This window comes from Lepidochelys kempii, chromosome 1 (assembly GCF_965140285.1).
Source record: "Lepidochelys kempii isolate rLepKem1 chromosome 1, rLepKem1.hap1, whole genome shotgun sequence".
NCBI classification, from domain to species: domain Eukaryota; kingdom Metazoa; phylum Chordata; order Testudines; family Cheloniidae; genus Lepidochelys; species Lepidochelys kempii.
Genome location: NC_136380.1, coordinates 259,527,231 through 259,649,468, shown reverse-complemented (window position 1 = coordinate 259,649,468; position 122,238 = coordinate 259,527,231). Strand labels below are relative to the sequence as shown.

Genomic DNA, 122,238 nt, shown 5'->3' with positions numbered 1-122,238 from the left:
GTTAAAGCAGAACCCAAGCTCTAATTTATAGCCTTAGCTGAATCAGCTAGTCCAGGCTTAAAGCACCACCAAACCACAGATGAGAGGGTTTTGTGTGTGGAGGGAGGTGAGGTAGAGATAAACCAGGGATCGGGTCTTGCAGTGAAGATATACACTTATAGAGTTAAAATGATCACCACCAGACTGGGGACATTGGCAGGGACCTTGGGCATCTCCCGCCTTCCTCTGAACCACTGAGCACACATTGCCTGTTAGGACCATGTGGATTTATCTCAGATGATTGATTGTCTGCAATGGCATGGGAAGCAGGGCGGGTGCTGGGGGCCCTCTATCCCTGTCTTGCACTCATAGGACTGCCATCAATGGAAGAGCCTTGTTAGATTATCTAGTAATTCTCCCTCTCTGGCCATTACAAAAAGTGTTCCCTTTCGACATGTTTTCCAATGCTTTGTTTTACGTATCTCCAACAACTTCCTTTAAGAACCTATTCCACAGCCTAGATCTCCCGGACAGGAAGGCTGTCCTGATATACAACTCAAAATTTCCTTTCCACAATATTAACCCATTACTCCTAGCTCTAGCACCCTTGATCCATCCCAAACGCCTCCTCTCTCTCCTTGGGGATACTTGCAGACCGTTGTTTAACCAAACTGTGTATCAGAAATGGGCTAAATTCATTTGTTTATTCTTTGGCCTGGTCCCCACATAAAGTGGCACCAGTTCAACTAAAGGTGTGATTTTAAACTGATTTAGCTAAACAGTGTTTAGCTAAACACTTTGTGTGCAGCTACACTTAAATTGATTTAAGCCTGATATCAGTCATGCTTGCACCTGCAACAAACATAAGAGTGTCCACACATGGGTTTGCACTGGTGTAGCTAAATCAGTTTTTAAGTCAATTTAAATTAAACCAGTGCAAGTTGTGCGTATAGACAAACCCTTTGATAGCATCCCAAGGAATGGTTCTCAGGATTGGATGAGCAATCTTAATAACTAAGGTTCTCCTGCCTGAGATTTGGAGTCAACTAGCAGCGGACGTAAATGAAGCCTGAAACGTCTTGGATGTATAAGAAACTGGGAAGAAACATAGCACCTGAGGCAAGGCACTGGTGAGGGTGAGTGGGGGAGACCAACACAGACCTCTCCCATGAAAAAAAATAAAAATAAAATGAAACAGAGCAAAAAAATAGCTTATGAGCTGCCGGATTCATGCAATAATGTCTGCTACAAAGAGTTGATTTACCAGCGTCTTTCCTCACCTGGGTAGAGGAGAGGATGCCTGGAGGACCAGAAGCCAGGAGGGCATCCAAAAGAGCCTATGGTCCCAGAACAGCAGGGGCCTGAAAGCCAAGGGATTGAGACAAGTGTAGCCTGTCCTTCCATCCAAAAGACTCTAAAACACAGCAGTGCAAATGCAAACAGCTGAAGAGCTGGCTGGCTTGTGCAGCGATGTCCAATGTAGGCCATTGAAGTTAATGGAAAACTCCCATTGACTTCACTGGGCTTTGGATCAGGCCTTCAGAGGAGGTGCGGATGTTTTGCCTGACCTCTTAATACTTTTGCAGTCTCATTGACCAGGCTTCTCTGTCTTTCATTCCACCCCGCTCCAACCATCCACCGGGGTGGCTGACCTTGAAGCTTGTTATCTGTTCATCTTTGACAGATCCAAATACTTTATAAACTGCAGGAATCTTGAAGGGACTGCATCCAAATCAACAATTCATCCCATTACTGCTACAGTAGAACCTCAGAGTTACGAGCACCCCGGGAATGGAGGTTGTTTGTAACTCGGAAATATTCATAATTCTGAACAAAACATTGTGGCTGTTCTTTCCAAAGTTTACAACTGAACATTGACTTAATACAGCTTTGAAACTTTATTATGCAGAAGAAAAATGCTGCTTTCCCTTTGTTTTTTTAGTAGCTTACATTTAGCACAGCACTGTACTGTATTTGCATTTTTTCTTTTTTGGTCTTTGCTGTTGCCTGATTGGAAATTCCAGTTGCAAATGAGGTGTGTGGTTGACTGGTCAGTTCGTAACTGAGGTTCTTCTGTACATTTAGCTTTTTTAATGTGCCTTCTTTTTTTAGCCCCTTATTCTCTGTTGGACACAGAGCTCATGGACTCTGACTGGAATCATTCATTTGTATAGGCTTGGATAAGAAAGCTGTAGTGGGGACTGACTCGAGGGCCGTAAGTAGAGGAGAATAACAAAGCAGTAATGTGCTGAGCTGGGAGGGACGGTATCTAGAGAGGGTGCCATCGGGACTGGTGCAAGGTCCCATGGTGTTTATATGTTAATTAATAATCTGGAAGTGGGAAGAAAGAGCTCATTAACGATACTCACAAATGATGCTAAATTGGAAACACATAGAGAAGTAATACAAAAGGGACTGAAAGCAACCAGGAAAGGGGCAAGAGATTCAATTTGGAAAAAGGGGGAAATGATTTGTGTTTCTAAAGACATACGTAAATGAATAGGTACGATAAGAAAGACACCTACAGGCAGATATACAAGCAGGTAGAGCAAAGGTATAAAAGAAAATACTACAGATTAATGAAATACATAACAATTTTGTGAGTGTGCATTATGGTAACATCTCGTGGGCCCAACTGGGTTCAAGGTTGCATTGTGCTAGGTGCTGTATATAGTAAGAGACTGTCCTTACCTCAAAGAGTTTATAGTCTGAATAGGCAAAGGGTGGGTGAGAGGAAGGATTATTATCCCTGCTTTACTGATGAGGCACTGAAAAATGTAGGGACTTTCCTACAGTTACACAGAGGTGGGGGCTGGTGGCTCATCTGGGTGCAGCACAGTGTAACTTTAGCTCAGGGCCATTCCTATTTGTCTTTGCTCCTTGCATGTTATGAATAGATATTAGCTGGAGCTCAGTGGTCTCCAAACTGGTCTTGGAACCGTCTGAGTCAAGCTGGGATTTGTTCCCTTGTTCATGTATTTTCTTTAGTCCTACAATGAAAACGTTGCTTTCTTTCATGAGCCATACAGAATATGTTGGTGCATTTCTTTGCAGCTGTTAATACTCAAAAAAGTGTTATCTGCCATTGACCTGAGGATTAAGAGGAGTATCTCCCACAATATAACAAGGCAGGGTTTCTAACAGAATAACAGGTTCTGAGAGCTGTCAGTATGTACCAGCGGAATGTTTGGCTCTCTGCACAGGCCCCGAAATTGAGGTGTGTTTACAACAGTTACATAATGAGGTGTTACCCAGGGAAGCAAGCTTGTTTGTTTTAATCACACTTTTTTCTGCCTTTAGTCTCCAATGTCCCAGTTCCGAGCTGCAGCTAAACTGAGTTCATAGACTCAGGGGCGGGGGAGAAGAGGGAAGAACGAGAAGGTGGCTGTATGCCAGCTTTGTAGCAGCTTGAATTTTGGTGACATCTGGGGAGAGCGGGGGTGGGGGAGAGGAGATCAGTCCAGTCCCCGCTCTGATCTACAGTAGCCCAAAGGCTACGTTAATGTCCTTTCAGCCGCAACTGGTCACAAAGCACTGGCAGCCAAAACCAGAGGGAGCACTGAGGTGCGCCAGTCCCCTGCCCTTCACCAGGGCTGCCAGGGGTGTGGCAAATAGCCATTCTTCCAGCTCTGGGCGTCCTGAGAACCCCTCTCCTCTGTGCTAGCGAGACTCCCAGGTGGCTGGTTCCAAGGCCCCTTTGGGACAGCAAAGCCAACCGAAAGGGGCTGCAGCGCAACCTACAACGGAGGCAAAGTGCTTTTGATTTCTGGGCACTCGGGCTGCACTGAGGTACAATTAAGGAAGCAGGTGTCTGTCGCTCCAGACCCAAAAGATTGTGGCATTTTAAGTGCGTAAGCAGGGCCTTGTTTGACAGCCGATTGCTGGCTCTTGCTAACAGCATGTTTCCAACAGGTTTTGGAAGCGAGTCCTGACTTGCCAAAGTCAGGGCACTGCCTCAGTCTGTCCTGGATGAACCCCCATGTTGCAGGTGACTGAGCACTCATGTGTTTGCTTATTTGCGTACAGGCATTTCAGTAGCAGACACCATTGCAGCACTGGATATAATTAGCAGTTTGGGTTTTTTTGTTTTTTTAAATACACAGAGCACTTGACAGAACCCACAGGAAGCCATAGCCTAGCCTCAAAGAATGTCCAGACTTGGGCCTGATGCCGGAAGACTACCAGGCACCGTCCTTGCCCCCATGAAAGGTCCAACTGTCTTCTGCGCAATTAGCCTGGTAATAAGTGTCTGCAGGACCTTAATTTTAGACATGACAAGTAAATGCAACAAACAAAAGGCAGGGGAGGAGCTGAGATAATATGGTGATGAGGACTATATGAATACCTAGTGAGACCGGGGGTGTGTGGGTGTGTGTGTGAGTGGGTGTGTGTGTGTGTGAAGAAAGCAAACTGCACAAAACCGAGATCCTGTGTTCACTCAATCCAAGTGCATGGATATTGTGAGGGTGCCATTAAAAGTGGTCCTATACCACTGACTCTGGTTTTGTGGACATCATGGAAGAAGTGCATATTCAGGGGGAGTGTGAAGGGGACAGTGTTCCATCATCATCCGATTGGGTCTCACATTTGTCAGGCCTCCTTGTGGGTATTTGCTGACTGAGGGCTGCTGGCAGAGAACTTGAAAAGCATTCCAATGCTAATTTAAATAAATGAATGACTCAGCATGGTTTGCCTTGGAGAAGGGCATTTTAGCCAGCCATTGAAGCATCAAATACCTCAGGGATTCTTAATTTGCAGAGCTATTTTCTTTTCCCTTTCAGGTGCTTCTTCTTTTAAGCCTCTTTCCTTTGATGTAGCCAGAGTCTCTCACAGGTACTGTAAATCAAGGTATATTTGATGCATTTCCTCCAGTTTGAAGAGCTCTCAGGGACATGTGTTTAAAAGGGTGTTTTTCTGACATTTATTGCTGCCGCTGTTACTGATCAGCGTGCAAAGGGACATTATGGTGGTCTGACTTTTTTTTTTTTTTTTTGGGTACCCATTGGGATGACAAATCCTCACTCTTGGAAGCACATTCCAAGTAGCCAGGTGGGAGCAGATGTGCTGGAGCAGAGAGAAAGAATCCTCCTTCTACCTCAAACAGCAGCTGCAGAGTTACTCTGTGGAAGCTAGCTACTCTGCATCTTGGCAGCTGGCGTCATCTCTTCAGCCCCTTATTTGGCCACCAGAGGATGGAGGATCTTGCATGTGTCCAATACACCATAGATACCTTAAGGACAAAAGGAGCTCAGGCCTGCAGGAACTGCTTTTACATTCACAGTGATCACAGACTGTACTGGGGTTGGGGGAGGAATGGATAGATCATAGAATCATAGAATCATAGAATATCAGGGTTGGAAGGGACCCCAGAAGGTCATCTAGTCCAACCCCCTGCTCAAAGCAGGACCAATTCCCAGTTAAATCATCCCAGCCAGGGCTTTGTCAAGCCTGACCTTAAAAACCTCTAAGGAAGGAGATTCTACCACCTCCCTAGGTAACTCATTCCAGTGTTTCACCACCCTCTTAGTGAAAAAGTTTTTCCTAATATCCAATCTAAACCTCCCCCACTGCAACTTGAGACCATTACTCCTCGTTCTGTCATCTGCTACCATTGAGAACTATCATCTGCAGCTATCATCTGCAGCCTCCCCACCCCACACCTTTCCTGTCACCTGACTCCCCTCACACATAGTGCCAAAAAACATCATCAATAGCAATTACAGGGCTGCAAAGTTCAAATGTTCCAGAGGGACAGTGCTGCCCACTTTTGTCATGCTTGGTGTTTTTCTTAAACCCCCAGTGCCTGGAGTCATGTGATTCTGAGACTCAGCTTTCATTTGTTTAAAAATAGACGTTTTGATCCCTCATGGGTGCAGAGAGAAAGCTTGAACACAGGACCGGTGTGCACCCCTCTCCTCCGCAAAGGCCCAGAAATAAGAAAGCAATTATAAAATTAATTGTGTTTATTTTTAAGCCCACGATTTGTATGCCAATCTCATGATTTGAGGCCTGAACGCTTGGGGTTGATAATAGTGCAGTGAACGTCACAGTCTACTAAAAAACACAGGAAAGTCCTTGGACACGGGCCTAGGAATGTCTGTCTTTCTGGGAAACGCTTAATCAAGGCATCGAGACTCAGCAGGTCACAAACTCAGAGCTTTCTTGATGCGACTAGAACTCATGTTAACTCTTTCCTTGTTCTACTTCCTTCCTATGTTCAGCCTTTCTGGTTCCTGGCCTATATTTAAAAGGTGTTAATCGTCAGAGCAGGGACCAGGATTTCATTTTAATCTCTGTGTAATAACAACAACAAAAGATATGGTGCTACATACATAGTTAATAGCAAACATCATCTGTGAGGCAGCAGAGTATTTACAAGAGTTCCTAAAGTCCTGGCCCAGAATGCACTAGATTCAGTGTGAAGCCTAGGATGGATGCTCTGGAAGCAGTCTCTTCTTTGGTTGGTGGCTATCTAGGGATACTAAATGCTTTGGTAACTTTTTATAAAATGTCCTTTTAAGCTAAAGGGGGAGGCGTATGTAGTATAAAGGGCTTGGGTAGCATCCTTTTACATAGCTCTACTAGAGGGTGGCTCACAGTGGTCTAAATTTCAGAAACCAGACAGAGCAGCAGTGTTGAGATGTTTAGTAAACATGGTTTATATCCTAATGGGCCCCTGTGGTTCCTTCCTATTTCATATATGGCCCAAAAGGCAGAAGACACACCAGAGGCTCCAAGTTCTCAGCCGAACAGTAGGGAATGTCCTAAGGACCTCGTACATGCAATTCAGTCACTCTCCTAGACTCTCTCTCTCATTTAAAGCAATCTCACCAGTTATTGGTAACAAGAAGAGATCAAACCTTTTAAGAGACGGTATTGTTAAGTTGCCAATTATGTTAATGGAGGACATTGAGGGAAATGTAAATCCTAGGAAAGAACAATGTTAAGGGGACTGGGCCTTTGAGGGGATGTCTATGCGGCAGTGAAACACCCCCCCCCCCCCCCCCGGCTGGCCTGTGCCAGCTGACTTGGTTTGTGGCGCTGTTTAATTGGGGTGCAGATGTTCAGGCTCGGGCTGCAGCCCGGGCTCTAGAACCCTGTGAGGTTGGAGGGTCCCAGAGCTCAAACTGCAGCCTAAACTGTGTCTACATGGCAATTAAACCAACCCTTAGCCAGAGCAGCTGGCACGGGCCAACCGCGGCTGTCTAGTTGCAGTGTAGACATACCTGGAGAGAACTTAAAAGATGGTACGGGAGTAGTATGTAGGAAGGATACAGAGGTGGATATACGCTGTTAGTCACTACGAACAATTCTACTAGCACATGATAATATGTAACATTGTTCATAGGTTAGTGGGACCAATAAAGTTATCAGTGTGCACTACAAATGGCTTCCTTATCACAAAGCTCTTAAGAGGAAGCTCCAGGAGCTTTGATTACCATGCCCCAGAATACACTGGCCACCAAACTTGTCCCTCCAAGTGCCATGCCAGCATATCCTATTCCTTTGAAGGTGCTGGACACAGCAAGACAAGCTGTTACTCTTGCTGCTCTGTTACACTGGAAGCTCTTAAGATGCTGACCCCCAACCCCCTAAGCAGTGCTCCAGTCCTTAAAAAAAAAAAAAAAGTGTAGTACCAGAATCCACTGCTGGTAAGTGAAAATACCGGGAGTACCAGAATGTGGAGACAGCTTTCTCAAGACAGTGCTGGAACAGGGTTTTCCAGCATTCCCACAGACTCAAGTCCCACCCATTGGTCTCTACTGTTAGGTTTTTCCTTTCACTGAATAAATGTGTTTCAGATTATTTACCCCTGACATTCATTAACTTTACAAAGCTGAATTCAAATTTGTGGTTTCCTACTTATCTTTAGCACATCTTTGACTCCCAACTCCTTGCAACTGTGGGGCCTGTTCTCATTTCCATTGAAGACAGTGGCAAAACTCCTATAGGTTTCAGAGTAGCAGCCGTGTTAGTCTGTATTCGCAAAAAGAAAAGGAGTACTTGTCTCGAAGGTGCCACAAGTACTCCTTTTCTTTTTGCGAAAACTCCTATAGGAGCAGCTCCTCCATAGTAAAGAACAGTCAGCAGCTCAGACAGGCACTTAAGCTGTCCTGGAGCACAGGTGATGTAACTTGTGGCTTTAAAATATTTTGTCACACACTAAGTGAACAGGCTTGTCTGCGATTAAATCTACCAAGGAGGGGAGGAGACAGGAAACATGTGGGTGGTTTGTGAGTGTTTATGTCTGCAGCTCAGTTTCCAGGAGTTCTTCACTGCTCTTACTCCAAGCAGAGTAACCAAAAGGTACAGTTTTCCCCTCCATTTCAGTATCCTTGTAAGTAACAGCCAGTCACCTACCCTCACACATGTGATCAGAAGCACACCAGTGGGCAATTCAGCCATATAAGGCACCGGAGTTTGACTATCCTAATTCCACACTAGTGTGCAAACAGCTCAAGGGGAACTCTGTTGAAATCTTGAATCAGACTGCCTGCTACCGTAACCACACAGCTGCTTAATAAGGTATCTTTATTTTCCCTGTTAATGCAGAAACAAGTAAGCAGCATACTTAGTAATAGCAGTGATTGGAAACTGGCATTTCCATTATGCAGGAATCCCTGTTCTGTGTGGCAACTGAGAACTCTTGAATGAACTAGTGATGGGAACAGTAAGGAAACAGACTCAGTGAACAGGACACATTGGCTTTTTAAAGCAATGATTTAACTACCTGGTTCAAAAAAATGTCCTTTCCCAAAGCCTCATGCTGCTGATATGCTTGCTCCTCATTTTATTTATCAGCTGCACTTCTATTTTAAGTATTGGAAGTGATTTCTCTTCAATGGTAGGAAAGTATTTATCATTTCACCTGCAGCCAAGTAGGACCTGGAAAAGAATGCTATAGCTGATGGGAGGGTCAGTTGGAGCCAGTTCTAAACTGGTTGTTCTGCCTCAGTGCTCAGCAGAGCTTGCTGTGTCCTTTCAGAAATGGAGATTTTGCTTCTGTGCATATGTCTGATCTGCATAGTTCACTGCATTCTAGAGCAGCATTCAGTGATCATTCAGATAGAACAGACAAGAAAGAGCTCTGCCCAAAGTGGTCCATTTATACAGACCAACAGAATTGTGTCTTTTGGTAACAGACTTATTGAATGTTCATGTTAAACACCCCACAACCATGGCAATATTTGCTCACTGTGTTAGTGGTTTGGATCACCACAAGAACATTTGTTTAGATGTTTTTGTTATTGGTTCTAGTATCAAAATGTGTAGCCATGGAAATTAATGATTACCAGACACCAGGGTCCCATAGGTCTCCCCTTCTGTGAGTAAAGCTTTGGAATGATTAGGAGGGGTCTCTTCTGCCTGCTGTCCTGGCAATGGAAGTGGCTTATGGGCACACTACACTGGAGATTTGGTGGCCTGGGAGGTCATATTAGAAAGCTGTTCCTCACTCAACTTGCTCAAGGGGCACATTAGTCAGGGACCTGATTCTTGGTTACTGCTCTTGAAAGGAGATCCAGAAGCTGAAGTTTCCCTGTTGTGCACAACCATTGCGACCCAGCTCTTGTACAATGGGCTATGCAGCCAACCAGCCCCCACCTTGTTTGTGCTCTGCTCTCACCTGCCCATCCCACTCCTTACAAGTGAGCCGGAGAAAGAGGGACCTGCCTGCTGGACTTTGCTCTTCACAGCCCCTTCCCCTTGGTCTCCTCCCGAGAAAGCAGATTTACAGGACTCTCCCTTCTAAACAGCTCCCTTCTTTCTGCATTGGCTAACTGAGTCTTGGCTAATTTGTACAGCTAGGGGATGTGGGGGGAGGGAGGCCCTATTTAAAGGGAAGGACTTATTTGCTTCTAGTCTAGTTCTAGCAGAGTTGACTTGTTGATAGGTGGACTATAATGCAGTGACTGTTTAGTCACACCAGTTCCGATTCTTCACTGCCGTGTGTGATATGGCAGCGTTTAAACCCCCAGTGTGCTCACTGGGAGGATAATTACACAAGAGGCAGAGCAGTGAAGAATCAGGCCCTCAGCCTTTTCCAGGGTGGAGTTTTGGGTCAGTTTTTGACATGGTAACTTCAGTTTCTGCTGTTTATGTTTTTAAATTGCTCAGGAACCTAGAAATCCATGAGGCACATGATATACATGGTGCAGCAGATATGGCAAATGCCTACAATACCCTTGGAAGACCTTGTTGTGTTCAGTTTGTATTATTGTGAGCCAGGACATATGTAACCTCTGTAGAGGGAGATGTGACAGATGTAGGACCAGGACATCCAAAAGACTATAAATTAAAGCAAATTCCTCAACTCCAGTTATGCAAAACCCCTGCCTTTTGAAACTACGCCCTGCTGACTGAGTCACTGGCTGCTGATTACTTGTTGCAGAAGGCCCAGATCAAAGGCCCAAGCTAATTCTGGATCAAAGGTGGATACACACTTGTAACCACAGGGAAAACCCAGCTGTGGGACTTGAAGACCAAAACTCTGCAGAGCCTAAGGTTGGAGCTGGGGTGACGTCTGGTAAGCTTGTTAGTGTGTGGAGGTTCTTTATGGTTTTCATAGGTTTTCTCTATAATGTTTTCACCTTAAGAATAAATGTGCTTTCCTAGAAGGAGTTTGTGGTAACTTATAACTGTTAGTAATACACTGGCCATAGCCCTTGGAGAGAAAGCAGAGCGCAGATGCTGGCCTTTTTGGGCAGTCTGGCTTGCTGGGGATATCACAGCGTAAGCAGGGAAATATGCAGCCTTAAAATCCCTGGTCAGGCAGGAGTAATATGTGGGTCTTCATCCAAGAAAGGTAATGCGTGGGAGCCAGACGCCTAAAGTGGGTGCCCTTGGTGGATCACTGAGGGGGAATACAGTCCAGTTGCCCTGAAACCGTGACACATGGAGCAATGTTAGAGGACCATCCCTTCTTGTGGTTTACCTCTTTGAACTTCTCCAAATGCTGGATGAAACTTGGAGCTTCCCAAGGCAGAGGTGGATTAAGGCCATAAACAGACTGGCTGATTTGAGCCTCATGCTTTGAGAGGACCTCCAGATTTTGGAAAATAGCTCTCTTCCCTTACCCACCAGGGTGGTCCATGCAGTCTGAATCCAAACCTGTTCTGAGCTATATTCTGCACTTTAGGGAATGGCCAGACCATTTAGTTACTGGGCTCATTCCCATCTGATTTTATGATAGTTTCTTACACTTAACCCCACCCCACCCCAAGAGCTCAGAGTAACTGTAGAAGACTCTCACCAGTTGGTGCACTCCCTTGTGGCAGGGCATGATGTTGCAGGACCTTCTCATCAGTCACCTCCACTGGACAGCCAGTCAGGCTTGCTGGTGGTCAAGTTATTCTGGTGATCTGGGCCTCTGGCCAGCTCACATTCAGGCTCACCCCTTCCAGGGTAAACCAGGAATCCAACAAAATGATAGTCCCCTGCCCTCACACTGGACCTTCAGCGTGACTCAAGAGTCAGTAGTCTTCACCCCTTGTATCAAGGGTTTCTGCACCACCTTCCTCAGTAGGCCCTAGGGCAGTGGGTGTCAACCTATATACCATTCTGGGCTGCATATGCGGCCTACAATATGTTATGTGGGGTGCATCCAATACTACCTGTATGGCCCTGATGTCACATGAACTGCAGCTGTGTGCTGATTGGGCCACAAGCAGCCCAAGGCCACAGGTTGAGAACCACTCCCTTAGGGGAACCAACACTCTCCTTCTATTCTAGAGTCCAGTCCAGGGACCCTCTAGCAAGCACACTAAGATGGTCTACTCAGACACCTTGTTTTTATCCCTGGATCGCTTCCTCCCTGGCCCGATTTCAGAGCTCTTGCTGGACTCAGCAGGTCTCTCAGTTGGCCTCTTGTCTAGGCCTATTGCAAAGAGCTTCCTAACACCTTACTACCACCTCTTTTGCTCTATGCGAATTTTTCTACTCCATCCAGAGGCAGGGTTACTACTGCCGAGGCATAATAAGAACAGCCATTGGCCATCACCCAAACACCAACAAAAGCCAGCCACTGGCCACCTAACAAAAAGGATCCAGCTACAGCTAAAGTGTTTGAGGGAAACATTTTACACACACACACAGATTTTAAAGTGTATTTTGATGTTATTTTATCACTTTTTTTTTTACTTTACCTGGATTACAGGGATGTGAAACAGAGAACATTCTAACGCACCCCAACTGAAAAAAAAAAAAACTAACAGCACATTAACGCTATCGGCTAACAAGGAAGCTAGCTGAAAACCAGCCACATAGCAACCCTATTCATAGGTCAACTTCCTGATGCTGCAGGCATCTATACCAAAGTAGAGATCCCCAGTGCATACTCACTTCCCCTTGCTTTCCTTCCTGTTTATAACTCCATCTGCCTCTATCATAGTGACCCAGCTCCTCTGCAGCTGGGCCTAATGCTAAATTGGGCATGGCCCACCCTCCAGGGACCACCAGGAGGGCTAATTGGGCTCTTAGGCTCCTGTTAACCCTTTGTTTGCCAGTGTGGGGTCTATACACACCATCCCAGGAACCTTCACTTTGGATTTCCAGGCTAACAGTTGTTTTTTGAGAAATCTGCAATACTCTCTCAGGGGTGTTTAAAATCATGGATATTCACAATCTTCAGGCCACATTCAGCGTTTTGCCAACTATTTCCTGTGGTACTCTGTAACTCAAAGCAGCACCCTGGAACCCCCATATTCATCACTGTCATATAATTAGGATGTGTTTTGTACAAAGTATGCCTTGTGAGGTATCATTTTTAAAGTCTTGATCTGTGGAACATGAATATCCTCCTGTTGGATGGTATGTGCTGTCATTGTATGGAAAGTGATGACGTTTTGCTATGTGTGTGTGCCTGAAATATGTTGTGAGGTTGGGAATACCTTTCAGGTACAACAATGGAGCAGCCAGATGCACTGAAGGCCAGTGAAGAGAATCCACTCCCCCAACATCTCGGAGAGAGCATATATACAATGGAGGCTGTTTGACCCACATTATCGCAAAAGATCTTTCCAGCAAGCTGGAAGAAACTATAAAGAGAAGTGACATCATGACTTGGCCTCACCCCTCCCACAACTCAACACCTGGAAACATGTCTAGAGGACAAAGTCTTTGAACCAGGGGAGGGTGGTCCTGGGCTGGAAGGCAGTTCCAGCCTATGCACTGAACATCTGTGACCAGTTTGTACCATCTGTCAGGGTGAGACACTAGTTGACTCAAATTCTGTTTAGTTTATAGAACTCAGACTGCAAATTTATTTTTGTTTCTTAGGTAACCAACTTTGATCTCTATGCTTGCTAATTATAATCACTTAAAATCTATCTTTCTGTACTTAATAAATCTGTTTTATATTTTACCTAAAACAGTGTGTTTTGGTTGAAGTGTTTGGGAAATCTCAGCTCAGTTTACAAAGGCCAGTGTGCGTCCTCTCCACATCGAGAGAGACAAACTGGGCAATGAACGTACACTGGTCAGGCTTCTGACCAGGGCAAGACAGTACAGTTCTGGGGTGCAAGGCTGGGGAGCTGGGGGTAACTGGCTGGATCCTCTCTATTGTTGGTTCATGAGTGTCTGGGGAAAACATTCAGGCAACTCAGTTGAGTGTGTCCCTGCCAGTGGAGGTCGGTGTAAGTGCTGCACCTGCCAGAGGTTTGTAGCTTGCCAAAAGCATCACAGGGTGAGACAGATACTTGAGGTTGGTGGGACAGAGGGCTCAGTGGTCTCACAATCCAGGTTGCACCCTAGGGGCCCCATCACATTTCCTCAGGTGTTTCGAGACTGTTTTATGTAGTATTGAGATAGATGTGTCGGTTCCAGGACATTAGAAAGACAAGGTGGGCGAGGTAATATTTTTTTATTGGACCAACATCTGTTGGTGAGAGAAACAAGCTTTTGCGCGTACACAGAGCGCTTCTTCAGGTCTGGGAAAGGTACTCAGAATGTCACAACTAAATACAAGATTGAACAGATAGTTTATAGCATAAGTAATTAGCACATATTCTGAGGGACTATTCAAGGTGAAGCGGCCCATGTGTTAAATTGTTATCTGTGGCTATGGGGAAGCTAAGGTGCAGATGGCACAGCCGCTCCAACATGGGCCTTAGGAAGGATGCAGTGTGGGAGTGTGACCATCCTAACCTAAAGGACACCTGGCAAAGCAGCTACAATCGAGGCCTTATGATCCCATGCCAGAGCACAGAAGTTCTGCCAGACTCCACATATGTATGCAGAACATGTGGGCATCCTGAAGTGTCACAACTAAATACAAGATTGAACAGATAGTTTATAGCATAAGTAATTAGCACATATTCTGAGGGACTATTCAAGGTGAAGCGGCCCATGTGTTAAATTGTTATCTGTGGCTATGGGGAAGCTAAGGTGCAGATGGCACAGCCGCTCCAACATGGGCCTTAGGAAGGATGCAGTGTGGGAGTGTGACCATCCTAACCTAAAGGACACCTGGCAAAGCAGCTACAATCGAGGCCTTATGATCCCATGCCAGAGCACAGAAGTTCTGCCAGACTCCACATATGTATGCAGAACGTGTGGGCATCCTGAAGTGTTTATTGCCCCACTTTACTCAGGGACAGATTCTGCCCCCTTTACTCATGCACATTAGCACCTTCTATCTTACTTTGTGAGTAGTCTCTATGAAATCAATGGGACAACTTATTAAGTATCACACTCCACAGAAGCATATTGGAATCTGACCCTAAATCAGTAGCCTGCTAAGGTCTCCTCCTGGAGAAAGCCAGCAAAGCAACACAAATGTGACATTTCTAGGCCAAGCTGTTCTTGTGCAATTGGGTGGGTGGGTGGGGGGAAGGAGTGTTAGGGACCTCTTAAAGCATCTAGCACACTTGTGTGCATGATCAAAATAATACCTCTCCGTCAGAACTATCCTCCAGTAGAATTTCCCATCTCTTGGAAACTGTCTAACTTGCCTCAAGCTGTGGGAAAACTCCCTTAGTAGAGAAGTGTGTGTGTGTGTGTGTGTGTGGAGAGACAGCCTGGCTAGTGTGTGTGTGTCCCCAAATGGACATTATAGTGGAAAAGGAGAGTCACCCTTGACTAAGGAGTTCGTGCTATGTCACCATAGCATTGTACCTGCCACAGCTTCTCTTGTTTCCAACGGAGGGAGTCCTAGCCTTTTCCCTCCCATGCTCCACTGTGCTTTAAATCCTTCACGCAGAAAATTCCTTATGCTCTTGGCTCTTATTCCTTCAGGACATCTCTCTTCTCATCAGTTCTGACTGCTGAGTAGCCTGAATTCAGTTGTTCCAGTCCCTCTCTTTTCAGTTATGTTCTCAGCTTCAGAGGATAAATATTAATAGCTTCCATCTATACTGTGCTTCTTTTGCATAGAATCCCGAAGAGTCTTATGGTTCATATGTACACGGGGACAACTTGAGCCCCCCATGAAACGTAGCCAACTCTGGGATGGAATGTGGCAGCTGTTTAGCAACATACAGCAACAATACACAATGGTTTAAGACAAGAAGCAACAATGATCATTACATTTATTTGAAACCCCAGTGGGGAGTCCACGTTGGCAGAATGTAATTACTTGTTTTGGATGTTAGCCAGAATACTTGGAATAACACTCCTACTTTTGCAACAAGTACCATAGGATTTTGAAATACCTAATCTTTCTATAGTGGCATATTTACAATGGACACATTATACAACTAACACTTATTAAGATAGGTTAATACTAGTACATGTTAGGATTCCAAATACAACCCCATTAATATTATGGATAATTATCCAGGTCACAGGCTATAGAGCGGTGGTGGGGGGAGACCATTAGAATATTCTTTCTGCCTACACCCATTATCTTTAACTGCTGCTCAGTACAGAGGTGTCACAGATACACCGTACGTATTTCTAAGATAGATTTTTAAAAGATGTATTGCCCCTTTCATTAACGTTTGTTAGTCTAAACTGAAAGACTTGGAGCACACACTGGCTGCTTCTTTGCCTTTGATATGTTCCTTTATTTTATCTGTAGCTTGCTCACTAATGTAACTTCTCATTTTGAGGCTTAGCACACTGGCAGGGACGACAGACTGGCGGTATGGAATAGTTTGAGGGTCAGATCTGGGAAATTCTCTCCCTTATACAAAGTAGCTTGAAAACTTACTCTTCTAAGGGAGGAATAAGTATGCAAACCAATGGAGGCTTTGAGTGGTCTGAGCAGGAAGTATTTCTTCAGCCCTATTAGCTAGAGAGGTCAGTAAATACCTCCCCCATGTGTTTAGACACCCTGTCTGTGAGCAAGCGAAAACCCTGGGCTCTCAGAGTAGGAGATTAGCTGAAGATAAGACTCTGGGGAAGTATGAGACAAATTACATTTCGCAAAGTGAAGGCATTGTTTCTATGTTTGCTTATATATTGATTTTGGTCTTAGATGGCTGGATGTGAGTACTCAAATAAAACAGCTCATATCTTTTCTGCATGTTTGTTTGGGATTCCAGGCTTGCTCAAACAAGTCACGGGCTGCTACATGAGCCTCTAACTCATGCTGGTACCCTTTCCCAAGGGGCATGGCAGGCTAGAAGACAACAGAACAGACACCTCTCATGTTATGTTTGGAGTGCTAGTTCAGAACTGACATGAGTAAACCTGCCACTGACACTACTTCGTGCTCTACTCAGGCACTTCCTTGGAAGTCTATTAGAATACAGGCCAAGCCTGACTCAACTCAGTTCAGGAGATCACATGACCACAGCGGACAGCTGCAGGCAAACATCACAAATCTTTTCCTTCTTGCTATGTAAGTTCAGGAAAGCTTGAATCGTCTTCAGTTTACAGGAATAGAGGTGACAGATGTTCAGTAGATGGCTGAGGGGTTAAAAAGCCCTTTCATGTCTCTCCGTGGTATTTGGACCCAGCCTGGCCTGCAGCTGGGTGCAATATAGATGTGATCTCACTGTGTATGTTTGGCAGAGGCATACTGCTACAGAGAGTTTGATGCTAAGAGCAAGAAGTGCATCCAAAACCCTTAGAGTCGCCTTCAACACTGCCTAATACTCTCTGGACTCTGCTTTAGCTTGGATCATTTCTTGTCTTACTATCTGTACAGGGGAGCGGGAACAATCCCCTTTCTTGATTTATATTGTCATCCTAATGGGGTTCAGAGACTGCAGTTCACTTACCTCTTCCCTACAGCAGTATTTGCCTTAGATTGCATGTTTAGGGCTCTCTCTTTCTCTGATCCTTGTAACCCCTTTTCCTGCCCTTGTGATTGTATACTGGAGACCAGGTCTACAACTCTTATTCAAAGTCCAGTTACAGGGCTATTCACCATTACAGACCTCATTTACATGAGATTGCTCACAGAGAAGGGTATCAGTTTTCTTCACACCAGAATTCCACAGCATATTCAACATTTAATTTGCTTGAGAGAAGCTAGCAGTCTCCTGCTGGGTAGCTGCACCGTTTGTTTGCTCTCCTCCTGTGTGGGACTTTACTCTTTCAGTGATACTGAAATTCATCACATTGCATGCAGGTGTCTGTGGGTTTCTCCAGATCATGCTGTAGAATTTGGTTCTGTCCTCCTATGTCTGCTACTTAGCTGGGTTTTTGTTTTTGTTTGTTTTTTTGGGGTGGGGGGGAGGGGAAGAGCAGGAGAGAAGATATTACTTGGAATTTGATCACTGCTCACTCTGTATCTTCTTATAACTCACTAATGAATATATTAACTTCTGATTTCTATTGTAGCCAACGTGGTACTATTCATACATCTTCCCCTACCTTTGGAGTCTTTTCATTACTTAGATTTCTAACCCAGGCTGTAGTAATTTTCAAGAGGGTAAGCTTTTCTCCATCTTCTTATTTTGGGGTGGGGGTTCTCTATGAACACCTTAGCGCAATCCACATACCGCACTACGGCCACTTCATTCCTTGTATTCACTCGATCAGTAATTAGGTCAAAAGATAAGTTTGTTTAGCATGTCCTGTTAAATGTGTTGGTAATTCTTGAACTTTTCTCTGAAATAGTCACATGTGGAACATTTTCCATTGGAACTGATCTCAGACTAATTAGCCAACAGCATAGATGGGGGTGGGAAGTAGGTTAGGAAGGCCTGTTTATACAGATATCAATATACAGGGCAGGGAATTGAGGATGGGATTGGAATCTTTCACCGACTCCAATTCAGTCCACATCAGCAGACACAGATCATTCTCACTGGATAGCTGTTCCACAGGCTATGGGGAACGAAGTGAGGATCTCAGTTCTGATTCTAGGATGACAGATATCCCAGACATCTATGAGAACTCTCAGACACCAAGGACTCAATGGGCTGTGATTTCCTCTAAGTCAGGGGAGAAGTGCACTGTAGGGAAAGCTTGCTTTTCTGCAAATAAGGAGAGGACTTCCATCTCCAGGTCTCATCAAGCCAACAACAGACAGAACATCAGAGAGGCTCATACTGCTCTCCTGTCTTAAAAGGGATCCCCTCACTCAGCCCAACATATGCCATTTCCTCATCAGGTTTGAATGGATTTGACAAGGGGCACCGCTCCAGCATGCCCAGATATACCCAGCACCCCAACCTTCCCAGAAGTCCAAGAAGGGCAGAGAATTGAACTTTTCTATGATAATTTGGAAGGAAAAATTAGCAGCCAAGACCCACCCAGCAAGTATGAATCAAAGTTGGGTCATGCAGAGCCAAAAGCATCTGTATTTGGCACATATAGGGAGCAAACCACCCACACGTGTTCAGGGCATTTCTTTGTACTTTTCAGATCAAATGCAGCTTTCTATGCTAGTTTGGTCTGGCCCACATATTTCTGATAAACTCTAATCTTGTCCTGCAGCACTCCCTACTCCTCCTCCACCCCCATGTTATTTCAAGTCCTGGACTCCGCTTATCCTTCAAAACATTACTAAGTAACACATTACTAAGTAACAACATCCTCTTGCCAGCTCTGACTGCCCCACCCCACAGTCCATCCCGCTGTTTATCAGCAGCAGTCTGTTTTGTCTAAACTTGCATTTGTAAGATCTTCAGTGCACAACTGCTAAGATAAAGTCTGCACAGTCCCTCGCACACTCTGGGTACTACATAAAAACAACAAACTTTTAGGCTACCTCTTTTTAGGCTAGCATTTTGCATCAGCACTTTACAAAGCAGGCAGGTATCAATGCCCTGTTTTACAGATGGGGAATTAGAGGAACAGAGTGGTGAAGTGACATGACCATGCTGGGAACAGAACTCAGGTCTCCTGAGGGCTAGTCCATTGCTCTATCCACTAGGCCAGTCTCTCTCATATCGACGATAAGAATACTCCTAGGAAGCTGACAGGCTCACATCTCCCTTTGCTAAGAGACCAGCATCAAGATTCCGTTTTCTAATTCATTGTGCTACAATTTGCCCTCTGCAACTACAGTTCTTTGATTCCTGGAGTCTGCCAGAGGCAGACAGAAGGGCGTGTGGGGAAGTGAGGGAGCTTTAGGAGAGCACTCTCTGGACAAGACCTTCTCTCTGAGGATCTGAAGTTACATTTTAACTTGAAGTCCCAAGCTGTGTGACTGGATGGGGCAGGAGATTATGAGTGGGATAAAGAGCCTTTCCCTTTCACGTTATCAGTTCTAGACAAGCTCCGACCAGTAATTACCGACCAGTAATTACCTCCAACACGGTAATTACTCTAGAGGTCGTAATTCCTGTTGGGCAAGTCTCTGCATTACAGCTAAAACTATTCAAGCCCTGACCTCACTAAAAGAAGAAAGTCCAAGAACTGCAGAAGCCAAGGAGACTAAAATCCCTGCCCTCTTGCTTAAAAAGGGCCCTTCCCAAAGAGGTCCAATACACACATGCAGGGAGAAGCTGGCATGCTACTGACTGTCTCACCTGTTCTGAAGGTTTCAATCTCTAGGGCTGTCAGCCCAACACCTTCCTTTCACCAGCACTAAAATTTCCTCTGAAGAAAACACAGCAAGCCACGCAGGTGACAGTAGCTATATATTATTTATTCTGCAAAATGGAGGTATCTTCTATGGAGTTAAACACTGGTATCACAGCCTAGTGTTTCTGCACTGCAATATATGACTGCGTATATACACACACGATGTACAGCCACTGTACAGACATCTTCCTTGCCCTCGCCATAACAGAGCCCTCCCTGCTGACGCTGTCCATAATACTGGTGGTGAGGGATAAGTTCGTGACCCCTTCCCATATTCATGGGGTTTCCCAGAGAAGAAGGTGAAATGCAAAAGCCACATACATGTTGATAAGAGAGTTGCATCAGCACCCAAGCCCGGGGTTCATCACAGCCTGGATCCAGGTTACAATTCATGACAGAACCTGGCCACCACCTGGAGTTATTTCATTCTCACCTCAGTCTTCATTCGCTCCTCTAGGCGAGCTCCTGGTGGTTGCAAGGCACACCTCTCCTCCCTACATCAGGACACTGTTAATATTCCCTGTTCACCGTGGTCCATGTTCCAAAGCCGGTAGAACTCTGCAAAGTCCACATAGGGCTCAACACGTCCATCCTCATCTGGCTGGAGTGAGTGGGAGGGGCGGGAGCGGAAGAGGCCGCCATCTGAGCTCGAGCTGCTGCTCTGGGTATGGGTGTTTGTGGACTGGAGAGTCACTGTTGGGCTCTGACTGCAGAAAAGTGGCAGGAGAGAACACAGACATGTACATTTTAATCAGTCCATGCCTAGTGCATCTCAAATGCCAATGCCTCTTAACTGTATCAAATTATCCCTCCCCATGGCTAACAGAAACATGTAGCTGCGGTCCCTCACTCCTCCAGGAACGTTATGGAGACATGTTCAGATCCACTCTGATATTCACAGGTGATAAGAGAGCTGCCTCATCACGACAGGCCTGACGCACGGAGCATTTGAGGGGTGGAGGACAGAGTAAGAAAAAACTGAGGGTGAAAATCACACTTCCTTCCTTGCCCCTACAGCAGAGTCTGTCAGCAAGAAGCACTTTTCACCATGTGAACTGCAACGTGGATACGGCAGCTCCACTGTTCCTGGAGCAACTGGAAGGTGGGAACCAAAAAGTTACTGGCACAGCAGGAGGTGTACGCCCCTCTCTTTGGCAAAGGTGGCGCTGAAATCAAAGCCAACCACGATCTTGCATGGTGGAGAAACGTCCCTCCCCAAAAATATGATGTAAATTCAACCCTTCTTTCTTTTCTCCTGCGTGCAATCCACCAGCCAGCCAGGCGACCTGCACAGCCACAGCCTCTCCATGGGCCAGCTAGCTGACCTGAGGCCCTTGGTCTAAGTCCAATGGAGTGGGTGAGCCCAGACTCCCCTACCACTGCCCAGGCACTGACTACTAGACCACCCAGTCCACCAAGGATTCTATTTATTCCACCACCCAAACCACACTGAGTGAGAAGCAGGGAGGGACAATTGGTACTGAAATAGCACATGTCATTTACTTAGTGAGCGTGGGTGTGGCTTCATCCAGGGTGGAGCTGCTGTGGGCACCATTGACCATCTGGCCTTGGGAAGGCATGACAAGGGACAGCGTTACGCTGGTCTTGCTTGTGCTCTGGGCACTGGAGTACGGCACAGAGACAGGATAGATGCGGCCTCCTGAAAAGTGGGGGGAAAAGGAACATAACAGCTGTCATGAGATGTGGGAGAGTGCATGGAAACCCCAGTGTCTGTAGTTCCCCACAACTGCCAGAGGGGCCTGGCCTACTGAGATCCTGTATGTCCCCAGTTGCTCTCTCCAGTGCCCTCCAGCCTCTGAATCACACTGTGTAAGGACACCTTGGACACCTGGTATTGAAGTGATAATTCCCTTAAGGATGTGGGGGAACAAAATCTCCATCAAAGGCTTCTTCCCCTGGCATCAGGTCAGTGTTGGCAGGACAGAGGGGTACTAATCTCCACTCCACCCACCCTCTTTTTCCTGTTCTCTCCCTCCCATACCTTGTGTCGGGGTCAGCATGGGCTGGCTCATCTCGCCCAGCGGGTACCCAAAGTTCCTCACCAGCAGCGTCATATCCTCATGCCAGGGGCAGAACTTGGATCGTTCCCCACCACTGGCAAAGGTGTCACAATGGATCCGCTTAACCCGGTCCACCACAGCCTGAGCCACGGCATCTAACGACGTTTGCTTAGCAAACTCGGTGGCGATCATGGCTGCGATCTCCTGACCGTGGAGAGAGAAAAGGACTTTAGGAGAGTATTCTGGGGGAACCCTGACCCAGCCATCCAGCGTGAAAGGTTCTTATGGTAACTGCCCAGTCAGATAGTTGGAGAGGCCTGAATGTCCCACCCTGAACTGACCTTTGTGGTCTGGAACCATCCCACTGCTCCATTTCAAGACAGGGAAAACAGCCTGGAAAAACCACTCTGCCAGAACAGCTCACTCACCCCACTGCAGACTGGGATGATGCATCCAACCATGGTGGTGCTAACAGGACATCTGTGCAAGGCAGCTTGCATGAGTGGAGCTGGCACGGATGGGATGATTTAACACCTTTGGGAATGCCTCCAGCCAGGAAGTTCTCACCTGATTGGCCTGCCCGGGCCCGTGAGCCGCCTCCAGAGCTTTGTAGAGCCCTTCTGACATGAGTACCAGGAAGCCAGTCACCCCATCCAATGGCTGCCCTCCATGGATTTCAGGCTCAGCTATGATGGGCTTAGATTTAGCAGCACTGAACGGAGAAAGCTGATTTAGTATTTAATAGAGTGACGCAGGCAGGTGGAAGGGGGAACCTGCCTTCAGAAGAAAGCAGGACTGGGGAGAGAGCAAGACCACAAAGTTGAACTTTTTCTAACCTGAGCAGTTCAATATCAGTGTAGCCATATTTGACCTTGTAATCTCCAATGCGCCGGGTGCTCTCTTGCCCACAGATAGTTCCAACTTGCTTTATTTTCCCTGCATCCAAACCTGACAGATAAAGAAAAAAGTTCATTGATTCTTTGATATACCTCCTGAATTTCCTGCACTTGTATCCTGAGGAAGGAGAAAGGAAACACCCATAGTTAAAGACACCACAAAGGGTAAACTAAGGGACATGAAGAGACATCAAGAAACCTTCAGGAACTCAACAGGGAAGGGAGGAAGAGCAGCTCATCCTGTCCCAGTTTTTAAAGGAGACAGCTTTTCCCCATCAGTTGCTCCAGGAACTTTAGAGAAGAGCAAGAGAGCACACACACACACTGAATTGGACACTTGGCCCTGGGACAAAAAGCCCACGACCAGTTCCAAAGCCACCGCTAGCTGCAGTGCTGGGTGTACAGGAATTCCAGAAGCACAGTCAAACTTTACAGCAAGGTTGCCTGTAGACCCTGCAAAAGGGGAGAGAAGGGTGTCTTATGTGAAATAAGATGCAAGGGACTCTGTCCAGCTCCCTCTCCATCTGCGACTGCCATCCCAGCCCCCAGCCTTCAACCCCACTACACCATCTTTGTAATCCAGGGGTTGAGTGGATGAGTTGAACAAGCAAATTCAATGCCTCTCACAGATTAGGTGCCTACATTAACATTAGCTGCTCCGGAGAAAAGGGTAAAAAACCCACCAATCTGAGCCACAAGCAGGCACTTATATGGCAAAAAACTTAGAAGGAATAGGAATACAAACACTTTTGCTTCAGGGCATAAACCAATCACTAACTAGCTGCAGTGAGAAAGGAACTTCTCATCTGGACAGGTTAGTTGTCCATTCTGGGGGTTCTAGCACCTTCCATTGAATCATCGGGTCGTGACTACTATTAGAGACAGAATGCTGTTTCTAGAGTCTGATCTGCGCTGGCAAGTCCCATGTTCCTAATTATGACTGGACAATAGGCACAAAAGAATTTTGGAAAAAATTAGTTCTAAAAGGTGACTGTCGCCACCCCATGGTGAACACAGGAGTCCAGGTCAGACTCCCATCTGATTCCAATCACATTCACAACGTGGATGGTCCAACATCTACTCCCAATAGGAAGACACAGCCCTGAAATCTCCTGCAGGCTGAGACTGACTCAGTCATTTAGTGTGGCTGACTTGCTGGCTCCTGGCATGGATGATTCTTGAGATTGTCAGACCAATACAAAGAGGCTCCTGGTTTGCCAACCAGTCAGTGTGTATGATCCAGCCTTTACATATGCCTGTCAGTCTCCAGTGTTGCATAAAGGCTGCTTGGAGTTAGATATCAATTGCCAGTAAAACCAGAAGGCACAACTAAAATGCAGCTTAACCAAGTAAGGGAGAGCATCAGGAACAATGTTAAACTTCTGATACAGTTCACTGACACTAGAGGTGGATGTAACTGCAGACAGAATCAAGTAGGATACACTGGCTGGCTAACGGATTGGGTGTGCAGGCAGCAGAGTGCGCAGCATGGGGCCCTGGGGAAAAGGAGCCTTATTTGACTGTTTAGTCCATAAGCCTCAGACTACCACTGGTTTTTGTGGGTGCTTGGTTGCATATATCACAACCCAGAATGCCCCTCCAGCTCATAGCTACTTCCCAGGAGCTTCTGGGGAACAAGATGTAAGGTGCTGGACTGACAGCCCTTGAGACAAAATCCTCTCTATCCCCACAACAGATACAGCACAGGGGGTAGTAGCAGTGCAAGCTCCAACTCCATATTATTCCTCATTAATGTATGTCAACCTAGCCCTGGAGGGACCTAGTCTGGGTGAGAAGGAAGTTCAGTCACCATGGCTCATTCATTCCTTGGCCTCTCTGCTTGACTGCCAGCAGAAGTCCAAAATAGTGCCAGAGGAGAGGGGGGTTTTGTGAGGCAGACACCAGTACGGATGGAACTGGACCCTAGCCCTGACTGCTCTTTCATCACCTGCATCAGCATGCAGAGGGCTGCCTATCTCTGGATCCACTGAACACAGCTCCCCTCTTCCTGGGACTCATCACAGTCCTAAACTGTTCAGGCAGGGCAGAAAAGGTGGGGGAGTTGCATTGTATGTAAGAGAGCAGTATGACTGTTCAGAGCTCTGGTATTTAACTGCAGAAAAACCTGAGAGTCTCTGGATTAAGTTTAGAAATGTGAGCAACAAGGGTGATGTCGTGGTGGGAGTCTGCTATAGACCACTGGACCGGTGGATGAGGTGGACGAGGCTTTCTTCCGGCAACTAACGGAAGTTACTAGATCGCAGACCCTGGTTCTCATGGGAGACTTCAATCACCCTGATATCTGCTGGGAGAGCAATACAGCAGTGCACAGACAATCCAGGACATTTTTGGAAAGTGTAGGGGACAATTTCCTGGTGCAAGTGCTAGAGGAACCAACTAGGGGCAGAGCTCATAGATTCATAGATTCATAGATATTTAGGTCAGAAGGGACCATTATGATCATCTAGTCTGACCTCCTGCACAATGCAGGCCACAGAATTTCACCCACCACTCCTAAAAAAGACCTCACACCTATATCTGTGCTACTGAAGTCGTCAAATTGTAGTTTGAAGACCTCAAGGAGCAGAGAATCCTCCAGCAAGTGACCCGTGCCCCATGCTACAGAGGAAGGCGAAAAACCTCCAGGGCCTTCCAATCTGCCCTGGAGGAAAATTCCTTCCCGACCCCAAATATGGCGATCAGCTAAACCCTGAGCATATGGGCAAGATTCATCAGCCAGATACTACAGAAAATTCTTTCCCGGGTAACTTGGATCTTACCCCATCTAAAAACCCATCACAGGCCATTGGGCCTATTTACCATGAATATTTAATTACCAAAACCATGTTATCCCATCATACCATCTCCTCCATAAACTTATCGAGTTTAATCTTAAAGCAAGATAGATCTTTTGCCCCCACTACTTCCCTCGGAAGGCTATTCCAAAACTTCACTCCTCTGATGGTTAGAAACCTTCGTCTAATTTCTAATCTAAATTTCCTAGTGGCCAGTTTATATCCATTTGTTCTTGTGTCCACATTGGTATTGAGTTTAAATAATTCCTCTCCCTCTCTGGTATTTATCCCTCTGATATATTTATAGAGAGCAATCATATCTCCCCTCAACCTTCTTTTAGTTAGGCTAAACAAGCCAAGCTCCCTGAGTCTCCTTTCATAAGACAAGTTTTCCATTCCTCGGATCATCCTAGTAGCCCTTCTCTGTACCTGTTCCAGTTTGAATTCATCCTTCTTAAACATGGGAGACCAGAACTGCACACAGTATTCCAGGTGAGGTCTCACCAGTGCCTTATATAACGGTACTAAAACCTCCTTATCCCTACTGGAAATACCTCTCCTGATGCATCCCAAGACGACATTAGCTTTTTTCACAGCCATATCACATTGGCAGCTCATAGTCAACCTATGATCAACCAATACTCCAAGGTCCTTTTCCTCCTCCGTTACTTCTAGTTGATGCGTCCCTAGCTTATAACTAAAATTCTTGTTATTAATCCCTAAATGCATGACCTTACACTTCTCACTATTAAATTTCATCCTATTCCTATTACTCCAGTTTACAAGGTCATCCAGATCCTCCTGTAGGGTATCCCTGTCCTTCTCTAAATTAGCAATACCTCCCAGCTTTGTATCATCTGCAAACTTTATTAGCACACTCCCACTTTTTGTGCCCAGGTCAGTAATAAAAAGATTAAATAAGATTGGTCCCAAAACTGATCCTTGAGGAACTCCACTGGTAACCTCCCTCCAACTTGACAGTTCACCTTTCAGTAGGACCCGTTGTAGTCTCCCCTTTAACCAATTCCCTATCCACCTTTCAATTTTCCTATTGATGCCCATCTTATCCAATTTAACTAATAATTCCCCATGTGGCACAGTATCAAACGCCTTACTAAAATCTAAATAAATTAGATCCACTGCGTTTCCTTTATCTAAAAAATCTGTTACTCTCTCAAAGAAGGAAATCAGGTTGGTTTGGCACGATCTACCTTTTGTAAAACCATGTTGTATTTTGTCCCATTTACCATTGACTTCAATGTCCTTAACTACCTTCTCCTTCAAAATTTTTTCCAAGACCTTGCATACTACAGATGTCAAACTAACAGGCCTATAATTACTTGGATCACTTTTTTTCCCTTTCTTAAAAATAGGAACTATGTTAGCAATTCTCCAATCATATGGTACAACCCCTGAATTTACAGATTCATTAAAAATTCTTGCTAATGGGCTTGCAATTTCTTGTGCCAATTCTTTTAATATTCTTGGATGAAGATTATCTGGGCCCCCCGATTTAGCCCCATTAAGCTGTTTGAGTTTCGCTTCTACCTCAGATATGGTGATGTCTACCTCCATATCCTCATTCCCATTTATCATGCTACCATTATCCCTAAGATCCTCTTTAGTCTTATTAAAGACTGAGGCAAAGTATTTGTTTAGATATTGGGCCATGCCTAGATTATCCTTGACCTCCACTCCATCCTCAGTTTTTAGCGGTCCCACTTCTTCTTTCTTTGTTTTCTTCCTATTTATATGACTATAGAACCTTTTACTATTGGTTTTAATTCCCTTTGCAAGGTCCAACTCTACTTGACTTTTAGCCTGTCTCACTTTATCCCTACATATTCTGACCTCAATAAGGTAGCTTTCCTTACTGATCCCTCCCTTCTTCCACTCCCTATATGCTTTCTGCTTTTTCTTAATTACCTCTCTAAGATGCTTGCTCATCCAGCTTGGTCTACAACTCCTGCCTATGAATTTTTTCCCCTTTCTTGGGATGCAGGCTTCCGATAGCTTCTGCAGCTTTAATTTAAAATAATCCCAGGCCTCCTCTACCTTTAAACCCATAAATTCTTCAGTCCAATCCAAGCTCTTCTTGACCTGCTGCTCACGAACCGGGAAGCAAAAGTGGATGGGAACCTGGGAGGCAGTGACCATGAGATGGTCAAGTTCAGGATCCTGACACAAGGAAGAAAGGAGAGCAGCAGAATACGGACCCTGGACTTCAGAAAAGCAGACTTTGACTCCCTCAGGGAACTGATGGGCAGGATCCCCTGGGAGAATAACATGAGGGGGAAAGGAGTCCAGGAGAGATGGCTGTATTTTAAAGAATCCTTATTGAGGTTACAGGAACAAACCATCCCGATGTGTAGAAAGAATAGTAAATATGACAGGCTACCAGCTTGGCTTAACAGTGAAATCCTTGCTGATCTTAAACACAAAAAAGAAGCTTATAAGAAGTGGAAGATTGGACAAATGACCAGGGAGGAGTATAAAAATATTGCTCAGGCATGCAGGAGTGAAATCAGGAAGGCCAAATCACACTTGGAGTTGCAGCTAGCAAGAGATGTTAAGAGTAACAAGAAGGGTTTCTTCAGGTATATTAGCAACAAGAAGAAAGCCAAGGAAAGTGTGGGCCCCTTACTGAATGAGGGAGGCAACCTAGTGACAGAGGATGTGGAAAAAGCTAATGTACTCAATGCTTTATTTGCCTCTGTCTTCATGAACAAGGTCAGCTCCCAGACTACTGCACTGGGCCGCACAGCATGGGGAGGAGGTGACCAGCCCTCTGTGGAGAAAAGTGGTTTGGGACTATTTAGAAAAGCTGGACGAGCACAAGTCCATGAGGCTGGATGCGCTGCATCCGAGAGCGCTAAAGGAGTTGGCAGATGTGATTGCAGAGCCATTGGCCATTATCTTTGAAAACTCATGGCGAACGGGGGAGGTCCCGGACTACTGGAAAAAGGCTAATGTAGTGCCCATCTTTAAAAAACGGAAGGAGGAGGATCCGGGGAACTACAGGCCAGTCAGCCTCACCTCAGTCCCTGGAAAAATCATGGAGCAGGTCCTCAAGGAATCAATTCTGAAGCACTTAGAGGAGAGGAAAGTGATCAGGAACAGTCAGCATGGATTCACCAAAGGCAAGTCATGCCTGACTAATCTAATTTCCTTCTACGATGAGATAACTGGCTCTGTGGATGAGGGGAAAGCAGTGGATGTGTTATTCCTTGACTTTAGCAAAGCTTTTGACATGGTCTCCCACAGTATTCTTGCCAGCAAGTTAAAGAAGTATGGGCTGGATGAATGGACTATAAGGTGGATAGAAAGCTGGATAGATTGTCAAGCTCAACAGGTAGTGAGCAATGGCTCCATGTCTAGTTGGCAGCTGGTTTCAAGTGGAGTGTCCCAAGGGTCGGTCCTGGGGCCGGTTTTGTTCAATATCTTCATTAATGACCTGGAGGATGGCGTGGATTGCACCCTCAGCAAGTTTGAAGATGACACTAAACTGGGAGGAGAGGTAGATACGCTGGAGGGTAGGGATAGGATACAGAGGGACCTAGACAAATTAGAGGATTGGGTCAAAAGAAATCTGATGAGGACAAGTGCAGAGTCCTGCAGTTAGGATGGAAGAATCCCATGTACCGCTACAGACTCGGGACCGAATGGCTAGGCAGCAGTTCTGCAGAAAAGGACCTAGGGGTTACAGTGGATGATAAGTTGGATATGAGTCAACAGTGTGTCCTTGTTGCCAAGAAGGCCAATGGCATTTTGGGATGTATAAGTAGGGGCACTGCCAGCAAATCGAGGGACGTGATCTATTTGACATTGGTGAGGCCACATCTGGAGTACTGTGTCCAGTTTTGGGCCCCACACTACAAGAAGGATGTGAAAAAATTGGAAAGCATCCAGCGGAGGGCAACAAAAATGATTAGGGGACTGGAACACATGACTTATGAGGAGAGACTGAGGGAACTGGGATTGTTTAGTCTGCGGAAGAGAAGAATGAGGGGGGAATTTAATAGCTGCTTTCAACTGCCTGAAAGGGGGTTCCAAAGAGGATGGCTCTAGACTGTTCTCAGTGGTAGCAGATGACAGAACGAGGAGTAATGGTCTCAAGTTGCAGTGGGGGAGGTTTAGGCTGGATATTAGGAAAGCTTTTTCACTAGGAGGGTGGTGAAGCACTGGAATGCGTTACTAGGGAGGTGGTGGAATCTCCTTCCTTTGAAGTTTTTAAGGTCAGGCTTCACAAAGCCCTGGCTGGGATGATTTAGCTGGAGATTGGTCCTGCTTTGAGCAGGTGGTTGGACTAGATGACCTCCTGAGGTCCCTTCCAACCCTGATATTCTATGATCACTTACCCAGCTGGGAGAAGCGGAAGAGCTCATCCTCATTCTCCGTGGTGTGGTCCACGTTCAGCTGTGTCACCTGCAACCCATCCACCGTAGACTTGCACAGCAGTGCGCGGTTTGTACCTGTGGTGGGAGCAGCATGTGAGGACCTGGTGACTATAAAGAGGGGGTGGAGAGGTGGAAGAGAGGGAGAAAATCCAAAGAGATGGTAGGAGAAAAGGGGAACAAGGAAGGAAAAGAGGGAAGGGAATGAAGAGCACACAAACCTTCACTGCAATCTCCTACAAATAGCCCCTCAATAGCATACAAAACAATCTGGACCAACCCCTAATCCAGTCCTCAACCAGTGCCTGCAAACACAGACAGTTCCTTTCTTCCCTAGGGAACCACACTACTGTACTCAGCCCCTTTCCCACGTGTCTTTGGTCACAAACATTAGAACAGCCAACCTTTGGAGAGGCACAGACCTAGCAACCAGCTTCTGGACCATTTTGATTTCACTGCCATCCCCAATTAACTCAAGTGCATTTCTCACAATGTAAGAAGCAATCCAATTGTTTCCCAAACTCAGGTTCTCCTCACTCTGCCAGAGCTGCAGCCACCCTCAGAAATATCAAGATCAAGCGGGTGAAGAAGAGGAACACACCTACATTGGCGATGTAGAGCTTGTTGTTGAGTATGACAGCCACAATAGCCATAGCTCCTCCAGAGATCTCCCGCTCCAAGGCCTTCAATCTCTCCAGAATCTTCTGGTACTGAGAAGGCAGCTGGTGGTGGGGTACCCCCTAGAACACAGGATAAGGGGGGAGCTTAACCCTACACAACCCATGGCATCGAAATCACAACCAGACACTGTAAGCTCTTCAGGGCAGGGACCATCTTTAATCTTGTGCAGAGGTGAGCACATTGTTTAGCACTGAAAAATAATAGTGCCAGATTTGACAGACCTTGCAGACAGAAGTCCTGTTTACTGGCAGAACAGACACTTCATAGACACAGAGGCCATGCCCACTTCCCTGCCTGTATGCCTCAGCCTTGTCTTAGAAGGAACACGCCTATAATGGTGAGTGCGGAGTTTAGTCTCCATGACCCATTCAGTTCTTGGCCTCTCTGCTGAGACTAACAGTAAGGGGTCCAAGTAGTGCCAATGGTGATGGTGGGTTAATGTGATGTGGGAATGCCAGGAATTGGATTGAGATCCCTAAATCATTTCACACAAGCCAACAAATGATCACCAGAGGGTAACAATTTTCAGTTACAGCCTCCCGTGGGCCAGACCGAGGCCAGTGACCTAGAGACAAGAGGCTTCAAATCCCATCGAGCAATTTGGAGGGGGCAGGAATGCATCCCTTCACTAAAGTCAGATTACCTCTGGCAGTTGGGACTGAAGGCTGGCCTTCTCTGCCAAAGCATCATCAATGGACTCCAGAAAACTTCTTTCTGCCACATCAAAAGCCTACGAGGGGACAGGAAATATTAACAGGAGACAAGTTAACAGCAGCTGTTTTGCAAACACAGCAATCTGATGTCTGCTTACCTTCCATCCTAACAAAAACTTACACTACTCAACAACTTTACAAACTGATGTATAGACTTGTATATACACAGGGATCACTATACCCACCAGTGACGTGCAACCACTTTGAAGTGGAGTGGTGAAACTGGGTAACAGCACGTAGGAATATTACGCAACAGTTAAGGGCAGGAAATGAAAAATTAAACTCACAGGGAGACCAGAGAGATCTACTGCTGCTTTAGGAAACGGTTTCACAATCCCATCTCCCCATATCCTAAATGTTTTCCCTTCACTCACTATCATAAACAAAAAAGGTCAATGATGACCAGATACCCAACACAATTAATATTAACAAGCAGACGGCAGGAACACAAGCCAAAATATGGAAAGAAAAAGTTAACGAATGTTTAGATAAATTAAATGTATTCAAGTTGGCAGGGCCTGATTAAATTCATCCTAGGGTACTTAAGGAACTAGCTACGCAATCTCAGAAGCATTAGCAATTATTTTCAAGAACTCACAGAGGAGGGATGAAGTCCCAGAGGACTGGAGAACAGCAAACATAGTACCTATCTTTAAAAAGGGGAATGAAGAGGACCCAGGGAATTATAGACCAGTCATCCTAACTTCAATATCTGGATCGATACTGGAACAAATTATTAAATAATCAATTTGTAAGCACCTCGAGGATAATAGGGTTATAAAGAATAGCGAGCATGGATTTGTCAAGAACAAATCATCCCAGTCCAACCTAATTTCCGTCTTTGACAGAATTACTGGCATAGTGGAAGCAGTAGACGTGAGTGATATATCTTGTTTTTAGTAAGGTTTTTGACACAGCTCCACATGGCATTCTCATAAGAAAACTAAGAAAAATGAAGTCTATAGACGAAATCACTATAAGGTGGGTACCCAACTGGTTGAAAAACTGTACTCAAAGAGTATTTATCAATTGTTTGCTATCAAACTGGGATAATGCATCTAGTGGGGTCCCTCAGGAGTCAGTCCTGGGTCTGGTACTTGTCAATATTTTCATTAATGACTTGGATAATGGAGTGGAGAGTATGCTTGTAAAATTTGTGGACAACACCGAGCTGGGAGGGATTGAAAGCACACTGGAGGACAAGATTAGAATTCAAAAAGACGTTGACAAATTATAGAACTGGTCTGAAATCAACAAGATGAAATTAAATAAAGACAAGAGCAAAGTACTTCACTTAGGACAGAAAAATCAAATGCATAACTACAAAATGGGAAATAACTGGCTAGGGGGTAGCACAGCTGAAAAGGTCCTGGGGTTATACTGGATCACCAACTGAATATGAGCCAACAATGTGATGCAGTTGCAAAAAAGGCTAATAGCATTCTGGAGTGTATTAACAGGAGTATTGTATGTAAGACGTGAGAGGTAACTGTCCTGCTCTACTCGGCATTCCTGAGGCCTCAGCTGGAGTACTGGGTCCAATTCTGGGCACCACATTTTAAGAAAGATGAGGATGAATTGGAGAGAGTCCAGAGAGCAACAAAAATGGTACAAGGTTTAGAAAACTTGACCTATGAGGAATGATTTAAAAAAAACTGGGCTCATTTAGTCTTAAGAAAAGATGACTGAGGCAGGGACCTGATGACAGTCTTCAAATATAATAAGGGCTGTTACAAAAAGGATTGTGATCAATTGTTCTCCATGTCAGCAGAAGGTAGGACAAGAAGTTAATGGGGTTTAATCAGCATCAATGGAGATTTAGATTAGATATTAGGAAAAACTTTCTAACTAAAAGGGTAGTTAAATTCTGGAATCAACTTCCAAAGGAAGTTGTGGAATTCCCACTGTTGGAGGTTTTTAAGGAACAGGATGGACAAACAACTGTCAGGGATGGTCTAGATTTATTTGGTCCTGCCTCAGAGCAAGGGGTTGGATTTGATGAACGTTTGAGGTCCCTTCCATCTCTACAGTCACTTTGTTTCTCCTTATAATCCCCTTCTTAAGCTGACCTGTTCCTATGTCCAAGAAAGACTGAATGCAACTTCCTGCAGAGTTGTCAACACTGCACTAACGGAAATCGGGTGACAGAGGAAGGCTAGGCGAAAGTGAAATGAATAGTGTTGTTCCACATTCTCAAGCCAACTGCACTCCCAGCTCGTGCCAGATGTCCACAATCTTCTCCCCACCCTTTAAGAGCCAGGACATTGCTTATCCTAAGGCAAAAAGGAGAGTGGGGTGTTGATACAGGGGGAGGCATGGGGTCTTCACAGCAGAATTCCATTACCTGCAGCAGGACCCGGCGCACATCAGCATCACTGTGATCTGCATTTAGCTGGCCCAGCAACAGCTCCGCGGAGAGCCTCTGGCCCACGAAGTTGGTGACCCGGTTGCCATCGTAGCCATTGAAGACCCCATAGAGATAGTAGTTGTTCTCACTCCTGCCAGAGAGGGTCAGGGTGGAGGGGTTAAGCGCGGGTGTGAGGTACAACGACAGGGACGGATAGCACCACTGTGAGCCTCTCCTATCAAGCCTTGTACACTCTAATTCTGCCCCATTTCTGACCCCTACTGTAAAAAGCCACACACCACTTCTGTCCTGCCTCTCCATCTGTGAGCTTCTATCTCCACCTGCAGCCCCCTTACCTGAATTTCAGCCAGTTATCCTCCCATGGGTGGCCTTCTGTCCCCTTACCATCTGCACTGTAGGAACGATTTGGAGCTGAGCCCACCCCAGACAGCTGGCAGAGGGGCAAGTCATCTGTCCAGCTTGGCTGCTGCTCCTGGGGAACAAAAACAGGAAAGATCCCATGTAGAATCCCAACTGGTTCAGAACTAGGGACACTGGGTTCTGCACAGGATGGAGCACCATCCTCCTACTTCATCACAGTCCTGAACGCAGCTACCCAGCCAGTGACCTCTTATTCCTTGCTGCCCCAGCGAAATTACTTAACACCACTCTCCCACTCTGAAGCTGAGAAGCCTGCAGCACTAGCTGCACCTCCAGCCCTCACTAACAAGGAAACAGGACTGGAATGCACATCAGAATCTCGCACTCAAAAGAGCAGAGCATTAACTGCCCCAGATGAAGCCTGGTGTAATCTTTCATGCTTCTAGGGCAGGAGTACAGGTGAACTTGGGGAACAGACTGATCAGGTTTTGTGCTGCACACATCCAACCGCAGCCAGCAAAGGAACATGAAACAATCTACTGTTGTGAAGGTAAACAGTGAGGAACTCTTGGGGGCATAATTACTCCACCCTGCCCACCTACAACTTTTCTCCCAGAAAACATTTCCTCCAGAAAGCTGCACAGTCACTTCCCAAAACCATCCCTTCAAAACACAGCGCACACCTCCCCACCCAAATCAGCTTTCCCATATACATGCCTCCTATAGACATCTGCTTCCCTGAACAGAAAGACACTGCTTCTAGGTGAGCACACACCACACATCCCTGAGCATGCAGGTAACCCCCCCCCCCCCCACGCACACACACTCATATGCTGGCAGGGGTCTCACACCCCTCCCTAGAACCCTCACAGTCATCCAGCGGGGAGTATAATCCCCTTCACTCACCCCCTCCCTGTGCCCCTCAGACACCCAACAGCCACCCCCCTCCTCCCCTATGTTCTCTCCACACCCCCACCCCCAGGCGGGGAGACAGGGTAGCCCCACCCCCTTGCCTGTGCCCCCATAGACACCCTCCCCACCTATGCCTCCCATACACACCCCCTTGCCTGTGCCCCCATAGACACCCCACCCCCCACCTATGCCCCCCATAGACACCCCCCCACCTGTGCCCCCATAGACACCCCACCCCCTGCTTGTGCTCCCCATACACACCCCCTTGCCTGTGCCCCCATAGACACCCCACTCCCCGCCTATGCCCCCATACACACCCCACCCCCCCGCCTGTGCCCCCCATAGACACTCCTACCCCACAGCCCCGCGTGTGCCCCCAGCAGGGGAGTCACCTCCTCCCCACACAGCGCCGGGCCATTGCGGGGGGGGGAGCTCTCACTCACACTCTGCAGCAGGCTCCTCCTTTGCGCCGCCATCTTGCAGCAGCCACAGACACACGCCGGTCCCAGCCCCGCAGAGGGCGGAGGCGCCGAGAGCGGCGCCCTGGCCGGGCCAGGCCGGGCCGGCGGGTTTGGGGAGCGCGCAGCGCCGCCTGGCGGGCAGCGGGAGCGCCGCAGGGGCCGAGCTGGGGCGGGGGCGGCTGCCTGGTGCTGGTGGCCCGCCCGCCCGCAGCCTGGGGGGGGTTTCCCTGAGCCTGCGGGCGCCGGGGGACTCACCCGCCTGGGCTGCCCCACCGTGCGCAGAGCGGACCCCCCGGAGCAGGATGTGGATTAGGGTTGCCCACTTTCTCGTGGCACAAAACTGAACCCTCTAGCCCCGCCCCTTCCCTGAGCGCCCCCCCCCCCGCCCAGCAGGGAGTTGGGCTGCGGGAGGGGGTGAGGACGAGGGGCTAGAAATGAGGGGTTCAGGGTATGGGAGGAGGGGGGCCTGGGGTGGGGCAGGGAGTTGGGGTACGGGGGGGACTCCAGCTGGGGGTGCGGGCTCTGGGGTGGGGCTGAGGATGAGGGGTTTGGGGTGCAAGAGGGGGCTCCAGGCTGAGGGAGTGGAGCTGAGGGATTTGGAATGCGGGAGGGGGTTGTATGTTGAGGCAGGGTGTTGGGTTGCAGGAGGGGTTATGGGCTTGGGATGCAGGCTCTGGGCTGGGGCCAAGGGATGAGGGGTTTAGGGTGCAGGAGGGGGCTCTGGGTTTGCGGGGGCTCAGGGCTGCAGCAGGGGGTTGGGGCTTGGGGTTGGGGTGCGGGCTTACCTCTGGCAGCTCCCAATCAGAAGTGCAGCGGGGGGCTAAGACAGGCTTCCTGCCTGTTCTGACTCCGCGCTGCGCCCGAGAAGCGGCCAGCAGGTCCGGCTCCTAGGCGGGAGGGGGGCAGATGGTTCTGTGCGCTACTCTCACCCACAGACACTGCCCCACAGCTCCCACTGGCTGTGGCTCCCCGTTTCCGGACAATGGGAGTGCAGAGTCGGTGCTTGGGGTGGGGGCAGCATGTGGAGCCCCGTTCCCCCACACACACACACACCTAGGAGCCAGACCTGCTGGCCACTTCCAGGGCGCAGCGGGGAGCCAGAAGAGGCAGGAACTAGCCTGCTTAGCTCTGCAGCACTGCTGACTGGACTTTTAACGGCCCAGTTGGTGGTGCTGACCAGAGCCGCCAGAGTCCCTTTTTGACCGGGCATTCTGGTCAAAAACCGGAAACTTAGCAACCCTATGTGGCACGTGGCTTGGGCCCTGTGGCGTGGAGTCTGCCCGGCTGCCCTGGGGATCAGCTCCTTGCCCTCTGGGTTCTTAGCAGGGCCTCAGCCTCTGACCCAGCCCCCACCTTTCTCCAATGGGTCTGGACTTTCCCTGTCTGCCACACACCATCTCCGTACCCTCTCCCTCTCCCCTCAGCACCCACCCAGCGCCTCTTCCTCTCCTTCCTCGCACCCTGAACACTCCCCTCGCTGGCCAGACAGGGCTATGTCTGCACTGCAGCCGGATGGGCAATTCCCAGCCTGGACAGATGCACACATGCTAGCTCTCCTTGAGCCAGTGTCTAAAAACAGTGGTGTGGCCATGCTGGCACAGGTGGCGGCAGCTTTTAGGGCCTTACTAAAATCCTGCTTGACTCCCTGGGCACGTACTGTGGGGTCTAACCTGAGCCACCGCCTGTGCTGAGGCTGAAATACTGGTTTTGGTGCTAGCTCAAGCTGAGCTAGTATGTACCCATCTATCCATGCTAGAAACACCCTCCCACCCATACCGACAGCGTGATTGCTCATACTTCCCTCTTCATGCGTCAATCGCACAGGGCTGGATAAGGCACAGGCCTCTAGCTCCTGGAGTCATGTGATTACACCAGAACCTCTGCTTTCATTTTCACTTAGCCCTCATGGTTCAGAAGAAAAGCTTGAAAATGTGACCTGAAAATCTGCCTGAACCTGAAACAATAGATTGGAGAGGTGTGATCTGCCCCAGGCATCTCAATGGATAAGCCCCACTGCTCTGGGGGCCCCTACAAACACCCCCCAACAGAGGTCTCTGTGTACCAGCCAGGAAAAGAGTACAGCAGTCCCACCCCCAGAAGCAGATACTCCTGTCCTGTGGGGAAGTACTGAAGGGCCTCAGTACTGCCATTCTGCCTCTTCTCCTGGGAAAAGAGGGCCCTTTGCTTTTACTCTTCCAAGGGGAGAAAGGGACCTTGAGGGGAGGGGAGGGTGTCCCTCTGCTACCATCATTCTAAGTGGGGGGAAGGACCAGGGGGCAGAACCACGGTGGGCCTATGTCATGGTGTGCTTAGGGTGCCTGAAATTGCCTTAATCTGACCCTGCTCTCCAAAGCTCTTCTCCTCAGCCCCAGATCACAGCTGGTGCATCTAACAGGTCTTTAAGGAGGATCAGTTCTGATTAAGTTCAAAACCTTAGGTGTCATCTCTCAGCTGTGTTCTTAGCCCCTTTATGCTGCTGGAGTAGCCAGATCTCCTCCATTTAGAAAGCCCCTGGTGTAGAGGCAGCATGCTTCTGTTGTCCTCCTTTGCAGCACCCAGCATAGGGACATGTTGGGGCTGAGCCCTGGGGCAGTAGAGGGCATGTCAGCAGCAGAAAGGGTGTGTGGAATGTCTGAACGCATAGGTGGCTGCGAGTATCCACCGTAAATTAGAGCAGCCCCTGGGGTGGCTCTAATTTACACCAGAAGCTCAGCTGGCTCCTGGACGAATTCAGGCACCACAAAACTACCTTTGCACAACCTCTTCCCCTACGACTGGGCTGTGCTTCCTGCGAGGCACAGCTCAGAATCTGGGCCACAGTTGCTGAGGTCAGTGGAGTTACTCAGCAGTCTCTTATAACTGAGATCTTAATCTGGCCCTTGGTCAAGGCTAATCCTACCAAAGGAACCCAGTGAATGAATTTAGAGCAAGACAGCATAGTTTTTAAAAATTTTATATAATGATATACATGCACATGTACAGATAATTGGTTTTGGTCTTTTTCAAGAATGTGCCTGCACCTTTCTAGGTGAGGGCAGCCTGGTTCAGGGATGCTGGGTTTTGTATAACATCTTTAAGGGAACAGGAGGGGAGATGTAAGAATAATCCCATCGCTTACATGAGGATTCAGATGAAGGGACCTCCACTTGTGTGACTGACACATTTTTGATATGAGTGATGGATGCACTGAAGGTTTCTCGGAACAGCAAACATTTCTCTGTGTGAATCAGTACCCAAGTGATCAGATGTGAAATTCTGCTCTTGTGTGGCAATGTCATGCTGGCCAGGGTGGGAGTTATCAAGGCTGGACACTCCAGCAGTCCCATAGTAGTCTTTCGTTTTGTAGAAAATATATGAGGTTCAGACACACAAAATTCTACTTTCAAAATAAACACCAGTGAATTAACTCAATGATTTTGAACTATGTCTATGAAATGTTGGGGGCCTGGCCAGCAGAGTCCAATCCCTCTTTGTCCACTCTTGTCTTGTGCCTGATCACATGTTTCTTCCAAATATGTGGAGAGTTCCAATCCTTTTCCTTCAGACATGGTACACGATCCGTTGGCTGGAGGTTGAACCTAAACAAATTCAGACTGGAAATAAGGTGTACATTTTTAACAGAGAGGATAATTAGCCATTGGAACAATTTACCCAGAGCTGTGGTGGAGTCTCCATCACCGGCAATTTTAAAATTAAGATTGGATGGTTTTCTAAAAGATCAGCTCCCATTCAAACAGGAATTAATTCAAGGAAGTCCTATCACCTATGTTATATGGGAGGTCAGACTGCAAGATCACAGTGGTCCCTTCTATCTTTATAATCTATGAAGGACACAAGAATGTTCAATAATCCAAATGGAAATAGATACCGTGTTAGAATGATTTCTTAGAAAAAAGGTTAATATTGGCCAGGTAAGAGAATATACTAAATTGAAGGTCCCAGTCCTGCAAACAGGTACACAGAGGCTTAGCTTTATGCACAAGCGTAGTCCCACTGACGATGGTAAGCCCATGTGTAAAGATAAGCACATTTGTAAGCGTTTTCAGGATCAGGGCTTGCATGTGCACACACATCAAATAGGGAAAATTATTTTAAAATAACATTTCTCTGGAACTTCAAAATCTCCTGTAGAGCAGAATGTTTCTATTGGGTTTATATATTAAAAAGATGATGGGAGCTATCTATTTTAAAACACAACTGCATTGCAGCTATCACCTTTTCTGGATTGCAGCAGAAGCAGATGCTGATTTGATGATGCCTAGGGTCACAGTCCTATAACATGATGAGCATGGGTAGATTCCTGTGCCTGCAGAGAGCTCCACTGAAATCACTGAGGCTGTGTATGGGCCCAGAGATCTGTCCATATGCATCACATTGCAGGATTGGGGAATTAGGATTGCATTCTGCTTTATAACACGTACATGCAGCTCCCACTCAGGTTAACGGAATTGTGTGTATATGTTACAACAGAATTTAATCCAGAGAGAGAAAGCACTGTCTAGAGGTTAAAGCAGACCTGCTTTAGTCCTAGAGTAAGTGATGAAGTGAGCTGTAGCTTCACATCGGATGAAGTGAGCTGTAGCTCACGAAAGCTTATGCTCAAATAAATTGGTTAGTCTCTAAGGTGCCACAAGTACTCCTTTTCTTTTTGCGAATACAGACTAACACGGCTGTTACTCTGAAACCAATCATCTAATAGTTACAGCCTTGCCAATCTGTAGTGACAAGCAACACGGCTGCTACTCTGAAACCTATCTTTTTTTTGGAGTGGGGGGGGTGTTCTTCCTTGCTTGCAGATCATCGAGGCTGAGGTTGGAGGAGAGAGCTACAGTTTTTTGGGAAGGCTGCAGGTTGGGTGGAGGAAGAGAAATGCTAGTCCAGCATAGCTGGGCCTGCTGCACTCATGCTAATCTTGGTCTTAACGCTGCAGAGCCATTCACAACCTGCGCATTGAAGAGGCAGGACCTAAAGCTATAACAGAGACTCTCCCCTCATCTCTCCCTTTCCCATCTTCAGCCTTCTTCCCGCAGGCTCAGCTGCCACACCTTTGCCGCCCCCTCCTGTCACTGACCAGCCACTGTAATAGTGGCTGCAGCACTACGTGTCTGGTCTATGAAGTGATTAATGAAGATGCTGCTGTGTAGTGCACTGGGCACTACACAGGAGTCAGCAGCTGGGCCTACAGGCATCCCCCCCTTTCCATGCAGGCTGGAAAAGGAGGGAAATGGAGAGGGAAGAGACAGACGTGTGAGAGAGAACTGGAGAGAGAAAAGATGACCCCTCCCTTTCCCGAACACACCCCAGGGGTTTAAAAAGGCAAAATGGAATAGCTTCCCCCGGAAGAAAGGCAGGGGTGGGCACAGAGCTGCCTCCACTCCATGTCTGTGTGTGCCCAAGAGAGACCAAAACAACAAAGACAATGATCCCATGAGGGTTCAGCCAATCTGGATTTTTTGAGTGGGTGGGTTTCGGTGTTGCCAGCAACTGTGATTTTATTGAGAGGCTCATGATATTTATTTATAATTATTTCACAGTCTCATGATATCTTAAAGCCCCAGCTTCTGGAGTCCTTGTGATCTCATGAAAATTTCAGCTTTCATTTTAAAATACAAGGCAGTTTCTAGCCTTCAGGGCCGCAGAGCAAAGCTTAAAAACATGGCCCCTAAAGGTTCAAAAAACAGAAGGAAATTAAAAGATGCCAAAATGTCTAATTATTTGAAATCTCATGATTTTTAAGATAAGCTCATGGGTTTGGGGGAAGGGAGTAATTTTTTTGGAATACTTGGGGTCGGCAGTGCTGCAATGGCTCATGAGTTATTGGTTGACACTGAGTTTTTAATGGGCTCCGAAGGACATTTTTGCAACCTACTAACATCTCAAAAGCTAGGAGAGTAGAAAGAAGCCTTTCATCAAATACAGCCTCCCACTTCAATGGGTGCACTGTACTAAACTCTTTTTGGACATGGTTTTGAGTTGTAATCCAGGGGGACACAGATGACCCACAGCAGCACCCTAATCCTGGCCCAGCACCGCAACCCTAATCCTGGCCTGGTGTGGAGGTGAGGTGTTGGGGTGGGGAACTGGAGAGCAAGCCCACCCCACACACACTCCACAGTGGTGGCTCCTGTCCCTGGGGCTAGGCCCAGCTCCCCAATCTGGATGTGGCAATCTGGTGCACAGGGTCACAGCACTACTCAAGTTTGGCCCAGCCACCCCTCTGTCATGACAAAGGGCATCTGGGTCAAATTTGAATGAGTGGCATTGCAACCTGGCTCACGGGTCACAGCACCACTCAGGTTTGGCAGCCTTGGTTTCAGGAGTTCTGTGGGTACAATTGAACCCAGGCTAAAGCCCCAAACAAAAATGGATCAGAAGATGGCTCTGCCTTTCCTGGCTACTCAATATTGCCCTAACTAGAAGGAGGGTGTTGCAGGGGGAAGGAGGATGTCTCAGGGGATTGGGAAAAAAATGGTTACTTACTTTCTTGTAACTGTTGTTCTTCGAGATGTGTTGTTCATGTCCATTCCACATTAGGTGTGCGTGTGCCGCATGCATGAGCGTTGGAAACTTTTCCCCTTAGCTAAGGCCACACCTGTCGGGGTTCACACCAACATGAGAACCTTTTCCACTGGGCCATATAGGCCGCCCTGATAGAGGGCTTTCTACTGCCAAGCAGAATCTGCTGCACGGGAAGGGAGCACTGGATCTCCAGGGCATTTAGCCACAGAGCCTCCCTGCCGTCAGGTGCAGTGACTGCAGGTCGGGGTGGAGAAGCCGCCCGCCGTCCTGTGTAATGAAGTCCTGGTGTAGGGGCAGGACTACTGGGGCGTCCACCGACAGCTCTGGGAACAATGTGTACCAGTGTTGGCGGGCCCAGGCAGGGCCGGTGCAAAGTTGTTTCGCGCCTTAGGCGAAACTTCCACCTTGCGCCCGCCCCCCCCACCCCGGGAGCCCTGCAGCAGCTCCCCCCCTTCCCCCCCGCCCTGAGGCGCTCGCCCTGCGGCAGCTCCCCTCAGCCCGGGGAGCCGTGTGCGGCAGCTCCCCACCCCAACTCACCTCTGCTCCGCCTCCTCTCAGAGCACGCCACCGCCGCCGCTTCTCCCGCCTCCCAGGCTTGCGGTGCCAATCAGCTGTTTGGCGCGCAAGCCTGGGAGGGAGAGAAGCAGAGCGCAGCGGCGTGCTCAGGGGAGGAGGCGGAGCAGAGGTTAGCTGGGGCGGGGACCGGTTCCCCTGCGTCCCCCCCCCCAGTTCCTTGCTGCAGGCGGCCCTCCCCGCGCCCCAGCTCATCTCTGCTCCACCGCCTCCCCAGAGCGAGCTTTTGGCCGCCCCCAACCACTTGGCACCCTAGGCGACCGCCTAGTTCACCTAGTGGTTGCACCGGCCCTGGGCCCAGGCTGGGTTGATGAGGATCACCGCCACCCTGTCCCTGTGCACCTTGAGCAGGACCTTGTGCATGCGGTACGACCTGCTGAGGGAGTCCGCCAGCTCGTTCCGCACCCTCGGGAGATAGAACGCCTCGAGGTGAATCGCATGGGCTATGCAAAGGTCCCAGAGGAGGAGAGCCTTGCGACAGAGTGGCGAGGAACGAGCCCCGCCCTGCTTGTTTATATAAAACATGGCAGTAGCGTTGTCTGTCAGAACTGTCACGCTGTGACCACCCAGAGTGGTGTGAACGGTCTGGCAGGCGAGACGAACCGCCCTGAGCTCCTTCACGTTGATATGGAGCGACCGCTCTGCCTCGGACCACAACCCCTGCGACATGAGGTCCCCCAGGTGAGCTCCCCATCCGTGGTCTGACGCGTTCGTCACCAGCGTCGGGTCCGGAAGTGGGGGAAGGCCACGGTACCAGTGCTGACACGGGCGGTCCCGGCGGCACAAGCCCCACCGAGCCCAGAGCTAAGGGAGCTCAGTGTGAACGATGGGCTCAAGGGCATAACGGATCAGCCCTCTATGCCTGGCACCTTTGAGGCCGCAAAGGACCTCATCGAGCTGTCTGCGGCGAGCCCCCTCCCATATGGGGAGAACCCTCCGGCACCCATGCCTCAGGCGCCATCGAGGGGTAAGCCGGCAATGGTGTGCTGCTCGAAAACACCGTTCCGGCACCGCTCCCGGAGTTGGTCCCGGTTGAGCTCCGACTCCGCAGACTCGCATTTGCCAGTGGCCCAGAAGGAGGTTGCGGCAGAAGAAGAAGAAGTGAAGAAGGACCAGGAAGGGCACACCGCTCTCCAGCACTGCCCAGAGACTGGCACTAAGCCAGGCTTTTGAAGGTGCTTGAGGACAGCGTACCAGACCAGTCATCGGATCCGTCCCTTTGTTTCCTGAACCGCCTGTCCCATTTCTCCCATGTGTGGTCCACCATTATGTTGGACCGTTGGGTCTTACACATGGTGCGAAACGGGTACTTGCTGCAGTTCGTCTCCCTCCCCCCCCCCGCCCAGCCCCCTTCCCCATCCCTCTTCAGGGACCCCTCTCACGAGCATCTCCTAGAGGAGGAAGTCCGCTCGCTGCTACGGGTGGGGGCAGTAGAGGCGGTGCCTCACGGCCTAAGGGGAAAAGAGTTCTATTCCCGATACTTTTTCATCCCCAAGGCCAAAGGGGGCCTTCGCCTAATCCTAGACCTACGCAGGCTCAACAAATTCCTGGTCAAGGCCCTGCTCTTGTCGGTGCTCGGTGCCTTGGGAGGCACCAGCCTCCTGTGCAGGGAACGACCACGCTTTCCTTTAGGCTGTGCCGGGGGCCACACCGGGGAGGACGATCGGTGCTGGGGCCTAGCCTGGCGCTCTGGGGCCAACAGTTTACGGTGCTTCGCCAGTGCCGGGTCTCCTGACGGCTCCGGGGCACTACGCACCGAGGAAGCCTGAGCCGGCGTCGGGCGCTCCGGGCCCGGCGGCTGCAATGCGGCCTCCATCAACAGTTGCTTTAGGCTAAAGTCTCTTTCTTTCCTTATCCTTGGCTTGCACGCCTTGCATATCCTACACCTTTCAGTTTGATGTCCGTCCCCACAGGCAATGTAGACACGAGTCGTGGGGGTCACTAACTGGCATAGGTTTGCGGCACGTGGTGCAAGCCTTGAAGCTGTGGGCCTGCGGCATGCAGGGCTGGTGCTTGAGGCCTCCAAGCACCTAATCGCTTAAGTGTTCACAGTCTGAATGTAAACGAACTGATAACAGCTACTCTAAAGGCTAAAAGAAAAGGAGTACTTGTGGCACCTTAGAGACTAACAAATTTATTTGAGCATAAGCTTTCGTGAGCTACAGCTCACTTCATCGGATGCATTCAGTGGAAAATACAGTGGGGAGATTTATATACATAGAGAACATGAAACAATGGGTGTTACAATACACACTGTAACGAGAGTGATCAGGTAAGGTGAGCTATTACCAGCAGGAGAGCGGGGGGGGGGGGGGGAGACCTTTTGTAGTGATAATCAAGGTGGGCCATTTCCAGCAGTTGACAAGAATGTCTGAGGAACAGTGGGGGGTGGGAGGGAATAAACACGGGGAAATAGTTGTACTTTGTGTAATGCCCATCCACTCCCAGTCTTTATTCAAGCCTAAATTAATTGTATTCAGTTTCCAAATTAATTCCAATTCAGCAGCCTCTCGTTGGAGTCTGGTTTTGAAGTCTTTTTGTTGTAGTATTGCAACTTTTAGGTCAGGAGAGTGAGTTTGTGTGTGTGGTTTTTGGAGGGGGGGGTGAGAAAACCTGGATTTGTGCTGGAAATGGCCCACCTTGATTATCATACACATTGTAAAGAGAGTGGTCACTTTGGATGGGCTATTACCAGCAGGAGAGTGAGTTTGTGTGTAGGGGGGCGGAGGGTGAGAAAACCTGGATTTGTGCTGGAAATGGCCCAACTTGATTATCATACACATTGTAAGGAGAGTGATAACTTTAAATAAGCTATTACCAGCAGGAGAGTGGGGTGGGAGGAGGTATTGTTTCATGGTCTCTGTGTATATAATGTCTTCTGCAGTTTCCACAGTATGCATCCGATGAAGTGAGCTGTAGCTCACGAAAGCTTATGCTCAAATAAATTGGTTAGTCTCTAAGGTGCCACAAGTACTCCTTTTCTTTTTGTGAATACAGACTAACACGGCTGTTACTCTGAAACTTTTAGGTCTGTAATCGAGTGACCAAAGAGATTGAAGTGTTCTCCGACTGGTTTTTGAACGTTATAATTCTTGATGTCTGATTTGTGTCCATTTATTCTTTTACGTAGAGACTGTCCAGTCTGACCAATGTGCATGGCAGAGGGGCGTTGCTGGCACATGATGGCATATATCACATTGATGGATGTGCAGGTGAACGAGCCTCTGATAGCGTGGCTGATGTGATGAGGCCCTATGATGGTGTCCCCTGAATAGATATGTGGACACAGTTGGCAACGGGCTTTGTTGCAACGATAGTGGTTCTGTTGTGTGGTGTGTGGTTGCAGGTGAGTATTTGCGTCAGGTTGGGGGGCTGTCGGTAAGCAAGGACTGGCCTGTCTCCCAAGATCTGTGAGAGTGATGGGTCGTCCTTCAGGATAGGTTGTAGATCCTTGATGATGCGTTGGAGAGGTTTTAGTTGGGGGCTGAAGGTGATGGCTAGTGGAGTTCTGTTATTTTCTTTGTTGGGCCTGTCCTGTAGTAGGTGACTTCTGGGTACTCTTCTGGCTCTGTCAATCTGTTTCTTCACTTCAGCAGGTGGGTATTGTAGTTGTAAGAATGCTTGATAGAGATCTTGTAGATGTTTGTCTCTGTCTGAGGAGTTGGAGCAAATGCGGTTGTATCTTAGAGCTTGGCTGTAGACAATGGGTCGTGTGGTGTGGTCTGGATGAAAGCAGGAGGCAAGTAGGCAGGAATAGTGGTCAGCAGGTTTCCGATATAGGGTGGTGTTTATGCGACCATTGCTTATTAGCAACGTAGTGTCCAGGAAGTGGATCTCTTGTGTGGACTGGTCCAGGCTGAGGTTGATGGTGGGATGGAAATTGTTGAAATCACGGTGGAATTCCTCAAGGGCTTCTTTTCCATGGGTCCAGATGATGAAGATGTCATCAATGTAGTGCAAGCAGAGTAGGGGCGTTAGGGGACGAGAGCTGAGGAAGCGTTGTTCTATGTCAGCCATAAAAATGTTGGCATACTGTGGGGCCATGCGGGTACCCATGGCAGTGCTGTTGATTTGAAGGTATACATTGTCCCCAAATGTGAAATAGTTATGGGTGAGGACAAAGTCACAAAGTTCAGCCACCAAGTTTGCCGTGACATTATCGGGGATAGTGTTCTTGACGGCTTGTAGTCCATCTTTGTGTGGAATGTTGGTGTAGAGGACTTCTACATCTATAGTGGCGAGGACGGTGTTTTCAGGAAGATCACCGATGGATTGTAGTTTCCTCAGGAAGTCAGTGGTGTCTTGAAGATAGCTCGGAGTGCTGGTAGCGTAGGGCCTGAGGAGGGAGTCTACATAGCCAGACAATCCTGCTGTCAGGGTGCCAATGCCTGAGATGATGGGGCGTCCAGGATTTCCAGGTTTATGGATCTTGGATAGCAGATAGAATACCGCAGGTTGTGGTTCCAGGGGTGTGTCTGTGCAGATTTGTTCTTGTGCTTTTTCAGGGAGTTTCTTGAGCAAATGGTGTTTCTTGAGCAAAGGTTCCCCCTCCCCCAGCCCCGCTAATAGCTCACCTTAAGTGATCACTCTTTTCAGAGTAGCAGCCGTGTTAGTCTGTATTCGCAAAAAGAAAAGGAGTACTTGTGGCACCTTAGAGACTAACAAATTTATCTGAGCATAAGCTTTCGTGAGCTACAGCTCACTTCATCGGATGCATTACAGTGTGTAGGGAACACCCATTGTTTCATGTTCTCTATGTATATAAATCTCCCCAGTGTATTTTCCATTGAATGCATCCGATGAAGTGAGCTGTAGCTCACGAAAGCTTATGCTCAAATAAATTGGTTAGTCTCTAAGGTGCCACAAGTACTCCTTTTCTTTTTGCGAATACAGACTAACACGGCTGCTACTCTAAAGGCTAAGGGACTGCTCTTCTACGAGAGAGAGAGAGGTTGTTCCAATGCCGCCATGGACGGTAAGAAGGAACTGGAGGGGGTTGGGCCGGCAGAGGTATATCTGTGGGGCGCAGTGGCGCCACTCGGGGGCCCGCCGGGAGCCGCTAAGGGAAAAAGTTTCCGACGCTCGTGCGCGCAGCGTGCGCACGCCTAATGTGGAATGGACGTGAACAAGCACTCGAAGAAGAATGGAGTCTTTCACTACCAGGACCCCTGTGTTGATTGACCACAAGTTGGAGAGTGGGGTGGGATACATAGGACTCAGATACCATGACAATGGGCTCATTAGTGCAAGATAGACAGATGTGAGAAAAGTGTCATCTAAGGCTAGGCAGGGGATGGTACTTTGAGTATTACGCTTATCACATTGTGGCTATTGGAAATGAGACAGGTGTTTGTGGGAGGGTATCTATTGCTGAAGTCTACTGTAGCAGTGCCTGGTGATTTTTTTAATATTTAATGATATTTTTAAAATGTAGCGCCTGCTAGAAGCTAGAGCAATAGACAAATAATCTACAGCAATAAACTGTAGGGTAAAATAACCCCCAAATCCCCAGAATACAAAAGGGAAGAAAACCCAAGGCACCTCCATTATGGTTTGTTATTTTGAACATAATAACTTTATTGATAAGAGACACCAGTAGTTACCACCTTCACTTTGTTAACCACAAATATACAGGACGTAGTAAATACAGGTGCCAAGATGGCAGGGTTTATTGGAATTGGTTTTGGAAAACATACTAGGTGGGGGAGGGAGTGGGGGGACACTCAGGATTGGACAGACACCCAAGGAACCTGTGTGCAGCAGGCCATTCTTTAGTCATCATATATATGTATTGCTTTATATTATACATCTTTTTATTTATATATAATATATATATACTATACACAGGCAGTAACGCTGCAGGGGAGGGGCAGGGAAACCCAACTGGAGTTGTCAATACCACAGAGGCAGTGAGATCGTCTGGAGAAATGGTTCGTACATGCCACACGGGGCGACTGAGCTAACCTCTGGGCCTCATTGTCTCCTAGTCTCTCCAGAAGCTGGAGTTAAGATTCCTAAAAGGACCCACCCATCTGTCCTGCATTCCCAGGGTCTCCCACATGCTTATAAGGGTACAGGGTGCTGGCAGTGTTAGGTGCAGAGACTTATTCCTAGGGAGCTGTCAGGAACAAGGGGTGGGGAGGGGAAGAGAACTGAATTGAGTTGGTGAATCGCATGTGTGCATGGGAGGGGAGCAACCTTGTGCCCAGGACTTGTCAGAACACTGGAGCTATAACCTCCTCTGGCACCTCCTGTTGTGAAATAGCCTCTAACTCAAGGTCCCCAAATGCTGTGTGTGCACATAGACGGGGGGCCAGAATCGTTCCCTCCCTTCCAGTAAGGAGCCTGCAACCCTGTTAAAAAGCCACCAACACCACAGAGGGAAATGCACCCTTATCATTCTACTACTCAGAGACCCTTGTCCTCCTTTCTCTGTCTGCCCCAGTCCCTCATTTATCAGGGCTGAGGATGTTACACTGAAAAGAGTTCGCTGCTCCCGCCAGGCAAAAGCAAAGCCAGGAACTGAGCCACCAGAGTGGGCGAACCCTCTAGGAACCACTGCAAGCTCCTGCTTGCCATGCAGACGTCTACCGACGGACAGAGAACAGAAGCAGAGGGACAGAGAGATGGGGAATAACCTGAGACAGGAGCAGACTGGTTCTTCATCTGCCTGGGAGATGCCTGCCCTGACAGGGGAGGTAATGAGCCTTCCATTGCAGAGCAGCTAGGGGGTCCCTTGGTGTTGTGAGGGGAGCAGGGTGAAAGGGGGAAAGGTCTCTTTACTGACCAGCTCTAAGAAAAGGAGGACTTGTGGCACCTTAGAGACTAACAAATTTATCTGAGCATAAGCTTTCATGAGCTACAGCTCACTTCATCAGAATGCAGCTGTGGCTCACAAAAGCTTATGCTCAAATAAATTTGTTAGTCTCTAAGGTGCCACAAGTACTCCTTTTCTTTTTGCAGATACAGACTAACATGGCTGCTACTCTGTGACCAGCTCTAGATGACTTTAGGGACCCTCCTGGCTGTGATGGGAGAGGGGACATTAAAATAGTCCCATGGTACAAACCAAAATAAAAACATCCCCTCCCCACGGGCAGAACCCTCTCTGATGAAGTGGGGGATGGCTGCTGGGTCTCAGAGATTCATTCCAAAAGATATGCTGGGGTTTTACCCTGAGACACCAGTTGTTTATAATTCCTCTGCCTCCCCACACAACCCTCCCCAACTCCGTCATTCTCTCTTCACTCCAGGGGGAGAGACCACTTGGAGAAAGCTCTCTCTGACACGGATTACAAAGAACACCTCTCGATAAAGTCCCCCCTCTTCCCAAACCTAAATATTAGACTACCCCAACAGAAGAGAAGCTTGGCAGATGGGAACCCTTCCCCACCAAACCTCCTATTTACAGTATTGCTTTTGCTCAGGACCATGGAGTGAGAGACTTGCCCAGCTCCTCTTTGTGCTTCAGCTGTGACAGGGCCTATCATTTCCTTCCCCTCACCTCCACTAGCTGCTAGCCATGTGCCACGTACAGCAAAACACTAGGAGAGGCGCCAATGGGGAGGCCTGTAAACAATATACACACATACACACACAGGCACATAGATCACGCAACAGCTGGAGTCTCAGCTCCCTCCGATAACAACTTCTCCTCTTTTTAGTGCCCAAATGTGGAAGTTCCATAGGCAGCTCTGAGAAACAGCCCTTTAAAGATAGGTTTCAGAATAGCAGCCATGTTAGTCTGTACTCGCAAAAAGAAAAGGAGTACTTGTGGCACCTTAGAGACTAACAAATTTATTTGAGCATAAGCTTTCGTGAGCTACATGCATGCATCCGATACATACATGCATCTGATGAAGTGAGCTGTAGCTCATGAAAGCTTATGTTCAAATAAATTTGTTAGTCTCTAAGGTGCCACAAAGTACTCCTTTTCTTTTTCCTTTAAAGATAGACACTGCAGATAAAAACAGCTGTATAATTGTGTACAAAGGAGGGGATTCCTCACTAGACAGTTCCTCCACTCATTTTGGGGCTGCGTCTCCCTATTTCTCCTATCCTTCATTTGGCAAGAGGTGTGTGGCAAGGGAGGGAGCTAGTAACCTAGAACAGTGGCTTTCAACCTTTTTTCATTTGCGGACCCCTAAAAATTTTCTTAATGGCAGTGCAGACCTCTTTGGAAATCTTAAACATATTCTGTGGACCTCCAGGGGTCCATGGACACCAGGTTGAAAACCACTGACCTAGATGTTTTGCCCTGCCCTCCTGGCAACCCAAGTTCAATTCCCAAGCCTGGCAGGAACTAGGAGTCCTAACAGTAAGTGCTCTACACTGCCACCTAGCACACCTGTGTTCCATCCTTGATCTCTCAGTTCCTCAAGGTGCTCATGGTTAGTGTTCTGTACTATCATATTACCCTGGTTCTGCTCCTGATCCCTCCATCCGAGGGCCAGCAGGGCTGCGAGCTCTGCCCAGCTCAAGCGTGGTAGCCTAGGAGTTAATATTCTACACACCCACATGAGATACCTAGCTTTGGTTCCTGGCCTCATTTTCTTAGCGCTTGTCTACATGAGGAAATTGACCAGAATAGCTATTGTGGAATAGCTCCCACTGTGGACACTCTATTCTAGAATAAAAGTCACTTGTAGTCCAGAATAATTAGTGTACTTCCAAAGCTGAGTAAGGATTCTAGGATAAAAAAAACAACATTTTATTCCAGAGCATAGTGTCCACACAGGGAGCTATCCTGGAATAACTGTTCTAGTCGATTTCCCCGTGTAGACAAGCCCTTAGGCTGCCAGGAGCTAGGGACTGAGGATGGAGCACTGACGTCTCTGAAGAGCTGTAAGATACACAAAGACCGAGTTTCAGTGGGAAGAGAGTGCAGCATGGCCAGGTTTTGCAAGAGCAGGGGGAGATACTCCCCATTCAGCTCACTTAGCAGAGCTGCTGTTTAAAGACCCCTCTTAGGTTCCCTGATCCAGTCTCAGTCAGGATAACTGGGGCACACACAAGAGCCCAGCTGCTGGGACCCTACTCACTGGTTACACCCACCCTAAGAATGTCTAGACGCCAGCTGGCAGAAATGCAGCAGTATTTCTTTCCAGCAGGGCGAGAACCTCCATTGAGAGTTCTGCCCTGTTTCTCTGGGCTCCAGAGAGAGTGGCACAGATGCCCGGGATAATCTGTCTAGGAGCACAGAGAGGCTGGAATCTCTTTCACTCCATCAGAGATGTAGATTCAACAGGACTATAGAAATTAAATTCATCCGCTTGTCCCTTTCGTCCTGCACCTTTATTCTGGGCAAAGGCCACAGGGCTCCCAGAGTTGGCTGGCAAAGTTCCCCATCAACTGGTGTGAAGCTGGCTTTTCCCCAAATCAGCCCAGTGACTTCCTCCTCATTCCGTGCTTAGCCAGTTGTGATCCCTGAGCGGGAAGAGCAGGGGACTGAATGGAGTTCTCAGGAGTTTCTCTTAAGACATCTTCCCCACCCTGAGCGTGCAGCTTGGTTCTGGTTCTCCCTAGAGGACCACAGTGTTAACCTCAGAAGGGTGCTTACATGGGGATGGGGAAGCACCTCCAATCCAACTGTCTGGGGAAAGAGGGATTCTCATTGCATAGCTCATCCTGTCCAGTCCTGATTATTCTCTTGGTTTAAAATCTATCAACATCTTTGTAGCTTTTGATGGTGCCTGCAAAACTCCGCCCCCAAGCATTTTGTCTCTCACCCCCCGTCCCTCACCCTCAACACCACTCCTCCCTACACCCCGAAGATAAACTACCAACAACTTCCCATACAGCCTTGTATTGCTGAGGGGGCAATACCCCATGAGGCAAAGGGGTTATGACCTGCCCCGATGCTTGCACATCCCCCCACCCTTGCACGCCTGCATGCTTGCTCTGACCTCTCCCTCCCTCACACACTCCTCCCCCATATCCAACTCTCCCTCCCACCCACACAGACAGACACACGCATCCGCTCCAACACTGTAGGTGCCACCTTCTCCCCCTGCCCCCCAGAGCCGCTTGAGCAGTCCCCGTTATCTCCCCCTCTTAGGCCTCTGCTACCTGTGCTGGTGCCCTTGTCACCCTCCCCTGCCCACCAAAAGGCTGAGCTGGATTCTTGCCCAAAGCTGCTGCTCACTCCCAGGTTGCCAGGGGAGCTTTTGCTGTGACAGGGACAGGGATAGACTTGGGAATATGCAGTTTGGGTCTGGTGGACAATTCAGAGGGAGGGAGGAGCAGTTAGGGCTTTTTTTTTCTTTTTAAAAAACAATAAATAAAAACAAATGGCCCCAGGCTGGAGCATGGCCAAGGGCCACCTGTTGCGCTGGGATGCGCCTGTCTGTTTTGTGCCGCAGCCTCCCGCTGGCAGAGGGAAGGGGGCAGAGGGGAGGGGCATGGGAAGGGGCACCGGTGTAGCTCAGTAGTTCTGTGTTTGGGTTTGGTACCCCTGTGTCTCAGCGTCAAAAGCGTCTACAGGAGGGGGCTGCTGGTACGTCCCCACCGTGTCTGTGGCATCGTCCTCGTTCGTGTAAGGGGTGTAAGGCAGGCCGGAGTCCTGGCTTGGGTCCGTGTAGTCCTGGGAGAAGAGGGCTGAGTCGGCACCAATCCGGTAGCGCTGGTATGCCAGAAACGCCTGGCCCACCTTTAAGGGAGGATGAGGGGAGATGGGAAGCAGAGAGAGAAAGAGGCAGGAGAAAGGGAAGGAACATGCCGAGGAGGAGAGACAAACAAAAGCCAAGTTAGTAGTGGTTAAGGATTAGTGCACAAGGCATGACTGGAAATCACTGTTTAAACACACCCAAGTGCAAGAAGAGTTAGTGTGCCCCATGGAGAGCGCGAGCCCAGGACAAGAGAGAGAGCGCACAAGTGTGCCACCCACTGCTTGCACTTGCTTTGCCCACGCCCACAGCAGTTGCTGAGTCCATCCTGCCCAGCGACAGGGTTCACATTGTGAAGGCATAGACGGATATACATGGATAACGTCCCCCCCCGAGCCAGGTGATCTGCTTCACGTCCACCTCAGAGGTCTCGCTCCTTTGGGCTGGATCTGTGACTCATTTCACCTCAGACCCTACTGGGGCTCCAGACCGATCCGCCAGAGGAAAGGGATGGTCATGAGGTAGCGGCTGTTCCCATTAACCCTTTCACTGCTAGTCATCCACTGAGCAACCCGCTATGGTGCCAAAAAAAAAAAATCACAGACCTTGCGGGGGAAGGAGGGGGGGGAAGCAGAGGCCTTCTAGAATAGGTCCAGCCTTGTTCCTGCTCCCCGTCTCTGACATTGCTTTTGGAACGCTCTTTGGTGTGACAAGATCATTGGGGCTGGGGCTCAGGGAGGGTCAGGGACCAGAGAGCTGCCTTCCCCCAGTGTCCCAGACATGTCTGAATGGTCCAGCTACCCAGGGACCATCCCAGCATAGTGAGTAAAAGGAGCAGAGGAGTGAGAGGAAGTGGAGATGGGAAGAAGGGATTGTGGTGCGGGGAGCCCTGCCCGGCTAAAATATTAAGACTGAGCAGATGCCAATAGAAAGAGATACAGGTGTTATTGAGCGTTAGTCAGGTGCGGGGAAGTGGAGGAGGAGAGGTGGGTCACTTCCTTCCAACTCCCCAAAGGACAATTAACGTCCCATCCCAGTTCCAAGGCACATCGATTCTCTCTCTCCCCACCATGTCAGCTGCACTGACATGGCAACGTGCCTCTGTATTCTCAGCCCCTGCCTCCCACCCCGATCCTGGGAGTTGGAATCATCTGCACTCCAACAACCTCCTCCCCTATGCACACCCCTTCTCCGACAAGGCCCTGAGGGAATGGTGCTAAGCGCCCCCTGGGGAATGGCACTAGGGCAGCGGTGCGGGGGAGCTAGGGAAGAGAGTATTGTATTCTTCCTGAAAGCTAATGTGTCTGAGTCTCCGGAAAGCCAGAAATGTCAGGAGGCCCTGTGAGGAGAGAGCGGGAGGGGATAGGGAGAAGAGTCAATGAGGGAGACAACCAAACAAAGTAACGTGACTGAAATAAAAACCCCAACAGACACCATTAGACTCCCCTTCCTCCTGTCAAACAGAGAGAGGAGCTGGACACACGCCTTCCTCCTCAGGCCTTTCATCTCACATCCCTCTCTTCCTGTGGCTGAGGAACCCTGGTCTGTGGGGAGAGCCCTGCAGTACCACTCATTGGGTACGTCTGCACTGGAGCTGGAGGCATCATTTCCAGCTCCAGTTGACGTACAGGCACTAGCTTTGATTGAGCTTGCGTGCTAAAAATAGCCACGTAGCCGTTGTGGTGCTGGCAGTGGGATGGACTAGCTCTCTGAGTATGATCCTGCCTGGATCCTAGGTACTTACTCAGGTGGCTAGCCCATCTTGCCATGGCAACACTTCTATTTTTAGTGCCCTAACTTGATCAAAACTAGCATGGGTACATCTGCCTGAGCTGGAAACTACATCTCCCACTCCAGTGTGGACACACCCAGACAAAGTTTGGGAGGATGTGGCAGGTGTTGCTCTCCTTTGCCGCATTTCTCAGGAGGTGAAGATGCCGCCTCCACAGCTCTTCCAGCCCCTGATTTCCCACCCCCACTGATAGCCCCATCTGGACTAGAACTACAAAGAAACGTCTAGTAAGAGGAGCAGGTTCTGGTTGAGCGGGATGGCAGCTATGCCACTGGCATGATCTTATCATCTACGTACCACACATTTACATTCCTAGGAGTGTGCTGGCCGCTATTTTGTGTGGCAGGGGTGACACAGTATCTCACAAAAGACAGACACACTGTGCTCTCCTGTGCAGACTTTACTTATGTTCTTTCTTGTTCCATCTCTTAATTTCAAATAAAAGTCACATTGACTGAAAGTACAAGGAGGCTCTTTGTGTATGGAAAAAACCCAATCGGTTACATTGAAATGGAGCCCCAAAATCTGGACAAGTAGAGAAATTCCCTGGTGCGGGTTGGGGGATAAAAAGGGAAGGGAAAGGAAGCTCTGGGAAGGATCCAAACAAATTCCACCATTTTCTTCCTACCAAATGAACTAGGAATGCCAGCATGGGGGCAAACCAGATACAGACAGGAGGAAGACCATATGCTGTGCTACAGGATGTTAACAACCATCCCCTCCCCCAACACAGTTGCTGAAGCCCCTCCTGAGGTCAGTAATGCTAGCCACACATCCTGGAAAGAGAAACAGACTCTTTGTATGGTACTTATACGCCCCCACTGCCAGAGTATCTGAACACCTCAGAGTTTCAACTCTATTTATCCTCACAACACCTCGGTGAAGTAGGGCAGCACTATTATCTCCATTTTATGGACAGGGAACTGTGGCACAGGGAGGTTAAGTGGTTTGCCCAAAGTCACACACGAAGTCTGTGGCAGAACAGGGACTTGAACCCAGCTCTCCTGAGTCCTAGGCTAATGCCCTACCCATTGGACCATCCTCCATTTCTTCTACTGGGCCTCTCCCAGAAGCCACTTTCGTTGCTGTTCCATTGGAAATGCAGGAGTCAGCCCTAGCCAGGGGACCTTTCATCTACAGAGGGCTGGGCTAACCCTAAGTGGGGTTAGAACTGCTATGCAGGGGAGCCCTGATCCATGGGCTCTAATCAGAGTCCCAGCTGCTTTACTCACCCAGGTGAAGATGGAGAAGAAAGAGAAGGTGATCGCTGCTCGAGCTGCATCTGCCCCCTCATTCAGCGGGTTGTTCTCGTGCTTTGAAACTTGCCACTGGTTGGCCAGGAAGCAGAAGCCAACAAACCAGAGGAATGCCCAAAAGGCTGGGAAAGGACAGCATTAAAATAAGACAGAGAAGAGGGGTAGGGTAGGGGTAAACGTAAATATATTATATTTCTCCAGCAAATTTATATCCTGCAAGATCCTCAAGTGTTTTTACAGAGTACAGTAACTCCTCACTTAAAGTTGTCCTGGTTAACATTGTTTTGTTGTTACGTTGCGAATCAAGTAGGGAACATGCTAGTTTAAAGTTGCGCAACGCTCCCTTATAACGTCGTTTGGCAGCCCCCTACTTTGTCCACTGCTTCCAGGAAGAAGCAGCCCATTGCAGCTAGCTGGTGGGGCTTGGAACCAGGGGGGGCTGGCAGCCCCCGTATCAGCTCCCTGCTCCCCTAAGTTCCCTGTGCGGCAGCGGCCCAGCAGGCTGTCAATTGCCAGCAGTTCAGCTGTTCCTCCCCCACTGCTGTGTGCTGCTCCTGCCCTCTGCCTTGGAGCTGTTCCCCGGAGCCTCCTACTTGCTGTGCAAGGGTGGGGGAGAAGAGGGGGGACTAATGTCAGGGTGTCCCCTTCCTCCCTGCTCCGGCACCCCACTTACCCCATTTCCATGGGGGGGGCATGACAGGGCTCAGGACGGAGTGAGCTTCCTGGCAGTAGCTTCTTTCTCAACTTGCTGATCTACCTAAAAAGGCAATGTACTTAGAGTGGGGTCAGCATATTTAAAGGGACCTTGTGCATCTCTCTCTCTCATCCCTGTGTGTGTGTCTCTGTCTGCTATGATGTCTCCCCTCCCTCCGTTCGTGCAGCCTTGTAGAGTGTGAGGCTACATTAACAACGTGTTAATCCTTGAGGCCTCAGCTGATTCCTAGTTCATCATTTAGCAGTAAGGCATTCCCTGGGAAATATCCCACCCTCTGACGTCACCACCTTAACCAAGCTTCACAATCATCATCGCTGTGTACAGTATTAAATTGTTTGTTTAAAACTTATACTGTCTGTGTGTGTGTGTGTGTGTATATAATCTTTTGTCTGGTGAAAAAAATTTCCCTGGAACCTAACCCCCCCTATTTCCATTAATTCTTATGGGGAAATTGGATTCGCTTAACATCGTTTCGCTTAAAGTCACATTTTTCAGTAACGTAACTACAATGTTAAGCGAGGAGTTACTGTAGGCCAAATTCTGATTGTGCAGTCCCAATAAACTCAGTGGAGCGGCATAGCTGTAACTGGGGGCAGAGCTGTCACTCTGGGGTGTGCATTAAGATATGGTGTGGTACCGTTTTATCGGCATGAGCTTGAAAGGGTAACATGATTCTCAAATGGCACCGTGAGTGAGTTCTGCAGGGCCTCCCAAATGAGGAGAGATCACTCACTTCTGAAATGCAGCCCTTCTGTACCAGTTACGCTACATAATATGGTCCTGGAAGGACAAGTGAAGAGCAGTTTCTTCACAACAAGCTGCAAAAGAATTGTAGGCAGCCAGACTGAAATTACACAGTGATTGGAATTTGGGCAGGACACCAGGGCTAATGCCCTTACACTTATAAAAAGTGCCATAGGCTCTATAATACAACTACATGATGACCGACAGGCCCTCCATTTTACTTCTCTTCCAAAAGATGGGCGATACAGACTGGTAATACACAGAATAACAGTGTTCCCGCTTGAGGGACTGGAGAATGAAAAAAGAGAGCAAGAGAGCAGTAGCATTTTGATGGAGGAAAACACCTGGATCACGGCTCCCTTGGGAAGGGATGATAAATGAGCAGGATCAGAGTCGTAAGGGAAGGGGAAAGGAGTGTGCATGATCCACATCGGAGCATCAGGGGTGTGGAAAAGGGGCTGGCCTGGGGTCCCTGGCAGGAACAGAATTGATGCATTTACCCCCTTTCTGAAGTACGACGTATTTGGGAGAAATAAGAAGGATGTTTGTTCTGCTGTACTGCACTCAGTTTCTCTAACACACTCCCTTCCGCTTCTCTTCTCTGCATCTCGCTGTTTGTCATTTATATAGCACTATCGCTGTGCCCTGGCTAGACAATGTGCAACTTTTGCTAAACAAGCAAAAAGACCCTTGATGGGCTTGCACACTTAAAAGACAAAAGAGGTACAGAAGAGTTTACAGACACTGGGCCTGATCCTCCCTGCACAACAGTTTTCCAGTGGGGTAACTCCACTGGTGTCAGTGGTGACTTGAGCTGATGGGAGTTCAAAATCAGGCCTGCAGAACAGGGGTGGATGTCACGTTGGGAAGGCTCTGCAGAACAAGTGATTGTGTATTTTACTTTAAGGGCGAGAGGGAACAGTCTCAGTGCACGTTCTTGGGAAGCTGTTCCAGGTGTCTTGGGGCTGCAAAAGAAGGGATGAAATTGGGAGTGAATGAGCCGGACAAAGGGAGTAGTGAGGAGTGAAATGTCAGCATGAAGGAGATCATGTGTGGGGACATCGGAGGAGACGAGGACAGATAAGTGAGGGAGTAGAGTACAGGAAAACGTTGAAAGAGAGATGAGGAAACTTGGTGCAGAAGGTGATGCAAAGCAGGACAGCGATTCGGAGACATGGTGTGACGGAAGACGACTTTCCTTGTGACACCCACCACTCACTGAAGCTTCCAGCTGAAGTACCAGGAACACAGGTGCCTCTCTGCAGCTCCAACAAATTAGGGACCATGAGAAGCAGAATGTAAGTTAGAACAGCCCTGGGTGCCAGGAGCTGGGCAGGGGCCAGCAATGCCTCAGAACATGCACAGTACAAAAGTGTCTTAAAGGGAATTTACAGTCAGACTATTTAAAATTCTGTGGGTTTTTTGGGGGAGGATGGGGTGGGTTCTCATTTGATTCAAACACCTGGCACTGGAAAGAAAAACCTCAGTTACAAGCTGCGTCACCCTCTACTCCTTCAAATAAGGGCCTAGAAAGATCCTACCCGTTTTCTGGTCTTCACAGAATCATAGCATATCAGGGTTGGAAGGGACCTCAGGAGGTCATCTAGTCCAACCCCCTGCTCAAAGCAGGACCAATCCTCAATTTTTGCCCCAGATTCCTAAATGGCCCCCTCAAGGATTGAACTCAGAACCCTGGGTTTAGCAGACCAATGCTCAAACCACTGAGCTATCTCCTCCCCCTCCAAGGAGACCTCCAGCAAAAACCAGAGAAAATGAGACTTGATATTTCTAAAGGAAAAAATAAGGGCAAAAAGGCATCCTTTCAAGCTGTTTTTATGCATCATACAGAATTAAAATAAAGGGGCATAAACCAGATGTTTCTTTCCTTTGCAGGTCATTTTTAAGGCTTGCCATTTTTAATCACAGGAATGCAATTTGCACATATGTTCACATCTCCCACACTGTGTGAGGAATGCTTGAGCTGCCTGTGGTGTCATTATCCCATCATCGAATCATAAGGCAGCAGCAGAAGCCAGAGAGAGGTCAAAGAGAGACAGGGCTAAGAGGAAGAGGATGAGATGAGGGTGAGGAAAAAAGATGATGAGTTAAGAGGAAGGAGAGGATGGGGATAGGAGGAGGAAAGAGAAGGAAAGACGAGACAGGGAGAAAAGAGGAAAAAAGAGGAGTGGGTGTAAGAAGGGGGAAGAAGGTTGGAGGACAAAGAAGAGAAGACGATAACGAAGGTGAGGGGGCACAAGGAAGGAGACCAGTCAAAGAGCTCCTGTTCCATGGATGTCTGGCCAGTTGGCTTATGAAATAAGACAGGCTCCTTCCCTCAGCTCAGCTCAGCTCCCTGAGGAGACGGGTTCCATGCCAACCAGCCAGGAAGCTCACCAGAGACGCCGATGTCCGAGAGCACTGCCTTCTTGCGGTCCTTGACGCTGCTTATCTGTGGGAAATAGACATCCAGAGCCAGATAGAGAAGGCAGCTGAGGAAAGCGAGGACGCCCACGGTGATGCCATAGTTGCAGGCATTGTGGTTGCGGTTGAAGATACAGTGCTCCTCCATCTCATCGGGGCGGTTCAGGTAACCTTCATTCACAATGGAGCCGAAGACAACAATAGAGAACACCTGAGGAGAGGGAGGCAGGAGGAAGGTGAGGACCATGCCTGCCTCCAGACCACCAGGCGACTAGTAGAGTGGAGAAGAGGTCTCCTGAGACTAGCTGGCCCTCATATGCCTTCTCTGTCTGAGCTGCGAGCCTGTCTTGTTAGCTTGTTTGGGCTACACTGAAAAAATATTGGGTCACTTAGATCCAAAACTGATTTGGAAGAGGCAGGATTTACTCAACAAACCGAAAACCTGAAAACATTTTGTTGGGTCAAATGCAATTTTGAACATCAACATGAAACAATATTTGGAAAACAATGTGTTGATTCCAAATGAAATGGTTCATTTTGACATTTCCAAAATTTTTATTTTAAGGGGGGTTTTTTTGGTAAAAACTATTTGCTGAATTGGACATGAACTCAGATAGTTTTGGTACCCCCCAAAATGCACTTGTCTGTGAATTTACTATTTGCTAAAAAAGTTTTTGCCCAGCTCTAGTTTGGACAATTGCTGAGGGGAAGATTACCTTACTTTATTTCTAAGAATTGCCTCATAATAGGATATTCTTAACTTATATTTTTATTTTTTATTTTATTATTTTTATTATTATTATTTTTTACATATTTAAGATCAATTGAAAGAGGCCATTCTCCATCTGAAATCAGAGTGCCCACACACAGACTAGCACCAGATTAAGGAAAAGGGTGAACTGGTACCGGTTTCATTTCTTCCGTTTTAGTTCTTGGGTAGACAAGCTCTGAGGGTTGGTCCACACTTGAAAGTTATATTGGCATAGCTACATCTCTCTCGGGTGGAAAAATCCACCCCCCTCAGCAACATAGTTAAGCCAACCTAAGTCCCGGTATAGACAGCACTAGGTTGATAGAACAATTCTCCCATCAACCTAGCTACTGCCTCTCAGGGAGGATTTACTACAGATGGCAGTGTCTTCACTGAACTGAACTGCAGCATTGTAAGTGTAGACAAGCCCTAAATCCTCTATAGGCAGTCATTCACCCTCCCACTCCATCCTCCACCCACCAGTTCTCTCCAGATGGCTTTTCCTTTTATTCATTGTTCCCTCCCATTTATTCACTTACTTTATCTGTCCAACTTCTACTCCTGTTCTCTCTTCCCCATTCACCCTCTCACTATCCACTACTCTGCATTCTCTACTTATCTGTTCTCCTAACAATCCTTCTATCCACACCTCCTTATCCTTTCTATCCATCTACTCTGTTCACTACATCCTTCCCTCTGTCCAACACATAACACTAACTATCTGTCTACTAATATTCTCATTCTATCTATTCAGCCACTGACTGATCCACTCTCTTCTTAGCTGTGGATTTTGCAGGCATTTCCAGGCCAGAGCACAGTGGCCCATGGAGAATCACGTAACACCCTAAATGCACATGCAATATATTCACCTCTGGTACCCCCAAAATCACAGCCCAGCCTGCTCCATGTGTATCAGATCACTAACCCAGCTGACAGCCCAGAGAAGGAGTGCAGAGCTAGTGGCAGGGTGGAGGCTTCTCAGCTTTGAAACCGGCCCTCATTGTCAGCCCACCACCACTCTGGTAGACTGACAGTCAGAGCACAGTGCAGCGAGACTCATCTATTTCCCTAAGCATTCGACTTGATAGGGGGCCAGAATGGGGTGACTTGAATGGATGGGCACAGTTGGGCTGGCAATTGTTGCTGCCTACGATAGGCACCAGCCTTGGGGTTTTTCCTGTTATGTAAATATGCCTAGAGGCTGCGGGGCTGGGCATGTAATAAATCATCATATAAATAAATAATGGCTTGGGAGAATCCACATTTGGCAGCCTTCAGAATGGAGGGTAGGGCCCACCTAACCCATGGCAGTTAATCCTGCACATGAACAGTGAAGGTGGCTTATCTAGCAACCCATTGGGACAGGTCCTACATTTGCCTGATTTCATGATAAAGTAATGATATAAATGTTTATTTAGATCATTAATTAAATGCAACTTCCCCCCACCCCAAATATCCCTGCATTAACTCAGCACTCAAGTTTCACAGCTAAAATGTCAGAAATGCCAAAAAGTTACAGGGATACCAACATAAAAAATATGACACTCTGGCTGATAGTATTGGGCCTGATTCACCAAACCTGCCAGCCATGTAAATCAGGAGTTACCACGCTGAAGTCAGTGGAGTTACACTGCATTAAGCAAGAGGCGATTTGGGCAGTTGGTACCTGTCACTAATAATGGCTAATGTTGCTGTAACAAGACGACTAGAGAAAAAATATGGCATATTTTCAGCTTGCTTGCATCGTGCACTTTGGGTATAATCACTTTCCCTGTGTCGTAGCATTATTTATTATTTGTGAGTTTAGGGGCCCCAACAGAGATCAGGACCCCACTGCCACAGGGGCGGCATATACGCATGGTAATAGACAGCGCCTTTCCCAAAGAGCTTACAATCTCAACAGACAAGACAAAGGAAGGATTATCCCCATTTTACAGATGGAGAACTGAAGTGCCAAGAGCTGAAGTGGCTTGCCTGTGGCCATACAGGGAGTCTGTGACAGGCCAAGGAATTAAATCCTGATCTCCCAAGTGCCAGCCCAGCACCTTAACCACAAGGCTATCCTTCCGCTCTGCGTAGTTATTAGGCCCAATCATGCAAATACATGTGCATAACTTTATGCACATGAGCCATCTCATTGACTTCAAATTGGACCATCATGTGAAGAACATTACACACATTGGTGTTTGCAGGATTTGGGTCCTGCTGGTTTCCACTGGTATTTGTGAGAGTTTCTCATGCTGCAACTGAGAAAGAAAAAATATTCTAAAAATAGAAAAACGTGATTGTAAAACTTCAAAAATTGGATGGCCGGGGAGAGGAGGGGGGACTGAGAGGCAAGGGCAGTACCTAAACCAAATCCACTGGTATTTGTAGGACTTTCTCATGCTGCCCACGGGGTTATTTTCTGCAGCCTGCTGGCCCCCCGCCGCATTTACCTAGAGCAGCTCCGGCCTGGTGCGCATCAGGGGCAGGGCAGGCTCCCTTCCTGCCTGCCTGCCCTTCCCCCGCGCTGCTCCAGGAAGCAGACAGAACCTGGGGGAGGAGGGGCACAGGCGTCTGCGTGTTACCCTGGTCGCTCCTCCAGGTGGGGGGGGCCACAGGGGTCTGTGTGTTGCCCTGGCCTCTCCTCCAGAGTTGGGGTGGGGATTTCGGGGAAGGGATTGGAATGGAGGCAGGGAAGGGGTGGGAAGAGGCAGGGCAGGGGTGGGGCCGGGGCGGCGGGTCTTAGTGATGTGGCCCTTGCGCCAATGTACTAGTCCTCATGTGGCCCTCGTGGTCATTTGAGTTTGAGACCCCTGACCTAAACCTACTTTGAAATCATTGTTGTAAACTGACTAGATTTCAAAGCAGATAGTATCTCTTTAAGATTCCAAGAATAACCTTCCAGTGGCCATGTTGCACATCCTGTACTGTATGTTTTATGCAATATATTCTACAGCAGAAAACATAATATATTAAAGCTACCATTAAACTAGAAAAACAGGTTAGCAAATAGTATTTCCATGTGATTTGGCTGAGTTAGCATTACTGTCAGAACCCAAACTTTTATAGGTTTCAGAGTAACAGCCGGGTTAGTCTGTCTTTGCAAAAAGAAAAGGAGTACTTGTGGCACCTTAGAGACTAACCAATTTATTTGAGCATGAGCTTTCGTGAGCTACAGCTCACTTCATCGGATGCATATAGTTCTTGGCTTCTTGTGGTTGTGAGCATGTAACCTTAAACACTGAATTAACACAGGTTTTTGCAATTACTTTTCTATGCTTATTTTTAAGAGACAGAAAAAAAAAAATAAAACCCCAGAGCTAGTCCATTTGCAGTGCTAACAAGCTCTGCCAGGAAAATGTGTAGGCTCCTTGCTGTGCAGCTGTTTGGCTTGCAGCGCAAGCAAGGTCCTGAACCAAAAAGCACTCGGTTTGGGCTGGGTCGCGCCATCTAGGCCCAACTCTAGGCACTGTCCGAGGGAGAACACTGAACACGTTTTCCTCAGAGAGGCAGAGTCCCTCCTGCGGCTGCCCAGCACACGGAGGAGTGCTCAAGCTGCTGCAGGCGCTGCATCATTCCCACTGGATCAGGGGCAGTGAGTTATATGAGCCCGTGCTCCAGCGAATTCAGGGCCTGGGAGCCCGGCTCCACCAACATTCGGGGCCAGGTCTCTCCCGCCTCCCACGCGCCTCCCCCAGTCCCGGCTGCCGTCCTGCGTGCCTCCCCCAGCCCCACCTGCTGCTGTGTGCGCCTCCCCCACTGCGTCCCCCAGCCCCAGCTGCCACCCCACGTGCCTCACCCAGAGCATCCGCCAGCTGCTGCCAGCTATAAAAGGGAGCGGCGCCGGCGGCAGGCTGCAGCAGGAGGAGGCGCACACGTGATGGCAGCCTCCCAGCCCCCACCCCGGCATCGACCACAGGGGAAGTGAGGGGGCTTCCTGGACCTGAGAGGGGCCCGGCCCCCAGGAGCAGGTGCAGTGATGGTGCCAGGTGAGTGTGCTGTTGGGGGGACTGTGGAGTCCTCCTCTTTGGCCCCAGTCCCTAGGGCAGCCTGCCTGCACCCAAACTCCTCATTTCCAGCCCCACCCCAGAGCCCGCACCCCCAGCCAGAGCCCTCACCTCCCTGTACCCCAACCCTTTGCCCCAGCCCTGAGCCCCCTCCCACAATCCAAACCCCTCATCCTCATCCCCACCCCGGAGCCCTCACCCCAAGCCAGAGCCCTCATCCCCCCACGCCCCAACCCTCTGCCCTAGCCTTGAGCTCCCTCCCACACCCCAAACCCCTCATCCCCAGCCCTACCCCAGAGCCCTCATCCTCAGCCAGAGCCCTCATCCCCCCCATGTCCCCTCACATTGTGCAATATAGGGAAACTGTTAAATGCTTACTGTTTCCAGTCCATTTTTACATTATTTTAATATATATATATTGGCTTACAAGGCAGGTGTGGAGGGGAGGCAGGACTTGGACCCATTCTGGGTACCACCAAAAACTATACAAACCTGCCGCCCCTGCACTTGATGGTGACTAACTCTGCTTGTTGGTGCTGGGATGCCACGCCATTGCTGCACCAATTCTCTGCCCCCTTACAGGCACTGTGCACTGCTGCAGGAATAGCTAGGGACCAGTCCCTGCACTCCTGGCTGGCTCTGATACGCCCTGCTCCTACCCCTCACTGCTTGCTTGCGTAAAGACCAAGTACAATCTAGTGCTTGTCTAGCACTTGTTCAGTTAAACCCGTGGTCCCTAATTCTCTTCTCACCTCAGTCTGGCAATCAGCATAACCCAGGGGTTCTCAAACTGGGGATCATGACCCCTCAGGGGGTCACAAGGTTATTACTTAGGGGGTCACGAGCTGACAGCCTCCACCCCAAATCCCACTTTGCCTCCAGAATTTATAAGAGTGTTAAATATAAAAAAAAGTAGTTTTAATTTATAAGAGGGATCGCGCTCAGAGGCTAGCTATGTGAAAGGGGTCACCGGTACAAAAGTTTGAGAACCACTGGCATAACCCCACCAGCTGCTCTGGAGTTATGTCGGAAGTACACTGGCCTGCAAGGGGGTTTTAAACAAGCAAAGACATTTGGCCAGGTAAACTCAGAGGTTCCGACCGTGCTCCTCACTCACCCTATGGTGGACTCGCTTCACCACTTGCAGCCAGTCCTTCTCTTAGACACCCACGAACTATTACCATGCATTCCCATGGCACATCCCCCTATATCAGAGTGCAGTAACGAAGGAGACAGACAGAATGGCCAGAGGAGATCAAATGAACACTGGCGTGTTGAAGGGGGAAACAAGGGAGCTGAACCTGCTGACAGAATTGCATGCTGTGGCGAGCGTGTGTGTTGTGTGCCAGTGGCAGGGGAGAAGAGGCAGGGTGCGCCTGGGGAAAGGGAAGGCAGCTTCCTTCCTGAAAGACATTTTCCTCCTTGAACTGAAGAAGCTGATTTAAACAGCAGCAAAGGGAGGAACCACACTCTGGGAAGCAGAGATTCCCCCTGCTTGACACATTGCTTTCCCCTCCGCCCCAACGCTGCAGGCTGAGCCATGTAGCCAGCATAGCAGAACCTCCTGAGTGTCATGTGATGCTTCCATCATGCTGCCCATTTTCAGCAGTGCATTAGGCCCTCCTGAGCATCATACGATGGGTGCAGAACACTGCCCGCCTTCAGCAGTGCATTAGAATTTGATGAGTATCACATGAGGACTCGGTCACGCTGCCTCTACTCCCTACTACTTTTCAGAGATCTCCAAGATTGCCCTACTGTGGGATTGTCTGCCATGCTTCCTGCCCTAACTCCCCACAATTGTCTGCAGTCACAAGGCTGGCTGGCTGTCACACTGCCTGCTTTCTTCCCTTCCCCTGAAAGCCCTTTTTATTTCATTATAGAGAGGAAATATTTTAGTGACATACTATTCCGCATGGAGCTTATAATCAATTCCTGCTCAGACAGAACAAAGCAAAAACCTCTCCTGCATTTGATATTGGTAGTGACCAATGTTCCCTCTAATTTTTGACATGCCATGTGCGCAAAAAAACATCTTCTGTGCGAATTTTTGACAGGCCGTGTGCGTAAAAAAAATTTTCTGTGCAAACTGTTGTGCTTCTGTGCCAATTTTTGTGCTCGCAGTGTTTTGCGGTGTGCGTGGGGTTTAGGATCTGTGTGCAGGTGCACCGCACAGCTTAGAAGGAACAGTGGTAGTGACCGAAAATAAATAAATAAATCAAGCTAAGCTAGCAAAAAGAAACAGAAGAAAGACCAACCTGCTAGAGATTATCCAGCTTTTGTTTTCACCCAGGCACCCACAACCAGAGTTCCTGAAAAGCTTTGGAGAGCCCAGCATAGATACATTTCTTTCTGTGTCTACTTTGATTTAGATAGTTTTGAAGAAATTGTGTATTTAGTTTCTTTGGTAAATGTCCGTGACTGGTGCTGGATCTGGCAGCTAAAGGCCTCTATTTACCCACACAGCCAGGTACTGTGCAGGCAGCCAAAACTTCCTAGATGCCACCAGGGTTTCCTCTAATTTTTCCCACCCATGTGCGGAATGAATTTTATTATGTGCACCAATATGGAGGTGATGTGTGATACATCACCTCCATATTGGTGCACATAACAAAATTCATGTGGCGGGGGTGGGGCTGAGGGGTTCCAAGTGTGGGAGGGGGCTGGGGCAGAGGTTTGGGGTGTGGGGGGCTGAGGGCTCTGGGGTGGGACTGGGGATGAGGGGCTCAGGGCTGGGGCAGAGGGTTGGGGTGGCAGGGTGAGGGCTCCAGCTGGGGGTGAGGGCTCTGGGGTGGGGCTGGAGATGAGAGTTTCAGGGTGCTGGAGGGGGATCAGGTCTGGGGCAGAGGGTTGGGGGGGGGGGGGTGAGAGCTTCGGCTGCAGGCTCTGTGGTGGGGCTGGGGATGAGGGGTTTGGGGTGCAGGCTGCACTGGGACTATGGCGGGGAGAGACGACTCCCCCCAGCAGCACCTGGGCTGGGATGGGACAGACACCACTCCCTGTCCCGGCAGGTCCATGGCTGGGCTGGGTTATGGCCAGAGAAGGGGTGCGTCTCCCCCGGCTGCGGCAGGTCCGTGGCTGGGCTAGGTGAGGGCTGGAGGAGAGGAATCTCTTCCTGCCACAGCCCTAAGCGCCTGCACTATGCTTAACAGGCTGCTGTGTGGCCCCACAGCTTAGCGGAAATTTAGGATGCCACCCTCCTGGTGTGACTGAGCCCTGACCAGGAGGGTCACCTCTGTGCAGGACAGTCCATCTGCATGACCCATTACCTATTTGGTTGCTCTGCTGAGACAGTCTGCTGGGGCTGGGGGTTAAGGATGTGGACAACAATCCCAGTAGGGATTGAACAAAACCCACCAGCTCACTTCATCCTGTCAGTAGCCAGATGATAACAGCTTTTATTCACTGCCAATCTGGAGCAGGTGATATTTTCAGAGATCTCTGGAATCCTAAATTCCCACAGCCGGTTCCCACCATACGATTTGAAATGGTGTGACTGAGCTGGCCCACTTTGCTACACAGCGTTGAGGTGCTGATCCCTAGTATTAACCCTTTTATATCCTGCCGGAGTAGTGCTCAAGATGTCTACATAACAGAAGAAAGCATCCTCTCCCCGCCATCGTTCTGTTCTTCTCCCTCCTTGGCAACCCAACCCAGCTTCCACTGAAGTGCTCCTCCCACACTCAACAGGGACAGAAAAGACCTAGTACATGACCTAGGCTTGGTTAGTGCACCTGACAATACATTTTCTAGTGCTTTGTACAGGCCATCTTATATGTCCCAAGCACTGGGGCTTCTACCATGTCTCCTTTGGAGAGTAAGGATGAGATTTTCAAAACCGCCCAAGGAATCTAGATTAAAAATTAAAGGAAATTGTTCATTCAGATTTCCATGGGTAACTTTGAGAAGCTCAGCCTAATCCAACAGATCCCCCTACCAAATGTTTTCCCTTATCTTCAGGCTAAACAATCTTCTTAATTTCATCCCCGTTACTCCTAGTACCACCCTAAAACATTCCTCTCTAACTTTGGTGTCAATATCCTTCAAATGCTCCCAGATGGTTATTCTATTCCCACTGGTTGTTGTTCAACCTAGCAACTGTACACATATTTAAATCATTTCGTCTTTCCTCATACAGGGACTGGAGGGCTTAATGATCTGTATGATCACCCTTCTCACAACACCTTCTAATTCATCAATATCTTTCTAGTAATGAAGTTCTCAGACTGACTACAGTTTGCCAGGTGCAGTACCACAACCTCTGTAGAGAACTATTATCTCTGGACTCCATGATGTATATAACTAATGTCTCTGCATACATGCCTTAAAGTAAACAAAAAAAATCACACTGGCTCTGTTTGCTGCCATCTCCTACTGCGGGTTCATGTCTAATTTACAATCCAGTGTCACCCCTAGGTTCCTCTGCATTACTGCTTCCCAACAGTCTCCCTCCCATTTTGGATTATTTTTCCATCAGTGTATTAGCCTGTATTTTTCCAAGATGACTGTAATTTTATTACTTTTTGCTCATGTTTCTAACTACTCTCAGTTCCTTTGCATTATTTCTCCTTCCTTACTGGGGTTCGCAACTCTGCCCAATTTAATATCACCTACCAATGTCAGTAATATGATGCTTACTGCCACTCCCAGATCATTACTGAAATGTTAAACAAAACTTGAACAACAGTCCCTGCTGTAACCCACCCAGCATCTCCCCCAGATCAATCCAGTGCTATGTATCGTTATTCTTTGGTTATTGTGGTCTGTTAGCCAGTGCTCAGTTCACATGACAGCATCCCTGCCCAAGCCCATTTGAATTATTGTTGTGAATAAGGCTTCATGAAACACTGCATCCACTGCTTTAATTAAATCCAAATACATTTTATATGCACTGCTGCACTCCCTTCAGCAGCCTATCTGCTGACATACCAGAAGGCAGCCAGCAAGCAGGCGTGGTAAAATCATGTGAACAAGATGAGGCAGCTACCACTCACAGCACTGAGTGCTATTTCTGGCAGAAACCGAATGGATGAGCCAAGGCTGAGCAAATGTGGAAACTCCTGAAGGCCACTCTGCTACCAGAGTGAGACTGGGAACTCACTGCGGGGAAGCAGTGTGTACAAGAGGCCAGCTTTGAATCCCCTTGTCACCCATCAGACAGGTGAGGTGGTAAGTCCCTCTCACAAAGAGACTCAATAGCCTGAAGTAAGTGGAGGCGCCACCGATGGAAACGTCTAGGCTGAATTCAGCAGTGACACACATGGGCTGTAGATTACAGCCAGTTTCTGACCAACATACACCTAAAGTAGTAACAGGGTAATTTGCAATGATTTAGCCGTCACTGTGTGCAAGACAAGTGTAACTTCTACACCTGGCCACGGAGGTGAGGGGGAGAAAAAGGGAATAGCAGAGAAAGCCCCTAATAGGTTGTAAAAGAAGACTGCTTCTCTATTCTCACACACACCATCCTCAACACCTTCCGGGACATTCAGGTCCTAGTGGAAGGGAAGTGGGTATAGCTGCCACTGACTTACTACACACCAGGGACTGGATCGGCTCCCCAAAAAACAAATCAGTGTAAATTTCACTGCTTCACTATTTACACTCATTACTTGACTAGCCTGTACTCCGAGTGCAGCTTACACCCCCATTTAAATTCCCACTGGACTTGTCCCCAACATTTAGCAGTCCTGTAAGTGCAGGGCTTGGAGAGAGCATGATGTAGTGCACAGGGTACTCAATTAGGCACCTGGAGATTTAGGTTCTATCCCAGCTCTACCATTGACCTGCTGTGTGACCGTGGGCAACTTATTTCCTCTCTCTGGGCTAATGTCGCTGTGTCTGTTTTGTGTATTTAGACTGTAAGCTCTTTGCCGCAGGGACTGTCTCTCACTATGTGTTTGTAGCGGTCCTAGCACCACAGGACCCTGATCTCAGTTTAGATGAGTGGTTCCCAAACGGGGGTTTGCAGAACGTTACAGGGGGTTTGCCAGAAAAAATTCACTAACGGCGGCCAGAGGACCCTGGGCATTGGAGGCAGCAGGTGGGACCCGGTTGCAGGGCAGACAGCCCAAGCCTCAGGGAGAGAGGGGCAGGGCAGTTGGGGCTGGCAACCCGAGCCCTGCCCCCATGAGCGGGGGAGCCGGCTGCCCAAACCCCAGCGCTCCGCACGGGGCTGGCAGCCCAAGCCGCAGGGAGAGCAGGGCTGGGCAGTTGGGGCTGGCAGCCCAAGCCCCGGCAGTCAGCGGGACCTGCAGCCCGAGCTCAGTGGAGCTCAGTTGACCAGGGCAGTCAACAGGGTCAAGCAGCAGGAGCCCCGTGGAGTGCGGAGGAAATTTAAACTTAAATCTCTGGAAATATTCATTTTTAGAAGGGGGTTCACGAGATTTCACAATTTAGTGAAAGGGGTTCGCGGGCTGTTAAAGTTTGGGAACGACTGGTTTAGATAGAACCTCTAGGAGCTTTTGTAATTTAAAAAGGAGAGGGGATGGTAGGGGGCTGTTTTAATTATCCCTATCTGGCTGATTCTCGAGCTCACATATGGTTGAAGGAAACTTTGCTTTTCTAGTCATAAGGCAACATTTTATTCAGAGCTTTCACTGAGCAGCTGCTGTTTGAAATGCACAGAACCAAGCCACCAAACTGAACCTATTTCTAAAACAAAGAGACACCCCCAAGCTGTTTATGTTTTTTTAAACTGAATGATGCTTCTGTCTCTGGAATTAACACCACCAAGCAATTGGGAAACCCTGAACAATAAGCAACAAGCCTTTTCTCAATTAACACTTTATTTATTTGTGGAGTCAAAGCTAGATTCAAAAGCGGGCATGTCCACGGCAGATTTGATTTAAATCAATTGATTTAAATCACTAGTCAGGAAGACTCGATTTAATCATGGATTTCTACATAAAAGTGCATTCTTGTTGGTTGTTATAACCTCAATACATATTCTTCACAACTCAGAGATAGATGTAGGTTTCATTTTTAGAAGGTATACATTTTTAAAGTGATTTATTTTGAAAAACTTTTCAAATTAGTTTTACAGCTATATCAGAAAATGAATGATTGTTTGGTTATTTCATTTACCAGAGATAACTGAAGAAGGTATTTATGAAATCATTGGGTGGTAAACTATCTCCAATTCAACAGGTTAATCATTAATATTTGGAGGATTTTCTTGCCATGCTGTATTAGGAGGAGATCACCACCAGACAGACATTTAAATTGTTTAATTTAACTATTTCTCACCTCTATATATTTATTTAAAAACATTTTTGCTGTTAACAAGCATGTTATCTCTGGAGACACAAATCCACAGTTTGAAAACTGCAAAACTAAGGATCTCTGATGGTATCTTCTAGACTGAGCACTGAGTTCCACTGGGTAGATAGAAAGATTAACCTAAACCTATACAGAACCCCCTGGAGTCCCAAAAGATTGGGTCCCTAATCCATGAACTATTGGAACTCATTAACAAAACTTTTCTTAAACATTATATAATTATATTGTCTCATACTATAGAATCAGAATTTATAATCCCTATTCCATGATGAGATATCTTTGAGCCATAATGTATCTATCTTTAGATAGGTTTTTTTCTCAAAAAGCATTTTATCAAAAAAATCCAATTACAAAAAAAATCATTGATTTATATCCACCCTGGGCATGTCACATCCTGCCTTAGAGACTTACACAGGCCCCAAACCCAGCACATGTAGTTGTGTGGCAGAAGATGGGAATAACTTCTTATCTGAAACGGGGAGCGGGGACTGGCTTGCTCGGTGTAGCTGACAATGGTATAAAGAGGCTGTCAGCTCTAGATCACTGATTTCAGTGCAAATCACAGGTCAGGGTAAGGGTGTGACTGGATGACTCAAGGCTGGTTTTTGTAAAGCTTTCCAATGCTGCTAACACTTATGGGAGCTCCAGTATAGAGCCACTGGCATTTTACCCACTGTGTCATCTAAGGCTAGATCTATACTTGAACCGCTGCAGCTGCACTGCTGTAGCAGTTGAAGTGTAGATGCTACCTACATCGACAGGAGGGATTCTCCCATTGCTGTAGTTAATCCACTGTCTACACTGGGGGTTAAATTGGCTTAACTATATCTCTCGGGGGTGTGGATTTTTCACACCTCCGAGCAACGTAGCTGAGTCAATCTAACTTTTTAGCGTAGACCTGGCCTGCCTGCTAAGAACAAGTCTATGTGACATGGTGGTAAAAGCCTCATCTACACTAGGGCTCCTACTGTTGTTGCCAGAGGTGAAACTGCACAAGTACTAGCAAAAGTGGGAGATTTTTTTGAGCAAAAAGCCAGGATTGCTGTGAATGGGAGACAAAGCCTTTTACCTCTAAGGTAAAATGCAAATATAACTCCTGTCAATGTGACCTACTTACTGATCTAGGCCTGAGACTCAGAATCTGTGCATTCCATTCTTAGCCCTGCCTGCTCATTGGATGATGCTGGGCAGGTTGCTTAACTTCTCTGTGCCCCAATTTCCCTATGTGTAGCATGGCTTGTGTGAACAGAGTTGGCTGCCTCAGTCTGGTTGTCAGTGGACAAGTCCCCCCATCTCCACTGGCCCCCTTGTGGGGGGCCTCCACAGGGAGCCCAGGGACTGAACAGGTTATGTACAATTAACTCCTGCACGCTCCAGTAGCTGCTGCTTTTTCCAGCTGAGGCATGTTGACGGGGAGCAGTGTGGGGGAGGTGTGCATGGTTACTGCCCTTGGTAAGCAGGTTTGGGGAAAATGCAGAGGACTCTGTTTTCCAGGACTGTTGAGCCAACTCCTTTTGCCTGCACCACATTTGTTTAAATTTTTGTCAGGTGTAAAGAAATAAAGAAATATTCTGCCCACATGCTACAAGAAGTGTCCTTCCGTGCGTACTGGGGAGCTGCTGCTTCCTATCACCAGCAGCAGTCTGGAAACATGAGCTGCCTCACACCAGTGTCCTGACAGTGCACAGAGAGGCACTCTAGTGATGCCAACCTCTCTACACTGGCCTAAGTCTCCTATGTGTCAGACCCAATCACCAGGTGCTCATCTTCTTCTCAACATTAAACAACACACCATCTTCTACAACCTACCTGAGTTCTTGTGCCTCATCCTTTAAAGGTGTTTACTGCACTCATCAAAATTAGATTGCATGCTCTATGGGGCAGGGGCTAGGCAGAGGTGCTAGAACAATTTGTACAGTGGGGGGGTGCTGAGAGCCATTGAACCAAACTGTAAACCCTGGATATGATGGAAACCACATCAAGCCAGGGGGTGCAGCAGCATCCCTAGTTCCAACACCTGTGGGGCCAGGTGTTTCTCTGTGATGGTAAAGTGCCAGGCATACCTCTGGTGCTTCACAATAAACACGAATAATACACAGCATATCATTACAAATGCTTTGGGTTAGCTTGTGAACTCAAGGCTCTGGCTCAGCAGCACTGGGGGAGAGGTGCTAAAGAGGAGGTAAAATGGGCCAACAGGAACAGGTGAGAAGAAAATGAATTAAGGGGGAGAAAAAGGTGCCCCCCCTTCCCCATGACTAACAAGCAGGCTATCCTTGTTAGGATGCTGAGCCCAGGGTACCGCCAATGTTCTGCAATAGGATATTTGTTTCTACAGCTAAGTGAAGGTCTGTAATGTACTGCATGGGGTCAATCCCATTCCATCCTCTGTCAAGGTCAAGCAGACAGAGCTGGTGGTTGCGGTGAACTAGTAGGACATCCAAGGGAATGCTAAGCCCTGGGTAGTCTGCCATGGCTGGACAGTCATTATGGAACATTATGGGAGTTCATGGAGGAGACGCCAGAGTACAAGATACAGTGGTGCAGAAAGAAGCGCGCAGCAGAGACTGTCTCTCGTTCTCTCTCCCTCCCGGCTTTGGGAAGCCAGAACCCTCATGCAGTGTTACAGTGAAGTTGTGGTATTACAAAAAAGGGAGAGGAAATTCTGCCCCAGAAATTAGGGATGGAAAAATCCTTTTAGGTCACATCATGTCCATCATCCTCGGCTGGAACACTCTCTGCTGCTTTCCCCAAGCCAGGCGATGGGGGGGTGCATCCATCACTTCATAATGGATTTCCAGAGCAGCCATGCTCCAGGAGATTTCCTGAACTCCCCTCCCTTGGTAATACCATGCTCCTTTCCTTTCCACTTTTTTCATATACATTTTTTTAAAAACAAACGAACAGGGAGCTGCTCTGGGGCATCTCAGGCTCCTGCTTGTCCACCTTGCTGTGTGTGTGTGTCTCTCTCTTCATGCTCTCCTCCTCCTCCTTCTCACACTGCCCCCCACCCCCTTCTTAATGCAATCTCTCTCTCTAGCTCTGTGTTTGCAGCTCGCTCCCTTAATCCCCATGACCTTCCCGCACAGAGCTGCAGCCACGGGATCAGTGTTACAAGATAAGAGACCCTCCCTCCCCCCACCGTAGCAAGGAAAAGAGGCCGAAGAGACCCCTCCCAGCTCCCACTGAGCCGTCCTCCCCCCCCCCCCCCCGCACAGAACCACAACACATTGCAGAATGGGAAAGAAGGCAAGGCAAGGCAAGGCAAGGGAGCCGGGCGGCCGAGAAAGGACAACCCCCCCCCCCCCCCGCATCTCGTACAAGCCCCCTCCCTCGCTGCTCCCCGTCCCCAGCAGCAAGCAGAGCAGACAGAACTAGACGGGCTGGCGAGGCAGAGGCGCTGCCGTGCAGAATTATCTCTGTCATTTGCAGATCCACCCCCACCCCCGCCGCAGACACCAGTGTTTCCAGGTCCCCCCTGTAAACAAAACAAACAAGCTCCTCTCTGAAAATATCCCCACTACACTGACTGACCCGGGGGGGGGAACGACGCCCCCATTGCACCACATCCTTCCCTGGGGAGGGGGGCAGCGGGATTGTGTTTGGATCACGTCCCATTTTCCTCCCTCCTCTCGGCTCCCGTGTTCTGTCCCCACCCCGCTGCAGAAACACCCCGTCTTCGGGCAGCCAGGAGGTGTGTGTGTGGGGGGGGGGGGGGATCCGAGACACGCGCGACCGGCACCGGAGCCGCCACCTGAGCCGGGGATCCCAGGCGGGGCGGCCGTCTCTCCCTGGGCAGAGGGGATTTTGCAGCACCGGCTCCTGCTTCGCCCCCCATGGGGCCCGGCCCGGCCGGTGGTGGAGCGGGGCCCCGCCCGGCAGGTGGATGGGGGGGCCCGGCAGGTGGTGGCGGGGCCCGGCCTGACGGGGGAGTGGGTGGGGGGTGGAGCGAGACCCGGCCCGGCCCGGCCCGGCCCGGCAGGGCAGGTGGGGGGGGGGCCCGGCCCGGCCCGGCGGGGGGGCCCTCGGAGCGCAGGGCACGCGGCTCACTGAGGAGCGCGGCCGGGGAAGGTCATTCCCCCCCAGCCCGGCCCGCACCCACAGCCCATGGCAGGCAGGCAGGCAGATACCCCGCCCCGTGCCCTTACCCAGGAGAGCACCCGCAGGACAGTGTGAGGCTGCCGGAAGAAGGTCTGGGGGTCGAAGGCGCCCCCGGCTTTGCCCGCTCCATACGCGCCCCCTTCCATCCTGGGGGCGCCCCGTGGCACGCCGCTGAGCCCCTGCGTGTGTCTGAGCCACTCCGCGCAGCCGGCCGGGGGGGAGGGAGGGGCAGGAACGCTGCCCCGCGGGGGTTAACGGAGGCGCGCGGGCCGGGGCTAGCTGTGCATGGCCGCGCTGTCGCTCCCCGCTCCGTCGCCGCTGCCCGGCTGGAGGGAGACGCGCGCTCCACGCCCGGGCAGGCGCGAGTGTGCAGGGGCCGCGCGCTCCTTCGCAGCAGCAGCAGCCCCTGAGCGGCGGGAACGCGCCAGGCCAGGCTCGGGAACGCGCCTCGAGCAGCTGGGAGGGGGCAGGAGAAGTGTGAGCCCCTGGGAAGGCGAGCTGTGCAGACCGCAATGCAACCCCAGCTGTTATGTATTTTTAATGCAGTGCTCGGGGCAGTGAAGGGTGCTGCCTGTTTTATTTTTGTAGGGCCTACAAAACGTATTGCTCACAAGTGCCTGTGCCCCACAGCTGAGTCCTGCTCAATGGTCACCTTACCTCAGTCCAACTGATAAACATTTCACCTTTGTTGCACCCGCATGGGCGAGATGGAGAGGCCGTGGGTGTCGAAAGAGCCTTAGGTTGGCATGAAGGGTGCTTTAAGATCCCACCAGCCTGCTTGCTTGCCAGCAAACAAGACAGTCAGTAAATAACATTGTTTGTGGTTATTTTATTTGGCAGGGCTGGAGCCCCTACTAGGTGCTTCACAAGAGACAAAGACCTAGAGTCAGCTTCTTGCGTCCATTATTAATTTATATATATATTCTCATAGCAGTCATGGACCAGGACCCCTTGTGCCACTCCAGCACTGCAAAGGAGTCAGAAAGGGGGTGGAGTGACTCTTGAGAGAATCCCAGTGTAGCTGGAGCTGTCTGCGAATTTGGTAGTAGACAAGACTCTAGATCTAACACAATTTGGCAGCCAGTGTGGGTGGGAACAAACCCTCATAGAACAGGATTCAATAATGGACTGTAGTTTGGGCTCCTACCTGGCCTAAACCACTTCTTTTTTTTAACAGCCACATCCACACTGGGCAGCCATAGTGTGTTGGCACATGATTCAGGTGTAAGCTTGGATTGAGTAGCCTAGACATTGGTTCTTAAAATTTCATGTGCTCTAGTGTAGACAAGGTGCCTGTGACCACCCACATTTTGACTACCATGTTTTCTAGACCTCCTGTGAGCAGGTTCAGATGATTTGGTGGGTAAAGTGCCACTAGTCCGGCATTCAAAAATCACGAGTCAGGCCCAAAAATCATGAGATTGGTTTAAAATTTTTTTTTTCAAAAAATAATATGTTGGGCTCTTTTCGTTTGCTTTGTTTCTGAGCGCTTACGTGCACTCATTTCATGTTTTCAAGGATTTCTCTGAAACCACAAAGGGTCAAAACATACTTTTTAAAAAATGAAAGCTGAGATGTTCATGTAATCACTTGACTCCAAGAGCCGGGGCTTTAAGAAAAACACCAGTTATTGAAACTAGTGGTAAAATCATGAGAGTTGGCAAAGCTGCTGGTCTGAGGTAGGACTCCTACCCTTGCTGCCACCAGTGGAATTGCCTCGGTGGGAAATTGTAAAGAAAAAAAAAATGTAGTGGAGACATAGCTCAAGTTATTGGGCTTGATTTTCCTGCTGCATACACTGGTTTTATGCCTAGACGCTATTGGCTTCAATAGAGCTACTCCTCTAAACTGGTGAACTGAAATCAGAAGCAGGTTCACTGGGTTTTTAAGATTTGTAAAAACCATTGTGCAGAGAAAGTCCAAACTGTTGTGAGCAACATTGTGGATTCTTCTCAGCAAAGCTGTTTCACTTTTCTTTTTTGCTCCCCTCTAGACACATTTTCTGGAAAATGCGAGCTTCTTATTTAATAATACCTAGTTTTTCATCAGTAGATCTCAAAGTGCTTCCCAACCTTTAACAAACTCATGCTCTCAACATCCCTCTGAGGTAGGGAAGTATCATTATCCCCATTTTACAGAGAGGGGACTGAGGCACAGAGAGGCTATGTGACTTGCTCAAGGTCATACAGGAAGTCTGTGGCAGAGCACAAAATTGAAGTCAGGTCTCCTAAGGGCTGGGCGAGGCTAGTGCCCTAACTGTTGGACCATCCTTCCTTCCATTTTTGTGGAATTATTCTGATGTCTGGGCACACAACCACCTAGAGCTCTAGGTGCAGCTGAATCTATTACAAAGAATTTAGGCTGAACCAGTGCCAACAAAGAAAAAACATTACATACCCAGGGTAAACCCTTCTTCTCTCAACATAGTTAACCCACTCCCTGAGTAAAAGCCTGGAGAAACAGATGTTGCAACATGCTCGAAGGTGAACAGACTTAGGCTTGTTAAGCATCTTTTGACATGTGGGCTCTGCCTCTTCAAATCTGAGCAGTGCTGAAGGGGGAAACTGACATTGTAAGAGGTTTTCTCTGATCTATCAAATCTGTTTTAAATGTTTGCTTAATTCAGTTGTGGTTTGTAAATATTAAGAGAACTTACAACTTTGAAAGCCACTGTCTTATTTATATAATGTTGCCCCTTCTTCTGACACCAGTGTCCCCATTATGAAATGAGTGTGGCCCCTTTGCCAAGTACAGATGTTCTCAACCTTTCCAGCCTACTGTTCTCCTTTCACAAGTCTGATTTGTCTTGCGTACCCCCAAGTTTCACCTCACTTAAAAACTACTTGCTTACAAAATGAGACATAAAAATACAAAAATGTCACAGCCACTATTACTGAAAAAATGGCTTACTTTCTCATTTTTACCATATAATTATAAAATAACTCAATTGGAATATAAATATTATACTTACATTTCAGTGTATAGCAAATAAAGCTGTATAAACAAGTCATTGTCTGTATGAAATTTTTGTCTGTACTGACTTTGCTAGTGCTTTTTATGTAGCCTGTTGTAGAACTAGGCAAATATCTAGATTAGTTGATGTACCCCCTGGAAGACCACTGAGTACCCCAGGGGTACATGGACGCCTGGGTGAGATCCACTGGCCTAGTAGTGACAGACACTGGAATCTTGCAGTCTAGCTTCCCAGTGGAAGAGAAATCAGCATTGCAGAGTCTGGTACATTCTAAGCATAAGTTGCTTTATTTACATATATACATCAGATCTGGTATGAGATGACAAAACAGCCCACAGGGCACATCCAATTTCCAGGAATCTCAGCCCAACACAAAGGCCTGGTTCCTGGAGAGTAACTCTGCTTCAAGAATTTACTCTAATCTGAGACCAAGGCAGACAGCAAATTCTCCTGCCACTAGTGCAGTTCTAGTGTACCTGGTAACGTGGGTAACCAAAATCTAACACAAGCATTTCTTCCAATACTCAAAGCTTGTCTGTATGCTAAGGAAAAGAATTTGGGAGACCCTTGGGGGTAACAGGGCTACCTGTGAACACCTGCCATAACAATAATATATACATTAGTTATCTGTTATTTTAATCTGAGTTTATAGCAAATTTATTAACGCTTTTTGCCTTTTCATACTGTTTCCCTTGCTCTTTTCTTCCTCAGTTCCCTTCTTTCACTCCACTTTTCTTCTGCTGTACAGGGGAAAATCCTGCCCCCTTCCACCTATTGGACACATGCCATTGGAAAGGCAACAGAACTGTGCTGTGTGGGGGAGGGGTTCCATTGAGCAGGGAGGATTTGCAGGGAAGATGGGGGCATGAATCCCCGGCAACACACATGTATATGTGGGTCTGCTGACCAAACTCCTGTGTATGAACTGCTGCTCCCTTGGGTGCTACACTAGGGTAGAACAGCTCTGTTTCTCTCTGGCTGTGGAGGAGGAGGGGGATTTGTTCTCCTTCTGCTCACCCTGTTTACTCAGGCTTGGTGCAGGGCAGAGGTTTACCCCATCTTAATGTATCCATTCCTTCCTTCACACTTTTCAGTATCAGTTTAGCTTAATTTTTTCTCTTTATTTAATGTTTCCATCTTTTCTTCTCCTTCTTTCTCCTTCCTCCCTTTCTGCTCAGAGCACATCTAAATGATACACTGTTAAAAAACACTGATAGCTGCTAATGCCCTGTTTACCCCAGGGCTCCTGTCATTGCTCCCATTGATGGAGTGGCACCAATGTTAGCAACACTGGGAAAGTTTTGCCCCCCAAATCCTGGTGTAGACAAGGCTCCGTAGTGAGCTGTCTTTGCAGGAACCAGAGTTTGGGCATAAAAGCATTTTTTTTTCCTCCTGCGTTCTCAACAGAACTTATTGGTGTTTCTTTCCTCACCCCTACACTGGCAGGCCAGGGAAGGAGGATGGACGAAGGTATCAGCCTGCTAATGACTCAAACACTACTGGGTTGTTGGCAGAGCAAGCCAGGAATTCTGATCTGCATTCCTCATCCTCTGTCTGGTGTGGTCTAGGATTTGGGGCCAGATTATGGCTGGGTGGGGGCCCAGGAGTGGTGCAGGTGCAAGGGCAAGGAGCCTGCACTGAAGAATTGTAGCTGCTTGGCAAGAGCTGTGTCTGAAAACAGCTAGTTAAACGGGTTGTAGCACAATTTCAAATCCAGACAGACCTTAGAGAGCTTCTTGACTCCAGTACTATCTGATTTCCCTTCGCCAAAGGAGGAGTTAATAATTTATCTCATCCTGCAGTTCCCAATTAATAACTGTTCCGGTTGCAACTCAGCCCTATATAGCTAGCAGAATGAAGAGATGCCTTATCAGAAACCCTTGTATAAACAATTTATTGACATGATTTGAGCCAGCTTCTACCATCCAGCAGTTTGACTTGATTTTTATTAAGCTGATTTGTATGCTAGAAATACCAGTAAATGAACTGAGAGTGATTTAATATTGGTGGTGTATGTATTACATTTTCTTATGAAGGGATGATAGTCTCCATCATTAAGTTGTTGCAGACAGGTTTCATGATAAGGCACATTGTTAGCTCTCCCTTCCCTGCATAATGTTAACTCCAGAGCATTGTTTTGTATTGTTTGACAGAGGAGTACCTAGAGGCCCTAATTGCATTCAGGATGAGTTGTACCAGGCACTTAAAAATACATATGAATACATGCTTCCTGCCCTGAAGAGCTCACAATCAGCTTGATAACATGTCCCTGCTGGGACAGGAGATGTGAATTATCTTATGTCTTTTTTTTTTTTTAATCTTGAGGTGCTCAGATGCTAAAATAATGGATTCCAATATAAGAAACTAGATCTATTTTATCTGATCAATTGTTATCTAATCTAAGGGTGTTTTGTTTTTTACAGTGTCTAGGTACTGTATGCTGTATCTTTTTGCAAAGTATGAATAAATTAATCAGGCTGTTTTGGAGTTACAAGGCATTACAAATTACCATGAACATGGAACTGTTCAGTAGCAGAGTTAAAAGTTGCAACACTGTTCTGTGATAGGCCCTTATAACTGCAGAAGAAAAATATTTTTTGTGATTTCTTAAAAATAAAACATGCTAGTGTATCCTGAAAGTGAAGGCAATTGATCAAGCATTTTAAAACTTAACTGTAACCCCATATCACTGTGCCATTTTCAGGTGTCATTAAAGTTGTTCTGGACTATGTAATATGATGACTACACATGTAAATTTATTTAGGAGATTGTATGTACTGTGACTATATTTGAATATCTGCTTTCCTCTAATTGTTCAACATTCATACGTTTAAATGTTCAGTATTTTTAAGAGAATATTTCTTGGAGTGGGAGTGTAGCAGTGACCTTAATTTAAACTTCACAAAGTATTTTGTCTGTTAATTCTCTTAAGTCACATTTCAAAGACCTTACCCAAGAAAATGCTAATTGACTTTGAGATTTTTCTTATATAAGGAATTCAGGATTTGGCCCAGTGATATTTCCTGAATAGTGGAAAATGTATCTTTTTAAGTGTCATGGAGGAAGAAAAACAAATAAATCTGAACTCTCACATTCAGCCAATGGACTACCAATTAGGAGTAGCAGTTCACCAGATGAATCACTCATTGGCTGATCATGTCATGAGCACATTGTACTTTTTATAACTGCTTCTGAAAGGGTTCATCCAAAGGCAGGAGCCTTTCATGTGGGACGGTTCCACCACCTTTTAAATTTGCAAGACAAATTCATTTACATCACGACATCATGGGATGACATTGCATAAAGGTGCCATCACAATGCAAGGCCACTGTACTTGCATCTGCCTCATCTTCTCCACTCTTAAGTAAGCGGGGGACAACTCACCCAGCGAGTTGCATCAGTGAAGCTCTCACCAATATCGAGAGTCCCGTCCCTTTTCCCAGGGATGCAGTTATTGTTCAGGCATAAACACAGTTCAACATCAGTCAAAACAGGTCCGGCTGCCTGGTTCCTCCAAAGACCTCTGCCTCATAGGGCTTCTCCTGCCTGCACAGCAGGTATCCCCAGCCAGGTCTTTCACCTAGCTAGTGTGGCAAGCCCCCTTTCAGAGACAAGGTGAAGAGAAAGAAACGTGAGAGGGAGAGAGAGAATAAGGAATAGGGGGGAGAGAATTGAAGGAGTCATCACTGCTCAGACGCTCCTCAATTATATTATCCAAAAGGGAAGATGCCAAGATGTTTGGGAGTCTTAAACAGTCTCTACCTCCAGATATCCTTCTTCACAAACACTTCAGATATTCTAGAGGCTCCAGCTGCTCCTGACTCCTCACTCCACCATGCAAGCTGTACTCTATAAAATGGGAAATAACCTCCCCCACACAGCTTCCCTGACCCCATTGGACAGCCCCCCATCAAATAATGCAGAATTGCACCATTAGAAATGGGAAATACCTAGAGGCAGTCAAAGATGGCTAAACTTTGCAATGCCAAGGGCCACACTGGCAACTTGCATAAAAAACCCTCTGAAGAGTATGTCAAACTTATGTCTGTTTTAAATGCCATCCAGTGGAAACTGGCTTGGATACTGCATTTTTACTGAGTGTTTTTTAATAACACTGATTGCGTATCGAGACTCTTCTTGCTTCCTTATCACCTTCTTCTCTCCTCATACGCTGCTTATTCAGACCTAACTCTTTTGACCTTTTCTCTGCATTCATAGGGTGGGTTGGGGTTGTGATTTTTGTGACTTTTTTATTTTTATTTTTTTTTGTTCTGCTGCTGCTCTCATTCCCTGAACACTGCAGGGACTCAGTTAGTGCCAATTATGATGGTGGCTTTTGCAGTGTGGTCCATCTCTCTGCTAGGACTGAACTGAGATACGCCTAACTCATTGCACATATTGAGAGCACTGAACAACCTTTGCCAAAAGAACCACATGCCCATTTGGTACAGATTGCTCCCCATGTTGGTATTCTCTGGAGAAAGGCCAATGACTGGGATGGCCACAGACATTGAATTGCCCCTGCCTCATCTCTCTCTACCTCTCTGTTTTCTTCCTGTTTGTTCTCTCCTTTTGTCTCTTACCCCCTTTGTCACTCTTCTGTATGGTCTCTGTTTTCCTCACCTGTCTTCTCAGCCTGTCCCTCCCTCCCTCCATTCCTTCTTTCTCTCTCCTCACTCTCTTGCTTCTTCTTTGCTCCCTCTACTTTCACTGTGTCCTCCTTGGTCTCTTGCCTCTCTCTCTGCTCCCTTTGTGCCTCCACAGCCCCTCACCTTCTTCCTTTTACTCCATCTCTTCTCTCTGGCTTTCCATCACATATATCCTACTTCCTGCTTTCTCCTCTTAATACCTCACTCTACATAGTCTTCATTCCTTGATGGAGTTCTTCTGACCCATCAAGAAATATGATGAGGCCAAATTCTTGTCACTTGTCATTTAAATCAGGATTTGTACCCAAATCCTCAGAGATGGACATCTTATGCTTAAACCACACTTCACCACTGGGACTCTTCCCCCTATGTTACACACCTTGTGCTGTTAGGCCCCTCCCCTCAAAAACAGGGTTAGTGCAAGGACATCTTTCATAAATAAAATACCACAAATATATGAGCTGGTCCTTTACGTGACTCACTGGACAATGACAGAAAGTATGGAGAGGTAGAGCACAATGAAGACTATGCAGGCTATCTTCAGCTGCCTCACTGTAGTGCTTCTGGATTGCACAGAAAATGGCTCTCTCATTCTCATATAGCTCTGGAATCTTACATGCAGGGGAAGAGCCGTGCCTTCCAAATGATACCTACCAGCACCCCTGCCTATGTTCTCACTGACAACCACAAACTGAAGCATGTCAGTGGATGAGGGGAAGTCTTTGAGGACTGAGGCTGTAGGGCCCTTGAAGCGGTGGCTCAAGGGAACCCGGGCAGGGGGGAGGATAGAAGTGATGGTAACTAAGCTGTTGTCCTCTGAGGCAGGGTCCCATGCGGACCTGGCATAGCTGAAGATATGGGTGATTCTGTATCTCACTGCCAGCGCTGACATGTGGAAAACTTCTAGCACCCCATCGAGGAACCCAAAGAAGAGTGAGATGCTCGCCTGCCTCATGCCTCCTTGCAGCACTGTCTTACAGTCCCTGCTGTTCTCCCGGAAACAGGCAGCCAGATGATGGTGGACCCACTGGGCACTGGATGACAAGGTAGCCCAAACCACTTGTTTCAGGTGCCCCAGCAGCTGCACAGCACATCTCCTGCCACAGTGCAGCAGGATAGTGAGTAGGTGAAGGCAGAAGACTCTGGCTGCTGCCAGGGACTGCCATAGGGCCTTATTTGCTAGCATCTCAGCCCAGAGCTTCTTGCCCAGAATTAAGAGTAAAGCAGTCGCCATCTCTAGGCTGCAGCGCCACAGGATGAAGAGCCTGATCACCTGGGCAGTGACCCACTGGGACGCTAGGTCTGCTACAGTGGTGAGGTGATGGAACAGTGGTTTGTAGATGTTCACAAAGATAGAATAGGTCAAGAAGTAGAGTAGCACCAGGTGGACTCGATGCAGCTCCCAGTTCATTCTGCTCTGTATCTAGTAGTCTTCTTCACTGGCAGATGGAGATCCAACCTTTTTGGCCCTGCTCTTTGCTCTCCTAGAACTCCAACCCCTCAGCTGTGGGGTTGTGCTCATCTCAACAGTAATGTCCTGCCCTGCCATCTGTCCCCTGTATTTGGTTCTGTATAGTCCCCTCAGATGACTGGGTGATGACACCACAGTCAATTGCATCAGAAAGAGAGGAGGGGTGATGGGTCCTCTAGAGGACACTAGTAGCTTGAAAACACAGGATCAACTTAAAGGGAGTGGAAGCTGGTGATAGAAGAAAGTGGGTAGGCAAAAATGAAGGAAAAGTGCTTGCAGAGGCCTTGGGCACTGGTGCACCTTGGTCCCTCCTATTCTCTGGCTGTGGCACACCATAGTTTAGTCTCCTAAAGGCTGTAATACTTAGGTTTAATTCTGGTTGTGGGGTTTGATGTGAGTGTGGCTGGGTGTTTGGTGGCCTGTGATGTACAGGATGATCAGAGTAGATCCCTTCTGGCCTTAAACCTTAGGACTATGACTAATGCTGAAAAGATCATACTGTATCTGGCTTGCATCAAGACAACCAATCCTGAGCAGTTGCCACTGTTACTGGAATGATTTTTACTTGCCAAGGTTCTACACCAGTTCCTGTATTTATCCTGTGACTATCTATAGCAACATATAAAGCAAAGCAGAACTCTTTACAGTGTTCTAACCATCAAACTATCAAACTTTTAAATGTTTGTAATTTGCAGTGGTGTCAAACAGGGATCTGTTTTGCTACCAACACTCTTCAGTTTATTCTTCTCTCTGCTCCTTTGTCACGCTTTCTCATATAACACAAAGTGTGTACATACAAGATCGGACGGGAAAACTCTCCAACAGTGCATGTCTAAGAGCAAAAAGCAAAGTCAAAAACCTGCTGATACACTAACTGATTTTTGATGATGATGCAGTGCTCATCATACACGCAGTGAAGAGGAGCTCCTGCACCTTTGCAATAGCTTTGTGCTAGCTTGTGATGAATTTGGAGTAATCGTCAGTTTGAAAAAAAGAACAACCAAAAACCCAATGCTTATGGCAAAAGGTGTGTTGACTGCTCCAGAAATTCTAATAGCTAGCATCACACTATAAGTTGTGCAGAAGTCCTGTTATCTAGGATCAATTGTATCTGATAATGTATATCCAGCTGGTGAGTTTAATTTTTATAACAGAAAGGCAGCCACCATATTTGCCCAACTGACCAAGTGCGTGTGGGATAGCCGGAAACTGACACTGCACAACAAGATACAGGTCCACTAGACATATGTTTTGAGAATGCTGCTATATAGTGGTGACACCAGCTACAGCAGACATGAGAGCAGGCTAAACACTTTCCACACCCTCCGGCTTTGCTTTATGCTGAATATCAAGTGGGATACCAAAGCTCCTGTCACTGAAATACTTGAGAAAGAAAAATTACAAAGTCTTATCACTATTCTCAAACACAGACATCTGCGTTGGCTTCGTCATGGGCACCAGATGGACGATGCATTCCAAAGTATCTCATGTATGGAGAACTTGTGGATGCTCCAAGGACACTGGGTCGACCTAGGCTCAGGTGCATGGCCATTTGCAAAAGGGACCTGAAAACTTTTTACATCGACACAGCAAGGTGGGAAGATGCAGCTAGCAACTGACTGTGCTGGAGGGAGTCAAAGAGGCTGAAGAGAGGGGGTTGAGAGAGCAGAAAGTGAAAAGAGGGAAGAGGAAAGCACAGCAGGCCTCAGGTGCTCGTAGTGCACTGGCTTCATCTTCCTGCCCTGCGCTTTATACTTGCATTACCTGTGGCAAGGACTGTCGCTTGAGCATGGGACTTTTAACCACTTGCGGTACTATAGCACGGCACATAGCAACTGATCTGCTTTGGCACTTACACCATTGTCTTTTCAGACAGATGGTTGCCATTCATTTCTAATTTTTAAGTGCACACATGTATAGCTGTGAATTACATGAACTCCAACATAGATTTTATTTATTTATTTAAGCCAAAAGAGAGTTCAGCTCACCTTTGAAATGATGAGAGGACGGCTCTGCTCTTCTGTCCCTGTTGTTTGGCCCAGGAATAGAGGCCCAGAGGACTGTGAGCAGTCAAGAATAGTTGGACTGTACTGCACTCTAACCTCTCCTTAGCACACTCCCCACAGCAGGGGCCAGAAGAAGGGCTGTCAGAGAGCATTTCTAACAGCTTTGTGCAGAGGGTGATCCCCTTTAAGTGGGAGACATTCCCTGTAAGCTGTTACTTTGGCAGTAAGGTAAAGGTACAGTAGCTACAGCTAAGCAGATCTGAGGAGTTAATTCTGCAGGTATAACCAAGCCCCTCAGCTCCTAGGACAAGAGCGAGCTGGGTGAATGTATCAAAGAACAGGAAAAATTCTCTTCTTGGTCCCTGTTTCTTCCATCTGCTGTTGGAACATAGATCTACAATCCCAGCCGTGTTGTTGAGACAAAGAAATTAACAACATTGAGTGACTGAACATTTATATGAACAAAGATAATATTCTGTTATAATAGAAGCAATCTTGGAACCATTCACAATTATCACGGAGAACTCATGGAGGGCAAGTGAGGTCCTAAAAGACTGGTGAAGGGCAAACATAGTACTTATCTTTAAAAATGAAGAGCAAAGAGGACCCATGGAGTCACTGACTGGTCAGTCTAACTTCAATACCAGGAAAGACACTGAAACAAATTATTAAACAATCATTTTGTAAGCATCTGGATCAGTGGTTCATAACCTATTTACCATTGTGGGCCACACATGAAGCTCTCTATGGGTATGTCTACACTATGAAATTAGGTCGAATTTATAGAAGTCGGTTTTGTAGAAAGCATTTTTATACAATTGATTGTGTGTGTCCCCACACAAATGCTCTAAGTGCAAGTAGTCGGCAGAGTGTGTCCACAGTACCGAGGCAACCGTCGACTTCCGGAGCGTTGCACTGTGGGTGGCTATCCCACAGTTCCTGCAGTCTCCACCGCCCATTTGAATTCTGGGTAGAAATCCCAGTGCCTGATGGGGCTAAAACATTGTCGCGGGTGGTTCTGACATATCGTCAGGCCCCCGTTCTCTCCCTCCTTCCGTGAAAGCAAGGGCAGACAATCGTTTTGCGCCTTTTTTCTTGAGTTACCTGTGCAGACACCATACCACGGCAAACATGGAGCCCGCTCAGGTAACCGTCACCGTATGTCTCCTGGGTGCTGGCAGACGTGGTACTGCATTGCTATACAGCAGCAGTTTATTGCCTTTTGGCAGCAGACAGTGCAGTATGACTGGCAGCCGTCGTCGACGTAGTCCTGGGTGCTCTTTTAACCGGGCGCCTGGGCAAACATGGGAGTGACTCAGCCAGGTCATTTCCCTTGTTTTGTCTCATGGCGATTGAGTCCTACCGGCAGTGCACTGTCTTTTAATCTGCAGCTAGCAGAAGACGATGGCCAGTAATCATACTGCACCGTCTTCTGCCGAGCACCCAGGAGATGACGATGGCTAGCGGTCTGACTGCACAGTCTGCTGCCAGCAAGATGTATAAAGATAGATGAAGTGGCTCAAAACAAGAAATAGACCAGATTTGTTTTGTATTTATTTTCTCTTCCCTCCCTCCCTCTGTGAAATCAATGGCCTGCTAAACCCAGTTTTGAGTTCTATCCTTGAGGTTTTGAGTTCTATCCTTGAGGGGGCCATTCAGTTTCTTGCAAAGCCACCCCCTTTGTTGATTTTAATTCCCTGTAAGCCAACCCTGTAAGCCATGTTGTCAGTCGCCCCTCCCTCCGTCAGGGCAATGGCAGACAATCGTTCCGCGCCTTTTTTCTGGGCAGATGCCATACCACGGCAAGCATGGAGCCCGCTCAGATCACTTTGCAATTAGGAGCACATTAAACACCACACGCATTATCCAGCATTATATGCAGCACCAGTACCTGGCAAAGCGATACCGGGCGAGTAGGCAACGTCAGCGCGGTGACGAGAGTGATGAGGACATGGACAAAGACTTCTCTCAAAGCATGGGCCCTGGCAATGTGGGCATCATGGTGCTAATGGGGTAGGCTCATGCGGTGGAACGCCGATTCTGAGCCTGGGAAACAAGCACAGACTGGTGGGACTGCATAGTGTTGCAGGTCTGGGATGATTCCCAGTGGCTGCGAAACTTTCGCATGCGTAAGGGCACTTTCATGGAACTTTGTGACTTGCTTTCCCCTGAGGCGCAAGAATACCAAGATGAGAGCAGCCCTCACAGTTGAGAAATGAGTGGCAATAGCCCTGTGGAAGCTTGCAACGCCAGACAACTACCGGTCAGTCGGGAATCAATTTGGAGTGGGCAAATCTACTGTGGGGGCTGCTGTGATGCAAGTAGCCAATGCAATCAAAGATCTGCTGATATCAAGGGTAGTGACCCTGGGAAATGTGCAGGTCATAGTGGATGGCTTTGCTGCAATGGGATTCCCTAACTGTGGTGGGGCCATAGACGGAACCCATATCCCTATCTTGGCACCGGAGCACCAAGCCGGCGAGTACATAAACTGTAAGGGGTACTTTTCAATAGTCCTGCAAGCTCTGGTGCATCACAAGGGACGTTTCACCAACATCTACGTGGGATGGCCGGGAAAGGAATGACGCTCGCATCTTCGGGTCTGTTTCAAAAGCTGCAGGAAGGGACTTTATTCCCAGACCAGAAAATAACCGTTGGGGATGTTGAAATGTCTATAGTTATCCTTGGGTACCCAGCCTACCCCTTAATGCCATGGCTCATGAAGCCATACACAGGCAGCCTGGACAGTAGTCAGGAGCTGTTCAATGACAGGCTGAGCAAGTGCAGAATGGTGGTAGAATGTGCATTTGGATGTTTAAAGGCGTGCTGGCGCAGTTTACTGACTCAGTTAGACCTCAGCGAAACCAATATTCCCACTGTTATTACTGCTTGCTGTGTGCTCCACAATATCTGTGAGAGTAAGGGGGAGACGTTTATGGTGGGGTGGGAGGTTGAGGCAAATCGCCTGGCTGCTGGTTACGCACAGCCAGACACCAGGGCGGTTAGAAGAGCACAGGAGGGTGTGGTGTGCATCAGAGAAGCTTTGAAAACCAGTTTCATGACTGGCCAGACTCTGGTGTGAAAGTTCTGTTTGTTTCTCCTTGATGAAACCCCCCGCCCCTTGGTTCACTCTACTTCCCTGTAAGCTAACCACCCTCCCCTCCTCCCTTCGATCACCGCTTGCAGAGGCAATAAAGTCATTGTTGCTTCACATTCATGCATTCTTTATTAATTCATCACACAAATAGGGGGATAACTACCAAGGTAGCCCAAGAGGGGTGGTGGAGGAGGGAAGGACAAGGCCACACAGCACTTTAAAAGTTTAAAACTTTAAAACTTATTGAATGCCAGTCTTCTGTTGCTTGGGCAATCCTCTGGAGTGGAGTGGCTGCATTCTTGGGCGTCTGGGTGAGGAGGCTATGGAGCTTGGGGAGGAGGGCGGTTGGTTACACAGGGGCTGTAGCGGCACTCTGTGCTCCTGCTGCCTTTCCTGTAGCTAAACCATACGCTGGAGCATATTAGTTTGATCCTCTGGCAGCCTCAGCATTGAATCCTGCCTCCTCTCATCACGCTGCCGCCACCTTTAAGCTTCAGCCTTCTCTTCAGCCCGCCACTTACTCTCTTCAGCCCACCACCTCTCCTCCCGGTCATTTTGTGCTTTCCTACACTCTGACATTGTCTGCCTCCACGCATTTGTTTGTGCTCTGTCAGTGTGGGAGGACAGCATGAGCTCAGAGAACATTTCGTCATGAGTGCGTTTTTTTCACCTTCTAATCTTCGCTAGCCTCTGGGAAGGAGAAGATCCTGTGATCCTTGAAACACATGCAGCTGGTGGAGAAAAAAAAAGGGACAGTGGTATTTAGAAAGACACATTTTACAGAACAATGGGTACACTCTTTCACGGTAAACCTTGCTGTTAACATTACATACATAGCACATGTGCTTTCGTTCCAAGGTTGCATTTTGCTTCCCGCCACCACGTGGCTAGCCCCTCCACCCTCCCCTCTCTCCGTGGCTAACAGCGGGGAACATTTCTGTTCAGCCACAGGCAAACAGCCCAGCAGGAACGGGCACCTCTGAATGGCCCCTTAAGAAAAGCACCCTATTTCAACCAGGTGACCATGAATGATATCACTCTCCTGAGGATAACACAGAGAGATAAAGAACGGATGTTGTTTTAATGCCAGCAAACATACACTGCAATGCTTTGTTCTACAATGATTCCCGAGTACGTGCTACTGGCCTGGAGTGGTAAAGTGTCCTACTATGGTGGATGGAATAAGGCTGCCCTCCCCAGAAACCTTTTGCAAAGTGTGACAGGTTTCAGTCCGTCCTCCGAGCCCCTAGGGGCGATGGAGAGCTATGATCCACTGGCAGGCCTCAGTAACACCTTTTGGGCGCTGGGGAATTAGCGGGGAAGGTGTGCCGGCCGGAGTCTGCAGCGCGCCCCTCAGGCAAGGGGGCGCCGGCACAAGTCTGTAGCGCACAGTTCTGCTACCCAAGGCAGGTTGGCCGGGGTAGGGGAACTCAGGCCCAGCCGACTCCACTGCGTTCCAGCCCCTGGGCCCAGTCAGTGGCGGGAGGCGAAGGTCCTGCCACTGGGTCAGCGGGGCCGACCGCGCCCGCTGACCAAACACACCCACCCCACGGTGCAATTCTGCCCCTGGGCTACTTCCTACCCGGTCTCTCCGGTCCCTCCAGCTCGTCCGGGTATTCCGCTGCTGGCAGCTCCAGCTCCCCCTCTGTGTCAGACTCACGCCGGCCCAGGCTGCAGCCAGGCCCCTCCAGGTCCTCCGGGTATTCAGCGGCTGGCAGTCCTGGTCGCCACCGGCCTTCCTCCCGGTCCGGTTCCTCCTGGCCCAGGGCTTCACCTGGGTCAGCAGCAGGATCGCGAGGGACCAGCCTGCATCTGTCTCCCTCCCTGGTGCTCTCCTCACTGGGCAAAGGGCCCCGCCCTTTATACTTCCTGTCCCACCCCTCCCCTTCCGGGGATTGGCGGAAGCTTGGCCTGGCCCCGCCCACTCAGGCTCAGAGGGTGGCTCTTTACCCTCTGGTTCGGAGGGGAGCCACGCTGGCTCCCTACCCAAAGGCTTTGGGAGTATATCCAGGAGAGCCACGAATGCCAGGGCAAATTAATCATTAAACATGCTTGCTTTTAAACCATGTATAGTATTTTAAAAGGTACACTCACTATAGGTCCCTTCTCCACCTGGCAGGTCCGGGAGGCAGCCTTGGGTGGGTTCGGGGGGTACTGGCTCCAAGTCCAGGGTGAGAAACAGTTCTTGGCTGTCGGGAAAACCGGTTTCTCCGCTTGCTTGCTGTGAGCTATCTACAACCTCATCATCATCATCTTCCTTGTCCCCAAAACCTGCTTTCATGTTGCCTCCATCTCCATTGAAGGAGTCAAACAACTCAGCTGGGGTAGTGGTGGCTGAAAATGGCATGCAGCTCATCATAGAAGCGGCATGTTTTGGGCTCTGACCCGGAGTGGCCGTTCGCCTCTCTGGTTTTCTGGTAGGCTTGCCTCAGCTCCTTAAGTTTCACGCGGCACTGCTTCGGGTCCCTGTTATGGCCTCTGTCCTTCATGCCCTGGGAGATTTTAACAAATGTTTTGGCATTTCGAAAACTGGAACGTAGTTCTGATAGCACGGATTCCTCTCCCCATACAGCGATCAGATCCCATACCTCCCGTTCAGTCCAGGCTGGAGCTCTTTTGCGATTTTATCTACATACATATTTACATATTATTTATGTAAAATTAACAAGTTTATTCTACTCTCACTACACTCAATTCTTCAAACAAATTTTTTCCCCTAGCTTTAGATGTGGCAAAGTCATGAATGATATCATTGTAATTCAAAGACCTGATGATTTCATTCTCAGTGCTCAAGAGGGACAAAGCACTGAGATGCTCTTGAGTCATGGTGGATCGGAGGACATTTTTGACCCTTGTAAGAAGAGAGAAGGAACATTCTCCACTACAGTTGGTGATCATTAGTGACAAATTCAGACGTAATGCAGTTTCAACATTTGGAAAACATTCTATCACATTAGATTCAGTGATAACTCGGTATATCCAAATAGATTTGCTTTAGTCATCTTTTTCCCTCTATATCTGAGAGTTATGTGAATTCAACAAATTGAAGAAATTCTTTAGTAAAATCTGCTGGGAGATCGTCTGGTTACTTCTGACACAGACGTTTGATAGCTTCACTGACTTCGGAATTTGAAATGTTAGGCGAAAAAATTGTGAGTACACTAAAGATTTTGTCATTATTTTTGTAGGCCTTGATCCAATGTTCTAATGAACTCTTCAGTTTGTCGATGATTGTGATGAAAGTATTAACTATGAAAGCCTCCTTGTCACTGAATGAGTGGGCAGTTGCATCTTCGCATGTCTTCTATCTTTTGTGGTGTTTGGCTGACTTATACTCATGGTTAGCAGTCCTTACAGCCCCCTGAATTTCATACTCATCAAAACTATCTCGCATTTGTGGAAGAACAGTTCCAAGACTTCTTATTAGATTTACAGCAGTGGAAAGGTCAATTTGAGTACTTTGCAACCTTAGACTGCACCTGCTGAATGGCTGCAGTAAATCATTCCAGACCTCACACAAAATACCAGTTTCCAAAGTGTGCATTGCATCACTCAGGATCTTCGCATCTTTTTTTGTTGCTGATTTTTGAGATTCATCATCCTTGATGCTCTCTAGCGCTTCAAGGATGATGGGGTATCCCAGAACAACTGCATTCACAGCTTCAGCATTGGCACTCCACCGTGTCCCTGAGAGTAATTTGGGCACTGGGCAGCCCTTTGGTAGTGAATCTCTAAGAATCATACAAGGACTGGTTGATGCAGAGAAAAAATTGTAAAATTCTTGACAAATCCAAAAAAAGAAACTGCTTTAACACAACAATCCACGGCAAACTGGCAAACAAGGTTGAGTGAGCGTGCATGGTATATAATCAACCAAAACATTGCGCTCTTTTATCTTTGCCTGCATCCCTGAATATTTGCCATTCAGATTGCTTGCATTGTCATAGCTTTGGCCACGACAAAGGCTGATGTCAATCCCATTTTCAGTGGGGAAATCAAGTAGGTATGAGGCAAGTTTCTCCCCTGTGTGGCTGGTGATGTTTATGAAGGTCATGAAATGCTCAGCTGGTCTGCTGGGTAGCACATAACGCAAGATGACAGTCAGCTGATCTACATGTGACACATCCGATAATGAGTCGACGGACACTGAAAAAAAATCCCACATCTTTGATCTCATCTACAATGGCCAATAACATTTTCTTTGCCAGCAATGCAATGAATTCATCACAGTCTTTGATAGATATAATGTATGGCCTTTTCCACGATTTGCATGTTCATTGATGTGCTGAGATAAGAAAGGATCGAACTTAGCGATTAGCTCTACAACGCCAAGGTAATTGCCGTTGTGTTTTGATCCAACAGTCTCATCTGAGCCACGGAATGGCAGACCACGCTCAGCAAGAAAAACTATGGTTTCAACTACATGTCTGAGAATGTTCTTCCTATCAGCATGAGCTTCCCAAAAATGGTTTTCCATTTGTGTATTAATACTGCCACTAACTTTCTTTCAGGCATGGTAGCTGCTAATTGAAAACGTATGCTGCTCACTCATTGCATGATTGGTAATGTATGCAGTACTCTTCCAAACACTGAAGCCTTCACAGAACATTCCCCGCTTTTTGGTATCAGAAAGCAGGTGGCGAAGGCGAATAGATGAGCCATTCTTGCTTGCCAATCTGTTTGTTAGGGTTCACATATTCAAACATCAGATAATGATTCTGATTGCTCTACTCTCACTTTGTCAATGAAAAGTCAGCGTCTAGATTCTGGCATTTCTGTGGGCCCTTCTCAGTCCAATATGCAATGAGATCTTGAGAAGTCACATCCCACTCGCCTGAATCACTGGAGAAGGATTTTTTTTATTACTATCACTGGGGAAGTCTTCAGAGGAGTGGGATGAGGCTGCAGCTAGAGAAGTCACAGGAGGCTGCTCCTTTTCATCAGTCACAGCAGGGCTGGTATTCGCCTGGACTTCCTTACCACCATACTTAGTAGGAGGAAAAAACATTAGGAGCGAAGGAGAACCTTTCAGCACTACATCTTGTCTTTGCCGTCTTTCTTTGGCCTACTTCAATTTCTGCCATCCTCCATTCTTCAACATTGTTTTTATTGTCCAGTGTAGGCATACTGTGTACAAAGTTCAATATTGCTTGGGCCCACAAACACTTACTTAGCCCACAAAGACAAAATCACAACCACCATAATTTGAATTGACAATCTTGATGGGTTAATTTGTACATAGCAATATCTAATGAGACAAAACATTTCCGATGGCCCCGCTACTGTTGCTCAGCTGTTACTTCAGTATGGAATAGAGGGCGTATAGGAGGGCCTAAAATAGGGCCTAAAACTAGGAGGGCCTAAGTCTATAGGCCTCCTTCTGCACTGCCTGCCCAGCAGCCGGCTTTCCTGCCCACTTGAGCCCTCCCCCTGTCTTGGAGCTGCCTGAGCACATGGCCAGGGGAAGCACTGGCTGGCAGGGTAGCTCATGTTCCTTCCCTCCCGAGGCATGTTCCATGCCTGCTGGGTGCTTCTTACCATGCTTGCCATGGGCCCCTGGTAGGATTGCCAACTCTGACTGAAGCTATTCCGGGAGATTTTCCCCCCCCAAAACATGACATAATGTCATTTTCTTAAAATATTCTATTAAAATCTCCCGGATTGCTTTCAATAGTCACTGGGAGATCGATGCCGATTCCGTGAGACTCCAGGTCAATCCTGGAGGGTTGGCACCCCTAGCCCCCGTGCTCTATCCTCCGCTGCAACCCTGCAAACCGTGCTCCTAAACAGGGGCATGCCTGCTGCCAAGGGAGCCACCACGTAAGGACTGCCCACAGTAACTGGACTTTTAGTGTCCGCTCAGTACATCTGACACTGAAAACCAGACCCCTGGTAACCCTATGTCCTGAGCCGGCCTGGCCTAGAGCCACCTCAGCCAGAGGCACCATCCTCCCAGCCCAACTCAGCTGCCTCCTGTCGCCCAGTGCCACCCGCCAGAGAGACCTGCGGGGAGGGGGGCGGTCGGGGGGAGGGGGCTCTAGATCCCCTTGGGGGAGTTCAGTCAGGGCTGGTGAGCAGCCTCCACACCCTCACAGGAGCTGGCTGGCAGCCCCCCTTGCCTGGGTCATCTGCCCCTCCTTAGGCAACTGGTAACCCCAAGCTTCCCAGGGATCACCATGTTGATGCCGAACTTAGTGCGGACACCCGATCAGCATAGCCCACTGCAGCCCAGAACTCCTGAGCTCAAGTGTCATAAATATAAAGGGAAGGGTAAACCCCTTTGAAATCCCTCCTGGCCAGGGGAAAGCTCCTCTCACCTGTAAAGGGTTAAGAAGCTAAAGGTAACCTCGCTGGCACCTGACCAAAATGACCAATGAGGAGACAAGATACTTTCAAAAGCTGGGAGGAGGGAGAGAAACAAAGGGTTTGGGGGTCTGTCTGTAGTCGTCTTGGCCGGGGACAGAACAGGAATGGAGTCTTAGAACTTTTAGTAAGTAATCTAGCTAGGTATGTGTTAGATTATGATTTCTTTAAATGGCTGAGAAAAGAATTGTGCTGAATAGAATAACTATTTCTGACTGTGTATCTTTTTTGTAACTTAAGGTTTTGCCTAGAGGGGTTCTCTATGTTTTTGAATCTAATTACCCTGTAAGATATCTACCATCCTGATTTTACAGGGGGGATTTCTTTATTTCTATTTACTTCTATTTTTTATTAAAAGTCTTCTTGTAAAACACTGAATGCTTTTTCATTGTTCTCAGATCCAAGGGTTTGGGTCTGTGGTCACCTATGCAAATTGGTGAGGCTTTTTATCCAACATTTCCCAGGAAAGGGGGGGTGCAAGTGTTGGGAGGATTGTTCATTGTTCTTAAGATCCAAGGGTCTGGATCTGTAGTCGCCTAAGCAAATTGGTGAGGCTTTTTACCAAACCTTGTCCAGGAAGTGGGGTGCAAGGTTTTGGGAAGTATTTTGGGGGGAAGGACGCGTCCAAACAGCTCTTCCCCAGTAACCAGTATTAGTTTGGTGGTGGTAGCGGCCATTCCAAGGATAACGGGGGTAATATTTTGTACCTTGGGGAAGTTTTGACCTAAGCTGGTAAAGATAAGCTTAGGAGGTTTTTCATGCAGGTCCCCACATCTGTACCCTAGAGTTCAGAGTGGGGGAGGAACCTTGACATGGTGGCACAGTGGTGGGATTAACCTGAAATCATTTTGAGATCCAGTTGAGATTTTTTGAACTAGAAATACAGATTTTAAAAAGGAATTTTTAGGAAGTCCAGAAGGCAGCTTTGAAACTGAAAGCAGCTTGGTTTCTCTCTGCTTTGTGGCCAAGCAGAGACAAAAGGGGATTATCTTGTGAATTGCAGGTTTTCTTTGCCTGGAGGCAGGGTACTTAACTCCTGCAGGGAAATTCACAGTCTTCCAACCCAGAGGTTTTTTTTTTTTTTTTCTCTTTTCTTCCTAAAAGTAAATAGGGGGTGTGTGCTCTACCCATTTGCCTGGAGACAAAAGTGGCAGGTTTTTTTTTAGGATTTTGATTTTTTTTGTTTTGTTTTACAAGGAGCACAGGTTTGAAAAGAAATTTTTTTCTTCTTTGGGCTGGGTAAGCAGGTTTCCAAGTAGTTGGAGGGTTTTTGCTTTAATTTGGGCCCAGAGCAGAGACAAGGGAATTGTCTTTTTCTGTAGGCTGACAATCACTATCAGAGAATAGGTATTCTATTCCAGCACAGCAAAATTTTACAGCCAAGTTTTGTTTGTTTATTTCTAAACCTCGGGTGTAAAGTTAGTTAAAAACAGAGAGGTTAGAATGGCCAAATCCTCAGCTCGACTACAGCTGGAATTAGCCAAATTTCAGGCTGAGGAAAAACAAAGGGAACATGAAAGACAGATAGAACTCATGCAGCTGAAGAAGGAACAAGAAAGGGAGGCAGAACAACACCAAGAGGCTGCCCACAAGAGGGAAATGGAGGCAAGGAAGCATGTGGAGGAGGAGAGGGAAAAAGAGAGGAAGCATGTGGAGGAGATGGAGAGGATAAAGGCCCAGCAGAATATACCAACAAACCCTAGCAATCCTTCTCCAGGTACCACTTCCCATCCCAGAAAGTTCCCCACCTACAAGGCAGGTGATGATACTGAGGCCTTCTTAGAAAACTTCGAAAGGGCCTGCCTTGGGTACAACATCTCTACTGACCAATACATGGTAGAGCTGAGGCCGCAGCTCAGTGGACCCTTAGCTGAGGTGGCAGCTGAAATGCCTAAAGAACACATGAACAAGTATGAACTGTTTAAATCCAAGGCGAGAGTCAGAATGGGGATAACACCCGAGCAGTCTCGTCGGAGGTTCAGAGCCCTAAGGTGGAAACCAGACATGTCATTTACCCGACATGCCTACCACATTGTAAAACATTGGGATGCCTGGATATCAGGAGCAAGTGTTGAATCTCCAGTAAATTTGCCCTTCCTAATGCAAATGGAACAATTCTTAGAGGGTGTTCCTGAGGAAATAGAAAGATACATCCTAGATGGGAAACCCAAAACTGTAATCGAGGCGGGAGAGATTGGAGCCAGATGGGTGGAGGTGGCAGAGAAGAAGAAAACTGGTCGCAGTTGGAGCGGAGACCAGAAGGGACCACCCCAGACCACACCCTATTACCGGGGGCCGCCCAAAGCCCCACCTACCTCCCAAAGAACCCTCCAGACCCCTTATCGTCCCACCACCCCGTTCTCCAGCAACCCTCCTCGCCCCAGTGACCCGTCAGCTGGACGATGTTTTAAGTGTAACGAGCTGGGGCATGTAAAGGCCAACTGCCCCAAGAACCCCAACAGATTACAGTTCATTGCACCGGAATCACACCAGAGGTCCACAGGCCCAGATACCTCCCAGATACCCTTGGAGCGGAGGGAAACTGTGAGTGTGGGTGGGAAGAAGGTCACCGCGTGGAGGGACACCGGAGCACAAGTGTCAGCTATCCATGCTTCCTTAGTGGACCCCAATTTAATCAACCCAGAGATCCAAGTGACGATTCAACCCTTCAAGTCCAACTCTTTCAATTTGCCTACAGCCAAGTTGCCTGTCCAGTACAAGGGCTGGTCAGGAATGTGGACTTTTGCAGTCTATGATGATTATCCCATCCCCATGCTGTTGGGGGAAGACTTGGCCAATCATGTGAAGCAGGCCAAGAGGGTGGGAATGGTCACCCGCAACCAGGCTAAACAAGCCGTGAGGCCTAGCTCTGTTCCGGAAACTTCTATCAGGACCCAGTCAGAGGTGATGGACCTGGACCCCAGGCCAATGTCTGCAACAGCAGTAGTGGATCCAGTCCCAGAGACCCAGACGGAACCAGTCCCAGAACCGGAACCAGCCGAACAACCAACACCAGACCCCGTGTCAGCACTGAATCCAGTACTTGCAACCTCAACACCAGAGGGCCCCACCGAACCTGAACTGGCAGCAGCCGATAACCCTACACAAGAGGCTCAGCCGGAGCCTGAATCCCAACATAGTGCACCAGCGGAGAGCGGTTCACAGTCAACAGAAACAGCTCCATCCCCTATATCGCTTCCAGAGGGACCAAGCCTAGGTCCACAATCCCATGAGGAACTGATGTCTCCAGCATCAAGGGAACAGTTCCAGACCGAACAGGAAGCAGATGAAAGCCTCCAGAGAGCTTGGACGGCGGCACGGAGCAACCCACCGCCTCTCAGCTCTTCTAATCGATCCAGGTTTGTTGTAGAAAGAGGACTTTTATACAAGGAAACTCTTTCTGGGGGACACCAGGAAGACTGGCATCCTCAGAGACAGTTGGTAGTTCCAACTAAATACCGGGCCAAGCTCTTGAGCTTAGCCCATGATCACCCTAGTGGCCATGCTGGGGTGAACAGGACCAAAGACCGTTTGGGGGGGTCATTCCACTGGGAGGGAATGGGCAAGGATGTTTCTACCTATGTCCAGTCTTGTGAGGTGTGCCAAAGAGTGGGAAAACCCCAAGACCAGGTCAAAGCTCCTCTCCAGCCACTCCCCATCATTGAAGTTCCATTTCAGCGAGTAGCTGTGGATATTCTGGGTCCTTTTCCGAAAAAGACACCCAGAGGAAAGCAGTACATACTGACTTTCATGGATTTTGCCACCCGATGGCCGGAAGCAGTAGCTCTAAGCAACACCAGGGCTAAAAGTGTGTGCCAGGCACTAGCAGACATTTTTGCCAGGGTAGGTTGGCCCTCCGACATCCTCACAGATGCAGGGACTAATTTCCTGGCAGGAACTATGAAAAACCTTTGGGAAGCTCATGGGGTAAATCACTTGGTTGCCACTCCTTACCATCATCAAACAAATGGCATGGTGGAGAAGTTTAATGGAACTTTGGGGGCCATGATACGTAAATTCGTAAATGAGCACTCCAATGATTGGGACCTAGTATTGCAGCAGTTGCTCTTTGCCTACAGAGCTGTACCACATCTCAGTTTAGGGTTTTCCCCATTTGAACTTGTATATGGCCGTGAGGTTAAGGGGCCATTGCAGTTGGTGAAGCAGCAATGGGAGGGATTTACACCTTCTCCAGGAACTAACATTCTGGACTTTGTAACCAACCTACAAAACACCCTCCGAACCTCTTTAGCCCTTGCTAGAGAAAACTTACAGGATGCTCAAAAAGAGCAAAAAGCCTGGTATGATAAACATGCCAGAGAGCGTTCCTTCAAAGTAGGAGACCCGGTCATGGTCTTAAAGGCGCTCCAGGCCCATAAAATGGAAGCATCGTGGGAAGGGCCATTCGTGGTCCAGGAGCGCCTGGGAGCTGTTAATTATCTCATAGCATTCCCCACCTCCAACCGAAAGCCTAAGGTGTATCATATTAATTCTCTAAAGCCCTTTTATTCCAGAGAATTAAAGGTTTGTCAGTTTACAGCCCAGGGAGGAGACGACGCTGAGTGGCCTGAAGGTGTCTATTACGAAGGGAAATGTGCTGGTGGTGTGGAAGAGGTGAACCTCTCCATGACCCTTGGGCGTATGCAGCGACAGCAGATCCAGGAGCTGTGCACTAGCTACACGCCAACGTTCTCAGCCACCCCAGGACTGACTGAACGGGCATACCACTCCATTGACACAGGTAATGCTCACCCAATTAGGGTCCACCCTTACCGGGTGTCTCCTCAAGCTAAAACTGCTATAGAACGGGAGATCCAGGATATGTTACAGATGGGTGTAATCCGCCCCTCTGAAAGTGCATGGGCATCTCCAGTGGTTCTAGTTCCCAAACCAGATGGGGAAATACGTTTTTGCGTGGACTACCGTAAGCTAAATGCTGTAACTCGCCCAGACAACTATCCCATGCCACGCACAGATGAACTATTAGAGAAACTGGGAAGGGCCCAGTTCATCTCTACCTTGGACTTAACCAAGGGGTACTGGCAGGTACCGCTAGATGAATCTGCCAAGGAAAGGTCAGCCTTCATCACACATCTCGGGCTGTATGAATTTAATGTACTCCCTTTCGGGCTGCGAAATGCACCCGCCACTTTCCAAAGACTTGTAGATGGTCTCCTAGCGGGATTAGGAGAATATGCAGTCGCCTACCTTGACGATGTGGCCATATTTTCGGATTCCTGGGCAGACCACCTGGAACATCTACAAGAAGTCCTTGAGCGCATAAGGGAGGCAGGACTAACTGTTAAGGCTAAGAAGTGTCAAATAGGCCTAAACAGAGTGACTTACCTAGGACACCAGGTGGGTCAAGGAACTATCAGCCCCCTACAGGCCAAAGTGGATGCTATCCAAAAGTGGCCTGTCCCAAAGTCAAAGAAACAGGTTCAATCCTTCTTAGGCTTGGCCGGTTATTACAGACGATTTGTACTGCACTACAGCCAAATCGCTGCCCCACTGACAGACCTAACCAAAAAGAAACAGCCAAATGCTGTTCAGTGGACCGGAAAGTGTCAGAAGGCCTTTAACAAGCTTAAAGCGACACTCATGTCTGACCCTGTACTAAGGGCCCCAGACTTTGACAAACCGTTCCTAGTAACCACAGATGCATCCGAGCGTGGTGTGGGAGCAGTTTTAATGCAGAAAGGACCTGATCAAGAATTCCACCCTGTAGTATTTCTCAGCAAAAAACTGTCTGAGAGGGAAAGCAACTGGTCAGTCACTGAAAAAGAATGTTATGCCATTGTCTACGCTCTGGAAAAGCTACGCCCATATGTTTGGGGACGGCGTTTCCACCTGCAAACCGACCATGCTGCACTAAAGTGGCTTCACACTGTCAAAGAAACTAACAAAAAACTTCTTCGGTGGAGTTTAGCTCTCCAAGATTTTGATTTCGACATCCAACACATCTCAGGAGCTTCTAACAAAGTGGCTGATGCACTCTCCCGTGAAAGTTTCCCAGAATCAACTGGTTAAAATCGTCCTTGAGATGTGGAAAATATTGTTAGTCTTTATGTACTTGGTAGTATATTTAGAGATGCATGTGTCTTATTAACTCTGTTTTCCTAGAGCTCCAGGAAGAAATCCCAGCCAGTGTTTCACCCTAGCTGAGATTTGGGGGGCGTGTCATAAATATAAAGGGAAGGGTAAACCCCTTTGAAATCCCTCCTGGCCAGGGGAAAACTCCTCTCACCTGTAAAGGGTTAAGAAGCTAAAGGTAACCTCGCTGGCACCTGACCAAAATGACCAATGAGGAGACAAGATACTTTCAAAAGCTGGGAGGAGGGAGAGAAACAAAGGGTTTGGGGGTCTGTCTGTAGTCGTCTTGGCCGGGGACAGAACAGGAATGGAGTCTTAGAACTTTTAGTAAGTAATCTAGCTAGGTATGTGTTAGATTATGATTTCTTTAAATGGCTGAGAAAAGAATTGTGCTGAATAGAATAACTATTTCTGACTGTGTATCTTTTTTGTAACTTAAGGTTTTGCCTAGAGGGGTTCTCTATGTTTTTGAATCTAATTACCCTGTAAGATATCTACCATCCTGATTTTACAGGGGGGATTTCTTTATTTCTATTTACTTCTATTTTTTATTAAAAGTCTTCTTGTAAAACACTGAATGCTTTTTCATTGTTCTCAGATCCAAGGGTTTGGGTCTGTGGTCACCTATGCAAATTGGTGAGGCTTTTTATCCAACATTTCCCAGGAAAGGGGGGGTGCAAGTGTTGGGAGGATTGTTCATTGTTCTTAAGATCCAAGGGTCTGGATCTGTAGTCGCCTAAGCAAATTGGTGAGGCTTTTTACCAAACCTTGTCCAGGAAGTGGGGTGCAAGGTTTTGGGAAGTATTTTGGGGGGAAGGACGCGTCCAAACAGCTCTTCCCCAGTAACCAGTATTAGTTTGGTGGTGGTAGCGACCATTCCAAGGATAACAGGGGTAATATTTTGTACCTTGGGGAAGTTTTGACCTAAGCTGGTAAAGATAAGCTTAGGAGGTTTTTCATGCAGGTCCCCACATCTGTACCCTAGAGTTCAGAGTGGGGGAGGAACCTTGACATCAAGTGATCCACCGGCCTCAGGAGGGAAGAGTACCCCAGGCCAGCTCCGCCAGAGGGCTGGAAGCTCTGGACTCAGGGTTCTCGGTTTACAGGGTGGGCACGGGGCTGTCCCTCTGGAGCGAGTGCCTTGTTCCCCTGGAGGTGGATGGGAAGAAGGTCAATGGATACTGGGATACGGGTGCGGAGGTGACGCTGGCCCAGCCCGAGGTGGTGGCCCCAGATCGGGTGGTGCCCAACACCTACCTGACCCTGACAGGGGTGGGTGGGACCCCATTCAAGGTGCCCGTGGCAAGGGTACACCTGAAATGGGGGGCCAAGGAGGGCCCCAAGGGTGTGGGTGTGCACCACCATTTGCCCACTGAGGTTTTGATGGGGGGAGACCTAGAGGACTGGCCAAGCAACCCCCAGACCGCCCTGGTTGTGACCCGCAGCCAGAGCCAGGGAGGGGCACTGCGCCCTGACCTTGGGGAGGGTACCACACCGGAGGCGCAGAACCCTACCCTGGTGGGGAGAGAGCACTGAGGGGCACGGCTCAGAGAGGCTGTGGCCTCAGATCCGGCCAATGAGAGGGAACCGGGCCCCATCCCTTCCCCAGCCGCTGAGTCCCAGGCCGAGTTGAGGAAAGATCCCTCCTTGTGGAAGCTCAGGGACCTGCCCAACCTCAGGGTGGTACGGACCATGAGGAGAGGTTGCCAGGAGAGGTTCCTGTGGGAGAAGGGGTTCCTGTACCGAGAATGGGCTCCCCCAGGGGAAGTGGAGTCCTGTGGGATCAGGAGGCAGCTGGTGGTCCCCCAGAAGTATCGCCGCAAGCTATTGTACCTGGCCCATGACATCCCCCTCGCAGGGCACCAGGGAATCCGGTGCCCCCGGCAGAGGTTGCTACAGAACTTTTACTGGTCTGGGGTCTTTACCACTGTCCGGCAGTATTGCCGATCCTGTGACCCCTGTCAGAGGGTGGGGAAGGCCCGGGACAAGGGGAAAGCAGCTTTGAAACCTTTGCCCATCATAGAGGAACCTTTCCAGAAGGTGGCCATGGACATAGTGGGACCTCTGAACAAGACAACCCGGTCAGGGAACAAATACATTCTGGTGGTGGTAGATTTTGCCACCCGGTACCCCGAGGCAGTGCCCTTAGCTTCCATTGAAGCAGACACCGTGGCGGATGCGCTCCTGACCATTTTCAGCCGAGTGGGGTTCCCCAAGGAAGTCTTGACAGATGAAGGATGAAACTTCATGTCGGCCCTGCTCCGGTGCTTATGGGAGAAATGTGGGGTCCGGCACAACTGGGCCTCAGCTTATCACCCCCATTCCAATGGGCTGGTGGAGAGGTTCAATGGGACGCTAAAGATGATGCTGAAAACATTTATAAACCAGCACCCACAGGACTGCGATAAGTACTTACCTCACCTGTTGTTTGCATATAGGGAGGTGCCCAGGAGTCTACCGGATTTTCACCTTTCAAACTGTTATATGGAAGTAGGGTGAGGGGCCCCCTGGACCTGATGAGAGACGAATGGGAGGGGAAGGCCACACCCAATGGAGAGTCAGTGGTGGAGTATGTCCTGATCTTCTGAGAGAGACTGGCTGAACTCATGGGCCTGGCCAGGGAGAATCTGGCCAGAGCCCAGAAGAAGCAGAAGATCTGGTATGACCGCACGGCGCGGGGCCCGTGCCTATGCCACCGGGGATCAGGTGATGGTTCTCGTCCCCGTGAGAAAGAACAAACTACAGGCCGCCTGGGAAGGCCCTTTCAAGGTTGTCAAGCAGCTAAATGAGGTAAACTATGTGGTGGAGCTGTCGAACCGGGCGCACCACCGCCGGGTGTACCATGTGAATATGATGAAGCCATATTATGCCAGGGGGAATGTGGTGTTGGCCGTGTGTGGACATTGGGAGGAGCAGGGAGATGATCCTTTAGTAGATCTATTCCCTAGGACCAGAGCTGGTTCCCCCCTGGAAACAATTCCCCTCTCGGATCAGCTAAACCCTGCCCAGCAAGCTTGCTGCATCCATACGAAAGCTGTTTTCCAACCAGCCTGGCTGCACTAATCTGACTGTCCACCGGGTGCAGACAGGATCGCACCCGCCGATAAGATGCTCCCCCTTCTGAGTCACATGGAAAACTGCTCAGGACCTGGAAAGAGAGGTCAGGGACATGCTGGCTTTGGGGGTGATCCAGCCATCTGCCAGCCCTTGGGACTCGCCGGTGGTGCTGGTCCCCAAAAAGGACGGGTCGGTCCGGTTCTGTGTGGACTATCGGAAACCCTATGCCATCACTGTATCTGATGCCTACCCTATGCCCAGGCCTGACGAGCTCCTAGACAAGCTGGGAGGAGCTCGATACCTTACTACCATGGACCTTACAAAGGGCAACTGGCAAGTGCTGCTGGATGCAGATGCCTGGCTGAAATTGGCCTTTATCACCCCTCTGGGGCTCTATGAGTTCCTGACCCTGCCTTTCAGCCTCAAGGGAGCGCTGGCCACCTTCCAGCGCCTGTTGGACCAGCTACTGAGGGGGATGGAGAGTTTTGCCGTGGCGTATATTGATGACATCTGTGTCTTTAGCCAGACCTGGGAGGACCATGTGTCCCAGGTTAGACAAGTGCTGGACCGACTCCAGGGGGCTGGGCTGACTGTAAAAGCAGAGAAGTACAAGGTGGGGATGGCGGAAGTATCTTACCTGGGCCATCGGGTGGGGAGTGGCCGCCTAAAGCCGGAACCAGCTAAGGTGGAGGTGATCAGAGACTGACCTGCTCCCCACACCAAAAAGCAGGTCCACGCCTTTATTGGGTTGGCAGGATACTATCGAAGGTTTGTGCCCCGCTTTAGCGCCATAGCCACCCCCATCACTGAGCTATGCAAGAAGGAGAAGCCAGACAAGGTGGTCTGGACCGAGCAGTGCCAGGAGGCTTTCCGGGCGCTGAAGGAGGCTCTGGTCAGTGGCCCAGTTCTGGCAAACCCAGACTTTGACAAGCCCTTTATGGTGTTCACTGACGCCTCAGACACAGGACTGGGGGCGGTGTTAATGCAGGAGGATGAAAAGGGGGAGAGACACCCCATCGTGTACCTGAGCAAGAAGTTGCTATCCCGGGAGCAACACTACGCGGCCATCGAGAAGGAGTGCCTGGCCATGGTGTGGGCCCTTAAGAAACTAGAGCCATATCTCTTCGGGCGACACTTCACCGTGTACACCGACCACTCTCCCCTGACCTGGCTGCACCAGATGAAAGGAGCCAACGCCAAGCTCCTGAGGTGGCGCCTGCTCCTACAGGATTACGACATGGACGTGGTCCACGTAAAGCGAAGTGCCAACCTGATAGGGGATGCGTTGTCCTGGAGAGGGGGCCCTGAACTTCCCCAGGTCACTGGTCAGAGTGACTCCGCTCAGTTCAGTCTCGAAGGGGGGAGAGATGTGATGCAGCAGGGAGGGGGGAGTGTTGACCTGGGAATGTGGCAGGGGAGTTTCAATGGGAGACCTGAGAGCCTGTAATCTGAGGCAGGAGGGGGAGGTAACACCTCTGCCCAGGAATGTGAACAGGGGCTGCAGGAGGGAGCCTGCTGCGGGGGTTTAGGTTCAGTTTGGTGCTGGATGGTGGAACGCAGGGAACCCCAGGGCTGGGGTCTAAGCTCTCTGCTCCCCCAGAGGACTTGAGTGAGGGGTCCTGGTTGTACCCACAAGCTCTGTTTTAGACTGTGTTCCTGTTGTCCAATAAAGCTTCCGTTTTACTGGCTGGCTGAGAGTCTCAGTGAATCCCAGGAAGAGGGGTGCAGGGCCTGGACTCCCATCCCCAGCTTGGCTCCTGTTACTGCCCAGGTGCCCCCCTCCCCTGCTCTGACTGAGCATCAGTGATGCATCTGATGAAGTGAGCCGTAGCTCACGAAAGCTTATGCTCAAATAAATTGGTTAGTCTCTAAGGTGCCACAAGTCCTCCTTTTCTTTTTGCGAATACAGACTAACACGGCTGCTGCTCTGAAACCTGAAATGATCCTATTGGCATTAGGAATTCGCTTTCTCAAGAAGTGTGGCCCTAACCATGAGCCATAGCTCCTCGCGCACCGCCGTACGACGGGAGGGGGGAGGAGGAGGGAAAGGATGACGTGTGAACGCGCATGCGTAACGGTGATCGTACGCCCTTACGCAAGGCGCCGTGGAAGCGGCTATAAATAACGTGTGCGCGGCCTACCCGCCCCTTTCTACTAATTCGGTGCGCCTGCCTGGCGGGATGGTGAGTGGTGTTGGGGCGGGCGCGGGGCCGGGTCTCACCATCCCCGGCCATCGTCGCCATCCCGGCCCCGGCCGCCTCCGCTTCTGCCCCCCGATTCCACGGGGGCCCTGCTGGAGGCAGCGCGGGGCCCATTTCTTGGCGGGGAGGGGAGACGGGGCCGGAGAGCGGCCCCCTGACGGGCGGGAGGGAGGGGCGGACGGACACTCGCTGCCTGGGCTTGGAGAGCGGGAAGCGGGGGAGGAAGGACTGTGACGGCCCGGGGGTGGGGGCGGGGGGGCGGCTGCAGAGCCCCCCCCCCCGAGTTAGAATCGTTTGTAGGCGGCTCTCACACGTGTTAGCTGCCGGCGGGGGTGGGGGAAGGACTGGGGAGAGCCCGCCTGGCACCACGGGACAGCTGGGCTTTGCAGAGCCGCCGCATGGCGTTGTCCGGGCCTCCCGTAACTTCCTGCGGCCTGTTCCCCGCCAAGAGCGGGGCGCTGCCTGTAGCGTCTCACTCCTCTTCGGGAGATCGGGGGCTACGGATGGGCTGCAGCCCAGAGCTTATTGATGGGGGCTTCAGCTGTGGTTGACTCACTCCCGTCACTCTTTAAAGTGAGGCTTCGCTCTGAAAAGGGACAGGCGGTGGCAGATCTGCCACCTGTATATGTCAAAGTCTGAAATGCTGACTTTAGGGCTAAAATGCGCTTTTGCTGGCTTGACTTTTGCTAGCCTGGCAAGGCAGTGCAGTTGAGTGTAAGGTGAAGCCTTGTCTAGCTTGTGTGCCACTAGTATTGCTGAGGGAATTCCAGTTGCAGGGCCAGATCTTCTCAGAGTAATAATGTCTAAAGCTGTTTTGAAGTGTGGGGGGAGGAGGGGAGTTTGCACGCGTCCAAGTGGCAGCATTTGGTCTTGCAGAGCCTGTTGTTGCTGGGTCTTACAGGCAATTTGCAAGAAACTGGGGATTGCTTGATGAACTTTAAAAGCAACACACTACTAGAGTAGCTGCCACAAGATAAAGCTAAAAGTTTTAGAATTCAAGAGGGTTTGACTTCTGGAAAATGAGGGCACTGTAGTTAAATTACATGGATCAAGTGAGCCCAGAATTGTCTATTATAGGGCTTCTTGCAGGTTCCTTAAGCATGTAGTGTTTGCCACTATTCCAATAAGGATACTAGATTGGATGGACTATTAGCCTGAGTTGGTCTCACACTTCTTATGATCTTATGTAACCTATCTAGACACTTAAATCTTAGGGTGAGTGTGCAGAGCTGGCAGTTAAGAAAATCTTGTTTTTGTAAGCTAATCACATTTCATCTAAAAGTGATTCCAACAAAGGTAGACCCCATGGAGCAGTTTTTGTCATGTCACTTTTCAGAGTAGAATCACATTTTGCTATTAACGTCTGTAATCTATAAGGATTCCCAGGTGTGTCCATTAATTTTTGCTTTCCCCTTAATAGACATTTAGTTAGAATGGCACTTTGGGTGTTCAGAACCTCATCCTCCAAAAAACCTTTGTATTGTGTCTTTAAATTTTCCTCAGTTGTGAACAAATCTGACACATGTAAGGCCCTGATGTAGTCACCATTCTAAAATGGTAAAACAGAGGAGAGCTGGTGTGGAGGAGAGGAACTTGTAGAAGGCAGGACATACTGGTATGCCTATGTAATGGCCCCCTCAAAGGGAACAAGAGAGACAGCAACTAGTATGCCATTAGGGGCAAATTAGTCACTCAGGCAACATGAGTGTTAAAAGTATCTCCTTTGTTTTGTAGTCGCACCGTAAGTTCTCAGCTCCCAGACATGGATCCCTGGGCTTTCTGCCCCGCAAACGCAGTCGTCGACATCGGGGCAAAGTGAAGAGCTTTCCCAAGGATGACCCCAGCAAACCCATTCACCTCACTGCCTTTCTTGGGTACAAGTCTGGCATGACCCACATTGTCCGGGAAGTGGACAGGCCTGGATCCAGTATGTATTCTCTGCTGCTCTTGTTATAGGAGGTCACTGTACAGCTTTTTTTCCCTTCACTGAGGCAGTGGGAGGAGACTGTCAGGTTCACATGGGTCCCTGGGTTTGATTCCAGTCTGATTTCTGCCAAGTCCTTGCTGTTCTTTACACTGGCTCCTCGGCTGTTGTTTCCAGTTGCTAGTTATAAAAGCAAGCTCCCAAAGGCTAGTGGATATGTCCTCCTCGCCAGTTCCAGACTTTGTGCCCAGCTGGTGATTGGTGTATTATTTTACTGTAACGGCTGTTCTTGGGGTGTGTGGGTGACTTGCCAAGGAGCCCCACTGGTAGAGCTGTGTTGTAGCAGGCTACTTATGATGATATTTTTTCGACGGGCGGACATAAGGAAATCGCTTCTGGCGCTTTTTGCTGACTGTCGAGTCCTGAATGTAGTTCTGTTATCAGCCACCACGCAGCTCAATTTGGCTACTCCATTTTACATCACAGGGCCAACCTTGGGTTTAAGTATAGCATCTAGTCACCATTATACCCTTAGGGTGCTTAATAGCTCAGGTGGCTAATCAAGGTCCCCTGGCCCGTGGATCCCACTGACTCCAGCTGCGTGAAGACCTTTTAGGGGGTCACTGGCCCCTCCTGATACTTTTGGGGTGGTGGTGGTGGTTCATCTGCTGTGGTGCTAATTGGCACAATGTGTTTTTTGTCCTTCCCAGAGGTGAACAAGAAGGAAGTGGTAGAGGCAGTCACAGTGGTAGAGACTCCTCCCATGGTCATTGTGGGCATCGTGGGCTATGTGCAGACTCCCCGTGGCCTCCGCACCTTCAAGACCATCTTTGCTGAGCACATCAGTGATGAGTGCAAGAGACGCTTCTACAAGAACTGGTAAAAAACATGGAGGGAGGGACCTCAGTCTGTGTTCCTTGCATTGCTGGCTTTGTTGAATGAGTGTAGTGCTATTGTGGTTTTTAGTCTGAACAATTCACTTCAAGGCTCCCACATCACAGCCAGTGGTTGGCCCGTCGGGATCTAGGTGCTAGGCTGAAGTTTTAGTCTGATCACATAATAGTATAAAACCGCAACTGGCTGGAATAGTAATTGCTCACTGCTTGTCAAGTGCTGTTCATGGTGGGGCTTGGGGATCAAGTGAACTGTCTGATGTCTGCATGAACACACTACACATGATGTTTTTTCCTGTGGATGGACATAAGAAAATTGCCTTTGTTGCTTTTCGCTGAGTGTTGAGCATAGTCCTTTTTTCTCAGGGAAGGGGGGGGGAGATTTTTTTTTCTTATCACTCTTCCATGCATTGCTGTCATGCCTTCCTATAAGGTCACTCTGACAGTAGGGCTTCAGTGGGGTTGTCAAGTTCTCCTTTGCCTATGGGATTAGGAAGTATTTCTCCTAGATGCTCTTCATGAACTTCCCACACTGCCAAGATATTGGGTATTGCATCGGTGTCCTCTTACGTCAGCTGTAGTCCAGGGTTGAAAGATGTAGGACTTTAATCAGCTGATAGGCACTGTCGTGTTGCAGAGCAGTGCTTTGATATTTTGTGAATGTTTTATACTGTGTATATTAATATGCTTTGGATGAATTCATGGCAGCTCCGCTCAGCTCTGGCAGCTCAGCCTCTGTCTGATGAGCTCCAGGCTCCGCTTGCTGGTGGAAAAGATTCCTTAGAAGCTGGCAATGAGCCGAAACCAACTTGGGTGGCAGCTCCTTCCGCTCACCCCCCTTTCGTTGGGGGACTGATGAAGGGCTAAGCCATACCCTCTCTGCTCTGCTCCTGAAGGCACAAGTCCAAGAAGAAGGCCTTCACCAAGTATTGCAAGAAGTGGCAGGATGAGGAGGGCAAAAAGCAGCTAGAGAAGGATTTCAGTAGCATGAAGAAGTACTGCCAGGTTATCCGAGTCATAGCTCACACTCAGGTGAGTGTTCTGACTCCTTCACAAAGAGGGCTCACACTTTGGGATACAGAGAATCCACAAGGGCTAGGGTGGTCCTGCCATTCTCTACAGAAACTCACTCCACTGCTGCTCTCATATTCCCTGTTCCCCAAATCTGGTGCTCAGTATTAATACCTAATAGTTATGGAGGGAGTGTAGTCTACTCTACTGGGTAGCTCACTGGACTAGGACTCCAAAGACCTGGGCTCTATTCCCAGCTCAGCTACTGGTCTGCTGAGTGAACTTGGGTGAGTCACTTCCCCTCTTATGCCTCGGTTTCACATCTGTACATGGGGATAATGATACTGAGTTCCATTGTAAAGCACTTTAATCAGTAAAGCACAATATAAAAGCTGGGTATGGTATTATTCTTGACTTCAAAGGCTTATGCAAACGACTAACAAATCCTTGCTGTACCCCTTCAGAGTTAAGGAGCCCCATCCCCATTTTACAGGTGTGAAAACTGAGTTTGGATAGTCTACAGTAACCTGGTGCGTGCACACGTGTGTATGTAGGCGTGTGTCAGAGCTGGCATTGGAACTTGAGTTCTTGGCCTCCATTCTGTGTTCAGACCAGTAGACCACTTCCTCTCTCTGATTATAGTTAGTTAGAAATAGGATTGAATGTTTTAGCCTCCTTTCCATGGGGGCCAGAGGATCCCAGGACATCTCCTTCACTTGGTTTTAAAAAATGGATGGCTACTATAGCTTCAGACCGCAAGGATATGTGGGCAGTGCTCTTCTGTGGAGACCATCAGTGGCTTATATTAATTAGGTCATTGCTAAGCAGTGTGAAACTCTCCTCTCCTTCCCACCCCTGTGTGAGTGCCAAATACTTCCAGACTGAGAAATGTAATAGGATCTCCTGTGTGGGAATAAGTGGAGTAAGCTGTCTGCTCACAAGACTAATATTTAGAGATGGCCTCTTGTGGCAAGCAGCAAAGGGGGGTGTGCAGCTGCTGTCAGCATTTTAATGTCAGTCCCCCTTTTCCCAAATATAGTGTAGAACACTGGGTGTGATGTCACCTTACTTAGGCTGGTACTCAGTCCCAGAGGCTTTGTCTTCAGTCCTTTTTTGAGGGACAGCTCAGTGGTTTGAGCATTGGCCTGCTAAACCCAGGGTTGTGAGTTCAATCCTTGAGGGGGCCATTTAGGGATCTGGGGCAAAAACATGTGGATTGGTCCTGCTTTAAGCAGGGGGTTGGACTAGATGACCTCCTGAGGTCCCTTCCAACCCTGATATTCTATGAAATTCTATTCTATGAAATCCTCAGCCTGGCGACCAGCTGTAAGGGCAGTGTGAGGCATGTATTACTGCTGCTCTGTGTAAGTTCAAAAGTTTCTCTCTCTCCAACAGAAATTGGTTCAATAAAAGATATTACCTAACCCACCTTGTGTCTTTACTGCTTTTCCTCTCATTCCCTTTGGTGATCTGGCTGCCAGAAACGTAGGCCTGTCTACGTACGTCATTGTACAGTCTTGATAACTCTTCCCCTTACCCTCAGAGCTTCAGTCTTCCAAGCATTGTGTATATTGTGACTGGGATACAGCAAAGGTGGAAAAATCCATCAGACCAGGATGTGCATCTCAGAAAGATAGATTGCACTAGAGATCTCAGCACTTTGCCTGGGTTATAATATTGCTAATGTGAGGTCTGTCTTCCAGATGCGTTTGCTTCCGCTGCGGCAGAAGAAGTCTCACCTGATGGAGATCCAAGTGAATGGTGGCACCATTGCTGAGAAAGTGGATTGGGCCCGGGAGAAGCTGGAACAGCAGGTTCCTGTGTCAACTGTCTTTGGCCAAGATGAGATGATAGATGTGATTGGAGTCACCAAGGGCAAGGGATACAAAGGTAGATGTTATGGCCGCCTCCCTCTTGTTTCCCCAAGGCTTCAGTCTGACCAGAACCCAGAGTTTAGTGGAGAGTTGTTTGTAATCCCCACACACTCTGTTGCCCTGGTACATAGGCCATGGGTCAGAGGGGTATCTTCATGTTGCTCTCACATCAAAAATGGACTGTTCAATGATGAGGCCATGGAATATGTGCTGGGGACAGCATCCGACATCCATGAGGAATCATTCCATGCTGCCTTCCTTCTGAGAACAGCACCCAGGGAACAGTTTGGGAAAACACGGGCAGCTGTGGGTGGGTTTTCCACAGAGAGTAGTTATTCCCAACACCCACGCCTAATCGGTACACTGATCTGAATTTCTGTTGGTGTTGCACTGGATACACATTCTCATTACGCAGCAGCCACAAACTGTGTGCATAGTGTCGTCACAGGTTAATGATAAACACCTCTGTAAAAAAGGCACATGCCACAGCTGAGCAGTTATGACAGTCTTATAGGGCTGTAATGTTTTGTTTTCTTCTTTTAGGGGTCACCAGCCGCTGGCATACCAAAAAGCTGCCCCGCAAGACCCACAGGGGTCTGCGGAAAGTAGCCTGCATTGGTGCTTGGCATCCTGCTCGCGTGGCTTTCTCTGTGGCCCGAGCTGGTCAGAAGGGATACCACCATCGCACAGAAATTAATAAGAAGGTAAGAGTCTGAGATGCATATTGAAGTGTCCTGGACAAACGAGTCCTGGTTCCCCCGGATGGATTGTCAAGGTCACTGCAGAATCCTCAAGCAGACTGAAGGTTTCAGACTACAATTCAGGCTTTGTTTGACTAGAGTTGCAGGCCTACAAAGTAATTCAGCATCCCTAGCTTACTATTACTTACCAACAACATGTAACTTGTTAGTATGTATAGGTGCTTAATGAAAACTGCCAGATCTGCACCCCGCTACTGGTTGGCCCTGTGCTGAAGGGCAGTGGTCTACAGTGAGCTCAGACTGTGCCTAGGACCAGCACTTAAGCTGCTTTGTTGTATTATATTTAGGGCCCTACCAAATTAATGGCTGTGGAAAACACATCGCAGACCGTAAAATCTGGTCTCCCCTGTGAAATCTGGCTATTGTAAGGGGGGGTCATGGTATTGCCACCCTTATTTCTGCGCTGCCTTCAGAGCTGGTGCCCCCAGCCATCCAGCTCTGAAGACCGCGTTGCCAACAGTGGCAACACAGAAGTAAGGGTGGCATGATATGCGGGAGGGGAGGGATGGCCTTTTGAGTGAGTGACTGCCCAGGGCATTGGGCGGGGTGGTCCCTTCCTCTTCTCCTGCATGGGCTGCTCCCGGGGGCAGGTCAGACCCACCTCCACAGCCAGCACAGAAGTAAGTGTGGCACTATCATGCCACCCTCACTTCTGCATTGCTTCTGGTTGTGGCGCAGTTCCCATCCAGCATCTGCCACTCTTAGCTGCCCAGCTCTGAAGGCAGCACCGCCAGCAGCAGCACAGAAGTAAGGGGGGCAGTGCCACGATACTCTCCTCTTCTTTCTGCCCCCTGGACTGGACCTCCATGGTTAAAACTGAAATTTCAGATTTAAATATCGAAACAATGAAATAGACGATTTTTTTTTAAATCCCACAACCGTGAATTTTATTAAAATGGACTGTGAATTTGGTAGGGTCCTATTTATGTTTAAACATATCACAGCAAACCAGTTGGAGAAGGAGAGGCTGATGAATAGTCACACCAAAAAAGGAGGAGGAGTTGTCCAGTGAGTAGGACACTTGGGTTCTGCTCTCAGCTCTGCCACTGAATGGTTGTGACCTTGGGCAGGTCACTGAGGGATGTTTACGCAGCAAAGAAAAACCCTGTGGCTGGCTGCATGGCAGCTGGCTTGGGCTTGCAGGGCTTGGGCCCTAGGGCTGTTTTCATTGCTATGTAGACTCATGGGCTTGGGCTGGAGCCCAAGCTCTGGGACCCTCCCGCCTCACAGGGTTCTGAAGCCTGGGCTCCAGCTCAAGCCCACTAGTCTACACAGCAATGAAACAGCCCCGCAGCTTCAGTCCACGTTGGTTGGCACAGGCCAGGTGCAGGTTTTCTTTGCTGTGTAGACATACCCTTAAACTTTTTTCTCCACCCATAAAAATGGGGATAAAGCTACTTTAACCCACTCACATAAAACACGCTGTGATACTATCTTGGTAGGTATTGTTGCCGTTAATAATAAGTTGAAATCCGGAAATTCAGCATAATTGAAATTAAGGGTTTTTTATGAAATGGGTAGGTGGCCAAGAGCCTCTGTGTACACCAATTCTAAGTATGTTAAAATACTTTTGATTTATTTCTGTTAATAGGGTGCCCTGGTGACAAGTTAAAATGCAGTGACTGAGGCATTGGCTTCATGATAGAGACAATATTTGAGGCTCTTAATTGCTGCCCCTAAACACCAGCCACATTTGATTTCTACATTTGTGTGCTCAACAAATTTCATATGGATTTGAACTGCTGTTTCTGGGTTAGGGTCTTTGCTCCTGTCAAACCATTTGCACATGCAAAATAGCATTCTCCTTTTGTCATCTTAGGTCTACAAGATTGGCCAAGGTTACCAAATCAAGGACGGAAAGCTGATCAAAAACAATGCATCAACTGACTACGATCTGTCAGACAAGAGCATTAACCCTCTGGTGAGTGGCTTTCCAGCTGTTAAAGGTTAAGTGTGTGGAAAGGGTATGGGAATTTAATCCTGGACTGTGAGCTCATAAACCAAACCACTTATTCTAGTCTAGTCAATACGGAAAAGCTCAGGTACTGCAGGAAACTATATTGATTCCTTTGGTTGCATTCTTCTCTATCAATATTACACAAGTATAGTACTGTGGATTGCTGAGCTGTGTTTGGTTGCAACTTAAGAGAATGGTGTCAACTTAAAAATTACACTTGTGTCTGTTGTAAAGGCCACAAGGATTGGAGGGAGGACTCAAGCAGGTGTAGGACCAGAAACAACTGGTTCATTGTCTAGATTTCAAGTTTGTGTCCCTTTACCATGGTCCTGATCACTCTTGGGCCTTAGACCCCCCAGGCAAGTTTTTGCAAAAATTGGGCTCCTGTGTTTTCAGCTTGGATAATTCTGTCGGCCTAAAATTCTCAGCTCTTTTCAGCTGGAGAAGCTTTTGATTTGACTTCCATGACAGTGTGCTGTTGCTGTGGATCATTAAATGGTTGCCTTTCAGTAGTGTGCAGCTAGAAGGCCCTCACAGAGGCCTCGAACACTGAAGTTTTAGCCAAAAAATTAAAAGAAATGTTCGCCTCTTTAGGCCTGAATATTTTTTTTTTTTTTTTTTGGTTCTTGGCTGAAGAGAGAATCGGTGGTAGCTGGTAGATTTCATTTAGGGCAAAGTGGCTAGCCAGGTTGTCGCTCTGGGGAGTCTTAGATAGGAAGCTGAGTAGTGAAGCATTTATAAGTCATGCTGTCTGCCTTAGGGGATGAGCCAGTGTAACGTGCCAGCTCAGTGCAGTGGAAGAGCAAGAGGCAGCCAGGCAGGACAAGTGGAAAGGTGGGGGGGTGGGAAGAGCTAACTGAAAAGTAGCTTGTGGCTTGCTGGGAAAGCATAATCCCTGTGTCAGAGCCCATGACATAGCAGCGTGAAAGGACTAAAATCTCCAGAGGCTGCTCTAGTGAATGCTGGGCTGCCACAGCTCCCTGCGGAGCCATCCAGCAGCACAAAATAGCTGCCACTCTGGCCACACCTCTTACTTACCTCCTCCGGTCTGCCCTTCATGTCTTGGGCTGCTCAGAGCTCTTGTACCTATGCTTCCAGGGACTCTCCCTTACCCTGGGGGTTTCCCTGGGAGGGAGGTCTGCTGGCCGTGACCCCTTTAGAGCCAGCATGTGTGCTGTGCAGGAACCTCGGCACCCGCAAAATCAGAAGGTACGGTTCAGTTTAGGCCAGTACTTACTGCTACTGCATGGTACCGTGTGTTTAACCATCCTCTCTCTACTCAGGGCGGTTTTGTCCACTATGGGGAAGTGACCAATGATTTTATCATGTTGAAAGGCTGTGTGGTTGGGACCAAGAAGAGAGTCCTAACTCTGCGCAAGGTGAGAAATGCAAGAATATTGGTTCTGCCAGTCTGTGGGAGGGAGCCAGGATTCTCTGTTCTGCCTTGCCGCATGCTTCAAATTAGAGTCCCTTTACCCCAGAACGTTGTCTTGTTTGATAATGGGTAGGGCTTTCCATAGCAAGCTAGAGGAGAAGACTTGGGAAGAGAAAGTGATGCCCTAACACAGGAGTGCACGCTGCCTAATGCTAGTGCACTGCTCTTCCGAAACGCTTACCAGTGCCACTGCTGGGGCGCTGGGCTAATAGTCTCTCTGGAATGCTACGACCTGCGTTTTGTTGTTAATGAAGGACGCCGATGCGTTTGAGAGCTCATGTGGCTCATGAAGCTTCTCTTGTACAATAGCTTTTCCTTCTGCCTGTTAATGCTAACCTGTGGTGACCACTCCATCCCCCTGTGCTCCTGCCTTGGTTGGTGTGATAACGGAGTGACTTGCCAACACTGGCACCTGGGCTGCCACATTTGAACATGTCTCTTCCCCACAGTCCCTGCTTGTGCAGACAAAGCGTCGGGCCCTGGAGAAGATTGACTTGAAGTTTATTGACACAACTTCCAAATTTGGTCACGGCCGCTTCCAGACGGTGGAGGAGAAGAAGGCTTTCATGGTAAGGGCATTGATCCCCTGGAGCTCAGTTTTGTATTGCATACCTTTGTATTGTCTTGCTGCACAAGCATGCGTCTGTGCAGACTTGGACAGAGGTGGGTGCCAATGCAGTGTGTTCCCACCGTGAGAACTGCTGTTAATAACTCAGCCATTGGGTCACTGGCACACGTGTACTCACGAAGCACAGCACAGGGGTTTGTTCCAAGGCTGTGTAACTGTCCAGATGAAGTTTGGAATCCTGTGGGAGGTTCATTTTTTCAAGACCCTTGTGATTGTGAACTCATTTCATCTACGTAGCCCTTGTTACCTGGAGCTGGGTGAGGCTTGGATGCTGCCCCTGCCCCAGCATATGGGCTGTTCGGTGATGAGGCCGTGGAACTAGCACTGGACACAGTATCCGACAGGCATGAGGAGACATTCCATGCTGCCTTCCTTCTGAGCACAGCTCCAGGGAACCGTGCGCAGGTTGCTGCAGGCAGCAGAGCAGGCTCTCTCTGCCCATGGCACACTGAGTATCTGATCTGTCCTTGGTGAGAAACAGCAGATCTCTGGTCCCTTCTTGAACAGTTTTTAATGTGGCAAAAACTGGTTTTGAGTAAGATTTCATCCACCATTTAACACTGCAGGCTTTCAAGAGGTGGAGCTATTTATAAGCTGCTTAGTGCTTTCTCAGGAAGAGGAGGCAGTGATGATGGCTCTAAAGTTAGCTTTGCCACTAGGTGGTGCCAGATTTTATATTTAAACTGTTAGTTTGAGATGGTGAATAGCAGTGTAGCTTCACCAGCCTCCATTTCTGCTGCTTGCTTCAAGTTCAGCCACACACTTAAGCTAAGATCTGCACCACAAGTAGACCTGTGGCCATTGTCTTCATTAGTGGTTCAAAGCAAAGATAATCTTCCACAATGAGGTACTGAGGACGGTGGGGTCTCCAACGCTGGGGAGATGGTCAGGTCTGCTAGGTAACTGCGTGTTTGGGTTTTTTGCAGGGACCACTCAAGAAAGATCGTATCGCTAAAGAGGAGACCGCTTAACATCTGGAACAGTCCTGTGCAGCTCTGGGGTCTGCCTCAGACAAATAAAACTACAGATATTTTCAAAAATACCAGCCCTCCTGCCTCTTGCTTTATGAATGTCTGGGTAAAATCTGAGATTGCTTTTGCTGTGAATCTTATTCATATTTAGCTTTAGCTGGGTCACCATGGTAACTTGGGGCTTCATGTCCTACCTTCTGCACCATGCTTTCTTTGCAAGAGGGTTCCTGCAGCACAATGAAAATTCTCTCACCACCATGACCCCCCTTCCTTTCCCCAGTCCGTTTTTGTGAGTGTGAACAGGGAGCTGGTATACCAAAAACACAAGCCCTCATGCTCCAGAATGTAATTAATCTTCTTAGGAGGAAATTTCCCCTATAGGGGAAGTTATTCCACGATAGCCTACTTCAGGGTATCTGCACCTGGAAGTGGACTCTGATGGGAACAAGAAACTGGACTAGATGTTACCCTGTTGTGAGCTGGTATGGCAACTCTCGTAAACGTAATGCTTGGAGAAAGTACCAAGGCGACAGTCCCTGGAGTTCAGAGTCATCTCTCCATAGGGTGCTCTGCTTCCCTCATATCCTGCCCCCTCCACCACATGCTTTATGCCTGCGTTGAAGGGACCATATCTAGTATGTTTAGTCTCCATGGCACTTAGGTCCCTCAGACTGCTAAGAGGTGAGTAAAGCCAGGTGGAGGGCTGCCCTTGGAACTAGATTGACCCCCCACATTCTTTACGCAGGTCCGCTTTACACTTGTCACTTGTACACTTTTTGAAGGTGCTTTAGTGGGGCAACAGCCAAAGTATTCTGGCTCCCCAGCAGTAACTGGCATGGGAGGGGAGAAGCAGAACAGGCTTCTCCTTACCATGGCTGTTCTGTGTATTCCAACCCCTTCCCAGTTGGTTGTTAATCTGAGGGAACCATTCTCCCCTGCATTCTAGAACAGGAAGAGGAGATGCAAAGCTTCCTTGAATTGCAGATTCTTCAAGTCATGCTGATTCCTTGCTAGCTCTGTGTGCTGCATGCAGTTGCCAGAGATTTCCCCTCAGTGATATCCATAGGGCTGGCCCCAGCATCCCCTGGAGCCCTGTGCATGTGTGCTGGGATAAGGGATGCCACCAGCTCCACATCCTCTTTCTTACCACCCGTGTCGGTTGCTTGGAACAACTGTGCTCTTTCAAGGCTTTCCTAACACCACCTGCATCTGTGCTTGTTCCACTGTGACCACTTGCTCTACAAGAGTACAGGTTTCTGCTGCGTTCCTCATGCAGTTACCAATCCTGGCTATTTCCAGGGCCATGACATGGTGGTCAATTTATACCTTTGCGTCCCACTACGCCATCACCCAACAGGCCTGTGACTTAGTTTGGGTAGAGCTGTGTTGCAATCAGCATGTCAGTGAGCTCTGAGCCCACCTCTGGGAATACTGCTTGAGTCACCTAGCATGGAATGGACATGAGCAAGCACTCAGTGGTTACTGACCTTTGGTAACTGTTGCTCTTCGAGGTGTGTTGCTAATGTCCATGACCTGTCCTCTTACCCTTCTGTCGGTTACCCTCAAGAAGTTTGCGGAGCCAGCAGTGCCCCTTACACTGGCACATGTGTGCAGGGCTCCAGGGGGCACTAGGGCCAGCCCTACAGATACCACTAGGGGAAAAATCTCTGGCAACTGCATGGGCCGTGCGCACACCTAGCATAGAATGGACATGAGCATCGCATCTTGAAGAACAACAGTTAGAAAAGGCAAGTAACCCTTTTTTAGAAGTGTAATAACGTCCAGATTTAGAATCTAAAATGAGTTGAAAATCTCTCTACTCAGTGTCTGGACTGGAGTGCCTTGAGTTTCCATGGCAACGGTGGATGTTACTAACACTCAAGTGGGAGCAAGAAGAATTGTCCTGCATCTTCTGTTCCGAAGTGTTAATTATGGCACTGGCTGCTACCAAAGGAGCAGTAGGGAGGTTGGCCTGACACATTCATACGTATGACAGCAGTTTAATTTTCCTGAATCCCTGCCCCATCCTTGCTTAAAGGCTTTTCCTCCAGACAGACAGGCTGATGCCACAGAAATAGCTTGAGAGAGAGATGTCATTCCATGTTCGTCTGGCTTCCTGATAAATGTGTAACGGGACGGGGGGAGGAAGAAAGAGAGACAGACTGAGCTTTGGATCATTATTCTGACCCTCTGTGTAAGAGCCAAGTGGTATTACTGCGCCACTGAAAATAACCAATTCATCTTGAGTTCTTGGCTGAACACTCCTCTCTTCCCCCACCCCACTTTGTTTTAAGTCAAGTAAAAGTGCCATGATTGATAGAGAGGGCACTTGTGACAAATCTGGCTTGGTTTCCTGCTGATGGCATAAGTACATGTATTGCATCTAAGAATAAGTACTGTTTATGGGCACCCTCATGACACTGGCTAGGAAAGCACAGGAGCTTACAGTGATGGGGGCCATACAAGTGCTGAGATCTAGTCTCCTGCTTCAGGGCATAAATTGATCACTGTCAAAGGTCAGAAATTTTCCTTCCTGCCTGTAGCCCATATAGAGGAAATAATGGATTACTACTTCCTCTGACGCATCCAGCAGTGGCCACAACTGAAGGTACTGCATAGTTAAG

General features: G+C 48.5%; 3 protein-coding genes and 3 non-coding genes across 9 annotated transcripts; 4 read left to right on the top strand and 2 right to left on the bottom strand.

Moving 5' to 3' along the window:
- Nucleotides 1-13,322: 13,322 nt before the first annotated feature.
- On the bottom strand, nt 13,323-35,616 carry TAB1 (TGF-beta activated kinase 1 (MAP3K7) binding protein 1). Of its 2 annotated transcripts, none has more exons than XM_073326779.2 (11): nt 35,483-35,616; nt 34,103-34,239; nt 33,744-33,897; nt 31,330-31,416; nt 30,607-30,745; nt 29,970-30,116; nt 22,757-22,868; nt 22,488-22,632; nt 21,902-22,124; nt 21,403-21,559; nt 13,323-20,606 (listed from the first exon to the last, which is right to left on the bottom strand). In XM_073326779.2, exons 1-11 carry the CDS (start codon nt 35,513-35,515, stop codon nt 20,399-20,401), a joined length of 1,542 nt encoding a protein of 513 aa, XP_073182880.1. In that variant the 5' UTR covers nt 35,516-35,616; the 3' UTR covers nt 13,323-20,398. The 2 variants fall into 2 exon arrangements, with proteins under 2 accessions (XP_073182880.1, XP_073182873.1); XM_073326772.2 differs by having other exon boundaries at nt 29,970-30,083; nt 35,483-35,614.
- Nucleotides 35,617-38,437: 2,821 nt separating this feature from the next.
- SYNGR1 (synaptogyrin 1) lies at nt 38,438-76,626 on the bottom strand. Of its 3 annotated transcripts, none has more exons than XM_073326795.2 (4): nt 76,297-76,626; nt 60,098-60,335; nt 56,221-56,366; nt 38,438-39,078 (listed from the first exon to the last, which is right to left on the bottom strand). In XM_073326795.2, the coding sequence occupies exons 1-4, from the start codon at nt 76,393-76,395 to the stop codon at nt 38,908-38,910; spliced, it is 654 nt and encodes a 217-aa protein (XP_073182896.1). In that variant the 5' UTR covers nt 76,396-76,626; the 3' UTR covers nt 38,438-38,907. The 3 variants fall into 3 exon arrangements, with proteins under 3 accessions (XP_073182896.1, XP_073182894.1, XP_073182897.1); XM_073326793.2 differs by lacking the exon at nt 38,438-39,078 and adding an exon at nt 52,573-53,240 and having other exon boundaries at nt 76,297-76,621; XM_073326796.2 differs by lacking the exon at nt 38,438-39,078 and adding an exon at nt 53,147-54,535 and having other exon boundaries at nt 76,297-76,625.
- Nucleotides 76,627-108,039: 31,413 nt separating this feature from the next.
- On the top strand, nt 108,040-119,683 carry RPL3 (ribosomal protein L3). The gene is made up of 10 exons (XM_073326762.1): nt 108,040-108,142; nt 109,895-110,087; nt 110,795-110,963; nt 111,874-112,009; nt 113,692-113,878; nt 114,406-114,566; nt 116,443-116,544; nt 117,864-117,959; nt 118,465-118,584; nt 119,570-119,683. The coding sequence occupies exons 1-10, from the start codon at nt 108,140-108,142 to the stop codon at nt 119,612-119,614; spliced, it is 1,212 nt and encodes a 403-aa protein (XP_073182863.1). The 5' UTR covers nt 108,040-108,139; the 3' UTR covers nt 119,615-119,683.
- On the top strand, nt 111,827-111,873 carry LOC140905654 (small nucleolar RNA U82P). The gene has a single exon (XR_012156899.1). It is a non-coding gene; the product is annotated as a small nucleolar RNA U82P (small nucleolar RNA).
- LOC140905650 (small nucleolar RNA U83B) lies at nt 114,042-114,134 on the top strand. Its single transcript, XR_012156896.2, has one exon. It is a non-coding gene; the product is annotated as a small nucleolar RNA U83B (small nucleolar RNA).
- On the top strand, nt 118,937-119,029 carry LOC140905651 (small nucleolar RNA U83B). The gene has a single exon (XR_012156897.1). It is a non-coding gene; the product is annotated as a small nucleolar RNA U83B (small nucleolar RNA).
- Nucleotides 119,684-122,238: the final 2,555 nt, after the last annotated feature.

Bases quoted from the DNA above. Each gene is read 5' to 3' on its own strand.
- RPL3 (XM_073326762.1), top strand. The intron at 110,088-110,794 runs GTATGTATTCTC...TGTCCTTCCCAG, and splicing joins AGTGGACAGGCCTGGATCCA to AGGTGAACAAGAAGGAAGTG. The intron at 112,010-113,691 runs GTGAGTGTTCTG...TCTGTCTTCCAG, and splicing joins GAGTCATAGCTCACACTCAG to ATGCGTTTGCTTCCGCTGCG.
- TAB1 (XM_073326779.2), bottom strand. From the start codon at position 35,515: ATGGCGGCGCAAAGGAGGAGCCTGCTGCAGAGT. The intron at 30,117-30,606 runs GTGTGTTCCTCT...CCCTCTTTATAG, and splicing joins GCTCTACATCGCCAATGTAG to TCACCAGGTCCTCACATGCT. The intron at 22,633-22,756 runs GTTAGAAAAAGT...TTCTCCGTTCAG, and splicing joins ACTGATATTGAACTGCTCAG to TGCTGCTAAATCTAAGCCCA.
- SYNGR1 (XM_073326793.2), bottom strand. From the start codon at position 76,395: ATGGAAGGGGGCGCGTATGGAGCGGGCAAAGCCGGGGGCGCCTTCGAC. The intron at 56,367-60,097 runs GTGAGCTTCCTG...GTCCTTTCCCAG, and splicing joins CTCGGACATCGGCGTCTCTG to CCTTTTGGGCATTCCTCTGG. The intron at 53,241-56,220 runs GTGAGTAAAGCA...CCTCCCTTAAAG, and splicing joins TCTTCTCCATCTTCACCTGG to GTGGGCCAGGCGTTTCTGGC.